The following is a 144,179-nucleotide window of genomic DNA, read 5'->3' as shown; positions in this document are numbered from 1 at the left end:
AAAGTTACATACTTCATCATGAAAGGTAGGTGAAGAGGGGGAGTGGTTTCCTAAGGCACTACATACCTCATAAAAATTAACCACTATAATAGAAATTAGGCTTATTTTATGGCAATTTTCATTAGAAATTTAGGGGTCAATGACCCCACCTGCCCCCCTCTTAAGACCACTCAACTGTTTAGCTCTAAGAATGCATAATATAAGCCAAACAAGCATATAAAATATAATATTACATATATTACATTAATTTATTATTAAAAAAAAATTGTCTACTTTATTGTATCACATTTTTGTAATTTTTAATCTTTTTGATAATATTGAAATTTGCAATCCTGACATGATGAAACAAAAATGAAGGTTATTTTCTATTCAGCGTTAAAAATTCATAATCAATTATCAAAAACTAAAAAACACATCGATCGCGGGTTTATGTAATTAGACAAGGTTAACGAGCTAGGCAATGGTAATACGATACAAAGTTCGGTATTCTGAATCGTCAGTTACATTTCCTCATCCAACCTAAACTCAATTAAACCAAGGTATTTACTGTGTAACAGAAAGAAGCAAAAATCCACAAATAAAAAAGCAAGTGGACCCCCCTTATGTTAAAAGAAAAGTACCTAATATTGTAAATTGTATACCTACACTGATAGCAACAATTTTGAAATATTATTTTGTGCTTTAAAAATTAACAGATTTCTGCTGAAAAAAACCCAAAGTAAATTAGATAAAAAGCAATTAAAAAGGATCTCTAAGAAGAAGGATTGTAAAAATGTTTATAAACAGGATTCCCACTGAATTTTAAGGTTTGTTTTCCCTGACTTATTATACTGACCTTGATAAAAATTTCCTGACTCTCATAATGGTATGCTATCACAGTTTACTCTGAAAAAAAAAATAAACATTTTATTTTTTTGCAGCCTCTACCATCCCTATAGCTGCCCAACTCGTACCTTTCATTATTTATTATTACATTCATTCTTAAAGTTTATTTTTTATTGATTTTTTTACAATATACATTTAAAATTAGACCATTTTTTGTGATAAATTGTTTCAGTAAATTAGACTGAAGTACAAAAAAAAATTTAACAAGTTTCTTGCATAAAAATGATCACGGTAACTAAAAGTAACATAGATAAGAAATAAAAACTAACTAAAGACATTTTTAGAAATAATTGGCTTCTTCATAAGATTGCTAAACTTTTTCACAAAAACTAGCCTACATTATTTTGCCAAGTAAAAAGAAAACAATATTTAATAACTTGGTTTGCATAAAAATTCTAAAATAAACAGATTTCAATTTAACAAAAAATATATGTATGATCACAACTTATTTTGTACAGAAAACAAACGTTACTAATATTTACTTGAAAAATATTTTGTCATTATTAGTCCAGTGTATTTGCAGAATGCCATCAAAGTACAGTACAGGAACATGATTGATGACAGCATTTAATAGCTCTAAGCTGGAATTTTGACACTATACAACTATCAGGAAAAGTAAAAGTTGCACCAATATCTTCACGTAAACTTAAGTATAACTTATTTTGTACAATATTGAGAACGCACATAATCTCTGCCTTAGAAACATCATTACAACAAAAAGAAGTAATTTTTTAAAGTATAACTCTCATTAAAGATTTTTGACAAATGTTACAAACAAATTTTTTCTTTGGTGTGTAAATTAATATGCTTCTTTAAATTCGAAAGATGATTAAAAGCCTTTTGGCAGAATTTTCAAACATAATTTCTTTCTTTTGTATTAATATTAATATGTGTCTTTAAAGTAAAAGGTTGACTGAAAACATTTTGGCAGAAGTTACAAACACAATTTTTCTCTTTTGTATTAATATTTAAATGTAATTTTAAATTAGAACTTTGATTAAAAGTCTTCTGACAAAAGTTGCAAACATAATTTTTCTCTTTTGTATGAATATTAATATGTGTCTTTAAAAGTGTTTTTATGATTAAATGACTTCTGACAAAAGTTACAAATATAATTTTTCTCTTCTCTTCAACAGTCTATTGCAAAACTGTCAACTATCCACTGTTCTTTTTTATTAGTATCGTAGAATATGAATAAAAAAATAAGTATATTATTTCCAATAAATAGAAAGATAATCATGGAACTTATGCAATGTTATCCAACCTAATGTTTTTTTATCGTATACGTCATTACTGTTAAATGTTTTGAGTATTTAAATTATAAATTCAGTAATTATTGCAATTATTTATTATTTAAATCAAAACATTTATGTTAATTGGTCGAGGTTAGCGAGCTTAGGTTAATTTATATATCTATAACTATAAACAGCAAACCTTTGGATTATTGTCAATATCACCCGTATAACCATTATATTATAACTATAATTTAACGAATTAACCTACGCTCGCTAACTTAGACTAATTAACACAGTAATGTTTTAAGAAATGATTACATTGTATATCAATTAACCGTACAGCATTAGTAATGACAAATTCATCTTAAAAAAAAAAAAAATCTTAAATTCTATTAATTTATATTAGAACGGTATAAAATTACTTACTTAGTCAGATAAACAAAAGTGAACACCACCAAATAAATAATACTTATATTACAATATAAATCCCTCCCACACACCACACAACGGTCCTAAGACAAACGTTCACGCTATATATGATTGTTCAATAATGCCAACAAATGAAATTGTATACTTCAATACATACAATATCTCGTTATAATGCTGAATAAATAATAATAATGTTTTTGTTAAACATAAAGTAATGCAACACAAAAACGCAGTAGTTACACGTAAATATTAAAAAAACATTTTCGTTAATAAATTAAACAGCCAGTAATCATTTTTAATTACTTATACATTTTTGACCATGACGATCGGAGGTGATATTAATTTAAAAATGCATACTTTTGAAACGACACACCGCACCAAATTTATTATTTTTTTGTTCTATAAAAATGTACTTAAAATATCTTACAAGAAATTTAAACACCGTCTAAATTAAAAATTACCCCTCTTGCTAACTGTAATAGGTGGTTACACAACAGTCTCGCAGGAGGCAGTCTGTTATAGCCGGAGTCAAACCAATAGATATCTTGGCTAATGAGCATAAGGAACGCTATATTTCCAAGGTAAATAACCTATTGACGTTAATAAGCAGGAGATTGAAGACAGGGGCTTTTCATCTTGGCAGATCAGCTGGGTCGAATCTCCCACAGGTCGCTACACATTTCCTATAGTGTCTAATTTAGGTGGGGTGGTAGGGTGGGTGGGTAGGTATGGGTAGGGTGGGTGTCTAATTTAGGTTATTGTGGGGCGTCACGATTGTGACGCCCCACAATACAGGAGATATGAAAGGTAATGGACTGGGTTCCTCTACAGAGACAGGGCACCTGACGCACAAGAAGAATACTGATACTAATCCTGTTGGGCGAACTTAACGCATTTGGTTCAATATCATGGGAATCGGTTATGGCAGCACTGTCTGCGAAAGGGAACAGTACCAACTTCAGTAGACAAATTTCTGAGTACCTGTCTGACAGATGGGTTGATGCTGACACCCCGAACAGAAGGCTAAGATTTCAGATCTTTGAGGGCGTGCCTCCTGGTACCATTTCTTTGGCACCTGATCTATGATAGCGTACTGCAGCTTCCTTTGTCGGCTGCAACTTAAATAATGGTGTATGCTGATGGCCTGGCTGTTCTGAGGATGAGCTGGAAGAAAGGGGAAACTTGGCTTTAAATGCAATCAGGGATTGTCACCACAGAAATGTGCATACATTACACTAACAGGCAGAAGAATGATGGGTAGAATAAACCTCATGCTAGGTGAACAGTTGCTACTAGAGACACGATAATGTACCTGGGGATACAGATCAACAAATCATGTAAATTTACTCAACACATTGTAGACAGTTTTACAAGGACCTAAAATATCTTGAAATCACTGAATGCGTTGATCGCTACTCAGTCTGTCAAAGGGCTTCCAAATGCCGATTAATCATGTCAATGATAATTTCAGTGTTATTGTATGCTTCCTCGGTTTGGGGTGGAGCAATGAGGGTCATGAGGAACTGGGCACATTTACACAGTCCACAGGTGAACGTTGTTGGGTGTTATACAACTACATCATACAGTGCAGTGAGCGTGTTGGCATCAGCTTCGCCAATTGACCTTCAAGTTAGAGTGCAAGAGCTTTGCTACGATGGTATGGGGAAGAGCGAGGACAAGGCTAATGTAATGGAGACATGGCGTGAAAGATAGATGACTGGAAATGAAGCAGCCAGGACAAGGAGATTAATCACAAACTGACATATGGACGAATAGGAAACATGGCGATATAGATTTTTATACGTCACAATTGCTCTCCAGCCAAGGAATGTTTCGACATTTCCTCAATCGATTTGGCAGACGGGACTCTCAGTGCTGCATGTTTTGCAACAGAGAGGACACAGCAGAGCACACCATATTTATGTGTGCACAATGGCACCTTTGGTAGACTCAAGCCGGCATCGACAGATTAAGACCTGAAAACCTGGTGTCCTTCATGCTGTCATCAGAAGAGAACTGAAGGGCCTTTGACACGTATGCTATGAAAGTCTTACACGGTAAGGACGCTGAAGGGAGATGCTGTGGACTTTAGCGTAAAGGGTGGACAGCCCCATCTGTAAGTGCCAGTATGCTTAGGTGAGCCGGTTCCGATGTGGGCTCCAGGACTAGCGTAGGTCAGAGATAAAATCAAGACAGAGACCCGGCTGTCATGCAGGGCCTGGTTACCGCCTCACGGGGATTAGAGGCAGGCAAAATAAAGATCAAAAGATCGGATCAGTCCGGCACGGCAGTTTGGCCGTGCCAGATTTACTGCTGGTGAGCGAGAAGGCTCCCTTAGAGTAAAGGAACACTTCCCTGGGTTGAGCTTTAATTATAATGTATTGCTGAGGGGAGTAGGGTGGGGGAAAAAAGTTATGGTAATACAATACAAACTTCAATACTCTGAATCGTCAGTTATATTTCCTCAGCTAACCTAACTAAAATCAATTAAATCTCAGTTAAATCAGCTATCTACTTTGTAGCACAAAGAAGCGAAAATCCACAAATAAAAAATAGAGCGCACCGCCCTCCCTTTCATTAACAGAAGTACCTAGTATTGTAAATTATATACCTATGAAACTGATGGCAGGAACTTTTAAATATTATTATTTTGAGCTTTAAAAATTAACATATTTCTGCTGAAATAAAAATCAAAATAAATTAGATTGAAACAATTACAAAGGATCTCCAATAAGTATAAATTGAAGAAATTTTTATAAACAGGATTTCCACTGAATTTTAAGGTTCGTTTTTCCTGACTTTACTGACCAATTCATTAAAATTTCCTGACTCTCATAATGATATGCTATTGCCGTTTACTCCGCAAAGTACATAAATTTTTTTTTTGTAGTCTCTACCATACCCGTAGCTGCCCAACTCACACTTTTTTTTCTATTATTAAATTCATTTTTTAATGATTTTTTCAGTATACATTTAAAATTGGGCTAATTTTTGTGATAAATTGTTTCAGTAATTTACACTGTAAACTACAAAACAAAAAATAACAAAAATATAAGTTTTTTTTTGCTGATGAACATCATGGTAACTAAAAGTAACAGATAAGAAATAAAAGCTAACTAAAGCAATTTTTAAAAATAATAGGCATACACATAGAATTGCTGAACTTTTTCACAAAAACTAGCCTAAATTATTTTGCCAAGTAAAAAGAAATTTAATAACTTGGTTTGGATAAAAATGCTAAGATACATAGATTTCAATTTAATAAAGAAAATATGTATGATCAAAACTTAAAGGAAAACTAAAAGTAATACAGATAAGAAAACTAGAACAGAACACCTATTTGAACAGAAAAAAAATTACTAAACTTTACTTGAAAAATATTTAGTCCAGTGTTATTTGCAGAATGCCATCAAAGTACAGTGCAGAAGGATTGATGATATCAGAGCATTTAGTAGCTCCAAGCTGTAATTTTGATGCTTTAAAACTATCAGGAAAAGTAATTTTAAAAGTTGCACCATATCAAATGAACTTAAGTACAAGGTATTTTGTACATTGAGAACTCACATAATCTCCTCCTTAAAAACAATCATTACAACAAAAAGAAGTAATTGTATCATCATTTTGCAGGATTCAAATGTATAATTTGCTGCTGAAATGCTATTACTCTGACTAGAGGGCAAAGAATACACATATATATCACAACCACTGTTCTCAAAACTGTAGATCACAGTTCTATTCTAATCTTCTGAGTTGAGGTACTGCTGGCAGAAAAAAAGATTTTTCAATGGTTGCTATCTTAGTCAAGAAAAGCGGCAAACTTCACAAAGTAAACTATGTGAAATCATTTCCTTTAGATCCATATTCCTCGGTGCAAAATTATTTTACACAAATAACAAAAAGTATGATGATAGCATAAGAAGAGGTAGGAACCTCTTCTCGACTGACTGAATTCTGAGTGTAAGTTTATATTTAACCGCTTGTCATTAAAGTCTTTTTATACACCATTTAAAAGTAATTATTATCTAGAATACAACAAAAAAATCACGGTAGTTTGAAATAAATTCCAAGAACAGTTAACAACTTTTAATTTTTCAATGGCAAACTATTTTTAAAATTTCACCAGTGAAAAAATTAACTGCAATTTGGAATATTCCTCACTTTATTATAAAAGAATAATTAAGTAATGTAAATGAGAACAGGACATGTATATCAAATATATAAAGGGAAAGTATATCAAATATAATTTGGCATTACTTAAAAAATACTGATTTAATAACTATTTAATTTGGTAATAAAAATGCAATTTTTAAAATTTTTTTCAAAAATTTCCTAACTAAATTTGTATTTCCTGGTTTTTCTTGCATGTAGGAGAAATCAGGATGTCCTTAGAAAATTAATTTTAAATTATGAGTTAAGAAATAGAAAAATAAATGGTTTTGGAAAGAAATGTACTGGAGAAAAGAAAGAAAATGAGTCAAAACATAAAAAAAAAATGCTGATACAAATTATCTTTAACACTTTCCGTAAACAAGAAAATAAAGCAAGATTACAATAATGACATATAAAAGAATAAGAAGTATAGGCACTGTATAAACACATACTTTAATTTGACCATTAAACATAGAAAAATGATACAACCTTAAAAATATCTATTTTTTTATATGAGGCCGCCACACTCAAATCCCCACGGTTGACACACTAAAAATTTTAAATGAAAAGGATAAGATTTCACATCATTTTTAAAACACATTGTTAAAAAAACTTTTTAAAACACAAAAAGATAGTGATAAATCATATTTTATTTATTTAATGTGTTAAAAGATTCAAAACCACGATTCAAACTTAAAATCTGAATGTAGACACATATCTACCACTCCCACCATGTAGGTTGGACAAAGTGGGGAGCTCTAATTTGGTTTTATTCATCATAACTAGTACAAAATAAACAATAAATTTTCATCTGATCACACTAAAATAAAATCACAATTAGTTTTTACAAAAAGAATAGTGTACGTTTTAAATAAAAATCAACCTGTTTTCTGTGGAACACTGTTTATTAAATTTAAAAAAAATAACATAGAAAGTACACCCGTAAATTAATTGATAATACTAATATTTAACTGAACGTTAAAGTTTTCACACAGATTATAAAATCAAATTACATCATTCTGAAATCTTTTACACTTCAAAAACATTTTTAAAAATGTCTTCTGACAGTACATACTCTCAAAAATATTTTGATAAATTTTCAAGTATCAATTCATATTTGCAAAGTTATAACTTAAAAGTAGTAGAGATGCAGATAGAATTTCAGAGCACGGTGAGCGACCTGGCATCAAGTCTCTGCTCTCTATTGTTTAGGTTTGCAGCTCCTATCCATTCTAAAATCTTTTCTACTGTAAACAGAATACGTTTGAGAATGTTATATAGCTATTGTGATTTGAGACATTTGAAAATGTTATTTTTGTTTATTTTCAAGGTTATCAAACATTTTTAATCGTGTTTGTTAATGTGAAAGAAAAAAAGGAAAATTATTCACAACCAGGATATAACAATAAAATAAATTTTTAAAGAAGTTGATATACGAAAGAAGCAGTCATTTTTTTACAAGTATATTGGTAAAAAATTAAAAACTAATACAGATTTTAAGGTCAACATTGATAAAAGGCATAGGTATCAGAAATATACTTCTTATTTGCTTTTAATATTTGATATTAAAATGTAATTTTAGTATTGTTTTTAATACTAAAAAATTCATAAAAGTGGTCTAGACACACACATTGTGTGTCTACCACCTTTATGAATTTGTCAGTATCACAAATTATCTGATTGGCATGGTTCTGAGCTTAAAATGTTCATAAACGTCATCATCTGCATATTATAAACTAGAGTAATATATAAATCTACTTTTTTTTCTCTCTGTAAGTAGTTTATAGCAAAGGCTGGCCTCTGTGGTGAGAGTTCTAGTGTCTAGGCCTTTAATCAGGATGTCCTGGGTGGTAAAAAATAAGAAAAATATAATGTTAAATTATAAATATTAAATAAATTTTGTTGTACTTGTTTTATAAATTATGTACTCTTGAAAGAATGCTTTTCGTTTTTTCTCCTTAATCAAATTTCTTAACATAAGATTTTTAATGGTCGTAATGGTTCTCTAATATGGATATTATTGAGATTTCTTTTTAAAGTATAACTCTCATTAAAGATGTTTGACAAACATTACAAACAATTTTTCTCCTTGGTGTGCAAATTAATATGTACCTTTAAATAAGAAAGACAATTAAAAACTTTTTGGAAGAAGTTACAAACAATTTTTCTCTTTTGCATTAGTTCTACTAATACATGTCCTTAAACTGTTTTTATGATTAAATGACTTTTGAAAAAAGTTGCAAATATAACTTTCTTCCCTGGTATGAGTATTTAAATGTTCTTTTAAAGAATATCTTTGACTATAAGTTTTCTGACAAACATGACAAATATAATTGTTTTCCTTGGTATGAATAATTAAATGTAATTTTAAAGCAGAACTCCGATTAAAAGATTTCTGACAAAAGTTACAAATATAATTTTTCTCTTCATTATGCATAAGGTGGGTTTTTAAATTGTTATCATGAATAAGAGACTTTTGACAAAAATTACTATTATTTTTTTTACAATGAAAGTGTATGTGTCTCTTTAAATAACATTTACATCTAAATCTTTCATCGCAATATTCACAAACCAATTTCTTTCCATTCTGGAAAAATAACATGTTTTCACTACTTAAATTCTCCACTAAATTTTCTTCTGTCGTTACATTACCATATGCACACTCACATTCATTGGATATGTTGGTACTTCCCTTGATGTTTCCTTTATCGATAGTAACCTGTAAAATAAAAAATAACTAATAATTACAATCGCAAATGAAAGAGACAAATCAAAAATCAATGTCTGATTATGACGGAATAAAAATGGCACCATCAGTCTGTTTTTTCATGGAGCCCACTGTTACAAGGCAAACGTACCTCGACTGATTAAAAACTTTGCTGTTCCTCAGATTCCTGCAGGATACAGTTTTCAACAAGATAGTGTTTCACCACACTTTTATTGAGATGTTACCATGTTTCTGAACAACGCTTCCCTGGATGTTGGATCAGATGAGAGGTCCAATTGCATAGCCAACTAGATCTCCCACATATCAGTTTTTTTGGAATTTTTTGTTTGGGATTTTATTACAAGTTGTAACAAAGAAAAGTTTGAGATTTGTACAATTCAAGACAAAAAATTGCTGTAGGCTGATATATATATATAAAATTAAGTAAACAATAATTAAAACATTATTTTTTTATTAACTATTATTCATTTATGAATTAGTTTTTAATTATTTATTAAGTTTATCTGGTAATAGATTGTTTAGCATGTTACTAGCAAAGATAGGGTACCTTATTATTGGTTTTTGTATGTTTAACTTTTGTTTTAATGCTGTGTTTACCGGTACGTTTTATCAATAATGGAGAAACCTAAAACCCATATTTTTAACAAGAATGGATGACTTCAGACCTAATGCTTTGGGTCAGTAACACTGTATCTCAACATAACATAAAAAAACCACATTTTTAATCATAACATAAATACCAGCGAACCAATTTTTATTTTATTTGTACAAAATTACTTGTCATGCAAAGGGGCTTCCAATGAGGTATCACAACCTACATTGTCTCATTTTAAAAAAATAAGTTTTCAACTCCTAAAAATTTTGAGAAAACTTAAGAGCAAAATTTTGTGTTGGTAATTTGAAAAATAATTTTCAAAGTTTTAATCTACAGATTATGATTATTTCAAATGGTTTAAGAAGTAATATCAATAACTTTATAGTTAGTTTGTTGGACTGGATTTTAATAAAGTACAACCTAAATGGTTTTCACACCTACTGAGTGAAGAGGAGGGTGGATTTTAATTTTCTTTTCACCATAATTCATTATTTTTTTCAGTTTGTCGATTAATGTAATTAAATGCTACTATTGCCATTTAAGATTTTTGAATTGGAATAGGTATGGTGGGAAGGGTGAGTTCCAACCCTTTCAAAATAATTTTAAAAAGGTTCCCTCCGAGAATGGCATACATGACTGCAAACAGAAATATGATGGAACTGATAGCTATTGAATAATAAATGTGGTAGCTTTTTACACCGACCTCTGTAAAACTAATTATATAAGCAAATTTCTACATAATGTATTTTTTGTACCATAACTTTATAGTTATATAACCTCCTTTTTCTTTTATTGTACATACGTTCCAAATTTCTGCTTAATTTTACTGAAATACATTTACTTTTTATCTTTAATTTTTTTACTTAAGTGTCTTACCCATTTAACATTAGAATGATATGTACAGTATATATGATAAACCTTTTTTAAATTATCCTTTTCAATTATCCATATTTGGCCTAGCAAAGATTCATTTGGATAATTGGTGTTTTCACTTTATGAAAAATCTAATACCCTTACCACTTCATTTTCAACTAAATTGGTCTCTTCAATTGCTAAAGGATCTTTTTCGATGTCACCATTACTAATATCAAGCAATTCCTCTTCCAGTTGTAGTAAATCTACTTGCTGTAACAAAAAGCAAAACATAAATGCTTTTATCGCAATTACCAAGTTCAATAAGCTTCAAAAACAATATAAATCTACTTTAAAATTAAATAATTAAATTGAATCAGTGTGACATAAATGATGTTGGTGAAGCGGCAAGATAAATGAGATGTCTTGTGTTAGACAACTAAACACAAATTAGAATGCATAGAAGTAGTAAGGAAAGGAAAGAAGGTAATGCTTCCAAACATTGTCAATGATTATATATTTATGGACAGAGTTGATAGGATGGATCAAATGCTGAGCACACAACCACTCGAAAGAAAAGACAATAATGATTGATATAAAAGCAGTTCTGCCAACTTTTAAATATCACTATGTTCAATGCTCTGTTTTACAAAAGAAAAGCGGTGGCAAGTACAATCCTCTTCAATTCAGAGAGAAAATTACTAAAATTCATCAATTCTTATAAACAAAAAAAATATTTTTAAAGACTGAGATCAATTAAAATTAAAATTTATTATCTTAGAAAAAGAATAAAAATAATTAAACGTAATAATACTATAACAAATGATTGCCCGTACTCATCATTAAGATTCAAAATTCTAGATTTAGTAATGTGAAGAAGATACAAGAATATGAAGATGATGTAAATAATATTTATATTGTTGTACATTTTTATTCTTAGTATATGTCACATGTTTCGTGGCTCGATCAGAATATTGAGAGGTTGACAATTTAGAATGTTTATATAATTACAACTTACTGGTTTAAAATGTTCATAATTATAACCAGACAAATTAATAATAAAAGGTGACAATAATAAAACAATTAATGAACACAAATATTAATATAGTAATTACAACCACAATAATAATCAGGATAATAGTAGTAAACGATAATAGAACATGTCAATAACAACAAATCAAAATACATAATGTAATCAACAAAGAATAACAATCAAAATATTACACATCAAATAGTTATAAGCGTCAATAGTAAATACAGATTATATATACACAAGACGAGTTCAAAAAATCATTCGGAATTTATTCCAGGTAGAAAAAACAAAAGTAGAATTCAACCCATTAAAAAAAAAAACTGCTAGTCTTAACCCTTTTTGTCTTATATTAACAAACAATCTTATAAATTTCACGTGCAAATACCCTTGCTATCTATCCTAAAGTTTATCGCAATATTTCTTCCACTTATACACTTATAGCTTTACTGTAACTCACCGATAATATTTCTTGTTTACTGGAATTACTCGTGGCATCATCTTAGTCTTATCGAACTGGATTCAAGACTCTCCTTGCTGGACTGATGTCTTGCACTCTCATCTTCGCAGACACACCTGTGACTCTCTTTGCTGGACTGGTTTGCAGAACTCCACCGAACTCGCAGCCTCTCCTTAATTCTCCTAATTTATAAAATAAAAATAATCTATACCTCTAATTCACTCCCCACCCACACACACACACACATGCACATTAACTATGTAACCACAGTCAAATTATTATTATTATTATTATTTGGACACTTTAATAGGCCAGGCTTTGTATGACAAAACCTAAAAATGTTTGTTAGGCCAAATTTAATCATCCAAATTCAAACGTTAAAAATGCACTCACCTTACAGATTGTTTCTACATATTGTAATCTTTTACAATTAAATAATTTTTTCAACCGTTGCAGTAATTCTACCGATTCGGTTTTTTAATCTTACAAACATTAGTGTTAATATTGTTTTTACGGTGAAATTTCTGTGACAAATATAATTTACCTTTAGAGATAATGTTACCTAAGATTTTAAATTCTAATCTTATATCTAATGAATACATACCAGAATATAAAAATATAAATTTTGTAAGATTCAACATTTAATGAATGATAGTTTGACCCTAAATATCTATTTATTTTTTATGTTGTCACATAAGATTCAAGCTTGTGTGTTGAATATGGAAATGGAATTTTATAGCGTATGAAACATATCGTTCCTCACCGGAATTTTATATTGATCATGATATAGAAATCTTTGCTGAAGAGTTGCAGCTATGTATTACAGTGGTCACTATGAAAGATGGCGCTTGTGTTTAAACTATTGCATCTTAGTTAAAAAAAAAATATCACACAATAAAAATGAAGGTAACAGAAACTCCAATTATTTTTGCACTAACTGGATTCAGCCGATTTTAGTTACAGTCATTTGTTTGAAAATTAGGGGCATGAAAAGTGAATTTCTTGCACTTTTTTTTTTTTGAAAACATGAACTTTAAATTGCTATAAAATCCAAACCGATACATAAAAAGCTTCTACTTTTAAAATCAGATTAAAACGATTGTTTCTCAATAATTGTAATTAAGATTTAGCCCAAAACTACTACTATTTAAGCATACAGGTTGTTTTCAGGTAAAAACATCACATTTCGGTTAACATTAGGTGTAAAAAAAATAAATTTCCATTAATAACAGGCATTAATTTTGTAGAATTTTTATTTGTTGAGTTGAATTAATAAACATTCCTGTTTTATAGTGAGGATCATAATAATAGATTTAAAATTGCGGAAATTGGAAATATGTGAAGGGCTGAAGAAGCATTCTCAGTAGGCAGTTCAGTCTCAATATTGATATTATGTCATTGTATATTAGTAAAAATCAATTGCAATGCCAGTCTTCAGTCTGATGGGTTCATTAAGCCCTTAGCTATGATATCTAATAAATCATACGAATATTTTATTTTGATATGTTCAGTTCGTGCTGGTTTCTTATCAAGTTTATTTAACAGTATCGCCCTATGTCAAAGACAGTTTAGAATAGTAAGTTCATTTGCAATTTTTAATCGAGTTATAAGTTAAAGATTTTTTTGTAATTTCTCTGTAACTATCTTAAGTGTAATATGAATGAGATGGAAACACCTTTGTTTACCGGTCAACAAGGCTGTACAATTAAGAGTGGTTTGAGAAATGTAATCTGCAATAAATAAACATTTTTTCAAAAGCTATACGACTTTGAATTCCGTAGTGCAATTTACTTTGATAAAGTTCATGAACCCATCACCGAAACATGAACATTAGATGAAGGTACCTTCACTACAAAGGATACGTAGGAGTGCTATAGTAATGACAGTTGCATTCAGTTTGAAATGCCAGGGAAAAATAGGACACGGAATGCAAATCTGTTACTGGAATATTTCAACAGTCGTGCATTGTGCACAATCTTATATCAGTACTACCCCTACCGTTCAGAATGAAATCCCTACCATTAAGAAGTTCAAAGAGGAAGTACGGGAAAACTGGATGTAAATCTATCGTCTACGACCGTACGTCGTATTGTGAAAAAAATTGGTTTTTGTTATAAAAAAAAAAACTGAAGATGGTCAACATTTCTTGATGGAAAAACCAGATATTGCATTAAAAAGAATTGAATTTTAAATATATTTCACAAATTAAAAGTGCCATGTGATGATCAACATATATTTTACATAGATAAGACATGGGTTAATGAAAATCATTATCATAAATACATATGGCAAGATTCAAAGAAAAATGACATATTAAAAACTAAAATGCTCATCAGAAAGGCAGTCGTTTAATAGTATGTCATGCAGGTTCAGCTAAAACAGAATTCATTAAACAACGTAAAAAGATTTACAGCAGTAAATTGAAAGCCTGTTCTTCAGATTATCATTCAGAAATGAATAGGGACAGTTTTAAATATTGGTTTACAAAAGGAAGTGTAATAAGAATGGAAACGCAACTTATCACCCGTTTGCGGTAAATAAAGTTACTACCAACAACTGGAGGAAAGCTGAAATCCAGTAGTGGTTTCCAGAAAAAGTGGTTGCTTGCAACTGCTTTTACACTTTTTAAGTTTCATAGTTAAAATAAATTGTATAATGTTAACTGATATGATTTTTTAATACCTTTATGTAATCTGTTGTTCTTTTTATACAGATAAGTCTTTGATAGAAATATTGTGAACAGTTGTAAAAATAAATGAAAATAACAACACCAACAGTATAATAATAATAATAATGCAAAAATTATATTTCGTAATAATAACAAAGTATAAAGTATCTGATAAAACTGTGTAAAAAACAATATTAACCATGCCTGCATGTCGCTGGTCATAATAGCAACAAACAGGATACATGCTCAACTACTAGTTGCGGCTGTACTTTTTGAATGATCTTTTCAAACCTTTCCAAACTCAATTAAAAGCTTAATATTAAATACTTTATTTTCAAAATATCGTCAACTAATTCAAATTGTTTCAATGATTACAATGATGTGTTTTCCCCCAAAAAAATAATCATTGAAACTAAAGATAGGTTGTCTCGTAAGAAACACTGTATGCTTAAATAATACTAGTTTTGGGCTAAATCTTAATTATAATTATTAAGAAACTATTGCTTAATCTACCTTCAAACATAGAAAATTTATATTTTTAAAGTTTAGGAATCTTTATCTGATGATTCCAAAGATTTTTTTAAATTTGCTAATAATAATGACAACAATAGATCTTATCTACCTTGTATGCTTTTTGAAATGAGTATGCTAATAAGGGCACTGGTATTGTACAACGTTTTTGCTAAAAAATTTGGGAGTGAATACTAACAATGATTTTTCCTCAACTAAAATTACATTTAACTGTAATAACTGCTGCGGATAAACATTAACTGAGAATGATGTTGAAAGGGGCCATTGGATCTAATAATTCTTTGACAGGCCCAGAATATATTCATCCTCTTTTAGTGAAGAAATGCTCTGCCTTTTTTATACAGTTTTTAACTAAGCTCTTCAATCATTGAATGTGAAAATAGGAGGAGAAAAGATTATGGAGGTAGAAGAATTTTGTTATTTGGGAAGTAAAATTACTAAAGATGGACGAAGCAGGAGCGATATAAAATGCCGAATAGCACAAGCTAAACGAGCCTTCAGTAAGAAATATAATTTGTTTACATCAAAAATTAATTTAAATGTCAGGAAAAGATTTTTGAAAGTGTATGTTTGGAGTGTCGCTTTATATGGAAGTGAAACTTGGACAATCGGAGTATCTGAGAAGAAAAGATTAGAAGGTTTTAAAATGCGGTGCTATAGGAGAATGTTAAAACTCAGATGGGTGGATAAAGTTACAAATGAAGAGGTATTGCGGCAAATAGATGAAGAAAGAAGCATTTGGAAAAATATAGTTAAAAGAAGAGACAGACTTATAGGCCACATACTAAGGCATCCTGGAATAGTCGCTTTAATATTGGAAGGACAGGTAGAAGGGAAAAATTGTGTAGGCAGGCCACGTTTGGAGTATGTAGAGGGTATACTGAAATGAAACGACTAGCACTAGATAGGGAATCTTGGAGAGCTACATCAAACCAGTCAAATGACTGAAGACAAAAAAAAAAAAAAAAATTATAAATCTAGCTGATATTCAATTACTTCCAGTTGACTTGAACTTTGTATAAAAATGAACTTATATATAATTTCTTCCAACTTAAAAAAATTGATTTCATACTCAATTTGGAAGGTTTGCAAATGTTGATATAACTGTGTAACTGAATAATACAAAAGCTATCTTCTATTAAAAACTTAGCTGTATGTTTTGATAGCAAGTTATCCTTCAGTGAATACACAGATTATACTGTAAGACACTAAAAATTGTAAATTTAATTAAAAGATTCTCTACAAATTTTAGAAATATTAACTCGGGAAAATTTTTTGGTTGTGCATTTTATATATTGTAGTACTAAATTATGGCTCTGTTGTCTAGTGACTTTTGCCGACATGCAATTAAAATTACCACTTACAATAGCATTTTGAAAGTTATTAGTTAAAAGGAAAATTGTTCTAGTGATTTCTTGACACAATGTCAAAAAACCATTCATACAAAAAGTATGATAATTTTATAAGACTATGTAAACATTTTTAAAAAAGAAGGAATAAAAGCCAAAAAAAAATAAAATGGAAGCGGCTTATCATTTTAAAGAAACAGTTACAATAAAACATCCTTATCCAAAAAATCAAAATTAAGATGCTAAAAAGCAAATAGCTTTACCTGAAGTTTTATGAGGAAATGGAAATACATACTATTCTTACTTGAGTGAGGATTGTAAGAGAAGTTAAGTGAATATTTGTAGAATATATTCTGTCATGTGATAAATTTAAAATAAACTGCATTTAGATGAATATGAAGAGGAAGACATGAAAAAATCGCTGCATATATATATGGAAAAATGAAAATGTTCAGTTTAAATTAAAAAAAAAAAAAAAATAACTGACATGCAATGAAAAAACAGATTAAACATTATTATACATAATAATATTTGCAAACGAGGGAATTTATACTCAGGTTATGGATAGAAGACATATTTGAAAACTTATTCTTACCTAAGAACGTCTTTTCAAGCTCACCTCCTATAAAATATTAACTTAATACTGTAAAGAATATTACTATAAAATATTCAGAAATTCAAATCTACAAATGAATCACCCACCAATCCCTCTCTAGTGTTTCGATACTTGAAAGAAAATTATTTTGCTTTAATGTATATTTTTATAAAGTAATCTATATAAATTTTATTTTATTTAATTAAAATATAATCGGCTAAACTAACAATAATAATATTTTAAAGCCTATAAAGAGTGCAAATGATAAAACGTTTAATTCATTAAATCCGTTAATTATTGCTAACCTATTCCTAACCGTGTAATTAATATTAACATAAATGCAAATCACATTATTTAATTGTGTACTACTTCTTAATATAAAATATTATTACTGAAAGAACTTACCTAGCTTACACGCCGAAATTCTTTTATAATATATACTGAATACGCTAATTACTAATAATCATATAAACGAAATTTGATACTGTTTTAAAAAACGCCACTACAGATCGCAAAGAAAGAAATATTATTTACTTAATATTAGATAACGGTAAAAATATTATTTACTGTTAGATTTGACAACGTTAATAATACTTATATTAGATTAATAAGTTGTCCGAAAGAAAATATTACTGTCAGTTTTGTTTATTTTCACTACATTGGAAGCAGCTAATAATATTATAACGTGGTATAATTTTTCATCGACGTAACACGTACTTTGACACTGTTGCTAAAACGCATTCAAATTTTGACACTGTTGCCAAGTTGTTTTGACGAACCAGCGGATGTACGAGGGGAACACTTCAGCAGTTACGTTATATTTTTCCATTCTCTATACAATCACCACTACTACAAAGTTACCAAAATTTTAATTTTTTTCCCACTATATCGTAGTTCAGAAGCCACATTTTTATTTTATACTGTTAGATTTTTTTTACTAATATTTCCTTATTAATCTGCATTAATTAGTTTTAACGTTCGAGTTAATAGTTTTTATATTAAAATACTTTTAAACTATTATCAATATAATATATTTAAAAATGTATTTTTTAAATGTATAATTAATAATTTTTTAGAACAATTGCTAACATGTACAGGAACCAAACAGCAACAGTAATAATTGAAGAGCATAAGAAAGAAGCCGTAATAAGAAAGGGAGTCCGACAAGGGTGTTCCATATCCCCGTTACTTTTTAATTTTTACATAGAACTAGCGGTTTACGATGTTAAAGAACAATTTAGATTCGGAGTTAACAGTACAAGGTGAAAAGATAAAGATGATACGATACAGGGAAAAATCGGAAAAGTAAAAAATCGAAAAAGTGAAGAAGGAGAAAACGGGAAAGGGGAAAAAGGAAGTGGGAAGGAGATAAAAAAGGAAGAAAAAAGGGAGGGGAGGAAAGAAAAACGGTGAAAAGGAAAAGGGAAAATCAAAATTGGGAAGGGGGAAGGGAAAATTTAAAGGAAGAAAGGGTAAAAAGGAAAGGTTAAATTTTGTGAAGTTCCGTAATGATCATTTTGTTAATGCTTCTCTAACTTTCAATTGTGTTATTATATATTGTTATTGTATATATTGTATATATATATATATACACTGATTATATTATATATTTCAGTATATAATCAGTATATATATATGAAATCTATACTGAAATCTAGCGTAGTGAAGTATTGCCGGGTCTGCTAATTAAAATTAATAAATTATTTAAAATAGATAAATAATATTTGATATTTGTTTTAATAATGCGTGAGTGAAGATAAAGAACAGTTCTTTGCTGCGCTGTCTAGCCGGCGGTCGTTGTTTAGTAAACATTCCTCACTCCACCGACCGTGAACGTTCAAGGTCAACACAGAGTCTAGTGCTTTTATAAATCTCTTACGCAATAGCAGGATTGAGTTTATCTTATAACACAATTAAATAAAGTCAACATTTTTGGATTAAATTGTTTTATTCATTGAGAGTCAAGTATTAATTAAAAACGACGAAATATATTTTTAAATATCTAAATAAAATAAAATTAGGCTTTACATGTATAATAAAGTGAATTAATAAATAGATCTACGGGTGTATGTACGCGCTTACACACCCATTTGATTTGGATATTGTAGACGGGCTGAACCGTGAAATATGGAGGTCGGCTAGATTCGATAACTTTGAAATTTAGAAATAATACTAATCATTCATTACCTCCTTATGTAACGTTCGTGGTTTCTATAATCTACATCATAAAAGATGCAGTTCTGTTATTTTTTATTTTTTTTTTTGAGAAGATGACTGAAAGTCATTAGAGACTGCACTATTATATATTTCTTAGATTTTAACCGGGTATCGAATCTGGAACTTTTAGTCTAGCAGGTAAAATAGCTACCTCTTTAATAGCATGGAGGTCATGTTACATCTAAAAAAGATTAATACTATATTTTTTTTTTAATTCCTGATTTGATATTTAAAAAATATAGTAACACTTAATAATAAAATTGTACGTGCACGCGCGTGCGGGTCCGTATTTACATGTACTATATCTTGAGCTTGATTACGTATATAAAATAATTATTATATATAATTAGATAATAAGTAAAAATCTCGTTATAACCCCTTCGTATATGGTTGGCGGTTGTAGTATATGTCCATTTATAGATTAAGGGAAAATTTATTCTCTTTAATATTTTATCTAATTATAAGTCGGGCGAGATCGATAGTAAATTTTAAAAACAATTTAATATTAGAGGACGTGTAACCGATGGTCTAATATTAAAAAAAATTTGATGGTGAATGAAACAGTTTGCGAACCAAATTTTAGATGGAATAATTTTTCATTATAATGTTCTTGTTTAAAATAGTCTATCGATGACGTCATTCCGCAGTGGGGGAAGATGAGAAGCATTATGAGTGTAACTAAAGAAATTCACCGAGATGTTTTGTCTTGTAGTTAGTTATTGGCGGGAATTATCGGTAGATAGGCGACTGAATACGTACTGCAATTATTGCCTCCAGTTAACATTGTTGCTTAACCTAACATGTAACGTCATCCAAATTTCATCTTTTTATTGAGATATTCTTTATTACTGATTACGGCGAGTTTTATTTATTTTTTTAATATTAATATTAATGAAACAATAATTTGCAGTTGTTTTAGACTTTGTTTGTATTACTCCAATTACTTATTAGATTAAAAATGTTAGATTCCAGTTAATGCCGATTGATTTTTACAAGTAAATTAATAAATTTAATAATAATAAATAAATAAATTTGTTGTATTATTCTCTTAATAATTTATCCAAGTATTTCTAAATAGCGGCTAAACAATATCGAAAAAAATAAAGTGAAACAAGTTATATGTTCGGTTGTAATTTTAGGTTATTTGGCCATTCATATTTTAATTAAACTGCAAAGGTTATTTCGTGAGTGAAATAACCAAAAAATCATTTTTAATAAAATTTGTATTATTCATTTTTTTTAATTTAATAACGAATCATATTATTATTTTACAAAAGAACGATTAATAAAACGTTTTAATAACGATAAACCTTATCGTAATATTTTTAATAAATTTATTAAAATTAAAGGAGATTAATTATTATTTTAAATAAAATTTAATAAACATAAAATAATCGACAAATCTTGATTTAATTTAATTATATCGAACGTCTATATAAGAAATAGAGATATTAACATTGTCGCTGGACACAGTAATACACACACGTACGCACGCATATACACCATATACGCAAGTTTAGAGTTGTATTTGAATTGTACCATGGCGTGATCATTACTGTCCGACGGTAGCCAATCAGAGCCAAGGAAGGTTTGTTCATTCCCCTCTCACCGTCGCACCTTCCTCGCAGACAGACAGATGTATGTTACGTCATCCCAAAAAAATTAAACGAAAAAAGAATTACCTCTAAAATTCATCTTAGCAAAAGTCCTCAGTCAGCCTATGACCGTTACAGTTTTATTTTATCATCGGCTATCTTTTTTTTCTTTTTTAAGCATTTATTACTATAAAGAAAGTTTACTTATTACTTTTATTTTTTTATTAAACTCTTCGCTTTTATCATAATCTATTTTTTTTAAATCTAGCACAAATTATGTATTACAGTAAATAAAACTGTACCTTCAAAACTAGATTGAACTAACATGCCGGTGTACACAAGGGGTTGATGAAGCTTTCTATTATTTAATAAAATCTAATGTTCCAGCTTGATAAAACTATATGTCTTTATCGGTAATGCAAGAGTTTGCACACGCGCGCGCGCAAAGGAAGAAATCTGTTATTACATAATTGCAATTTTTTATTTCTAATAAAATATTAAATAAGTTTACTTTTTAACAAATGTTACCATTCGTAAATCTAAATGCACGGAAACAGAATTTTTAATTTACTAAATTCACACGATTCGCATTTACCGGTACAAAACAAAATTCACTATTATTATATAAATTCATATTTTAATTTAAGCACGGTTTATCAAAAATCGGCCTAAAAGGAAAATCGGGTAATATTTGAATAGATTTATAAATAAATATATACACTTATGCAGACTTTTCAGAAAAGTACAAGGTCTTCTGAAGCGGCTTTTTCATTATTGCAATACCGGGAGAGCGACTTAAAATCGAACCTAATCGATTCGAACTGCATTTATTTTAGCGTCGCGTTTAACACTGCTATTACTAATCGTCTGTTTTTATCAGTTTTAACTGTTCCTGCTACAGTCCAGTTGTGTGTTTTTTTTTCCTTGAATCACCACATAAACAAATTTGCATTTATTATTTACTGTAAATATTATTTTTTCATAGTAAATCTGATTTTTTTTTTTAAATCTCAAGTTAAATAACAGTGATTTTAATTAGAAAAAAAATCTATGTTTTCTATTTATACATATAAAAGAAGAATATTAAGAAATATAAATACTGTAATGCACTTACAGCACAAAAATCTTCCTAGCAAGAGAGTTATTTTTTGATAATAAATAAATTATTAGTATAAATAATATATAAGTCCCAGGTTATTTAATTGCTAAATTTAATAAAAAAAATCAAAAGATTCTTAAGTAAATTAAAAGAGTTTTTTGAAGGCACGAACGGGGAGAAAACGTTTTTGAAGTAATTTAGTAAATAATATTTATTTGCGATTGTTATTTCTACGGTTTGTAAAATTGATGTATGCTGTTTAATTCAGTTCCATCTGTTTTATAATTGGATTTCTAATAATGTTTTTATCGCTGTTCTTCTCTTTGTAACTTCGTCTTAAAGTGATGATGTATAAATCGGTTACAGTGCTTATTATTGATGTATATAAATATGTTTTTATTTAATTACGATTTTTTTTTGTCAGCATAATCTAATTTTTGATTACGAGCACAAAGATTAGAACGCCTAACAAATTCTTGCCGGTATCACTTTTGAGTAATAACTGTAAATTCTATTATGCTGGAATGAATCTATATTAACTTTATTAATAATAATTATATGAAACAAAAAAGACACGCATTTCCTTTAAATACAAATGAACTGAACCGTCTCAAGCTTTTAAATATTTGGCCAAATTTTATAAAATCAGGATGAAATTATATTTAACACTTTCAGCGCCAGGCATATTTGGCAGTGTTATTGCAGTAGCCCACGATAGATTTCCCTTTTTTTTTTTTCACCAGACCATGTGTATCAATGATATACCCGGTCACAGTTTCACCCCAGGCTGTGTGTATCATATCGTCTCGCATGTGTTGTCCAAGTTGAGAAGGTTGTATATCAATATTCTGCACGCTAGCAATGATTTGTGTGGGTTAATATGTAGGTCTGGGCTAGGGTAAAAGTTTTATGCCTTTGGGTTGTAAGATTTAACACATCGGTAGCCCTGTCAGCTACACAAAATCAGCTGACTTTTTGAGTCCATGTGTTTAGCTTGCTAGTAAAATTTATAATGAATTCTCAAGACATTATGGACTTCTTAAATAATAATAGTGATAGTGACTCGAGTAAATTTGCCGATATCTCAGACTCTGATGACCCGATATTTGATATTAACGGGGCTGAAAGCGAGTCTTGTGATTTAGAAAGTGAATGTGATGTTTTTGAACAGTTTGAACTTCCTGAGAGAAGAGATGTTAGCAACTCTTCTAATTTTCAATCTAAAACCTCAAAATAATACACAGGAACCACCAAATATAATTCCAGCTGACCATCAACTTGTACAAATTAATAAAAGAGGAAAGCGTGTAATGTGTTATGCACATTTTGCTAAAATATTTGATAGAAATACTGCTGCTTTGCTAAGAAGACACCGCAACTTATCTTGTGAAGAAAAATTTATGTGTATGCAGTGTTTTTTTAAAATCCATGAGTGCATAAAGAAGCACTGAACTTCACATTGTAAATACCAGAAATAATAGACTAAAGTAGCACTTATACTTTAGAATAGTTAGGCCTATAGCATTTCTTAATAATTTGTATTTTGTATAGCAGCAATCTACTGCCGATTATAGTAGAAACAATAACTAATAAAGTAACTTTTAAAGCGCTTTAGGGTAACTTACAATTTGTATTTTTCAGAGAATCAGTCGACTACCGATCATAAACGGTAAAAATAATAGTTTGAAGTAAAATACTGTACGTTACGTTTTGTTGATACGTCATGGTACATTGATAGGCCTATAATATTGCTTGTTATTTAATAATTTGTTTTTCTTGAGAAGCAGTGAACTTTAGACTATAAACGGTGAAAGTAATAGAATAAAAAAACTTAAAACTTTAGGATAGTTGGCCTTTGTCATTCGTCGTATCATTAATTAGTCGTGTCGGTTTCTGTATTTTTACATTAGGGAAGAATATTAAACATAATTGTATTGTAGAAACCAGTATACGTATGTTCTTAAATTTACAAGTACCCTGCTATATTTGTGGACCGTTTACAAATTTTTCTCCACAGACCACACGTATATATTTTATACACGCATTAAAACTGAACTTAAGTTGTTTAAAATGCAATTTTAAGTACATCAAACTACTTAAATTACATCAATATTGCTTGTTTTTGAAAAAAATTTGCTTAGGCCCAAGGTAAATTTTTTAAGATTATGAATTGGTCTGACCGAAGGCTCGTTTCGCTTGTGCTATTCGGCATTTTATATCGCACCTGATTCGTCCATATTTAGTAATTCTACTTCCCAAAAAGTAAAATTCTTCTACCTCCATAATCTTTTCTCTTTCTATTTTCACATTCAGTTTAGATTTCCATCTTCATTATTTCTACTACATTTCATTACTATCAGTTTGTTCTTGTTTATTTTTACGCGGTAGTTCTTGCGTAGGACTTCATCCGTGCCGTTCATTGTTTCTTCTCAATCCATTTTACTCTCGGCTATCATCATCAAGTCAAATATATTAGGAATATGACACTATTTACATTCTTTAAAACTTCAAGATCTTCCAATAACAAATGAAAATTATCTTGTCGCTCTAGAATTATTAAAGGTGCGGTTTGACAATAAATATGTAATTGCTTTTCATAATGCTGAACGCATTTTAAAATCAGGTTCTGTAAAAAAAGAATCTGTAGATACTTTCTCCAATTTTATTAATGAAATATCCTCAAACGGGAACTCACTTAAAGCGATGAAACTTCCTATTAATAAATATGAATTTATCGTAGTTCAGTTTTTAACATCTAAATTGGATCATAACACCTCAAGATTATGGAAAGAAAGGTTGTCAAATGAGAGGTTTCCCCACCTTTAGACTTCATTGAATTTCTTTAGTCTAGATGAAAACTTTTAGAAAATATTAATTTATCCATTTCCAACACGCAAGTGAATACGTCATAAAAAAATACAACCAGATCTTTAACCAAATGTTGAACAATACAAAATTCAATTTGTATCGATGTTCATTTTGTTAATCAAATCGTTACTTATATCGATGTAAACAATTTTTAAATTTGTCCATAGATAATTGTAAAACCTTTTTGGCAAATAATTGCTGTTTAATTGTTTATGTAAAGGTCATTGTATTAATCAATGTTGTTCAAAGAGTCTGTAAGATTTGTGATAATAAACACAATACGCTTGTTCTTATGGATAAAATTAACATTCTAAGGTTGACGGCAATAAACATGAAACTATAACTTATTGTTTGTTTAAAAATCAGTCAAATGAAAATGTAATGCTGTCAACAGCTGTATGTAGTACTACTGATCTACGCGGTAATACGTTTTCATGTAGATTACTGTTAGATTCTGGTCCGCAAGCAAATTTTTTTCATTTAGTTTTGCCCGCAAATTAGATCTTAAACTTAATAAAAATAATCTACTTGTTTCAGGCATAAATAATTTATTAGTCCAATCCAAATCCAGTGTTAAACTCAAATAATAGAAACATTTTGTTCAAGTAAAATGCGTTGTTTTACCAGATATTACTGACAGCCTCCCTTCATCTGTATTTGACATTTCTCACTTCAAATTACCTCATAATATATTTCTGTCTGATCCCAATTTCAAGATACCGAATAACATTGATGTACTAATTTTAGTTGAATTCTACTCGAGTCTTATTCTTCCTGGGAAATTCACGTGTAATTTCAGATATCCTATTATACAGTCAACTAAATTAGGATATATAATTAGCGGTCGTCTTCCTAATAACGGTGAGGACAACAATAATGTTACGTATTTTCTTGTACATAACACTCATAAAAATTTTATGTTGATGATCTATACTCAAGAACTTCTGGGAACTTGAAGAAATTAATACTGATGCTTCACTTAAGGAAATGAAACCTCACCATGTTAAAAACATTTTCAAACCGATACCGTTTGAAATAATCAGGGCAAATTTGTCATGTCAAGAGTATTAACATTCAACTAGGCGATTCCTTTGTCTATACTAAAAATAGATTATCTTTGGAAAGAACGCTAAACAACTTTTCCAACCTTAAATATTCCGCTTTCAAACAAAAATATTTAGATTTATATCATTTATCACTACTGAACTCCAATGATTTGTTAATAAACAAATCGAATGTATGTTATTTACTTCACCATCCATTATTTAAACCGTAAAGTTTAACTACTAACATTCGAGTTGTATGACGGTTCAGCGAAAACCACGTCCGTCAACAATACTCTAGGACCTGAAGTTCAATAAAATTTAATTTCCATATTGCTTAGATTCAAAGTCAGTAATTACATCGTTATTTCTGACATAGCTAAAACTTATTGCCAATATTAGTTAAATCTAGCCATTCCAATTTACAATGTATACTTTGGCGTGATTCTCCAGATCAGGAGATAAAACACTACGCATTACGTACGGTAACGTATGGGATCACTTGCGCTTCATATTTGGCCACACGGTGTTATTCAACTTGCAATGAAAATGAATCTCCACTTGCATGTAAGTACATTCGAAATGATTTTTAACCGAATGAATTATCCAATTTTAAGGGGTTGTAAACGGGTAAAACCCCCCAAATTACAAAATAATTTATTTCATTATATTTTTGGACAATCTAATGTTTTAAGTAGATTTTATAAGGAAGCTACTTATTGTAATGGATATATGATTAGAATTCCGGAAAATTTCGACATATTTTCGCATTTCACATTTTCCAGACCCTAAAACCATCGTCAGCTCAAAAGTTGATATATATATATATATGTATAGTGTTTCTAAGATGGTGGGCTGGCTATACATTTTCGTAAACAAAAAATATCCTTACAAAAAATTACGATTTTGCCTTCTTTCTCCCCCTGTCGGCCATTTTGTTATTTTTATATAAAAATTAGTATGTCGGCATCCATGGCGTGAACGGTAATGTCTTGAAAAATATGCCTTTTATCCTGAGGTCCCGGGTACGAATCCCGGTCAGGCATGGCATTTTCACACGCGACAAAATTATCATTTCATCTCATCCTGTGAAGTAATAAAAAAAAGAACCGGTTAAAAATATTAGTTTAATTTAGTGCGAGATAACTCGGCTACGTGCTGTCTACAATGCTGTTGCTATGAGAGGTTATTAACCTTCTCTATCAAACAACAGCTGTGTCCAAGGTTAAATTGCAGCTGCCGTCCCATACACGCGCATGTGCGTAAAGCGCATTTTAACAAAATTCATAACTAACGTATTTACAATACTGAATAAAATAAAGCCGTTCGGTTCATTACTTTCTCACACCCTCCGGCCTTTTTATTTTACTTCTTTTTTTTTTTTTTTAATTTTATGCACAGTACTTTTGAACGAAACTGTTAAATAATATAAAACTGTGTTCCGAGTGTTCAAGTATATTGTTAACGTTTTTTAATATTTATTAACATTAAGTACGTAATTTTGTGCTGAAACCGAGAATCGAAATCGCGACTTTCAACTTGTCATTCTTTTTTTAATAGGTGATACCTAAATAAGTATTTTTAAAATCGAGAATCGAAGACTTTCATTACATCAATATTTTTGATGTAACGTCTAAATTTATTAATTAATTTTTTTATAACGATTACGCGTGCAATTAATAACATTTTTATAATCGAATCTTTAATTAATGATTATTTTTTTAATGCACAAAACTCAGACAAGTATTACACATATGGACTAATGCACTAACTATAATCAAACCGTAAAAATTAAATATAAATTTAATACAAAAAATTTAAACTTCTTTAAAAATAATTCCAAAATTTATTTTTGAAAAAAGAACGGTTAAAAAGTTGTAACGATATAAGAACCGGAAATTAATTAACGAAATTTTTAATTAATTAACGAAATTTTTAATTAATTTCGTCTTCAGCTCGACGAGTACAAACCCGACTTGTTCTGCTCGCAGAAACGATAATGCTATTTAAATTCGATAATTTATTATTGTTAAATATTCACAATATTAGATTGGAGGTTGCGTATGGAAGTATGGAACTGAAATTTTGAAGTGAATTAAAATTTCAGGACTGACCGGCATACGAACCCGGACCTTTCGGATAAGAGAGTAAACATTACTACTCTACCTCGGCGACCGGCGAAGTGATTAGTTGATGTGAGCTAAAGTAGTAATAACATTAACTTATAAATTTAAAAGAATCGAAATAAAAAAAACACACGCGATAGAAAGTGAAAAGTGTGAAATTTTATAGGATGTGATTTTTAGTAAATTAAAAAAATAAATAAACAATTTAAAAATATTTTTTAAAAAATGCAACTTTACGTTTTCTCATAAGCATTATACGTATGAAATTATTGAGAAAATACTAATTCTAAACCGAGAACTGAACCCGAGACTCTCAGTTTACTCTTATTTTTTAAATGTGAAACCTGGCTAAACAAACTGCGATCCGGTGTCCAAATCGAGAATCAAATCCGTGACTTTCAGTATCAGTCAGTCTCTACCGCGTTACCGAGGTGACAAAATCGATTATAAAAATGAAATGAGACGCGAAAAATTATAACTACAAATTACTTTGTGTCCTCTAAATATAATTTTTGAATTAAATTCATACTAAATGTATGTTAGCGTGTTTGTGTTCGCCCGCGTATTTGTATTGTAGACGGGCCGGGCGGGCTGTGTTGTGAAATACAGTAGTCTGCTTTTTATTACCTACATTAAACAGATGTTCCTGTTTTTCCCTCGCTTTTCTTTGCTGATTAGTTACTAAATACGATATGATCTAAGTTGTAAAATTGTGTTCAATTTTGATCCTTGCGTCTGCGGTCACTCTTGATTTATTATCAACAATTATTATTTCTTACACATTGTTTTAGATAGGTGACCTTCATTTTTGGTTGAGTTAAGATGTTTTTTATATTATTTTAATATAATTTAAAATAAGTGTTCTTTTTGTTTTCCTGGTGTATCCATACTTGTGTAATGGATTTTAGAATACAATTTGCACTGTTCTATTTTTACAAAATATCATATCCATTTATATCATATCATTTTCTAATATCATATCCAAGCATTTCTAATATTGTTTTCTATTTATAATACCGGCGAAGTAGTATCCCAAAAATAAACAAACAGAAATGAAACAAATTACACGGTTATAAAATTTAGGTTAATCGGCCAATCCATAATTAACCAAGGAAATAAAGTTATCGCACAATCTAAACGTACTGTACTCGTGGGGTAAGCAAAATACGGTTAATGTGTAAAAACAATTATTTTAGATGATTTAAAATCTAGTCGCAAGTCATCAGTCAGGAAGTCCAGAATCGAACCTCGAATCTTCGATATAACAGACAAGTACGCCTGTGCCATCGATGCGGTGATATATTAAATTAATTTCTAAGTTTTGCTTTTTTCAATTACAGAGCCATATTTGTAGTTCATAAAATGATATTGTGCTTCTAACCTAGAAAAATAATTTATTAAAAAATGTCAAGTTCATCCATTACAACTTTTTAATTAAATTGTAGAATATAATACAAAAATTATTTATTTCCATTTTTTTATTTACAAAGACACTACTAAAAAATTCATCACCTTAATTTGACCTGACAATACTTCTAAAGAAGAGAGGCAGCGATACATTTTTGTTAGTCTAACAACCTCTTTTTCGTTGATGTTTTTTTTTTGATTCATAAAAACTCTAATTTTTTAATTTATAAAATATTTAATAAAGAACAAAATCATTATCAAACTATAAAGGAATATTTATGTTGGAATTACCAATAAAAACTGTACGTATTTTACAAGTAATCCATTTTAAATACTTAAAAATGTTTAATTTGTAACTTGCCAGTTTGATTCAAGTAATCAGTGGGTGTGAATGCCTATAAATAGTTGATTGTTAGTTACAATAAGTTTTTATTGTTGCAATAAGTTGATTGTTATTTTTTTTTTTGTTTATAAAAGAATGGCCTTGAAGATCCAAATGTACAGTTTAAAAACCTGCAGGCCACCCAGGAAGAGGTTATAACTGTTGTTGCATATGAAAATATTTTACCTGCAAAACGAAAGCTTGGCCATAGGTGGGAGTACCAAATCAACAATTATAATTTATTAGAAAAAAAAAATTTAACTTCTTGCCCACCCCCAGTTTTCTTCAATTATCTCTCTCTCTTACACATATACACAACACAATATTGACACTAACCATATATATTAACATAACATTCAAATTTAAAGTTGACTACTCTTTCGTGTAGACTAAATCATTTTCAATTGTAAAGTAGAAATTCCACTCTAAAAATTAAATTTAAATTAATATTGTAGGTACTTCTTGCACACCCAGCTGACAGTTAAAGAACTTAGGTGTAAAAAAAGAAAGGTTTTTGAAACAATGTACGATAAGGCCTGGAACAATAACATTTTGTGTAAAAAAATCCTTTAGTAATAGCTTTCATCCTTAGCTATCGTCACCCTGATGTTACCACTTCATTTGTAAAAGATTAGAAGACCTTATAAACAAACAGATCTAATGAAAATACAGATATTTACTGAAAAAAAGGGAAAGGCTTTCCCTACTTGCACCACACATTACATTACAATAGTTTGATAAATTCATTTACAATAGCATTTTGCAAAATTATCAGATGAAGGTAGCCAATAAGTTGATGCCCAGCAATGCAATCCATAGTCTAATTTTGAATGAACTAGACCAAAGTAGATTTAACAAACATCTACTGAAAAAACTTATTTTTTAATGCATGTAAACAAATCTCTTCAAAACTGTACACGTATATGTAAATTCCTTGATAATATACAATCTACCTTCAACTTTACGTATTTAATAGAATTCACCCAAGATATGTTTGAAAAGTGGCATTGTAGTTTAATATGAGCACAATCAAAACTAGGGTATATAAATGGAGGTAATAACCTGGAGGCAGATAATAAGGGAAAAATTAGATAATTTGATTTTTAAAGCAGTCCAGATCAGCCTGCTAACCTATTGATATTCTTAGACGAATGTACTAGAGCAACTTCTACCATAGTAGCTTCCTCTTGCCATAAAAGGTATGCCAAATAGGTCGTTAATAAAAATTATAAATAGAATAGGTCCTTACTAACCGGGCCCTGGGGATTAAACAATTCACCTGAAGGTTATTGCTCACTGTCGCCCATAATTATGCACTTATTTCTGCCTTCCAGATAATACGCAAACCATTTTAAAGCTATTAATTTCAGTATGTACATTTTAAATTAAAGGGAATTTGCTGATTAACTATATCAAATAATTATGAAACATTTGATATTTAATCAAGAAATAATACAGAAAGATGCATTGAAAATTCAGTACTCACCCTCCTGAAAACCAAATTGACATGAGTAAAAATTTATTTTTGGACAGAAAACTAACCAACTTTTTTTTAATTGCTTTTTCTAGCAATTTAAAAACTGAAAGAAAATAAGAACAAAACGAAAGTAATGAAATGTAGTAAAAATAATGAACATGGATCACTGAATGTGAAAATAGGAGGAGAAAAGATTACAGAGGTAGAAGAATTTTATTATTTTGGAAGTAGAACTACTAAAGATGAACGAAGCAAGAGCGATATAAAATGCCGAATAGCACAGGTGAAACTAGCTTTCAGTCAGAAATATAATTTGTTTACATCAAAAATTAATTTAAATGTCAGGAAACGATTTTTGAGTATCTGTTTGGAGCGCCGCTTAATATGGATAAAGCTTGGACGATCGGAGTACCTGAGAAGAAAAGATTAGAAGCTTTTGAAATGTGGTGCTGTAGGAGAATGTTAAAAATCAGACGGGTGGATAAAGTGACCAATGAAGAGGTGTTACTACAAATCGATGAAGAAAGAAGCATTTCAAAAATATAGTTAAAAGAATAGACAGACTTATAGGCCACATATTAAGGCATCCTAGAATTGTCGCTTTAATATTAGAGGGTCAGGTAGAAGAAAAAATTGTGCAGGCAGGCCACATTTGGAATATATAAAACAAATTTTTAGGGATGTAGGACGTAGGGGGTATACCGAAATGAAACAACTAGCACTAGATAGAGAATCATGGAGAGCTGCGTCAAACCAGTCAAATGACTGAAAAAAAAAATTGACATATCAGATCAGCAACACATGTAATGGTTTATAATTCTCCACTGTCTTTTGGCAGGTAATTCCCCCATTGTTAGAATATTGTTTTTTAACTGCCATAATCCACACATTTATTTTTTCTTAGGCCAATCCCCAGCAGGGCAATCTATAATTGAATTTTGAATGAACTAAAAACAAAGTAGATCTGGCAAAGAACATCTAGTGGAAAAAACTTCCTTATATGATAAAATTGTTTTAATTCATATAAATAAATATTTCTTCAAACTCTGTACATGAAATTCCCATAAATTTGTCATTACCATCAAACCAAGTATTTAATAAAATACATCTATTATATGACTTAACATTTGCACTGTATACAAGCACAGTCACCATTCTAATATATTAATGAAACTAATAAGCTGGAAGCAGATGATAAAGTAAAAATTATATATTTGATTTTTAAAGCATTTGAGCTAATTTATTGACAAAACTATAAGCCTAAATTATCCAAATCACTCTGCATTACAGTTTGCAACCTATCAAGATAGGTTAAGTAGAGCAGTATTTGTATGAACTTCAGGAAATGTTGGCATTGCAAGAAATGAAAGCGCAGATGAAGCTGCCAGTACAGCAATAGTCTGTGATAACTTGGATATATTTCCTGTACGAGTGGCTGATGTTAAAAATTGTCTAATACTATAAGAAACGGGTAGAGTAATAAATGGAGAAGATTAAATACAAAACTAAATGCAGTTAAAACTTTTTCATATAAATGGAAGAGTGACGTGAAGTAAAACTCGCCGAGAACAATAGGTGGTGACCAGACTTACAATTGGTCGAACACGAATAAGAAATTTATATTTGTTAACCGGCGAAGAAAGACCAATGTGCAGTGTTTGTAATAAAGCACTTATAGTCAAGCATCTAATGGAAGAGCATACCATATATGAGAACCTCAGTAAAGGGTTCGGTTTAAGAACTAATTTTGCTGCTGATTTGGAAGATGGAAATGAAGAAAAAATAGTTGCATATCTGCATGCCAGTGGAATGAAGAGGTATTGCGGCAAATAGATGAAGAAAGAAGCATTTGGAAAAATATAGTTAAAAGAAGAGACAGACTTATATTATAGGCCACATACTAAGGCATCCTGGAATAGTAGCTTTAATATTGGAAGGACAGGTAGAAGGGAAAAATTGTGTAGGCAGGCCACGTTTGGAATATGTAAAACAAATTGTTAGGGATGTAGGATGTAGAGGGTATACTGAAATGAAACGACTAGCACTAGATAGGGAATCTTGGAGAGCTGCATCAAACCAGTCAAATGACTGAAGACAAAAAAAAATAATAAAGTTTTACACATCATCAAATTACAATAAACCACCTAATATGTCATTGGCACCTATGAGAAACAGCTGTGAGGTAGACTTTATTTCCTTACAACTTTGTACAATACGAATAACAATGTACAAGATTCAAGATACCTATAGTTACAGAAGAAATCTCAATTTGTTAACCCAAACTCAACAGTCATCCAAATGTTCTGACAGTTAATCTTTGACATTTATATACAATTGACCTTTTTTTTTAAAATTCAAGATCTTTAAGAAGTAAATCCTTTTATGAGAAGTATGATGTAAATAAGAGTTAACTTTTGCGTTGAGGTTTCTCCTTCAAGACAGTTGTAAACATTTACATTGCTGCTCGATCTGTTAAAGAAGGTCACAATGACACTAACTGCGAAGAAGGTGAAAAATGTGCGACTGCAGTGGTTCACATATACAGCCCGCTCCTGAGATTGCCCAACCTTTAAAGAAGAAAAGGCAATTCTCAAAATCTGTACTGAGCAGAAGTTATCTTTCCCGGCTGCACGCAGAGAATATAAAAAGATAAAGAATTCACGGAAACTGGTTAAACCAAATGTATCTTTTGCCACCGCTACATCGAAACAAACTCCTACAAATGTTAGTAATCAGCAGTGCGGATCCTACAATGAACTTAAAAAACTTGTTCAGATGCTTTCTGATCAAGTAGCTTCACTTACAGCCACTATTTCAGAGCTGACAGAGATGAATAAAAAGTCTTTCGTCCCAGTTAGTGAATCCAACAGTGTGATTCATACGAAAGTCCCTGTTCCCAAAGGCTTACCGGTACGGGCAGGGACTATCATAGCTGGCAGTAAGCCACCTAATAAGCTCCCCGTAAAGGGAACCCACATAATCACCCCCTCTGGGATGTCTACTGCGGCATCCCATTCAAATAAATCTCCTCCACCATCATCTCATATACTGGAGGATATGGTTGAAGAACTAAGAACTACCCGACCCCAGGACATCGGAGTTCTTTAAAATAAAAAATACAAAAAATAAAAACCGAATCACGTACAACTAATTTTTATATAGTTTCCCAATTTTTTTTTTTTTTTTACCTTTATGAACATTATTCAGTGGAATGTTAGAGGTCTTCGGTCCCGCATTGAAGATATTAGAGTACTGGCGCACGCACTTGATCCACTAATCATATGTTTCCAGGAAACTCATCTCTACAACATGACCCAATAACACTCAGAGGATACTTCTGTGAGAGATACGACTGTCTAGTAGACAGTAGAGAAAGTGGCGGAGTGGCTATTTTCATGGATCAGGAAGGTGGTGAAAGCGGCAATGAAATTTATACAGGCGAGAATTTGAATACAATGGGTACTTTATAGAGTTCAGATAAGAATCCGATACTCACTGCTTTAGGTGCTGGGAGATGGGTCAGTCCTCCTCTCAATGTTACAGGCCTGATCGCACTGGTCGTTGTTATAACTGCAGCGGACAAGGCCATAAGAAAAGAGACTGTACGGAGTCTTCAAGGTGCCTGAAATGTAATAAGGCTGACATCAGACTGACAGCGGGGCCTGTAAGAAGACCGACTGATGTAAGTCAATGCAAACCATAGCGCCTTTTGACCGTGCTCACGACGTGATTTGGAGAATGGCCATTGAGGAAAACATTGACTTTCTAGCAGTTTCAGAACCTAATATGAGGAGGGTGACTGCCTACACTTGGGAGGCTGATGCAGCTATTCTGAACGTATCAGGTTGGTATGCACAGATAGGCGTCTCTAGACATAATGGATTTGTTGCTGTGGATCTGACTGAACATATATCTGCATATATCTCCCCCAACTCGGGGATGGCAATGTTTTCTGAATTTATAGAAGAATTTATAAGAGGACATCATAAACCGATCGTATTACTGGGCAATCTGAATTCTGAATGTCGTGGTTACTGGTTATGATGAAATTTTTTATCATAATAAACATCATTTACCTTAGAGAAAACGTTACCTACAATTTTGAATTCTAATCTTATAAATATAAATATAAGATTTACATAAATTCTTACCAGATATAAAAATATAAATTTTGTAACATTCAACATTTACTAAATGAGAGTTTGATAGTAAATAATATTTATTTATTTTTTGTACTGCGACGTAATATTTAAGTTTGTGCATGGAACATGGAAGCTGAATTTTGCAGCATATCAAAAATGCCATGCCTGACTGGGATTTGATATTAATCATCGATACAGACATTTTTTTAAGGAATTGCAACTATGTATTAATAATATTGTTGATAGTCATGTACCAAATATACTTATACAAAAATGTAATTATCAAAGCGGTTCTATAGTGAACTTATTATCACAGTTATTAATAAGAAAAATTTTAATAAGCTTAAAAAATAATATAGATCTACTTATTATTAAGACTATTTAACAACAATGTATATGTAAAATTCTTAGTCACAAAGATTTAATTTTTAATTATACTGTTAAAGTTGAGGAATCTTTATCTAATGATTCCAAATATTTCTTTTAAATCTACTAACAAAAATGATGACAGATCTTCTATTTTATGTACTTATGATTTTCTATTCACGGGTTTCATGCCCATTTATCTTAAATAAATAAATAAATAAAGTTAAACATTTACCACACTTACAGAAATTAAAAAAAAATCAAATACCAATTACTCAGCCTTTGCTTGATGATAAAAATGGAAAATTAGCTCTTAACAACAAAGAAAATTGCAAAATTATAGAAAGTACTTAAAAAAATTATTATGTTGTTTGAGTCTAGCAGGTCCATTACTGCCACACACCTCGCAAGCTTATCAGTCAATACGATGTTGTATCATTAGATGGTTTACCTAGTTTGATTGGTTTCAGCTATTTTCCATAGATCCAGAAAATATTTATTTTTGAGAATGGATGTAAAGCAATAATAATTAAAACTAGCCAAACAAGAACGTTATGACGATCAAAGTTCACATTGTAGGTAATTTATGAATTAGATGGTATATGAACAATCTTGATTGATAGATTATACAAACTGGTGAGTAATATTTATGAAAAAGGGGAATTTCCGTCAGACTTCAAAAAAAGTGTTATAGTATTGATACCAAAGAAATCAGGGGCAGATAAATGTGAAGAATACAGAACAATTAGTTTAACTAGTCGTGCATCAAAAATCTTAACTAGAATTCTATACAGAAGAATTGAGAGGAGAGTGGAGGAAGTGTTAGGAGAAGACCAATTTGGTTTCAGGAAAAGTATAGGGACAAGGGAAGCAATTTTAAGCCTCAGATTAATAGTAGAAGGAAGATTAAAGAAAAACAAACCAACATACTTGGCGTTTATAGACCTAGAAAAGGCATTCGATAACGTAGACTGGAATAAAATGTTCAGCGTTTTAAAAAAATTAGGGTTCAAATACAGAGATAGAAGAACAATTGCTAACATGTACAGGAACCAAACAGCAACAGTAGCAATTGAAGAACATAAGAAAGAAGCCATAATAAGAAAGGGAGTCCGACAAGGATGTTCCCTATCTCCATTACTTTTTAATCTTTACATGGAACTAGCAGTTAATGATGTTAAAGAACAATTTAGATTCGGAGTAACAGTACAAGGTGAAAAGATAAAGATGCTACGATTTGCTGATGATATAGTAATTCTAGCCGAGAATAAAAAGGATTTAGAAGAAACAATGAACGGCATAGATGAAGTCCTACGCAAGAACTATCGCGTGAAAATAAACAAGAACAAAACAAAAGTAATGAAATGTAGTAGAAATAACAAAGATGGACCACTGAATGTGAAAATAGGAGGAGAAAAGATTATGGAGGTAGAAGAATTTTGTTATTTGGGAAGTAGAATTACTAAAGATGGACGAAGCAGGAGCGATATAAAATGCCGAATAGCACAAGCTAAACGAGCCTTCAGTAAGAAATATAAGTTGTTTACAACAAAAATGAATTTAAATGTCAGGAAAAGATTTTTGAAAGTGTATGTTTGGAGTGTCGCTTTATATGGAAGTGAAACTTGGACAATCGGAGTATCTGAGAAGAAAAGGTTAGAAGCTTTTGAAATGTGGTGCTATAGGAGAATGTTAAAAATCAGGTGGGTGGATAAAGTGACAAATGAGGAGGTATTGCGGCAAATAGATGAAGAAAGTAGCATTTGGAAAAATATAGTTAAAAGAAGAGACAGACTTATAGGCCGCATACTAAGGCATCCTGGAATAGTCGCTTTAATTTTGGAAGGACAGGTAGAAGGGAAAAATTGTGTAGGCAGGCCACGTTTGGAATATGTAAAACAAATTGTTAGGGATGTAGGATGTAGAGGGTATACTGAAATGAAACGACTAGCACTAGATAGGGAATCTTGGAGAGCTGCATCAAACCAGTCAAATGACTGAAGACAAAAAAAAAAAAATGAACAATCTCAAAAAAAAATATATGAGTATGTGTATGTAGTAGTTAAGGTTTTTTGGGTTGAAGCACAAACTTTAATGAACTGAATTAATGAACTGAGAGTCTCTGTCACTGTGTGACCTGGGTTTGAAATGAATGATTCATATCGGTCAATTGAATAATATTACAAAAATAATACGGGTAATATTAAAAAAATTTCTGTAATAACAAATTTTTGTTACAGTAATAAAATTTCTGTTTAGCCATGGGACTTCCAGCGGGGACTGCGTGTGAGGCTAGAGTGATGAGATATATGAGCACCTCATGGGAGGCTAGACCAATCATTACCATCACTGGTAACAAACAGGATGCCCCTAGGGCGCTGTTTTAGGAGATGCAATGTGGTGCTGTTATAATATCTTTGCACACAATCATCCGATTTTCAAAATTCAAATGGAGAATATATATATATTATAAACTTATAAAGGTACATATTACACAAAGCTGCAGTAGATGGCAGCACTTTTTCAAATAATGATATGAATAAATAATTCAAATCCACATAGTACTGTAACACTGACTGGCCAAGTTACATGTATTTAATCTGGTTATATATTTAATTTAATTTTTACTAAATTTGGCATCATATTTTATACATGTAATTTTTAATTTCTATAATTTATATTTTAATTTTTAAAATATCAAAATTTTTATATTTTCTTGATAAAACAGTTAAAATAAAAAAAATTACAACTGAAGATGTGGGTTTCCACAAAAGTTTTTGTAAAAATATAAAATAAGGTATGTATGTTTCTGTACTTGGATGGATCAATTTGGTTTATAATTTGTATATTAGTACAGAGGAATATGGGTCTTCAAAAAGATTATTGTATATTTATATATATATATAAGAAATATAAAGAATATACACTTCATGAAATGTATCCAGATAACCCAATGCGTCCATTAATTAATTTCACTCCTTGTTATTTTATTACCAAAATAATAAATAAAATACTCAAGATGAAAAATCAATTTAATTAATAAGTATATTATAAAAAATGGGTACAACTTACTTAATAAATTAAATAGTTTAATAGTAAACAAAAGTACTAGAATGATAAGTTATGACATAAATAGAAAATTAATAAAGACCTGAAATGTATAGATATTATTATAAACATCATTAGAAATTTATGTAAACAAAATTATTTTGAGTTTAACAACAAATTTTTACACGCCAGATAATATTTTACCCATGGGATTTCCATCATTGGCCGTTATGGCCAAAATTTATTTACAGGAATTTGAGAGTAGAATAGTATATGGTATTACCCACATTTATAAAATTTGATCACGGGTTTGATATTTATATTTTGGTAATCTATGAACCTATTATAAATAATGAATAGTTAATAATTTTAAAAAACTTAATTCTTATAATAATTTAAAATTTACATTCGAAACTGACAAATACAGAAAAATATTTTTTTTTAGATGTTGACAGAAATTAGTAAAAGTAATAAAATTATAACACATGTATATAGAAAACCAACAACTAATAAAATAACTATTAACAAAAATTCAGATCATCCTTGGGCGCATAAAATTAATAATAAATTTTCAAACATGTTAAATAGAGCATACATTACACACACAATAAAAAAAAAACTAGATTAAAGTTATTACAATAAAAAATGGATATAACATGTCATTAATTGATAATAGTTATAAAAATTAAAATTTAAAATCTAATAATAAAAGTGTCGATGAAAATATTTATATAAAATATTGCTACACTAACAACAATATTGAAAATTTGGTTAATGTCTAAAATGATAAAAAAAAAATAGCTTATAGACCGTACAATCGCATAATAAATGATTTAAAAATCCATAATAATGATCTCAATAGCTTGTGTGGTATCTATAAAATAAATGCAATGATTGTAACAAAATTTATATTGGAAAAACTAGTAGATCTTTTAGGGAAAGGTTTGCAGAACATTTTAGTTAAAAACAGGTTAGGTTTCTCCAATCTTGCTAATCAATATTAATCTTAATTAATAAATGGTTTGATTAATGTACAGACAGAATATCAAAACCGCCTTAGATAACCGCACATTTATATAATTTAAATAAAAATGTAACTTATTTTAGTACAGAATTGTATGTGTGATTAGTCACAAATAATAAAAATTTTTTATCTCTAACTATTATGACTACATGTTTTTATATATTTACAATTATAAGTTTTAAATTTTAATGTGCGATTTTTCAAAAGAATATGTTTTATTAACTGATGATGAGGGAAACCCTCGAAAGCACTTTTATATAATAACAACATGCTTAAGGCGAGGCATTATTGAATTCTGTACTTTTGGTGGTTAAACTTTTTATACTTTTGTCTTTGACATAATCAGTACAGAGGGGAAATACGGACAAATACAATAACAAAAAAAAATGATTTTTCTAAGTTTATATATATATATATATATATATATATATATATATTGTTTGTCTGTTGTTAATGCATCATGCGAGAACCAACTGACCAATTACTTTCAAATTTGCAGGATACATTCATGTTATCCCAGAGAAGCTTTTAAACCATCACTCGAGGCCCTAACTCCCTTGTAAGTTAAGATATAACTTAACTTCACCCCCAAGGTGGGTGAAGTTATTATAAATTAAAGATACTCATTAAGGAAAAAATAAACTAATCCTTTTACTTCATTATTATATTTCTGCCCTTGCAAAGAAATAAGTTAAGAATTTTTCATCGTCAAAGGTGTGTGTACTTTAGTTACTATAGTTCCCATTATTCTACCTATTGTAATTTAGTTCCTTTTTCAGATTTCTGTAAAGCCTGAATACTGTAACTATTATTTATCAGTATTATTCTCATAACCATGAGAATAACATACAGTGCGGGAGTCTAGGATATGGAGTCATCTGGAAAGATGGAAATGGCAACCGAAGCAAAATCTGCAGATGTCCAGGACACCAGTCCCCCTGGAAAATTGGGAATGGCAATTGAAGCGATGTCTGCAATGAGAACTCTATCAAAAAGTTAAAATACACGCATTTCAGATATCACTGAAGTTTAAAAACAACACTTTGCCCTCAAACGTTAACCGTTTATCATTCACACACAACTTAATAAGTCGATATTAATTAAATAGAAAGAGAATTAAAAACAATTTTTTTTATAACAGAACACACGTGTGCATGCATACACCCACAGAAATGAAATTAACAAGAGATTAACCCATGTTTGTTATAATATCCAATAATTATAAATACTTACATGACCAGGATAAAATTCCATCTCTTCTTCTGTCTTCACAGTGTGTAAATCATTTATTTCAAGTTCAATGATTTTCATGTTAAGATTAATCTGTGGTGAAACTTCATCATTTAATGAGATCTCAGACTCCTTTAAATAAGATAAAAAAAAAAACCTTATAAAAATGTGAAAAATTAATTATTATTCGACAAATAGTCTTTTTTTATTCTGAATATAACTTAATAATACCATTATATAATGGTATTATTGTCATCATAAAACAAATTAGTAATAATAAAACAAATTATATGATAAAAAAAGATGTGTTTAAAGTGTATACAATTTTTTTATAAAAACACATTAAGGTAAATATTTAAAAATAAAAGGACACAAAATGATAATTCACAATTTAGAGGGCACTATTGCAAATTAAATATATATTGATCGGAATCCAGATAAATTGAGATTTTTTTTTTAATTAGTATTATTTAAAAATTTACCAACAACGGAAAGTTGTTTCCATAAAACAATTGTTTAATTGTATTTTAAATAAATTGCTGGAAGATTTTTCAAATGATTCGGGAATTCAGAAGCACACAAAGGGCCCTTTCTTATAATATGAAGTACCATGTCAAGTTACGCGAAAACAGTACTATTATATGGTTCAGTTTAGGTGGATATTGTTATTTTTTTAAGAATAAGTGAGAATTGTTTTTAGTAAAGATTGCACATCCATAAATATAAACACAAGGATATTTAATTTCACTTATAAACAGTTAATGATCAGACAGCACAATTTTCTATCTTAAAAGCTCAATCTTACTTTGAGGGAGTGCCAAGATTTCATATTAAACTTTATAGAAGAAATATGTAGACATAATAACCATTTCCTATAAAACTTCATACTTCCTATTGACTGCAAAAACGGCATTAGTAATGACAAATTCATCATAAAAAAAAATCTACTTAAATTCTATTAATTTACGTTAGAATGGTATAAAATTACTTACTTAGTCAGATAAACAAAAGTGAACACCACCAAATAAATAATACTTATATTATAATATAAACCCCAACCTCACAACGGTCTTGACAAACGTTCACACCAAGATGGAAGTAACAAGGTATCATTGCGCACAGTATTCGGCGCGCATGCGTATACGCTCGTCCCAAAATCTCATTTTCTACCGGGTTATTTGAATATATAAGTAAGGGATTTTGGGACAAAAGTTTTTAGTCGTACAAAAATTTTAAATATATGATAATGATTAAACGAGCTAACAATCGAATATTTATTTATGATTATTCACTTTCAATATGAATTAGTATTATTTGGCACTGATAAAGTCGTAATATTTATTAAAAATAATAAAAAAATTTTTTTAATAATCCTAAATAAAAATAAATATTTTATACAAGTCTATTGATTCTTAAGAGTATTGAAATCGATTGTTAATTTAGATAAAATTCAAAATAATGAATGAAAATCTAAACAAACAGGGGACACATCTTATGAAGTGCAGCTGACACGTTAAGTATTTGTGTAGCGTGTGTGGCTCTACGGTAACGACTCCTTTTGCTATTCGTGGGGTTCGGTATCGAATCACCGATAATTTTTTTTATGCTCATAAAATATTTTTTTAATAATATTATTTTCCATTTTTTATGTGAAACTATTTAATGTTGTTAAAATGGAAAATCAACTAAATGGGAGATAACTTATTTCAAAATTTTATAACTATAGATCTGATATTATTTATTTTGGTCAATCTTCGAAATTGATGATTTTTTAGTTTAATTAAAAATATTATCGCAAAACAATTTTTGAAAGAAATTGCTTTTAATAATCTAATTTACACGGGAAAATGAGATATTACTTTTTTTTTTACGGATACCAAAATGAATATTACTTTATAATACTGAAATAAAAATAAAATAAAAAGTTGTTGTTTAGTGAAAAATAATTTTATATTCGATAAACATATTTTTCTAACGAGTCAAATGAAATGCAAGGGATTTTCTAGGTAAACCATTTTAAACCGTGTGCAATAAAGAGAACAATTGCAAAAGGGTCGGTTTTGGTTTTTATGTTAATGAAAACTATTTTATTTTCTATTTCATATAAAATGTTTCCATTACATTTTCATTTTGAATTAAAATAATTAAAGTTTATTTTCTGAACCGCTCTGTACCTAATAGTACATTAATAATTAATTCAAGGTAAATTGTTTATTAAGAAAAATTATTATATTGTTAAGAAATAAACGAAATTAATCATTCAGATCATAATTCTCGACTCCACATACAGTCAATTAAATTTTATATAAAATAAACAAAAAAACCTACACTCTATATTTATTTGGAAGTGTGTGTACACGCACACGTGAGTACGTCACTTCCTATTTATAAATATTAGAGTAAAAATCCACATTTCGACGCCAATTTTCATATACGTCAATAAATTTTATATTTTTTTGTTTCAAAAGTTTGTTTATTTTTGATAATTCTGCCTTTAATCACATTGATATCTAGCTTCTGTTTGTGCGCCAACCGCATAAACGAATTTAAACATCATGGTGGGAAAAGGATTTTGGGACGAGCCACTGCGCAACGCTGGGTGTGCAACACCTTGTTACTTTCATCATGAGTTGGATTACATCATCCAGTACCCAACTCATATAAAAATATACGCCATAAATTATCACAAAATATCTTAATTCATAATACAAATATTAAAATTTACCCTTTCATAATTTAATTCCTGGAATTTTATTTTTGATTTTGTACCAAAATCAAATTAGAAAAATTTGATTTAAAAATAATTTTCATTCATTATCCTGATGAGATCTGGTTAAAAAACAATCTTTTCAAAACTGTTCTAGATGAGCTGATCTCAGGGTTCTTAGAAAGGACTGAAATCTATCTTAGAAATATGTGTTTCCATGTCCCATGCAAGAGAAAAAAAAACAGTTCATTTTTTTACCAGTGGTGCGCTTATATTTAAGAGTACCCCTTCACTATGATATCAAATAATATGTGGGTTTTTTTATGGCTAATATACAAGTCTGGTTCCCATGAGATTGTTTTGACAAGTTAACTCTTGTTCTATGTACATTGCTTGTATGTACTAACTTGAGACATCAAGATAACAGTTTTAATGAAATGCCAGTGCATTAATTACTTCATTGACAGGGTTATCAGTTTAGAAACAGAATGAAAAATCAGACACTCAAAACTCTAATGGGGAATGAAAAAATGGAGGTAAATATAGTGGAAAGAACCTATAGCAGGGCTTTTAATTAAATGATGATGATGAATCAGTGCTGATATATATAAAAAAAATAATAATAGATGTTCCAGCTAAAGATTTAAAATTAAAATGAAATGATGGTAACTTTTCTTTATTAAAAAATATCACACTAATATTTTATTATTTATCATATTTGACACTATACTTTTCATGTAATGTCAAACTAATATTTGCAGTTTACATTGTTTCAAATTACATGATAGATCCTAAGCGTGATACCACAGGATGTAAAAACCTGAAGATATTTTTATTGTCTCCTAGGAACCCTAGCGATATTATGTTCATTGATATGGCATAAGTTTAATATTGTTATTTATTTATTATTACTTTTTTAGATAAATTTTACAACTGTTTCCAACACAAAGTATTTCTATCCATTTCTTCATTTTATTTCAAGGGATTTTTTAATTGATTTTACTTATTCTTTTTCTGCTCTTCTAATTAATTTTTGCTTCCCAAATAATGTAATCTAATAATGTCTCCCCTATGAATCATGAGACCTTGCCGTTGGTGAGGGGGCTTGAGTGCTCAGTGATACAGAGTAGCTGGACCGAAGGTGCAACCATATCGGAGAGGTATCTGTTGAGAGCCAGACTAAGGAATGATTCCTGAAAGAGGGCAGCAGCTCTTTCAGTAGTTATTAAGAGCGTAAGTCAGGACGACTTAAACGGCCATATCAACATCACTCAGTCCTCTGAGTACTGCGCAGCTGAAAGCAATGGAAAACTACAGCTGCTTTTTTTCCAAGAAAATGTAGCTCTCTGCATTTTCATATAGCAATGATGGAGGTGCCTTCCTTGGTAAAATATTCTGGAGGTAAACTAATCCTCCGTTCGGATCTACGGGTGGGGACTACTAGGGAGGGGGTAGGGAGTCACCAGAAAATTAAAAAATAACATTCTATGAGTCAGAGAATGGAATGTTAGAAATTTAAAAAAGGTTGGTAGGTTAGAAAATTTAAAAAGGGAAATGGATAGGATGAATTAGTGAGGTTCGGTGGGAAGAGGAAGGCGACTTTTGGTCAGGCGATTTTAGAATAATTAATATGTAAAACAAATTGTTAGGGATGTAGGATGTAAGGGGTATACCGAAATGAAACGACTAGCACTAGATACGGAATTTTGGAGAGCTGCATCAAACCCCAGTCGAATGACTGAAGAGAAAAAAATCTAATAATGTAATCACTTACCTAATGTTCTATATGGAAAGGCTAATCTTAGCAATTTATACGAAATTACAAGTAAAATTAACTACCTAAATAATTATACGAAGTTTTCATTTCATGATATACTAGTATGATATACTACACACCTACTAGATGCCCAAACTCATGAAATAAGAGGGTGCATCTTTCTCAAATTCTTTTGATGAAGCTTATTGAAGTTTAAACAAAGTCCATAGTAATTTCTTATTAATTAAGCCTGCAGGCTATCGCTAGGAGACAGTGTAATAAATACAATACTGAAGCAGATCGATAACAGAAGATAATAAAAGTGTTATTTGTTAACAACAGTTGACGATCGTTAACAATCTCTACAAATTACTGAACTTAAAAATATTGGGGTAAATTCATTGGATGCTGTTGGCATTTTTAAATAGCTATGATAAAATTAGTGTAATAGCATTAAAATAAAATACAATTACTGAATTATATGGTTATGTACATAGATGCACTGTATCAAGATTACACACTTCAAGGTCTTCACACACTTCAAGGTCTTCTAAACAGATATTTTTAGATGTCTTACACATTAAGAAAAAACATTATCATTGATTAGTATATAATTTGCAACCTGCCAGGTTGGTCTAGTGGTGAACGCGTCTTCCCAAATCAGCTGATTTGGAAGTCGAGAATTCCAGCGTTCAAGTCCTAGTAAAGCCAGTTATTTTTACACGGATTTGAATACTAGATTGTGGATACCGGTGTTTTCTGGTGGTTGGGTTTCAATTAACCATACTTCTCAGGAATGGTCGAACTGAGAATGTACAAGACTACACTTCATTTATACTCATACATATCCTCATTCATCCTCTGAAGTATTATCTGAACGGTAGTTACCGGAGGCTAAACAGGAAAAAGAAAGAATATAATTTGCATGAAAAATCAAATTTCCAGCAAGATGTTTTCAATATAACAAAAATAGTAATCCTTAGTGATGTTTAACATAAATTTAATACCTTACAAAAATTTTTAAATATTAATTTTATTTATAATTTGAAAACTGATATCATGTTTACCTCTATACTAATAATTAACGTGATGAGCCGTATAAATTCAACTTAGTGGAAAAGTCAATTGGAAAACTTACTCTATTGCTTGGCTTAGTTTGTTTTTGAGAATGGTTATGCCAGTTTCCGAGTCTTAAATTAGAATATGTTCAACCGTCTGATTTTTTTTTTCTTGTCTTCAGTCATTTAACTGGTTTGATGCAGCTCTTCAAGATTCCCTATCTAGTGCTAGTCGTTTCATTTCGGTATACCCCCTACATACTACATCCCTAACAATTTGCTTTTCATATTCCAAATGTTGCCTGCCTACACAATTTTTCCCTTCTACCTGTCCCTCCAATATTAAAGCGACTATTCCAGGATGCCTTAGTATGTGGCCTATAAGTCTGTCTCTTCTTTTAACTATATTTTTCCAAATGCTTCTTTCTTCATCTATTTGCCGCAATACCTCTTCATTTGTCACTTTATCCACCCATCTGATTTTTAACATTCTCCTATAGCACCACATTTCAAAAGCGTCTAATCTTTTCTTCTCAGATACTCCGATTGTCCAAGTTTCACTTCCATATAAAGCGACACTCCAAACATACACTTTCAAAAATCTTTTCCTGACATTTAAATTAATTTTTGATGTAAACAAATTATATTTCTTACTGAAGGCTCGTTTAGCTTGTGTTATTCGGCATTTTATATCGCTTCTGCTTCGTCCATCTTTAGTAATTCTACTTCCCAAATAACAAAATTCTTCTACCTCCGTAATCTTTTCTCCTCCTATTTTCACATTCAGTGGTCCATCTTTGTTATTTCTACTACATTTCATTACTTTCATTTTGTTCTTGTTTATTTTCATGCGATAGTTCTTGCGTAGGACTTCATCTATGCCATTCATTGTTTCTTCTAAATCCTTTTTACTCTCGGCTAGAATTACTATATCATTAGCAAATCGTAGCATCTTTATCTTTTCACGTTGTACTGTTACTCTGAATCTAAATTTTTCTTTAACATCAGCCGTTTGATTATGGAAATTAATAGCAGAGAAATAAATAAATAGATAAATTAATAATAGAAAATATTATCCTCTTTTTTTATGTAAAATTATGTAACAATGAATTAATTATGAGTTGCTGATAGATTCTGGGGGAATTCCTATGGTTGTATTCAGCCTGGTTATTGAACCTGAAGGAGATTTCTCACTGTTGAGCCTGAAGATATAATTAAAAGTAAACAATTTAATCATGTTCCTATTGTTACAGGAATTACTGATTAAGAGTTCATAAGCTGGAGTCAGAGTGATTTTTTTTAATTTAATTAATATTTTCTTTTATATCATGTATTTACAGATAAAGCAATAAGTTTTGAAATTATTGCTAATACATAAAGAATTGAGGGGGAGAAAACCAGTTTGTTCTGTTATCATTTAAATTACCATCAGCCATGAACAAACAGTATATGGACCACAAATCTATTATGATGAGCTATATCAAAAGTGCTGCAAGATGATAATTTTCATTTGGTTTGAACAAATCCGGCCAACTAGTATTGTTTTAGGTGTAAGTAAAAAGAAGAAAACCTACAACACCTCCAGAAACCATTAAGTAGTCTAGCAAATTATTCTAAATCCAAAATGCTCAGGAAGGCATCATACAAATTCACTTTTTATAAGAGGGAACTAAATGAACTTTACACTTGGATTCATCGTTCATTAGTACATCCCCTGTAAAAATACAGGTAGTACAAAACTTCCACCAAATGATTTACCTTCAAAACACAAATTTTTCATTCTACTACAAATGTTATTGTATGAAAATCCTAAAATTTTGAATACATCAGATGATGTTTTCACTTATCAGTTTATGACTGTCATTATGCTTATAATTTCCAATTTACGATCAATGCGTACGAGTAGGGATAAAATTCCAGTTTGCAGTTCTTAACAACTTTTTACAACAGCATTTTTAGATGGCTCTCGCACAGGGAAATTATAATGTTTTAGAAAATTTTCTTTTCAGTTTACTAATTTGATGCAATGATAAAATGATGTGATCACTAACGTACACTTTATTGCAACTCATTTCTTTTGTGAACAATTTTTAATTCTTGGGATGGTTATCAACAAATCTTGACAATTACAGAAACTAAACCACACCGTTAAACAAGAAATCTTAGCACCTACTGTCATGCATATACAACAGAAAGTTTTCATGAATAGATTGCTTACTGTTAATATTCTCTCATTACAACTGATTTTGCCAGATAGTGCAAATTTATGTCAATGTCTTAAGATCTGTCTTTTAGTCATGTGGAAGAATCTATTTTTAAAAGAAACTAATTTAAATATAAAGGTAATTGAATACAAAATGCTACTACTGTTACCACATTCAGTATCATTTCTAAATCAAACAATTCAAAAAGTGATATACTTTAAGTCAATCTAATGAAGGTATTACTACTAGTACTTCCTAAATATTTTTATTTTATATTACATAAAAAGTTTCATGATTGTGCATTTTATGTCAACTCCTATCCATCAGAATCTGTCACTTGATCAGAAAGAAATCACTAATCTGCGTTAGATGCGATTACATAACTTAGTGTGAATCCAAACCTTATTTACAAAAAAATAAATACACCATCGATATATTTCTTTATATATTAAAAGTTTATTTTGAAAATATCTGTGGATATATTTTAATTTTTCAAATGGAATGGTTGTACTCTCAACTTTATTGTAATTGGTAGACTTCCTCCACGGAATGGCGGTATAAACCATTATTTTAAGTCACACTTGTACAATTGCAGCTTAACAGCTCAACTGTTGGAGAGCAAAATTATAAAAAAAAAAGCTCAGATTGGGTAAAATTTTTAGCTCAAATTGGGTACACTATTTCGGCCTAAATCTACAAGTTTCTTTCTGTAAATGGTGCTAACCTTACTGCTGTTGTACTCTTATCCAGAAATTTAAGATTAAGAAAGGCTGAGTATGAAGAAAGAGATTACCAAGCTACAAAGGCATTTCTTTAGGAGGTCTGGATATTTATTTTTTCTCCAGGACTGTTATCTTCCCTTACAGAAATCTTAAAAATAAGAAAGATTTAACTTACTCTCACTACTCATATTTGCGCCGACTTAACCAAAATCAAAATGAATTAAATTAAGGTCTTAAACTTATTCTTTTTCAAATGTCATATCATCATCATGTCATCTTTTTCACCACCACATTCCTTCGGTTGATCAAACTTATTTTAGTATAGTTTAGAAAAAGTTAACATGTAATGTGCAGTAGTTCTAAAAGGGGTATTTAATAGAGCGTTGGTGAGGACAGAGTACCATTACAGAACACCATAGGTAGCAAGAAGCCAGTCATGATCTATCTACAACCCTGCTCAACTGAGCTTTCTAAACTTTGATAAGTAATATTATTTACCATACAATCAAACAGGTGGTTTTATTTATTTTCACAATTAACGACAATGCCCCCCCCCCCCAACTATAGTTAAAAAATGAGAAATATATCTGAAATAAATAAATATTCAAATTCTGATCAAGATAATAATTCAAGAATTTCTTTACTATTTTGCAAAAAAAAAAACTGCTTACTTAACAAAAATCTGCTTTTAATAACTTCCTTACTTCAGCCCTCTTTTGAAATTTTAGTACTTCAGAAATAAATATTTAATTCTATTTTAGTAAAGTTGAGTGCATTTAGTTTAGGTTTTTTATCTCATTTTTAGGAGTTGTAAATACATTAATCTGTTTTTTTTTTTTTTTAAATTATCTTTAACGATTTGATTACTATTGAACAAAGTTTATATGGCACTAAAATCAGGAAACCTTAATAATGGATACAGAACTTCTTGCATTGCATCAACTAAAGATGTAATTACACTTCATCTACATATTGCATGTTGATAGCACCATAGAAAAACCTTTTAAGGAAGCCTAATGAACTATTTACAAACATTTCTGTCTAAAACTTGCTTCCAAATTTAATTTTTTAGATGCTTTTGTGGGTGGCAATTAAAGAGTAATGTTTTTTTTACTATTTGATAGAATTTTCAACCAAATGGTTCATAGTGATCTAATAAGAGGGTTACTTACAAAAATAGCACAATCCTTCTCATGTATAACAAGTTCATTCCAGGCTTACCGGCAGAATATTATTCTCTCCTTAATTATTGGTTTAATATAAAAATCTACTATTCTTTAAAAAATAAAAGTTTTTAGCAATGGTATAACAGTCCAGTAATTGTTTTCAGTCTTTTGACAATAATTTTACATTCTGAAAATAGTGAATTATTTTTTTCTGGGAAAAAAGACAACACAATTAAAAATATGTTCCTTTAAATAGAAACAGAATTCCTATTTAAAAATAGAATTTATGATAGTTTCAGAAACTTGACATACCTAACTGCCTTAGAGTGTTACATCATACTTGTAATACAGATGAGAAATTTTGGACTAGCTTACTTGGGACTATGTTTTATTTTATATCCATTACCAGATATAAAATAATCAATAGTAAAAATTAATAAAGAAAATAAAAAAGTTATAAATCAACCCTAAAAAATTCCAGAAATATATGTCAAAACATAATTATGAAATAGTTCTTGTTCTAATTTTAAGATTTTTGCATTTGTTTCAATGGTTTACTGATTATTCAGTTATATTTAATGAATTTACAACAGCAAAATTACTATCAAGTTTAATGATAAAACATACTCATGTATTAAGTTACAAAAGATGTCATAACCAAATGAGAGATCCAGTAACTAATCGACAAATAGGTAAATTTATTGTTTAAAGAATGATTTTTGAAAAATGTATTTGTCTGTTTTTAAATATAATCTAAGTACACTCAAAATGTGGACTACAAAAGGATGCTTTGCATCGCATGGAGAGAAAAGAGGAGAAACATCTACATTATAAACAAACTGGGTATACGGAGGAGGTAGTCTGCAGTATGCTTCCAGAGCATCCTCTGCTCTTTCAGCCATATAATCCATTAATCCTGTGAAAATCTTGACGCTAGTACAGAGAAAAATCGAGGGCAGTAGATCACGTGGAAGACTACCAAAAAGATGACTGAACCAAACCAAAGAGGCATCTGGAGAAACGTTAGGCACATCGATTCAAATGGCAAAATACCATGAGCTATGCCGGGAAGGTTTTAGTGGGATACAAATCAGGTCACCAGCTCTCTGACTTAATTCTCTGTATATGTACATGTATAATGGGATATTTTATAAATAAATATACGGGTTATTTAAAAATTAAAATACAAATCTCTCTGGAGCTAAAACAGTATCAATATATTTTTTCACTTTACACTGTAATCTCCAGCACCATTAAATACATCTTTGTCTTGATGTCAAGGTTTTCCTGTTTTTCACATAAAATATGTGGCTTATTGTCTTCAACAAATAAATGATATAATTCATTCACGTCTTAAAATTCACACCTTGATTCAGAGAAACAAAAAAAAAAATCGAATTCATTGTTGAATTTGTTTATAATATTTAAAATGTTAAGTATTTGTAACATATGTAAAATAATAATACATCGTGCTTATTTTTTAAGGACATTCTCTGCATGATGAAAATAATTCTCATTATATGTCAAACAAAAAATTTTTATCATTAATTTCTAAATTCTTATATGGAAAGATATAATTTTTGATTGAGGGTTTTGAGATGTCAAATATGAAGAAGGATGTATAAACTGAGGAATGAGAAAGTAAAGAAGAAAGCAGCAGGAAATAGAGAAAAAATAAAACCTATTAGGACATGTGGTTAAGGTAGTGAAATCTTGGCAGCTGCATCAGAAGGATCACTAGAAGGATAAAGGAAGTGAAGAAGAAGGATGAAGTTAATAAGATGGATAGCAATGGCATGAGAGGCCTGTCTCTTAACTTCTAGGTAGTACTTGTGGACTTGTACGATCTTGCTGTAGAAATTCGTGACAAACAATTCCACTGTAGTTGAAGAAAACTGTTAAAAAGACCTTCACATTTGACCAGACTTGACATGCTTTTTTTTGTCTTAGTCTCCTCAGAAGACTTCCATCAGTACGACTGAGCCTTCATCTTGACGTTGTAGCCATACACCTAGTTATACTGTACATTGTTGGTTGAATTTTATAAAAATCATTCTGCAAAAGTTCCACATTAAATAAATATAGGGTGGGTGATATTGATAAGACACATTTATCACCATCTATGTAGAACACATTGTCAAAGGACGGGAGTTTTGCACTGTTTTCAGTGTTTGAAGTTTACATCCCTTAGATGGGCGCCACCTTGACGAGAACAACCTTTGACCCTAACAATCATGTTCAACATAGTTTGGTGCAGGGTTTTGGCAGGGATTGCTGCTTTGGTAGTGGGCTCTCTGGTGTATACCTACTCCTTTTGATAACCCCTACAGGAAATAGTCTGGTGGAGTTAGAGTGGGGAATCTGGATGGCCAATGGATATCAATAAATCTGGAGATGAGGCGTCCGGGGAAGTGCCATCAAAGGGTTTTCATTGAGACTACTGCAGTATGACTAGTGTGCCACCAGTCGTATTGCAGTAGTGTGATGCAGCAGGATGGTGCCTATCCTGCTGCATCCACATGTCCCTTAGGCCAAGCCGTCTCATTTCGGGAATGTGGTGTGTAATGAGTCATGTCTGTTGTACCACTGTTGAGCGATACATTTGCGAACATATTTCATCCCTGGCACTGTTCAATGACATTTCATGCAACAGTTGCGAATTTTGTCTATCCCTATAATTTTGTTATTTATTGACATAACCACCGAGGTGGAAATGAGCTTTGTCGGACATGATAAGGTGTTGCATGAAGTCATCACCTTTGCTGATAGCCAATCAAATGTGGTTCATTGAGCCTTATCTTGATCAAACAATTTATGCACCACCTGTACCTTGTACGGATACAGTTGTAAGTCCTTTTTAAGGATTTTCCGCACATTGGTAAGTGGTAAGTAACGCACTTGACGACACAATTGCTGAGGTTTAATTGCTTTGGTTCTTTGGACCAAATTCCAAAGAACCAAAGTTTTTGTTCATGTCTATGGTCTCACAAAAGTTGTGCACTGTATGATGCAGTTTGATCTTTCGGGATAGTGCTACACATTTCTTAAAACGTTGTTTGAAACGCTGTTCTGCTGTGATAATGGAGCACTACTGAAGAACACCTGCACGATGTACAAAATTTCAACAGCGGTACACATTATGATGATTCCCTACCACAATGAAAGAAACGTGTATCAGTAACTCCCATCCTTACACTTACTGTTAAGCTATATGAAAAACATGCACGACTGTTATTGCTCGCACTATTTAAAATATAAATATGTCCCATCAATATGGCCCACTCTGTTTATAAAAACAAAACGTATAAAAAATAAGTTCCCCCTATTTTGTTTTCTAATTATTATTTATAGAACCCTGACGAATAGCATATCTACTTTTTACAGAAATACTAAACTATTTTTAACTTAATCTAAAACTTTCGTTGTCATATTGGACTTACATTTTTTAAATGTCTGGCAGTTCGTATGTCACATTTCCAAGTAAAATTTAACAAAAAAATTGATGGCAAAAACCACGCATAAATATCTCTATAAATTTTCAAGCTATAGCCATTAAAAAGCCTACTGACTGAACTTTCAGTACCAAAAGTTTTATTAACAATAAAATAAACAAATCATTTAAAATAATATTTAATTCAATTTTTTTTTAAATTGAAACTATTTTACAGCTAATGTTAAAGAAAAGAAATTAATTCTACTTATGTTATTAGTGGAACTGTAGGTGCTGAAAATGAAATCCTCTAACCTCTATACAACAGTTATAATCTGTATTGAAATGTTCTCCTTCCATTTGCAGGTGTAAAGGATTGAGATGCATCAATTTTCCTATTCCCCATTTCTTCAATTATCTACTGTTCAATTATGACTGTTTAAAAAAAACATTGAAGTGGTTCAAAAGATTAATTTTTAACATAAAATTAATGAATGTCTCCGTGTTAGAGTGGTAGTGTCTCAGCCTTTTATCTGGAGGTCCTGGGTTCAAATCCCAGCCCGGCCTGGCTGGGAATATATATTTCATATATCTGCGAATGTTTTTTTTTTTTTTTTTTAGGAACTGTTGTAAGAAGAATCCTTAATCAACAGGTCTTTTAAAGGGTAGTATCTTGACGAAGAGCATTAGATTTTAAACTGAAATGATATATCGAACAAAAATATGGCATTGGTCCAGGATTCTGTAAATTAATGATAGAAAAAAATTTGGGGGGAAGTTATTTTATATATATTCTTTCACTTGATTGTCAAGTAGTTATTACCTCAATACAACAGTTATTTATTACCGTATTAAAATTTTTATAATTCAATGTTTAAAAAAGACCTAAACATTTTGTTTAAAAGTAAATTTTTTATTAATAATAATTGAAATTATTAAACAAAATCTGTTAACCTATAAAAAAAAAACTTATTTTTTCATAGGTAAATTTAATTTTTTTAATAGGTTATGTTTACCTTTTAAGGCATATGGTTTAAAAACAGTTTTAAATTTTACTTAATGAAAATTAATTGATTGTAAAATGTATAATACTATAAAATTGTAACAGCATATATTAAATTATGACCGCTAAACCATATATTATAAAATACTTAAATAAAAAAAAAAAAAAGTTTTTGACCCTCATTAGAATGAGAAAACGATCATTGCAATGATGTTAAAAAAAATAAATGGATAAATACAAATGTTAAATAGAAGTAAAAAAAAAATTAACACAGGAAAAAGGACTAAGAGATCTTTATATATAAACAAATTTTCAAAATTAATTATAACAAAATTCAATACTGCATTTGTTTTTATAACAGATATACTATCAAATAAAATAAAAAAAAAAAAACTTAAAAATAAAACTAATATATAATAAAAATAAATAAGCTATAAATATTACATATATAATTATTTGGCACAATAACAATGGCAAAAAAACAAAATAGATAACATAAAATTAATTATAAACAAACAGACTGACAACATTTTACAGTATTTTTTTTTATACTATTTATAAAAATCAAAATGAATTTTCAAATAAACAGGATAAAATTTTAAATAAAAATAGATGTTCCAAAAAGGAGTGCAACTAAAAATTTGAGAAAATTATAACTAATAGGAATTATTATTGTAATGTTGCTAACAATGTGGCTTATGTTTCATTAGACAATCAACAATACTTCTCTGTTAAAATACAAAATAAGATATATCAAAGCTAAGGTTTTATAGTTTTATAAAAAATAAACTGTAAAAAATGCTCCATAGCTTAAAAATATAGCCAGTGAATATTAGGTTTTAATACTAATCACAAATTATTAGATTATACTTTGATTTAGTTTTTTTTTTTTTTTTAAATAGTTACATACTTTAGATAAAAAATAAATATAATTTTTACATATAAAATCTATTCAAAAATTATTTACTTTAGGGTTTTTTTAGACTGCTTTAGGGGTTTTTATGTAGTGGATTAGTTTCAAGTGGTTCAAAGATTTATTTTTTATGAGGAAATTAATGAATAGAAAATGGATTAATAAATTTTCACATATGTAATTTTAATTTTATTTATTTTTTTTTTTAAGGTAAGGAATTGTCCTAAGAAGAATCTTCAGTCAATAGGTTTTTTAAAGAGTATTATTTTGAAAATGGACAGATAGATATCTATGCGCACTATATATATATATATATATGATTTTTTTGGTTTATATACAGAATATCCCGTGATGAGGAATATGATTTTGATTTAGTATCGCTCGCCCATTCTCCCACCAATTCTATTGAAGCTTTACAGACTTTTTAAGGAAGGATCTAAAAATTTTCTGTAAAGATTTCAACCTTCTAGGATTTATACAAATGAAATAGCGGCTTTCAAATAAAAACATTAATTTTAGATAAACGACATCTTTATTTATTACAAAATAACCGGTAAAAGTGATTAAAAACAGATTATGTATTGTTAAACAACTGTTCAAATTGAACATAATTAATTAATAATTAGTCATAACCATGACTAATTGATATTTTTATCTGAAAGCCTCCATTTTGTTTCTATAAATCCTAAAGGTTACAATTTTCACAGAACATTTATAGAACTTTCATTAAAAGGTCTGTAGCTTCAATAGAATCTGTGAGGGAACGGGCAAGCGATACTAAATGAAAAGCATCGTGGAACATTCTATATATGAGTTGTAGATTTCAAATTTGCCTTAGTTTTCTCTAAAATGCCTCTAAAAAAAATAAAATACTTATTTCGCGATATTCCCCACCCTCTTAACAAATTTAGAAAAAATAATATGATCAATGCCCTATATATATATATATATATATATATATATATAAATATTTAAAGAAAATCTATTTGGTCAATTCTGATACAAGGCCAAAAAATGTGCAATAATATAAACGTACGTACATACATACATGTTTTTTGGTCTAAATGAACTAGTTGAACTTTACAATGTAAAGATATGCAATAAACCCAAAACCCCATATTTGATACGATTACCATACATTCTCCTATAATATAACTAACTAATCTACCTATGTTCGCTGAGAAAATAATATATATACACACTTATAATAAAAAACAATGTTTTTTAAATTTTATAAATAAATAAAAAATGCTTAAATGGTAAAATATTATTAAGTTTACAAAATTAAAGGAAGAGTTGTTTATTATGTACTTAGTGAATAATCTTTATTATGCAACTTAACTTACTTACTGGCTTAATTTTTATTTATTTATTTTTTCACGCTACTGGCTTAATGTTCAATGTTACTTTCATTAAGTATCACCCCCAAAAAGAAAGTCCCTATTAAAAACTATAATTGATTAATGAATAATTAATCAATTTTTGAATAGATTTTGGGAAATAGAATAACTTTTTTAAGAAGTTTCTAAAATATTTTGGACCATTGTCGATAATTCTAGAATATGTTTAAATATTAGTGTATTTTAAAACAAGAGCAAAAATTGTTTACAGTAAGCGTTGGATTAGTATTAAATCATTACAGCCTTGAACTCTGTTGTATTATAGTATGAAAGCTTTATTTGAATGTGTATTGTACATATTTCTAAGTAGTACAATAGGTATTTGTAATTGTATATTTATGTGTGTTTAAAATATATAACTTATGGCTTTTAATGAAATCCTTTTCAAGGATCATTGTAGGATTAATTAGTTTAAAAAATTTTAATTAAATCAAATTAAAAATTACATATTTGTTCAGTTACATAAGTTATTGTATTCTATATAGTTTGAAAGTTTAAAATACATGTTCTTAATTCAAACTCCTTGTGTTTTCATTTAAATCATACTAACGTAGGGTAATAAACAGGGTAAATTTTAAAATGTAAATTGAACAAGAAATGCAAAGGAAATTTATTTTCTTGTGAACAGTTAGTGACAATTTAAAAAAAAAAAGGAATACATGAGCCTATGAAGAAATTATGGCCCCCAAGCAACACAGAGTATATTAAGCTAGTAAAATCAAAAAGCCTGCACTTCCTCGTAAAAAAATTATCAATAAAATAAAAATAAGGCAATACTTAATTAACATTCAATCAAAATTTTTTCCACACTAGAAAAGGTTTTCTGAACTTTACTGAAAAAAAACTTTAACTTTTTTCTTAATAATCCTCTCACAACGTATCAACAATGTTATTTTTTTCTATAAATTAACGACCAAGGTAATTAAACAAAGTAGTTCCCAGGTTCAAATCCTGGTTAGGTACGCCATTTTTCATACGCTATATAATTTCATTTCCTTATCTTATACGATGTACAAGCTTCAAACTTATGTGGCAATATCATGCATCTCAAAAAAAAATTCCATTGGTATATATTTTTTCAAAGAATGTGTTGAAGCAGAAAAAGTAGAGAAAAGCATAAAATGTATTTTATACATTTTCATTAAAGTAATAAAATTTTTATAACAAGAATTACCATACAATGCAAATGTAATAAATTTAATCCTAATAATTTTTTTTTAAATTAAAATAATGAAATAAAATTACTAGATTGTTGGTTCTAAGGTTAAATACAAAATAAATTTGAATATTTGACTTTTGGGAACACCTCTTTAAATATTAGATTAAATAATCTAGAATACAAAAAAGATTAATAAAAATTAAGGTGTTAAAAATTGTATAAAAATAAGGCCGTAAAAGCAGGAGTCCTGGGAAGTGTTGACCAAACTAAAGGAACTGATTAACGACTTCAAAATAAACAAAAAATTCACATTTACAACAAATGTTTTATTTCGCTTTATTTTCCTCTCAATCTGCCATTTTATGTTTTATTAAATAAAATATTTTAATTTTAAGAACAGATGCAGATATCTTAATTAAATTTTGTGTATTTTAACCCTAACAGTATTCTCTATAAAAAAAAATTATCATCAAAAAACCAAAATACCAGCTTTTTAAATTGTTTAATCATTAATAACTCTGTAAATATTAGTTTTATTGGATTATATTTGTTAAGCATTTTATTTTGAACAAAATGATACATTATTTTTTTTTAATTTGTTAATAAACAGCAGAAATTATTTAAATTTGTTGGAAAAATTATACAAGTAATTTTGTTCATGTTTACACAAAATAATAATAGAGATTATTATTAGTTTAACAATTATCAATTTAAACTATTTCACCTGTTTATCAAATAATTTAACAAATGAAGTGTCATTCTATATATAATAAGACTAACATTTTGTCTAATAAAAATAATTCAGTAACATATTATATACAGAACTATTAATGAAAAAAATATTTAATAGCTGCCAATTTGGGATTCTCAAAAAAATTGGTAAACTTATTTATTGTGAAGATGTTAACAGATATATATATATATATTTTCCTATTATGTACATTGCAATAAGTAACTAGTGAAAAATAAGGAACACATTCAAAAGTCAACGATACATATGAGATGTATGAGGTGTAGTCTTGTACAGACTCAGGCTAACCATTCCTGAGAATGTGGTTAATTGAACCCCAACTACCAGGTACATGTGTAACTAATAGATTTTTATTTAAATAATAAAAATCGGCAAACAAAGAACAGAAAGGACATACATTTATCGAAATAAATCATTTTGTTTATTTTAAAGTCCTGAATCAATCAATCCCTTCAAGTTTGACCAACATTTCTCGCACTTCTGTATAAATGTGAGCATTCCATTTTACAATTAATCCATTAATTGATAATTTAAAATCAGTCCATTTATTTATGAGAATTCTTAAAATACTTTATCTTAAATTAATTAATATTTACATTTTTATATTAAACATAAGAAAAAAAATTTAACCACAATAAGAATATAAGCTTAAATCTATCAACTTATTTTTTACTAATTGTTACATTATTTTTAAAATCACACTTTATGGAAACTTTTTTCTATTATTTCAACAGTTCTACCAACTTTTAAACTTTTTTTTTAATTAATAAAAGAAGATATTAAAGATAATAATTAATTAGAAATTTTAGTTTAATATTCTTTTAACTTATAAATTAACAGACGTTCTTTAAACTTTTTAAGTTAACTTTAAAATCAATTCTTAATTTTTTATATACCAACTGAAAAAAATGAATTTATTTTGTACATTTCACTACTCTTGTTAAAGAGTAGTAAATACTTTTGTTATTTAATAAATAAATACAACGCTTAATTTTTTCCTACCTAAAATATAATTGTTGGCAAATTTGGTTACAAGAAATCAATTTTATTTAAATAAGAAAATAAAATAAATTTATTTAAAAAATAACACAATTAATTATAAATTAAAATACGTTGCAATTTCTTGTTTTAGATGGATGTTTTTTAATCGATGCCCTTACAGACTCTGTAAATATTTCAGTCAAACCATTATTTTCTAAAGCAGAGCATTCCATATATTTCACAGCTTTTATTTTACGTTGAAGTTTTTTGCCTTCAGAGTATGTTACCATTGGAGAGTCTGATGCACAACGTAAGTCTGTTTTGGTAGCTGAAAAAATAAAAAAATAAATGATCAGTAGAACATCTGACAATAATAAATAAAAGTAAAATAAAATATTAATTGGGGGATGTAGAAATGCCAAATTTATGATGAGTAAAGATTCATACAAAATGCAAAATTTTTAATTGTTAATAAGTTGAGATTTAATAGAGACTAATAAAAAAGGATGTTTGATAATACATGAAAATTCAAGAAATAGTAGTTCTACAATCAACCCAAAGTAGCGTAGTTTATTGCTGAGATCAGTCTTAGTTTACTGCATCTCTGTTGAGAGTTTACAACAGATATGTCAGATATATTCATAATTCTATTGTTACCAGTGATCTGAGTCCATCAAATATTGTGATTGGTGAAAAAGAATTTTATGCTGATAAAAAATTACTTTTTAAAAGGTAAAATTGCACAGGGAACTAAAACCAAGCCTGATAAATGTTACGGTGAGTCAGCTCCAACAACTGGTATACAATTTACAAGCCGTTCGGTTACTTCAGAGTGGTCATACGGACATAAAGGATGCTGAATGTTCTGCACAGCTTTTCAAGATTACAACTACAGAGGATACTGAAAAAATATACATAATGGTGATGAAGGATAGAAGATTGAACATGCATGAGAATACTAAGATGACAGACGTACATAAGCAAAACTGACCACAAAATTAATGCTATGTTTGTTCACAATTGATTTTGAAGACTTAGATAAATCGTACTATACGGATGGGATCAAAAAACGTCATCAGACTAAATAAATAAAACATCAAAAGAAAAATCTTTTAAATATTAAAACAGAATGAAGGTAAAGGAAACACCTAAAAATATATACTTCAATTTTAAGAGGTGGGGGTTGATTCTTTTGAAAAACTTTGATTTATAAATGCAATGTAGGGAACAAATCTGCCAAAGTTTTTTTCTAAAAAGTTTCAGAAGAAAATTGAACTTGGTTTTTCCGATATCCCCTTCCCGCTGAACGAATTTTGAAAAAGATTTAATATGATCAATGTCCCATACAAAGAAATATTTGAGCCAAATTTGAAGATAATCGATCTTGTTGTAAATCCGTCTTGTAACCTGATATAAAAGACCAAAGCAGAGCGACACACAGATACGTGCATACATGTTTTTTTTTTTTTTTTGGTCTAGATCAACAAGTTGGAAACTAACACAAAGATTTTCAAAAAAAAGCCAATATCCTATTTCTCACACCACCCCCATACTTTCTTCTTTAATATAACTATTCTAGCTATAATCGCAGGGAAAGTAAAAATTCACCATTTTTTTAAGCACTGCCTGAAGGAATCCCACCTCATAGTAAGCCTATAGAAAAGTTCAATATTTCTGTAATCTAACCATTATTTGATTGTAAACCATCTAAAATTATTAAAAACATAAAAACAAAAGCATTTTAATTTTTTTTAAATGTCAAAAAAGTTTTAATTTAAAAATTGCTGCATTGCAACTACTATTTTTACAATCATATAAAATTAGCAACTGTAATAAAATTTTCGAATCATTTTTCAAATTAAAAAAAATATTTAAAATTACTTTAAATTAATTCTAACATCTATAAAAGGAATTTTCAACTTTCTTAATTATATATTATTTTCCGTAAAAACTTTCATAACGGTCAATCATGTTTATACTAGATCTTTCATTTACATATCATTTAAAATTACACTGAAAAAGAAAAACACTGCAAAGAATTACATAAATTTCTGGTTAAATCAGTAAAGTTATGTAACTCTGGGTATCAGAAGACTTTGCCGTCAACAGACTACTATTTAGGAGGAAAATTATTATTAATAGTCTTTAATAGTTGTATGGATTTGCTTCAGTATACTTTTAATTTGCTAGATTTTTATGAAAACAATGATATTTTCTAAGAGCGTGATGTTTTGTTAAGAGAGTGAATTACAGATGAATTGAAAGTATTTCCCCAAATGTAAAATTGTTTTTGTACTGGCAACTAGGAGTCAGGGATCCGAGATATCAAGGAGTTTATAACAGGCTACAAAATTAATTTGAATGTCAAAACACATTGTGATTTTGTTCAAGTCAAGAAGAAAGATCCTGTCAATAAAATACACAAATAAAAAATAATTTACCGGTTTCCGATCTCCTCAGTAATAGTAAGATTTGGGAAGAATATTTATTGGTGCTCCAGAATTTTATGGAATACTGTAAGTGATCAAGGGGTAATTTTATTTTAACATGTGATTTCAATGGAGAGATTTTAAAATAAGTAATAAGCTTATGAAATAATCAAGAGTGATAGCAATTTACATTCAGTTAGGTAATTTAAAGAAACGAGAGGTCGACAAGTTTTTGGAACACATTATACTTGATATAAGTGTGGATTGAATATGATACTCACCTACTAGTATAATAGGGGTATGTGGACAATGATGCTTTAGTTCTGGATACCATTTTGTAGTAACATTTTCATACGAACTTCGATTATCAACAGAGAAGCACAGTAAGAAACAATTTGTCTGAAACAAAAAATAAATATATAAATCTAATTCACAAGTTCTTCTAAATTTCAAATTTTAATTAATTAATATATGATGAGCGACCTTTAGACAAAATTTTAAATTAAAAAAATAAAACATATTTCACACAAAAATTGTTTAAAATTTTATTTGCTTTAATTCTTTTGTCCATTGAAAATCTATTTTTGATCAGGTTTTTTGCATTCGTCAATGTTTCATAAACCCCTTGTAAGTGTTTTGGCTTGTACTTTGGTTATTACCTCTGAATGTAACAAATTCTATAAATGGGGAATTGATGGTATTAAATTTTGGAAAAAATTAAAAATATGAGAGGGGTAGTTGTCACTACTTTTAATTTTTTACATCTTGTATAATGGTGACAGAAAATTTAACCCACCGGGTAGGTCAAACGGTGAAAGCGTCTTCCCAAATCAGCTGATTTGGAAGTCATGAGTTCCAGCATTCAAGTCCTAGTAAAGGTAGTAGTTATTTTTACACGGATTTGAATACTCAATCGTGGATACATCGGTGTTCTTTGGTGGTTGGGTTTCAATTAACCACACATCTCAGGAAAGGTCAAACTGAGACTATACTAGACCACACTTCATTTACACTCATACATATCATCCTCTGAAGTATTATCTGAACACTAAAGGCAACACTTTGGCACTACCAAAAACAGGAAAGAAAAAGTATGATAGAAGTTATTTAATATTCAAAATTTAAAGTCGATCAAGTTTTGGGAGTGCAGGATAATCAAAATTATTTCTAAACATACTTTGCCACTTATTTCAAAAACCTGTTGATAAAAAAAAGTTGAATTTGATTAAATATATCCCCAGTTTCAGCCTTATTTTTGACCCAATTCACAGAGGTAATCATGGTACCCATTACTCTTTTCGTTTCAACCACTACAGATCACATTAACATAGTTTTGATTTCTTTTTCTTTTCCCAAAAAGTTTTCCTTCTTTTGCTCTGTTACTGTCACCTTTTTTCCATCCATCTATTCGGATTTATACCCTTCTTCTTCTTCTTTCTCTGTGGAAACTTCAATTCTCAAATCACTTTTCTAAATTTATTTCTGCCTTTACACAGATCCTTAGAAATGAATTGAAAAACTTTAAACATTTCTATTTCTTTAAACCACTTGGTCTTTGTGGCTCTGTTTATGTAGAAATGAAATATTTATTTTGTTAATCTTTGGTTGTTCATTCTGCATAAATGTCCATAAAACGTTTTCACTTTTCAATTTGTAAATTCCATCTTCATATTTTGGTCCCCAAATTTTTCTTTAAATTCTTTTTTCTACTTTTGCCTTTTGTTGTTCTGAAAACAATTGCAGATATTCTGCCCCACACAGTGCTTCTCGTAGGACTACAGATTTATAATTTGGAAAGGGATTTTCTATTGTATATATTCTTCATGAGATGACGGGCTGTTTCCATTTTTTATACTCTATTCATCTCATTTTTTTCAATTAAATTAGGTGTTGCGATTTCTCCCAAATATTTAAATTTTTGAACTCTACTTATTTCTTTGTTGTCAGAAATTTTAAGGGTTTGAGTTTTGTTCTCTTTGTCACTGAAAGACCAGTTATTCTTAAGAAATATGAAGACCAATTTTGCTTGCACATTTGCTTAGTTTTTGAATTTTGATTTTAGCCTCGCCTATAACTTTTGCAAAAATTACAATATCGTCTGCGAAGGCCAGAATGTTTGTATTTAAGAATTTAGTTTTAGTGTCCATTTTTTGATTAGCTTTTTAAGTTCTTTCTTCCATTTCTCCTATAAGGTTTTCAAGGGCACAATTAAAGAGGATCACAGACAGTCCATCTCCTTGCCTTACTCCAGTTTTAATCTCTAATGGTTTTGAAATTTCCCGTAAGAATATCACTTTTGATTTTGTCTTTGTTAATATTACTTTTATAATGTTTACTTTCTTGAAAGCTATTTTAAAATCTTCAAGGATTTTACAAAAGAAATTCCCTGTGGATGAAGTTACTTAAAATCAGTAATCAGATGAAGTTTCTTAAAATCAATAAAAATTCTAATAATTCTGGGTTTTTTAATTTTTTGGTATAGTATAATTTGTTTTACATTAAAGATGTGCTCTGAACAACTTCTTCCAGGTATCCATTATTACTTTCCTTAGTAAACTACCTTTTTACTTTTTTTTTGCCTTGCTGAATAACATGCACTAAATCAAGCTGATCAAAGTAATTAATTACTTTGATATATAAACCTTTAAGGTCAAAACAAGAGACCTTAACTTAAAATATTAATTTTTTTTTAAACCTGAGTTTTGAAGATTAAAAATCAAACTCTTATTAATTGTAAAAAAGTACAAGACTTAAAAAGTGTTTCTCACAAACTACTAAATACAGATGTAACTTTTTTATCAAATTTGACATCCAAACAATCATACAAACATTTTCAAATTTATCCTTTATAACAACCCTAAAAATTTAAGTATGGCTTCAATCTTATTCTTTGAACAGCAAATTAGGGCGATATGTTTCACTACCATTAACTTGAAAAAAAGGATTTCTGGATATATATTTATGAAAAACCTTTTGTTTATTTCCAAATTAAATCCCAAATTATGCCATCCAATTTTCAATTAACCTGTATATTTCATTTACAGTCTGAACTGTGATATACATAATAAAAAAGGTTTTTCACACTGTAACTTTCCTTTTTATATGAGTAATTGATCAAACAAGAACTATGCATTATATTGGATTACTACTTTGATATATGAATGGTACAATAATGTAAAATCCACCTGTTTGGCTCATATAAAAGTTCAAACAATCATTCCAAATAGATTAATATCTATAAAATTATGCTATCATCTGTAGTTTGACATGCTTAAAATGATGAAGGGGTTTTTATTATTATTATAAACAAGGATTTTAACTTTTAATTTGTAAAAAAGAACTACTTTTGTGACTGAAGATAAAAGAAAAAATGTCATTTTATTTCTTTTACAACCTACTTTTTACAACACACATAAAAATGATAATTTAATTTGTTTTCAATATAAAGATCTAAACAGCATAAATGAGAGTATATATTATCCAACATAATTACCTATGACATATATCGACAGCTAGTCCGCACGGCATATCTGATTCAGACTTATATAAAACAATACCAGCCTGAGGTGGCATGGAGTTCTCCAAATTTATGTATTTTATACTATAACCAACAGTCCAGAATAATTTTTGAGACATAGAATCAATAGCCAAATCAATTATATTTCCATTTTGTTCTGAAAATAAAACAAGTATAAATTATTACTTAATTAACACATCAACTACTTACACACTGACTTTCACAAAAAAAAAAGCAGTTAAAGTAATAATTATTTTTCTTTTTTTTAAAGATTTTCATTCATATCAGAATGAAACCATGGCTCAAGACCAGTATTTGACCAAAACACAGTACGCTGTCAGACTAACAAAAAATCAATTAAAAGAATATAATTAGTTTAGATTACATTGTATCATGTGTAGGCTGAGTGGGAGTAGGCGTTCATTCTCCTCTCTCCGGTAGACCAGACCGGAGTCTGTAAATTTTGCACTCATTTATGAGTTATAACTTTAGCTGGGCTCATTAAGGGAACTAGGTCTAAATTTCGTTGCGATCAACACTTTTAGTGGGAAGTTGTTGTTATATTGCCTCGAATTGGAGACATTCATAAAATTGGCTCATGTTCTGCGTGTAAATTTAATCTTAATCACACTAGTGGGGATGAATATAAAAACTATAATCTTTATAAACATTTAATTATAAGGTTCAATTATCTTAACATCTGGCACTGTTAGTATTATACAATTTATATAAAAATAGAGAATCCACTTACCAACAATTGTGAGTATCAACTATCCAAGTGCTTTCGGATTATTCCTCCATCATCAGGGATTACTGATAAATTATGAATTTTATAGTTGTGCATATAAATTTTTATAAATGTAATCAATACATAACAGTTGTAAACATCTTACTGACAAGATGTTTTCTTTTAACGTTGACTTATTTTAACTATTGACAATCAACTGTTATGAACATAATAATTTTAAATTTTATTTTAATTTTAATTCCCATTTATAAAAATGTTTAATTTTTATATAAATTTAATTATAACTATGTAGTTTGCTAAGCAAGATTTAATTTTTTTCACAATGAGTTCAGGATATGTTATTACATAGGTTCTCTTTATAATTAAAATATGTTAATACAATCACTTCATTTTCTCTGAAATTAGGTTTAAGAATGAATATGACACAACAATATAGAATATTGAGCTACCAATATATAAACAAATTTATTCTGCTGATATTTAGAGTATTCACATATCATTTCAGCTATTTGACAGTTTCACAAATTACAAGCATCAAGAAGTACTTTACTTCTTTTAAAGAATATTAAGTTTTTTCATTAAGTGTAATTGTAAAATCTAATAAATAATATACATAGAAGTAATAAAAAACTATTCAATTTAAAAATATTTGATATCCTGAAAGTGGTGTATTAATGACAATAGCCTACTGGGTTATAGAGAAATTATTCCTGATCAACCAATTTAATTTTTCTTGTACGCTTGTAACCCATACTTCAGAAACCACCTATCTATTCTTTTCATTTCTAAATTAATTATCATCCATGTTCTACTACCATAAAGGATACACTTAAAAAATATTTTTAAGAAATTCTAAATCTAAATTTAATACTAGTAAAACGTCTATTTTTCTTGGAGGATCTTTCTTTTGCTAATCTACTTTTAATATCTCCCTTGTGTCATCTACTCTTAGTAATAATGTTAAAGAAATAGGTTTTAAAAACTTTTTAAAAGAATGGTACGAATATGGTTACAAATACCAATATTATTTTCACTAAGTAATATAAAAAAAGTTCATGATGAAGCAGTTAAATCGACTCTACAGTTCACAGAAAAAGTTATAAAAGAAAAAAATGAAGAATGGGAAATGAGCAAGGATGAGTATTATAAAAAATTAGGTAAGTAATGGTTTCTCCTTCATAATTTTATTGTCTAAAATTGTCAGAAGTAAAATTGAAAAACCTTTGTTAAAAACTGATCTGGAATTTTAAATTTTTAAATGTTACTGGAAAATTGACATTGCATGATGGGAGTACATTTTATTGTATGAACAATCAGTTTCAATTATTTATAATTTTCAATTTTTCCAGGATGAAGATTAGATAATATTTTGACAATATATAAATTGTAAACTTATACTATGGCAACATTATTAGCAAATTTTCACAAAATTATTAATTGATGAGATTTCTTAGAAATGACATCAACAACACAGTGTAAATCTAGACCTACTGTAAGCTCTTACCTGTGAAATTAGAAATAAAGTGTTGATATCATGGATTCTAAGATGATAATATGATTTTAAAATCAACACAAGAGTGATTAATGTGCTATTTTTATTGTAATAGAACCAAATATAGACACTGACAATAATGCTACATCAGATCTAAAATCGAAGTAGAGTTCTATGTAGAAAAACCTTTTGATTAAAACTAAATGTTTAATATTTAAAAAGCTCAACAATTATATTATTTGTACAAACATTTACTGTATAGTGTATAATTTATTTTACACCGGGTTGTCCTAGTGGTGAACTCATCATCGCCAATCAACTGATTTCGAAGTTGCGAGTTCTTTTCTAGGTTCAAATCCTAGTAAAGGCAATTACTTTTATATAGATTTGAATACTAGATTGTAGATACTGGTATTTTTTGGTGGTTGGGTTTCAATTAACCACACATCAGCCTAAGACTGTACAAGACTACAATTCATTTACATAATCCTCATTCATCGTCTGAAGTAATACAGTGATTTCGAAGGCTAAACAGAAAAAAGAAAAAGAAAAAGGTGATTTATGAACAATGTAACAAACTATAAGGACATTTTCTACTAGTGAAAACAAAGAAGAATATTTATATAAACATGGGTCTAGAAATCCTTTGTTAACGAGGCTAAGATTTCGTCCTGATTTCTGCACCTTTGGTAAAATTAAGCCAGACTGTATTCTTGGGACCCAAATTAAGGGATAAATTCAGTGATTTGACCTAGGAAATCTGACCTAAAAAATAGAAGAAAAACATAGGTCCCACAACTATATTTTTAGTAGTTTTTGAGAAATCTGGGATAAAAGACAATGATTTACTGAGAAAATTTCAAGTACCTACATATACACAGACAACACAGGTCATCAGAAAAAGAAATAAATAAGTTGGAACTGAGATAAAAGTAGATGAATTAGAATGTATTTTTTATGCTGAATCTTAAAATGAAATCAATTTTTTTCATCACCCTCAGATTTTTAGTTATAACCCTTTAAATTATTGAGAAACTTCTTAAATAATAGAATACAAAAATAATAATAATTACAATTAAAATTCCTACTTTTATTTTGCAGGCATTTATGTTTATCTTAATTCCTTTTTTCTTATTTTCCTTTTGTCTTCAGTGAAGTCTTCTCTTTTTATCATTCAGCAGCAGTCACTCATTATAGATTCATCCCATCTGCCATGATAACGTTCCATCTGCAATATATCTTGATGGAACCTTTCTCCTTGTTCGTCACTGATGTCACACAAGTTTAAAGGAAAAAATCCAAATGAGAATGTAAAAAATGAATTTCAATGACATTCTGCAGCCTAAATTTTTGTAGTTCACTAAGAGTTCATTTATAAGCTGATCATGATTTTTTGTTTTCAAGAAAATCAGTAACAACATTTTTGAATGATTTCTTTGCTGCCACTTCTTGAGGATTCAGTTTGTTGTGAAATATATTTTCACGAATTAATTTTCTTATTTGTGGCCCGATGAATATTTCCTCTTTTGATCTGGCTTCACTTAATTGTGAAAAAACCTCAGTTAAATGTTTAAAGTCATCTCCATCTTTATCTAATGTTTATACAAAATTCATCAGGCCTACTTTTATGTGTAGAGGTGGTAAAATAATACAATCTGTTTTGACAAGGGGAATATTGACAATATTTTCCATTCCTGGGATAAACTAATTTATTTTTGGCCAGTCTTTAACTGCATAATGTTTATCTGTAGCCCAACTATTCCACACACATATATTTTGTAAAGCCGCTCTGGAGACCAAGAAGAAGCCCTATCACTTTCAGATCAGCAATGATTTGCCATGTTCATCATACTTAGTAGCTTTTAAAATTTTTGACATACTTCTCTATGTTTCTTTCGTTCCTGCAGCATGTGCTACCGGTATAGAAGAAAACTTATTCAAGCTATGCAATAATAGTGCCCGTAAGCTTCTTTGTGATGAATCTATGCACAAACGCCAATCATGAACAACATATTCAATGTCCAATTCAGACATCTCCCTAACATCATGGCAGGAACAAATTAAACTATCTCTTCTAAAGTATTTCAGTAAATTTTTGTTTCGATTTCTATATACTGAAATTTTAGTTTTGTTGTTTAATAAATTCCATTCTTTAGGTCATGAACTAGGAATTTTGTATGTTGTTTCAACAAATACAAGTCACGAATTAGGTCGCTCAGTTCTGCTTGTGTGATGAGGTGAGGTTAGGTATTTGATTCTTCTGGAATTTAATTAATATCTATTGAAGTAGAGGATTCATTGGTTGAGCCTTCTGGGAAATCAGAAATTTCTTTCCAAGAAGTTGGAGCAATCGGAATCAGTAAATCAACACCATGAAGTACTGATCTTATAGCTGAACGAACATTTGGGTATGCAATACTGCTTTTATTATTTGTTAAGCAAAAATAGCAGTCATCATAATTGTTAGTAAGCTGTCACCAAATCATAGGTATGCCAAAACGCAAATGCTCTTTTTTCCTTTTAACCACTGTGTTAGTTTAATGTAGCACTTGATACATGCTATATGTGGACCCCAGGATTTATCTCGATCTCCCAAGGGACAGTCAAAATAATGTCTGTAAACAGTTTTCAGCAGATTTGATAGTGGTTTTTATTAACTTTTGGTGGCGAATTCTCCGCAAAGTAACAAAAAATATTTGGAGAATTTTTACAAAACCGATTTTTATTTATTGTAAAATTCAAAATGTTTTAATGAAAGAAAGTAAACTGAAATACTACAAAAATACTTAATTATAAAAATAATTAAGTTTTAATTTGTTAATAATTAATTACTCAAAATTCTTCATAAAATTGTTTCCCATGGAGTGCAATAAAACACCAACACACATACACACAACTTAACAAATCTTGATGTTCAATAAAATAATAATAAAATTTGTTCTGTCATAATAATCTTTCACTACATCTATAGCATTACTTATAAACAATTTTGTTGATTGTTAGAAACAATCTTTGTAATATATATATGTATGATAAAACCACTACCACAATTAAAGAATACAGCTAGTCATACCAAGAGCTACAACATGAAGAAAATTTCATCATGTTGAATTGCTCATTATCTGACTCTCTGACTTTTCTATACATGTCTGGCTTGGCATGAAATGACAGCATTCAACTGTTATGTATCAAATACGGTTCTACAGCATGCATTGCAATATAAATCAGATGTGAGCAAACATACAGAGATTCTAACTTATTTGTATTGTTCGTTCCAAGAATAATGGAATAAATAAATTTAAGGTGTTTTGTAACTTAAGAATGTTACGTGATGGTTTGTTTCAAAATAGATATTCAGATTCAGCATACAAATTATTATATAGAACTCCCTGTTCGGTTCCAAATTTTATGTTGACCAGTGTAATTAATTTTTTTTAAAAATTAAAGTATTATTAGCCTGTATGCAATTTTGTTGTTTATTTCTGTTTTCCATAAGAACTACAGGAAGTTTAAACAGATTTCTAGTTCTCTTGCATAAGTTTTTTATATATTTCTTGTATAGGAGGCATTTTATCAAAAAATAAGATTTTACAAAGAAAACTTCAAGTAAATAAAATTTTCAAAATCTTATATGAGAGATGGTTTTTTTCTCTTTTTTTATGACTGAATTTTCTTTCTTTGTACTAGACAAAAACTGACAACTGAAAAACACTGGAACAACTGTGAAAAACTTATCCAATAGATAATCTCAATAGAGATCTACAATTATGTAGAAACAAAATTTACATCTTATTATGTTTGAGGTCTTAACAATATATACTATCTTTCATCAGGAAAGAAGTAGACAAAGAAGACAATCGACCAAGGTACTGCTTATGTTCAGGATAATTTATTCAGGATTCTTCTTAACAATAAATTGTAAGCCTTTCATTAAAAGATATTTTAAAGATTGTAATTAAGTAAAACTTTCTTTATCGTTTACAGAAGATGGTGGTAAATTGGCATTCTTAGATTTGATGTTAGGTAATGGAATGACTGATAATGAATTGCGAGATGAAACAATGACTATTATAATTGGTGGCCAAGAAACTACAGCTACTGAATTGAGTTATGCACTTTTATTAATCGCCATGCATCCAGATGTACAAGAATTGGTATGTATTATTTTAATAATTTAAATATAAACAGTTAAGAAATTGTATTTTAATTAAGACTGCTTTTGTCATTTATAGCGATAAAAATAATAATTTCTGTGGATCAATATGCTCAATTTTAAATCATCTAAATAAAAAGAAACACTATTTTCTTTTACATTTTAATTTTTTTATGTTTATTTTGAAATTATGCTTTTGATTATGGTGTAACCTCCAGAAAAAAATAAAGGCATCATTAGTGTTGAATTTTAACAACTTCATAGATATGATTTTTTTTTTAATTTTAATTAATGTAACAAAAATAAGTTGCAGAAAGCACTACGTAGATTTATTTATCAATAACAAATTAATTGATTAATGATAATACAATTATAATATAATCAATGGTACAAAAAAACCAGGTTTATCCATCATATATACTGCAGGTAATATTTTTTCCAAGCAATATTTATGTTGTTCATACATTACATGTAGACTAAAAATAAAATAAAATAGAAATAATCCATAGCCTTACCAAACATTCCCTTAAGCCATTAAGAACATTCCTTTAAGCCAAGAAGAACAGAAATGGATCAATGAAAATATTAATAAGATTACCAACTTATAAATTCTGTAAATAAAGTAATGAGACTAGTTTTTTTGGCAGCCAAAGTAAACATACAATTATATGAACAGCTGATTTATATTCAGTATTAATATTTTTAGTCTATTGTTACCACATAAGAGTAAACAAACTTTTTGTGAAAAACTTTTTGTTGTGCATTACAAAAATGAGTGATATTAATTATATACAATATTGTGCAATCAAGTTTTGTGTTAAACTCTGTGAGAACGCTACTGAAAATGGCGTATGGAGATGATGCTCTGTCATGAGCCGAATTTTCAACGTGGTTTAAAACGTGTGTTCAAATGGCCAGGAATCAGTTGCGAACGATCCACGCTCTGGAAGACCATTAATGTCAAAAAGTGATGACAATGTTGAACAAATCTTGATATGATATGGCTTGATAATCTTGACTTGATATGGTAAGACCAGCGATTAACTGTCAGCATAATTGCAGAACAATTGAATTTGAACCATACCACTGTCCATCAAATTTTTACAAATGAATTGGACATGAAAAAAGTTTGTGCAAAATTGGTCCCAAAAAACCTCAATGTTGAACAGAAAAACAACAATGTGGGAGTGTGCCGTGATCTTTTTGGATGAATTGAACTAATCCTGATTTTCTAAAACTAATGTTGTTACTGAAGATGAATCTTGTATATTTGAGTACGACCCAGAAACAAAATGCCACAGCAAGGAGTGGCACACTTCAAACTCCCCACATACTAAAAAAGCAAAACTGAACAAATCAAAAATCAAAACCATGCTAATTTGCTTCTTTGACAGTAATGGCATTGTCCATAAGGAGTTTTTGCCTACAGGACAGACTGTAAATCAATATGTTTACTGAGAAATTCTTGAAAGACTGCGGAAAAAAGTTGCCTGCATGAGAACAGCCACCAAACTGGATGCTGCATCCCGACAATGAACCTTGTCACACTGCACTCACAATTAATAATTTTTTGGCAAAGAAAAACATTACTGTAGTTCCTCAACCACCTTATTCACCTGACTTGAGTCCCTGCGACTTAAAAAAAAACACCAAAGGACACCATTTTCGAACAGTAGAAAACATTAAAAAAATGTAACTGAACATCTGAATGATATTCCAGTTTCTGAGTTCCAACACTGCTGTGAAGAATGGGGAAACCATTTGAAGCATGGCGTGGCTTCCCAAGGGAACTATTTCAAAGGTGTTAGAGTCGATGTATAATTGGACTGTAAATAAAAATTTTTTCTGAACCATACTCATTAGTTTATTTATAAACCTCGTATATCTCCAACAACAAAAATAAAAAAAAATCCATTACTTCCCAATCATTAAAGTTAACACCAGAACCTGTTTCTAATTAACTACCCTAACTATCTATAAGCCTGGAGAATTCTACAAAAAAGCATCAGTTTATTATATACCTCCTGACTACATTTCATCATTTGATGTACAAAAAGATGTAAAATTCTTTCTTGTTTTCCTAATACTAAATATTACCTATATTTCTGAAGATTCTCTCGCACGCTGATACAAGCATTATTTTCTCTGCAAATCCTCTTCTAGTGGTCAAATAAAAAATAACACAGTATGTACCCTCTCAGCTTACATGAAATATTATAAATAATTCTTATTTTTCCTAACCAGTGATTTTTCATGGGAACAAATGTGTTAAAAAATCCTCTATGACCATCTACTTTTTAAGTTATCTCTAAAATAATTAATGGAGTTATGTGACAGATAAACTTACTAACAAGTTTATTGTTTTACCTCCCCTGTCATGCATCTATAGTTTCATGTTATAATGTCCTAGCAACTATTCTATCATTCTACCTTTTCTTTGAAAATATACTTTCTTGAAGAGCCTTCTAATCAATCAGCGCACATCTTAATAAATCATTTAGTATTTTTCTAATCAATTTTTTCTTTAAGAATCTTATGCAATATGATTCTTTATGGGCAAAGGCTAATACGTAATTAGTATTAGCCTTTGCCCATTAAATAAAATTCTTCTATATCTAGTAAAATATTTAGTTAGGATTAATGACTAAATTATTAAAAACTTTTTAATTTTTCATTGTTCTTTTTTGAACAGGTTCATGAAGAGCTAGATTATATATTTGGTAATAATAAGTACACAGAACCAGGCCTATATGATCTTAATAAATTAGAATATTTAGAACGGGTTATAAAAGAGTCTATGAGATTATTTCCAGCATTACCAGCTATTGGTAGACAATTAGAAGAGGACGTAAAAGTGGGCGATTTTGTAGTTCCTAAAGGTAAATTTTACTTTTTTTTATCATAGAATATTTAAATTAAAATAATAATAATAACAATAAAATCTAAGTTTTATTTAAGAATTAAAAAAATGAAATGGACTGGCACTGACTTTTTATAAACTAAATATACATATTCAAATAATAACTGAACTAACTTATAATTGATTAATTATTGTTATTAAAATAATTGCACAAGTTGTAACTCAACTTATGTAATTTACAGGTGTATAGCAAGTAAGCATGTTAGCTTAGGAACATGTAAGTTTCTTTGAGTGAGAATATTTTACATTAAGTACTTACAGACAAATACTTCTTACAAATCAAACCTGACTCATATTTGAACAAAAAATATATAAATAAAAATAAAAAAATAAAATAAAAATTCTATAATTTAAAAACCATCCTCCTGATGACTTTTCTATTAGTAAAAATCCTGTTGCCTCCAACTTATTGATTCATATTTCGATCATATAAGTAGCATTTACATAATATTTCCATTTAAGAATGAAATGTAAATGAAACACCCAACGTTACTTGCTAGCTGTCTCATAATTATCATTACATCAAACCATTAATGCAAAAGCATACTGTATAACAGTTTACTGTAATTACCATAGGGTTAAATTTGATATAATTAACTGCATTAGAACAAGCAGTATTTTTACTTTCTATAATATTTTAAGGAGGAATTATACTTTCTATGGTATTTTTCTATAGAATGAGGAATTTGATAATGAAATCTAACAGTATATTCTTTAATAGGGATTATAGGCAATACAACCTTTTATGAATAAAAATGTTAAGATTTTCATGAATCTTTCTTTCTATTATAAATAAAATATGTGACTGAAATAAATTTATACACAGTAAACATCAATCAACAAGAAAACTAAGTTTTAAAAATACATTGAATTGCACGAGAATGACCATTAACAAGTATTCAGTAGGGTACATTATGAATGAATGATCAAATAAAGTAATTTAAAAAATTTAATTAATTATGACTTAGTATTATTGATTTTATTAAAAAAGTCTCTTTAACTCACTTCTCCATACTATCATAATAATTTTTTTGCTCAGTTCATAATGGATGTTTCGTTTGGAGTTTACAAAAATGCAATGTTTAAATATGCTGAGTATCTCATCCTACTTTGTATAGATTATATACATTCATTCTGCCAGTTTTACACTTATCATATAAAATATTAATGTTTACTATTATAAAGTTGCGCTTTAAAAAAATACTGGCTCTCTTGAGCTGAAGTTAATAAAAGATTGAAACATATTAGAAAAAATAATTTTAATTTGCAATAAATAATACCATAAAATTTTACGCATCTTGTTATTTATTTGTAAAAGCCATGAAAGAGATTTTCCTGTTAAAGCCAGGAAAATTACACAACTTTGGCTACTGATGTCTTTGCTTTTGATAGACTACTTCATAGAAGGATGGTTAAATGGAACATTAAGATAAGTAAGCTAGTAAGTAAATTAATTAATTAGTAAATAAGATAAGTAAGGCAGTACAAAATTATAAATAAAAAAATAATTCTACTCTTCGAGTAAAATTCTTTGATACGAGACAGATGGTTACTTTATCTCCCCACTACCTTGAGCAATTGCTACCACAACTGAATAACATCAATGACATTCAGAAATCATCATTCAAAATTTCATAAATATAAATTAATCCAGTCTGAAGATATCAAGTAAAATGATAATTGACAAAAAAATTAGGCTTTTCATTCCCCTGTGCAGCAAATTATATAAATCAAAACATAGTTACAATTATAACTTTGACACAACAGTATAACTTCTAATTGTATAATATTACGTTACCTAAGATCTCTTTTTTACGGGTAGGGGTGAATTACAATGAAATTTTATTGTAATATTATTACTAAAAGTTTATTAATTAAAGTTTTAATAACATGAAAAGTTTAAACAAATCAAGAAACATTTTAAATTTCAGGAAATCAATATTTTAAAAATTTTATAGACTCCCCTGCCTCAAATATTGTCCTCAAAGTATTTTTTTGGGTCACTTGCACTACTACTACTATGTCTAGGAAGTTGTTAAAAAAATGTAAATAAAAAGATAGCTTTTTTTATTTTTTGGGGAAGGAGGAATTTTGGGGCAAATTTTTTTAAAGAACAGTAAGATAAGCACGCACTACTGAGCTTAATATAAAGTGGGGTTATGTTTGCAAAATTTTGATACAATTGACCCTAAAAAAGTATTTATTCCCCTTTAATTTTTTGGGTCATGAAATGTCAAGAGAAGCAGAAAAAACCTAATCCACATTTATTGACTGATTACTGTACTTTCCTTCTTGCAGCATATCTCCAGAGCTATGATCCCAATAAAGTGAAAATAATATACAAGTAATTCTATGAACCTTTAAAATTTACTCCTACTTATAAAAATCAAATTGAACTATTTTTTTGCTATAATTCTTCTTCTGCTTCCAAAATTATACCAGAAAATTACCCCATATACACGAATCTCTGAACCAAATTTTAACAAAATCGATTTATCCAGTAAAACGTTATTAAACTTCTGACATGATCCATGCCTATGTATGGATATTTAAATCAATAAATACTTTTATTAATTCCTACCTTTCTATTACTGTTGGAATTTTGCATTTGAACTTTTCTCTTCAAATAATTGTATTTAGGATATATATATTTAGGAACATAAAAATAATAGGATGAACTCGCTGGAGTATATGGATGAACTTTCATCCATATTCAAAATTAAAACGTATGAAATATTCATTTACTTCATTATTTCTTTTGCAATCTGTTTTTCCACTTTCTCTATGTTGAAAATCAAAAGGATATCAATTCTTTTGGGGAAATGTTTTTTTTCCAATTGTTCATAAAATAAATATATAGCTCTTAAAGGTTTCAATTATTAAGATTTTTGTAAGTTTCACATTTTATAATTCATTAGCAGGTGAAATATGCATCAAATCTACATATCTCTTCTGGCCTTGAAACTTCAACAGCTACATTAAAATTTAGTTATAGAGCACATTTTCTATTTCTAGACAAAATATTTTTTTCTTTTATTTATTTACATTTTAATTTGATTCATAACTAATTAATATTTTTGTTAAGTATTCAAATTTTCAGCTTTGAAAGCTCTTAGTTAAAGATGTACAAAGGTGTAAAAAAAAGGTATTACAATTTGGTAAAAACCACTGTGTTCATATTAATAAAAACAATCCAAGTAATGTTTCATTCTTGTTGTTTCAGGTACTGATATAGGTATATTTATATATGAAACACATCGTGATCCAGATCACTGGAAAGATCCTGGTAAATTTAACCCGGATAATTTTCTTCCAGAAAATTGTCGAACAAGACATCCATATTCATATATGCCATTTTCAGCAGGTTTAAGAAATTGTATAGGACAAAAATATGGTATGTTACAAATGAAGACTGTTTTATCTACACTTTTGCGACGATATAATATACAACCAGGGCCTGAACATAGTACCGTAGATAAAATTGATGTAATAATGACAACCACATTAAAATCTAAGAAAGGATTTAATGTGATATTTAATCTTTTTTTTTTTTGTCTTCAGTCATTTGACTGGTTTGATGCAGCTCTCCAAGATTCCCTATCTAGTGCTAGTCGTTTCATTTCAGTATACCCTCTACATCCTACATCCCTAACAATTTGTTTTACATATTCCAAACGTGGCCTGCCTACACAATTTTTCCCTTCTACCTGTCCTTCCAAAATTAAAGCGACTATTCCAGGATGCCTTAGTATGTGGCCTATAAGTCTGTCTCTTTTTAACTATATTTTTCCAAATGCTTCTTTCTTCATCTATTTGCCGCAATACCTCCTCATTTGTCACTTTATCCACCCATCTGATTTTTAACATTCTCCTATAGCACCACATTTCAAAAGCTTCTAACCTTTTCTTCTCAGATACTCCGATTGTCCAAGTTTCACTTCCATATAAAGCGACACTCCAAACATACACTTTCAAAAATCTTTTCCTGACATTTAAATTAATTTTTGATGTAAACAACTTATATTTCTTACTGAAGGCTCGTTTAGCTTGTGCTATTCGGCATTTTATATCGCTCCTGCTTCGTCCATCTTTAGTAATTCTACTTCCCAAATAACAAAATTCTTCTACCTCCATAATCTTTTCTCCTCCTATTTTCACATTCAGCGGTCCATCTTTGTTATTTCTACTACATTTCATTACTTTTGTTTTGTTCTTGTTTATTTTCATGCGATAGTTCTTGCGTAGGACTTCATCTATGCCGTTCATTGTTTCTTCTAAATCCTTTTTATTCTCGGCTAGAATTACTATATCATCAGCAAATCGTAGCATCTTTATCTTTTCACCTTGTACTGTTACTCCGAATCTAAATTGTTCTTTAACATCATTAACTGCTAGTTCCATGTAAAGATTAAAAAGTAACGGAGATAGAGAACATCCTTGTCGGACTCCCTTTCTTATTATGGCTTCTTTCTTATGTTCTTCAATTGCTACTGTTGCTGTTTGGTTCCTGTACATGTTAGCAATTGTTCTTCTATCTCTGTATTTGAACCCTAATTTTTTTAAAATGCTGAACATCTTATTCCAGTCTACGTTATCAAATGCCTTTTCTAGGTCTATAAACGCCAAGTATGTTGGTTTGTTTTTCTTTAATCTTCCTTCTACTATTAATCTGAGGCCTAAAATTGCTTCCCTTGTCCCTATACTTTTCCTGAAACCAAATTGGTCTTCTCCTAACACTTCCTCCACTCTCCTCTCAATTCTTCTGTATAGAATTCTAGTTAAGATTTTTGATGCATGACTAGTTAAACTAATTGTTCTGTATTCTTCACATTTATCTGCCCCTGATTTCTTTGGTATCATTACTATAACACTTTTTTTGAAGTCTGACGGAAATTCCCCTTTTTCATAAATATTACACACCAGTTTGTATAATCTATCAATCGCCTCCTCCCCTGCACTGCGCAGTAATTCTACAGGTATTCCGTCTATTCCAGGAGCCTTTCTGCCATTTAAATCTTTTAATGCTCTCTTAAATTCAGATCTCAGTATTGTTTCTCCCATTTCATCCTCCTCAACTTCCTCTTCTTCCTCTATAAAACCATTTTCTAATTCATTTCCTCCGTATAACTCTTCAATATATTCCACCCATCTATCGACTTTACCTTTCGTATTATATATAGGTGTACCATCTTTGTTTAACACATTATTAGATTTATTCTAAGATAATTATTAGATATTTAATCTAAGATAATCGTATTATGGTATATAAATTTAATAATTAAATAATAATTTATACATTGTATTTATTTATTTATTTATTCTATAAGCATAATTTTATTGTAATAAAATTTTATTTCATTTTTACACTTTAATAAAACATTTTTTTGAAAAAAAGAAAATCAATGAAATTACTTGTTTTTATTACCATAAACATGAAAAATACTAAATCCATCAAGATAGGTTCTAGCTTTAAACTCCTAAAATTCTGAACAAGATGTAGTAGTCATTACACCACAACTGCAGTGAAGATCAACTTAAAAAAATTTTTATTAGTGAAGTGGACTTTGGTGAATTTATGTTAATGCAACAATTTCCCATTCAGTTTAGATGCGGAAAGCTCAGGGAAAAAGGTTCAGTGAAATATTTGGCACAACAAATTTGATCAAGTGAATATTGTTAATTTTGAATATTACTAAATTATTAAATCTCTGCCACATATATTCTTGAACAAATAAATTGTAGTTCTGATCAGTACACAAAAATCCATTATATAGATCAAATAAATATTAATTAAATTATCGGATAAAAAATAAATGTGTTTTAAGTCTATTAATTATTTAAATACAGACATGAAATAATGTTAAGGTAAATAAATATATTGATTATAAAAAATTACTATAAAATAATTCACAATCAGAAGCAGATATTAAAAGTTATTTTATACATTTATATACTTTATGAACAGGTTGCACATATGGTTTGGTTTCTTTTTACTTCCTTGTACAAAGTAAAAGTATAGTGATTGCAAAAAATTACGGTTTTCAGATTTCAACAGAAATATCCATTTTGATCATCTTTGAATCATTTTGACTAGCATTTTACTAGTATTTTAGTTATTTTGACTTTAGCATTTTCAGCTTGACATCTGTATGTACATACATATGTATATATGTACGTATGAATGTATCTCACATACTCAAAAATGATTAGCTGTAGTATGTTGAAATTTTATATTTAGGAATGTTGTAACATCTAGTTGTGCACCTCCACTTTTGATTACATTAGACTGAAACAAAAGTGTCCAAAAAAGCCCGTAACCCAAAAAAAAAATTGAATTTTGGACTTTTTCTTAACTGCAGTAATAAGCCCTTATTAAGAGCTTTTCAATTATATATCATAAGTCCTACTTATTTTCAGTGATTCCAGAGTTATAGCCAAATAAAATTCTTATTAACAAAATATTTGAATCTTACAAGGGAAGGGCACATCGGTTTAAATCAGACCATCTCTTTTTTTTAATTTTTTTTTTTAACTTGTTTTGTAATTTAAATGTATTGTTTTAATAATTATTAACCTGGGATTGTAAAAAAGGTTTTACAGTAAATAATAATTCAATAATAATAATAAAAATAAAAAAAAATTTGAAAAAATATCAGAAGTTATTAGTGAAAAGTTAAAGTGGTAAAGTATTATTGTTTTTACGAGCCAAAGTCAGATATACTTTGAGCACAACTCATACTAATCACTTCAATAAATACTATATGAAACTGCTACTTTTCTCAAGTTTTTTTTATATGTTTATTGTAATTTGTTGCGACTTATGTTGGTTGTCGGCATACATCTAGACAGTAATTTTTCTTTTTTTTTAATCTTTGGGACTACCGTTAGGTATTGCTTCAGAGAATGAGATGAATGATTTGTAGCATGTGTGAAAATGCCATGCCTGACCAGGATTTGAACCTGGGACCTCGGGATGAAAGGCCGAGATGCTACCACTTGTGCCACAGAGGCCAGCTAAGACAGTAATCTACCACACATGATAAAATGCATCATGTATAGTAGCTCCTCATTCAACATTTTCTGCAATTCTTGTTTTCAAATATTCATTATTGCTTAACACAGACACTAAACATTGCTTATAATTCTAGAATTAAAAGTCTTAAGGTTCAATGATCATTATGGTCATTCCTCCCACCCATCCTACCCAGTACTTTGAAAATCTTTATCCAGAAACACATACATAATATTATTGTAGTGAGGAGGTACTCCTTGTTGATAAAATAACATTTCTGCCTATGATTTGGGATATTTCACATAATTGGAGCACAATTTTTATTCTAAACGTTATCTTTCTTTTCTATACTATTTGAAAAATTCTCCAAAACACAAATTATCTGCATCCTGTTCAATATGTGCTGAAAATAGTTTTAAATAGCAACTTCTGAATTACTTTGTTGTAATTTTTTATATTTAATGTATTTACCTTAGCATTCATTGTTCGTATTAAATAATTAGCAAGGACTTTAAACACATTCAAATTTTATCCTATTATTTAATTTTAAGAGTATAATTTATGTATTTTTATGTTCTGATCAGAATAAAATATTTATGGATTTATCTATTTAATTGTTCTTCAGTGTTCTATCCTTTCAGAAACACTTTAATCGAGGTACATTCATTAATGTGAAAAGCTCATACATTAAGTGCTAGTTTTCAAGATTTTGCTACTTGAAGCAAAAGGAAGGTGGTTATCAAACACAGGGTTCTTTAACATTTCATGTATCATAAGATGCGAATCACCTGTACCATTTATATGGAAGAAATAAGGTCCCATACCGAACAAGAAGTCTAGCATTGCTAAGTTTTTCTTAATACATATATGAGAATTTTCATCAGATTGACAAACACAAGTAGTCATTGAACATCTGTACAAAATAAATAATAAATTCCTCACAAAATTCCACTCTTTGGTCAAAATAATTTTCACAAAGTGTATGAAGTAACTCAATCGGCTGATAAAACAACTTTAAATTGGTTTAAAACTTAAACTTTTGGAATTACATTATGAGTATTTCTAGCCAAAACCATATTGGTTCGTGGAAAGTCCGCCCTTATCTTCCATGGGTCTGACCAGTCTCGGCCAGATCATTCGTTCAAAAAGCTTTGCCAAAATGTCTATCGTGACCAGCAGTCTGAAAGACGAAGGGAGGTCAGGGTCTCTCCCAGGCTTAGGTATCAGTACAAGCTTCTGTCTTTTCCACAGCTCCGGGAAACTACCCTACTTAAGGCAGGCGTTATAAACCTCTAATAGTGCCTCCAGCCCAGCTCGGGCCGCCTCTCTAACCACCAGACTCGGAAGGAGATCCGAACCGGGTGCCTTATCAGCGCGTATTCGCCACGCGGCGATATCAATCTTGTCTCTAGTGAACAATGGAGAGGTCACGTCGCCCCGATCAAGAAGCGGGAAGACATCCCGATGGGGGAAGAGGCCTTCTATAACATGTCTGACCTCTCTTGCATTTCTGGTAGTGAGCGTTCTACACTTCAGTACTCTTTTAACTATAAGCGTATATGGTCTCCCGCAACGGTCAGCGTCCACCTCAGCCGCCGCCCTTTTCGAGACTCGAATAAGTAGAGTTCGCTGTTTTCTATATTCTCTGTACCGGACAGTGTAGAGATCTTTCATAGAGTAGTAATACGCCCGCGACGCCAGTCTCCTAAAGCGATAACATTCTTTTCTCTTCATGGCCTCTTCCAACTATCTTTTGGGGAGTAGTCTGGAACAGACTTCTCGAAGGAAGTCCACAAGGTGAGTGGCCTTCTACTCCGCACAGGTGACCTCTGGAATGCCTCGAGCAGTATTTATTATTAAAGTCAAAATAAATTATTAATCACTGATAAGAAACAATTTAATTTAAATGTTCAAACAAAACAAGTTGTTTACTGCCGATGCAGTAAACAAATAAACATCTTTTTCTTATTAAAACTATACTATATACAATAAAATATATAAAAAAAGATTGTATCCTATGTGTAACAGGTCCAATCGCAAAAATCACAGCAACATGTTATAGTCCATCATCCAAATAATCTTAATACGTAAAACAATCCTTTTTAACAAACATAAAACCGTATCACAAATTGTACTATCGCAGGGCAGAACAAAACACAACCTCAAGTCTTCAGTCAACCTCATGGTATATTATATGTTTTAAAAAAAGTTTGCATTGTAATTATTTTCATCTTATTTCTATCGTAAAAAGCATCATATTTATATATTTATCATATTTATTCTCCTTTTTCGATATTTCTGAATACTCAGCCCAGAGATAGGAAACTATGCCCGGTCATAGGAAATACAATCTGCAGCTTTGCAATATGGGGTGGTGCAATTTATAACCAATTACCTATCATAGTTGTCAAAATAGAATTGTTACTTTTTCTCCACACCCATCACCTATAAGGCGAACAATGCCCTAGGGTTCAAGGTTAGTGGCATTCAAACAATCAAAAAGAAGGATGAGATGTCATCAGATCTTTTACTGTATTCATTTTCTGTCCAAACACAGGCTGTTGCATTTTACTTTGTAAGCTTAGATTTCGAGTTGAGTGTCCTTTAACGAAACAAACTTTGTTGAAATATAGCTGTCTACTGTAATAACTAGACTGGTCGGGTAGGTTGGGAAGAGGTTGATCTTTTTTACAGTCAAAGGAAAGGATAACAATCTTTTTGAAGATTAAAATTTCATAAATAAAATGAAAAACAAATATTTTAACTCGCAACACTACTACCTGAACAACAGGCTTGCTGAAAACAGCTGATGTCATGTGATCAAAGTCGAAGCCTCTCATTGGTTGGCGAAGAGAACATAAGTTTTTCAGCCAGACATTAAGCAGAATGTGAGTTTTTTGACGGTAACCCAGATTTTATATTTATTATTAAATAGGATAGTGTTTGTTTTGCTTTATATTGACATTAAAGAAATGCAGATTTCAACATAGAATACAAGAATCCATTAAAATATAATTTTCAGAAAAGGATGAAGAATATGAGTTTTGCAGTTCAGCCCCTCAATTTTAAAATGCAATAACAAAAAATGTTTTATAATTTTTCCTAGATGTTTGTGTATATATTTCACAGCGATACCTCAGAATTGGTTTGATCAGTCAAGTTGAAGTTCAAAACAAATGAACTGAGTGCTTGGTTGCCGGCTTTTTTAACATGCATATAAGCCTGAAAGCAAACATTTATTTATTTACTTCATGCAATTTAGCAGCATAAATGATTCCCTGATCTGTTAATATCTCAAGAAAGAGCTTTTTACGTTATCTTACAATTCTATATATGTTTTCAATATTATATATTTGCCTTTATACCTATATTTTTATCAATTATTATTGCAATTCGCGAGTGTGACCTTTGAAAAGTTGAAACAGGCCTATGGGGAACATTGCTTATCAAGAGCACAAGTTTTAAGCTGGCACAAATCATTTTTGGAAGGCCGAGAACACGTCGAAGATCAACCTCGCTCAGGGAGACCTTAAACTTCAAAATCTGACGAAAATGTTGAGCGTGTGTAGGTTCTTGTGAGATCAGACCGTTGTTTAACTATAAGGATGATGAGTGAACAGTTAAATTTAGACTCTTTCACCATACATCAAATTTTGACAGACGATTTGGACATGCGAAATCGGTGCGGAAAAAACCTCACAACGGGACAGAAGAACAATCGAAGAAACGTGTGCGTTAATCTTCTTGAGAGGATTGACAATGACCAAGAATTCTTCAATCGTGTGACCACAGGTGATGAATCCTGGATATTTGAGTACGATCCTGAAACAAAGCGAAGAGTGGCACACTCCGTCATCTCCTTGACCGAAAAGATGTCGAATGAGCAAATCAAAGATTAAAACCGTGCCGATTTGCTTTTTTGACAGTAGGGATATCGTGCATAAAGAATTTGTTCCTCCACGACAAACTGTCAACCGAGTGTTTTACAAAGGTGTCCTTGAAAGGCTCAGGAAAACAGTGTTTCGCGTGAGATCAGACATTGCTGACAAGTGGATGCTTCATCATGACAATGCCCCGTGTCACAGTCACGGAATTTTTAACCTCAAAACGCATTTCTACGGTTCCTCAACCCTCCTCTTCATCTGATTCGAGTCCTTGTGACTTTCTCCCTTCCACGAAATTGAAACGTGTCTTAAAAGGACGTCATTTTGGAACTCTGGAGAACATTCAAAAGATTGTGACCGATCAGTTAAAAGCCCTACCGGTTGAAGCCTTCCAGCGCTGCTACCAGGAGTGGAAACAACGACTCCGCCTGTGTATAGCTGCCCAAGGGAACTACTTTGAAGGGTATAATATTTTTGTTTGAAACATATAAAAACTTTAGTAAGTAAAAAGTCAATCTCATTACTTTTCTCACACACCTCGTGTATATATATATATATATATTCAAGCTCGATTGAATGTATTAATTTTATAAGGTTACAGATTGACATAACTGAAATAGAAGTTTCACACACAGTACGGCGGATATATCTATTACGTAATACCAATTTAATTTCTTGACTAATCATCATAATAAAAGCTTAGTATATAATGTTACTGTGAAAAATCAATATATGGCACATATCGATATTCTCCGTTGAATGTCGACACATACCAAATAAGTCAGTGAAATATTTGTTTATTCAGACTTTCGCCGGTATATGTAGACAAACACAGTTAACCTATGGTGAGGGTCGAAACGATAATAATTAAAAAAACAAAAATCATCTAATACCAATCTCTAAGGTAAATAATTTTTTACGAGAAACCTTTCTAAAAAAAAAAGTTTAAATTTAAGCAAAACATACCTACGCTCGCTAAACTCGTCTAATTAACGTTAAATATAAAAATTATATATGTTAATCTCTAATATTGGAGGCAATTAATCAAATTCACCTCATTTATAAAAAAAGTTAATCAAATTTTCCACATTTTATAATTTGGAAGGGCCAATCAGGATATAAAGAATATGCTAAGTGCATTGATGAACGGTAATGTTCAAAAATGCTCAATTTTTTTTTAAATATCTTTATTCAACTTCTACCATCAGTGGATACTGAATGCGGTGAATTTGATTAATCGCCTCCAGAGTGTTAGAGAATATCATATATAATTTGTGTATTTAACACGAGGTTAGCGAGTATAGCTTATGTCTTCTTTCTTTTTCCTGTTTAGCCTCCAGTAATTACCTTTCAGATAATACGTCAGAGAATGAATGAGGATATTTACACTCATATGAGTGTAAATGAAGTGTAGTCTTGTACAGTCTCAGTTCGGCCATTACTGAGATGTATGGTTAATTGAAACCCAACCACCAAAGAACACCGGTATCCACGATCTAGTATTCAAATCCATGTAAAAATAACTGACTTTACAAGGACTTGAACACAGGAACTCTCGACTTCCAACTCAACTGATTTGGAAAGACGCGTTCACCACTCAGTGGGTTACACAGCTTATGTCTGGCTTATTTTTAACTTCCTTTTTTTACGATGATTTCTCATAATCTATTTACTTTGTAAGAAAAACAAACCAACATACTTGGCATTTATAGACCTAGAAAAGGCATTCGATAATGTAGACTGCAATAAAATGTTCAGCATTTTAAAAAAAATTAGGGTTCAAATACAGAGATAGAAGAACAATTGCTAACATGTACAGGAACCAAACAGCAACAGTAACAATCGAAGAACATAAGAAAGAAGCCGTAATAAGGAAGTGAGTCTGACAAGGATGTTCCCTATCCCCATTACTTATTAATCTTTATATAGAACTAGCAGTTAATGATGTTAAAGAACAATTTAGATCCGGAGTAACAGTACAAGGTGAAAAGATAAAGATGCTACGATTTACTGATAATAATAATTAGTAATTTTAGCCGAAAGTAAAAAGGATTTAGAAGAAACAATGAACGGTATAGATGAAGTCTATATATATAGTATAGAGAGTCTATATATTTCGTATAGAGAAGAGTAAGATTTACAGAACATGCAACATTACCTAATCCTTGAAGTTTTAAAAAATTCATATTTTTTGATCTTACGGAAAACTCAAATTTTAATTCTGTATTTTCATGATTTACTTGAAAACAGACTCCTATTAAGTTATTTTAATTTAGCTTTATTTAGTCGTTATTTGACTATATATTGTAAAAATTTGTCAAATTATTGTATCTGAATCAATTCTCATTGTTTAACCAAAGACTAAATCAAGGAAATTCTCTAAGATTTAAGAAAATTATCATGATGTTTATTGTTGTTGATAAAATACTTATTTTTGGAGGTAAGCATTATTTGTTTGCATTTCCCTCCTTATACTTCCCATAATTGCCCTCAATTATATAATAAACTTATTGTTTCCTATAAGATTAAATAAAATTTAACATTCTAAACCATTTTTATCATCACTACTACTTTTCCTTTTTATTTAAAAATTGTCTTCTTTCTGTTTAAATGTTACTTCATTATTGTTATATTAATTTTCAAATATTCATATCTTTAATAATTTAAGCATATATATATATACAAATATATATATATATATATATTTATATATATACGTTAAACTATTAATTTTTATTAAACGAGTTTAACATTAAACGAGTTTGATTACAAGATGTTTTTGGAAAACATTTTTTAATCCGAATGATAACTTACAAATAAAGATTAAAAAAATAACAGTTTTTAAACTGATAATAAATTTAAAGAAACTCATATGTTAAAATGAAGATAAAGCTAAAAGATGGTAAAATGAAAAAAAAAAAAAAAAACATACTCAACATCGGTCGTAATTCAGTCTCTTCTTGAGCATCTGTTTTTTGCGTTGTTTCATACATACATATCCAGGTGTTGCTGGATTCGGTGTTCCATCATTTTCTCTATTAAGATTTACATAAGTAGGCGAACTTAACATACTAAGATAATCCTGTTGACTTAAAAATTCAGCATTTTCTTTCAAAAATGGATCATTCAAATCAACATAATGCTGAAAAGAAAGAAAAAGTTGAGTAAATATTTAATAATGTATTAAAGATACAAATTAAAATATATTAATATATTTAACATTTAATTTTATTTGTTTTTTCAATTAATATTCAAATATTTTTTGAACATTTTCATATAAAAAATACAAAAAAAAATCCATTTTTTCATTTTGATAAAATAATGTAATAGTTAAACAAAAAATACATTAGAAAAAAAAGGTTTATTTGTGATTTTTTTTAGCACATATTGAAATATGACTCTGAGAGCACCTTTATACATTTTTTCATAGCATCTTATTATTTCTAAAAATATCTTATAAGTGAATTAGACAGGTTCTTGTCACAATACAATAAAAAACATATCTTTTCATTCACCCCTACATCAGTAATGGATTGTCAGATGAAGGACCCTTCACCAGTTCACCTAAAGTATAATAAAATAGGCACAGATTTACAATTATTTTTATAAATATCTTCTAATACAGTACAGTATGTAGAAGTTTTTACTGATGTAGAAATTTATATTCCATAAATAAACATTTATTCACAAATTCCAATTAAAAAAATGTTAAAATTTTAACTTGTGAGAGTGCTTTCTGTTGCTATGCAATAACTTAAGAATGCTATGCAGTGAAGGATTGGTTCTATCTTTTTTCTTATTAGTGTTGTTGTAAGGGTAAAGAGGGTGAACAAGTTTGCGTTATCGTCATGACAACTTGGTCCATCGTTCTATTTGCAGTGTAGTAGAAAGAAGATAACCGATACAATATCTATTAATATACAATCATTATTAGATACAATATCTATTAATTAAGAATTAATCTGCCAACTAAATCTGACATCTGCTTCATCCCAGTTCGATTAACAAATTTCAAAGTATTTTGTATGGAGGGGAGATTTTTAGGTCCTCACTATCTTCTTTGATCTCAAGCTGCCATTTCCATATATAAAATATGTTTTTTGACTTTTATCTATGGCCAATTTTTTTTTTTTTTTACGAACTAAAGTAAAGAGAAAAATAATTCATCAGCAAAAATTCTCTTCTTGTTACTATTAATACACACTTAATGCAGAGTATAACAAGAAGAAAAACAGAATTCACAGAAGACAGAGGAAGAAAAATGATAGCAACAAATAAAAATAGTGATAGTATAAATTACAGGTTTAGCTAATACGAGAAAATAAAATTACATTAGATTATGCTAAATATGACACCATCATCATGGTGTTATTTTTGGCTAAATAATCACCAATTGGTAGTAAAGATGGAGGATTATTGTGATGCAAAATCCAATAATTATTTGTCCCCATTTGTGATGATTTTCTTTGAAATGCCTCTCATAAACAGCATAAAACTGCTAAATAATACTGTTTATGACTTTACAACCTTGTGATAAGAATTCATAACAAATAATGTTGTAATAAAAATAAACATAAGGAGAACCTTATCATTCGATCAAACTTAAGATTTTTTTTTTTTCAGTTTTGACTTTTCAGAAAGCTTTCGTTGAGATGTTTGGATCTTCATTTCGATATTATAACCATAATTCTCTCTTTTTTCTGTTTAGTCTCTGGAACCACCTTAAGGTATCACTTATGAGGATGATATTTAAAGTGTAGTTTTGTACAATATCAGGTTGACCATTCCTGAGACGTATGGTTAACTGAAACCCAAACACCAAAGAACACCAGTATCCAACATATTCCTGTATTTCATCACCTGTCATGACGTGTCTGATTAAATTTGGGCCATTAGTAACATCAGTTAACAATTGTTCTTGATGTTGGTTTTATTGAAAATTAAACTGTTTTGGAACACATTTTTCTGCTACTCATTTCATACCCTAAAAGTCAGTCAAAATTATTTCACACGAGATATAAGAGATTCCAAATTTTCAGCATCTAATAGTATATTCTTGATCACTGATCATAACATTCTTTATTTTGTACATTTTTCCATCGGTTATTGATGTGTTAGGATATTCAACCCTTCTGTTGTCTTCATCATCTTCTTTTTGAAACTGACTGTTCTATTCATAAAGCCTTGTTATCATCGTAACGTCCATTCCAAAAGCCTTCTCTAACATCTTTATCACTTCACTGCACCCTATTCTATTTTTAAAGAAAAATTTAACGCAGATAAGAATCTGTATTGTTTCATCATTTTCAAACAAAATAAATTGCCACTTATAATAATATATATACTAATTACTTGCCTGCCAAATTTGAACTGTACATCTAATGTAACTGAAAATATTGTTATGCATTATAGACAGTGCTGCCATCATGTCAGAAAATTATGAACTCTATCAAAAACGCAGAGTACAGAATTAAAAAAATTTTATTATTTTTTTATCACACCTTGGATATGTAGCTTTGAAATTTTTCAAATTATATTTTCAAAAAATTTATAATAACCACACTTTATTATATTTTTCATACAATCTTAGGATGGATGATGACAAAACACAGATATTTAGAAGAAAGTATTTATATTTTAGAAGAAAGAAAAGTTGAAATGGGAGATTAGTATATAGAAGCAAAATATTAATTTTAAACTAGTCAGATAATTTTTATTAAAAGGGTTAATAAATTTATTATTTAAAAGATATTAAATTAAAAAATAAAACAAAGCGTTACCTTTCGAACACTATCTTCTAGCATATCTCCTAATTTTTCAGCAAGACCAGTAAAAGATGGCCTCATGGAAGGTCTTTCTTGCCAACAATCTAACATTACATCATACCTATAAAAAAAGAAGCAAATAAATAAAAATATAAATGTAAAATTATTATTATATTTGACTTCTTAAAGGTATTATTACACTATTGTAATCAAAAATTTCCTTTATTATGAGGAAAGGATCAATCATCTAAGAGGTCTGTTCAGAAAATAACCGAAAATTTGTAACTATGCACGGACGGAGATATTTAGTAACATATGTTTGGCAGCATTGTGTTATGCATAACCTCCTCTGTAACCACATGTTCTTGGATTGTTGATATCTCATTTAGTTTTCGTGTTGTTATTTGGGTGCAACATGTTTAAGTGTTAGCAGCAATTTTTGTGTTGTGCGATTTTCAGGAGCAACGATACAATGTAAAATTTAACATGAAACTAGTGAAAAATTTCACAGAAATGTCTCAACTTTTGAAACAAGCTTATGGAGATGATGCTGTAGATTGTACACATTGTTATAAATGGTTTTCACGATTTAAAAGTGGTTGTCAGTCAATCGAAGATGACTCTCGACCAGGAAGATCTTCGCAACTGATTATACCCATGTTCAGAAAATCAATGAACTGGTGTGTGCAAACCACCGATTGACTCTCAGATAACTTGCATAAGTGGATAGTATCTCAATCAGATCATGCTATGACATTTTGACTGAAAAATTGAACATGCATTGAGTTGCAGCAAAGTTTGTTCCTCGTTTGATAACTGAACGGCAGAAAGAACATCAATTGGATGTTTGTCGGCACATTACAAAAATTGCTACTAATACTTAAACATATTGCATTCAAATAATAATTACACGAAAACTAAATAAGATATCAACAATCGAAGAATATGTGTTTTCAGAGAAGGTTGTGCGAAACACAATATTGCCAACCACACACCACTAAATATTTCTGTTGGGCCGTAATTAAAAATGTTTGGTTATTTTCTGAAGATACCTCGTAACTGATAAATGCAACTGAAGTTGGCAAAGCAAAGTGCAGTCCTATTTTAACTTTACCTTTTAGGATTTCATGAGTCTATATATTTAATAAACAACAATTACCATAATAGTAATAATCATGACAAAGGTGTTATCATAACAGAAATAATAATATATATAAATAAATATTTTTTGAAAATGAAAAGTATTTTCAACATTTGACTCAACAGGGTTCTACCTTATTAAAAAAAAGCAAAAATTAGCCCCAAATTCCAACTCTTAATTATTATCTGTAATATAAAAAATAATCAAAATAAATTTATAATATTACGACTGTAATAATAGAGTTATGATCAAATATGATTTCCAATTTTTATAAAATTATGCAGTAAAGTTCCTTGATATTAATAAAAAAAAAACAAAAAAACCATGTAATAATTTTTCATAAAAATGTTTTTCTCACATCTGTAGGTATAACCTGATCTTTTTTTCTTTTATAGATTGTTAACTATTAAAATAAATAACTATTTAATATTTAGCAAATGCTCCTACTTTAAAAGAAAACAAAACTAAGAAATTACCATCATTAAAACATTAAAATTAAACATCAACAAAAGTATAATTAATTAACAAATAAATTTGAATATGGTAATTATCTTCACGAAATAATAAGATTTATATTATTCAAATTTATACTTAAAAAGTAATAAAAATTTAAACTATGGTACCAAAATCAGTTTTATTATCTATAACAGATTGTAATAGCAGTAAATAATTTATCTTTTGTATCAGTATTTGCATCGGTAAATAAATGTATATCCATATAACTTAAATTGTCTTTCAATTAAATATTGTACAATAATGTTCTGCTAAAACAGTCATCTATGCAGAAGTATTAAACAAGGACAATGAATAAGAGCAGTAAGTTAAAAAAAAATATATAGTTTTAATAAATAACAACGCAAGTAAAAATATTAATTTAAAAAAATCTTACAGATCTTTTGTAGCATATTCAGGCTTTTCCATTCTAAACCCTTCTTCAAGTTTCTGATATAATCTTTCAACATCTTCAATACCTAAAGAACATAAATGGTAAATGAGAATTATAAACTGCAATATTAACGTTTTTTATAGATAAGTCAAAGTAGAATTATCAACAATATTTTTATATGTATTTGCAATAAACATACTTTAAAGTAACTCATTCTCACTCTGCTAATCTCTATAGCAGAATATTACCATCTGTCTTTTATCCAGAGGTTGTGGATTCGCGTTCCAGTCAGGTATGGCATTTTTCATGCATTACATAATTATCATCCATGCGGACTTCTGCCTGTGGTGGCTGTGTAAATAAATTAGATTATGTAAGTAAATATAAAAGTACAATAGCAATAATTGGTGTTCTGGCCAATGAAAATAATTCCCACAACACAATACCGTATGCCCAAACATCCGATTGTATTGAAAAGTTTCTGTCACCAATTGCTTCAAGAGCCATCCATTTAACTGGTAATAATCTCTATAAATAATGGTACATGTTTTAGAATATTAAAGGACTAAAAACTGATGAAAAATAAAATTTAACATTACAAAATAAATACTTTAATGAATAAAATAAAAAAAATAACATGGGAAACTTAAAAAATGATTTCCAGTTTCTTAATTCAAAATTTCTTTCAAATTCAATGCATTTTTTTTAAAAACAGTTATCAAAGTGAAGTATAACAAAACCTCTACCTTATAGTTATAAACAGCTTTCAAGTTTACAAATGGATTTCACAATAAAAAATAGTATCAACATCAAACTGTTTTAATAATACATAAAAAAAGTTGTTAGAATAACTTTTTGTGTTTAATTTTATGGTTTTATAGAAATATAATACAATACTATTATGCCATTGATAATATTATAAGTGTTTAGTATCCTTTTCTAGGTGGATGGTTCAATGAATCACTAGTGGATGCAAAATATAGATATTTACTGTAACATAAGATGCTTAAATTAGTCTAAAATTACTTATCTCCAGTAAAGCCCATTAGGGCTATGAAAGGAGGGGATGGTGTGGCGACTGGGGATGGTCACAAGGCTGGAGATGGTCTTCCCCTATGGGTTCAGGATGTCTATATGTAAAATACCAACTATACATAAAAAAAGTTTTGAAACACAAAGTTTACATCTTTACACAACTCTAATATAAAATGAAAATTATCTATCCTACGAAAAACACCATAACAACGCATTCTCGGCCTATTCATTTGGAGGACAAAATACAACTGGTTTTTTCATACCATTAAGATGGTCCAGTACTATTCTTTGCCACCAAAACACACTACCATATGGTAAGCGTATTAAAGCGTACAGAACCTACTATAATATAATAAAATAACTTATAAATAAATTTATTGTATAAAGAAATCAATCGCTCACTTTGCCTTTCTTGAAGTAATTATTTTTTTTTGTACGTGTACATATTTTTAGACAGACCAAAATCACATATTTTAACAATATTATTTTCAGCAAGGAGTACATTTCTGGCTGCAAGATCTCCATGGAGTACCTAAACATAAAAAATTTAAATAAATAAATTTCTATTATCATACATTTATGTTCAAATTTACAAATTTAGAAAAAAAATATCAAAATTACTGAACTGATTTTCCAAAAAGAATTCCTACTTTTTTCTTATTTTATATTTTAATTAACGAAATAAAAATAAAAATGATTATTACCTTACGACTAGCCAAATATTCCATTCCTCTTGCAATTTGAAAACTCCAACATAAGAGATCTTGAGTAGATATTTGCTGTATATTATTTCTACTTTGTTTCCATTCTTGAGGAGGATCTCTACAGATAAGATAACCATCTTCACCTAAAAATAAAAGTGCATTCCAATTCCGTATAAATACATATTTCTAAAAATTCTTGACAGGGTGAATAATTTAAATACATTTTCAACAAAAGTAAATGACAAATATTAGATAGCTATTATACCTTTTGGGATGGAAGAACAATGTTATGTGTCACCATTAAGATGGAGGGGGGTGTATATATATGAGAATGGATCAATAAGTGCAAGTGTTTGAAGATAAGTGGCATTGCTGAGGAAAGTTGGCATTACTACAGTATATTACCATCCACCAAATGATGCCATACAAAATTTCAGACCGATTCTTAGGTTAATTTTTATCTGACAATCATTTGTATTAAACATATTTGGTGTTTTTCGATACAACAGAAAAAGAACAATATTGATTCCTAATTACCTTTTTATTTTTGGATGGAAAAACGTGCAAAGAAATAAAAGCAAAGTTGGATTCTCTCTATAGGGACTCTTAACCATCTGTGACAACTGTGAGATATTGGTTTAACAAATTTAAATGTGTTTTAAACACATTTAAATCTGTGTTGGATCTGTTTTGGATGAGCGCTCAGGTCACCTGGTAGAATGGTTACTGAGAAAATCGTTGAAAAGGTCCATGATGTGATTCTTGCTGATCACTGAATGAAAGTGCGCAAATTAGCAGAGACCATAGATGTGTTGTACGGAACATCAATAAACATCTTTATAAGTTAAAATTGAGAAAGCTGTCGGCCTGATGGGTACCGGGATTGCTCACTTCAGACAAAAAGTGGATACAGCTGTCAACTTCCAAGCAGTGATTGGATCTCTTTAAGTGAAATCCACAGGAGTTTTTACATTAAGTCATCACCATTGATGAAACCTGAATCCATTACTACATGCCACAGACAAACGACAATCAAAACAATGTACTTTCTTTATTTCCTCATTTAGATGATTTAGGAAAGATGCATAATATTGCTCAGTGTTCATTCCACGCTTCTCTGGAAAGTCACCGAAAGACGAAGATTTTGCCATGAACATCCCAAAATTCCATATCTCACACACAAGCTTCAAGCTTATGTGGCAATACGAAAAAAAAGGCAGTGGCCATCACATTTTCCACATATGGAACAGTTTTTGTCTTCTTTGGATCAAGTTTCCTGATTACAATCCACTGTTTTGACTGCTGCATAGTCTTAGATTAATTGTAGTGTATTCAAGTTTCATCACCTGCATAAAAATACCACTAGACTACATTTAAACATCTCCAGTACTGTGTTTAAAAATGTTTACTTGTTCATGGTTTTGATCAACTGTGAGCACTAGTCCTGCGAACTGTTTTCACATATATAAATGTTCATATACAAATTTGATATACCATTTATTTTGATGCCAATAATTTTAGTGATTTCATGCACTTCAATCTTTCATTCTCCATTACTATACTATGGATTTTTTCAATATTTTCTGGAGTTTTAACTTCAACAGGTAATCTACAGATTGTACAGTATTGCTGTGGTCATCATGTGACCTCACCAAAAATAAACAAACCACTACTAGTAAACTGTTCTAATTGATGGACCTGATTCACCATAATATTTTTCTATCTTGGCTTTAGTTACCTCTGTGGTTTTGATTTTCAAAAAGTAATGTTTTATCATTGCACGAAATTGCCTTTTTCCATTTTTCACAAATCATAATACTGGATTGATTTAAATGACTACCAACAACAGAATTATAAATGTATCTGACTGAAATTTGGTATATGGGGCTAGTGGAATTGTGGAAAACTGAGAATGATTTAATTCGGTACTACAAGCAACATCTCTTAAGTTTGCAATTGGTACTTTGTCTTGACATTTGAATAAGAAATCCAGATTTCATCTCCAGTAATGATTAATAAAACATCAGTGTGAAGAGGCAGTTTTCTCAAAATCTTTGTCAATTCTTTCTATCAAATCATCTGTTATTACCAATGGCCAGCCCCTATGTTCTTGATCTTTAATGTTTGCCCTTCTCAAAATGAACAACACCACTGTCTTATTTTAGCACAATCATAATATTTATTTAACTTGTAAATGTCACAAATTTGCCTATGAATTTCAGCCACAGAATTTTTTTTACCATAAAAACTCAGATTATACCCCATACTTTAAACTGGTGGAGTCATGAATTGTAGCAATCATTATAAATGGATAAATATAAACAAGAATAAAATGATAAAATACTGTTACTAACAGCAGACTATTGATTGAAATAATGAAATATGCAAGTGTCATTTCTTTTCAGTACAAATATTAAAAATCTGATGTGGACACACATGACTTCCTTGTACACTTCTTAAATTACCTATACACATCTTTTGTTGCACGTCATTTAAACTTACACTGTATAATAAGTATAAGTATGCTATACTTATACAGTATACAGGAGTTCACTAAATGGGATAGTTTAATTATTAGTTTACACTGTACATTAATTTTGTTTCATGTCGCTCAAATAGAAATGTGGTGTAAGTGAGAAAGTGTCAGATCTGTAACCATGCATAAATCGGTTCGAATGCAACTTCATATACACATATATATTTTTAACTTTTTTTTTTTAATTTAAATATACTGATTTATTAATAATTATTAACCTCTGATTATAAAAATGTTTGAATTAAAATGAAAAGTATATAAAATTTTATTTCACTAAAAACTTCTGATTTTTTTTTCATATTTTTTTTTGTATTCTCTGGAACCAATGAAAATAAGTACCACTTATGATAGAACGTTGAAAAGCTCTCGATGAAGACTTATTACTATACTTAAGATAAAGTCCAAAATCCAAATGATTTGGATTTTGGGCTTTTTTGGCCCAGTTGATTGCAATCTAAAGGGAAGGTGCACAACTAGATGTTACAACAGTTCTAAATATAAAATTTCAACATTCTATATGGCTAGTCGTTTTTGAGTTATGCGATATACATAAGTACACATATACGTACGTCATGGTCATGTTCCATCTTGCCATGCCATCAAGATGTGGGTTTAGAATTTTGAGGAGATGGGTTCAGCTCTCAAAAAAGATACCACAGGAAGTTCAACGAACTCAATGAACCCCAGAAAACATTGAAGCAGTTTGGGTCTCATTGGAAGGAGCCCACAATGATTGACAAGAAAAACATAGCAGCATTGAACATACACCGAACAACCATCTGCTGAATACTCCATAGTGATTTGAAGTTTTATCCTTACAAAATTCAAGTTGTACAAGAACTGAAATCATCAGACTACCGAGGTGCAACAACAATTCTGTGATAAAATGATTGAGAAGATTAATAACAACCTTAATTTTGTTGACGACCTTTTCATATCGGATGAGCTCATTTCCATATCAGCAGGTATATAAACAAATAGAATTGCAGATATTGGGCAGCTGGAAACCCTCCATCAATTGCATGAATGACCATTACACAGTCAAAAGGTTACAGTTTGGTGTGCCGTATCAACACGATGTGTGAATGGGCCTTACTTCTTTCAGGAAGAGAGGGAATGCAATGACAGTAACGTCTCTATGATATTTTGATATGCTTAAAACTTTTGTAACAGAACAACTTCAAAATTCAGCAAGATGGAGCTATGACCCACAATGCAACAGCTTCAATGCCAGCCGTTTGACAGCACTTTGGTAACTACATAATTTCACAGTTTGGTGAGATTCATTGGCCCCCAAGATCACCAGATTTGTCGTTCTGCAATTTTTTCTTGTGGGGCCACCTCTAAAGTAAAGTGTACATCACTCATCCAACAACAATTCTTGAGTTGAAAACAAGGAAGAAATCGCTTCGAGAAAAATTGCTGCAATTACCATGGAAGTGTTTTAAAGTACCACGTAAAATCTCAGTATTTGTTTTCAGGATGCGCAAGCTTAAATGGCATCATCTTATGGGCATTGTTTTTAGAAATTGAAATTTTTTATGTTGGGACACTTAATGGCATGTAATTTACCTTTTGTTTTCAACAATAAAACTTATAAATCCATTTTTTTTTACTTTTGTGAGCGTTATTCAAAATTTACCATTTCCTTGTGTCACACTGTACAGTTAAAACAATTAAAAAAAAATATAGTGAACACCACTTGATCTATATAAGGTATAACATAACAACTATTTTAACTACATTCTAACTATCTATAGGTATAACATACCAACAGGTGTAGAAGAAATAGATGTCATTTCAGTTCCAATACTATTTATTTGTTGACTATCCTCAGACATGCTACCCAAACGAGATGTAATTCCATTTGACTGTGATGTCCCAGTAGTGCTATTAGATATTGGTATATTAACATATTTTAATCTAAAAACAAAACAATAAAAAGTTACAATATTAAACCTCTTTAGACTTTCTTGAGTTAAAATGACCAAGATAAAAATGTTAAATTCTAATATGCTAGTTAAAAGTTAACAAAGTATCTAAATTTTAATAAATCTCCATAAATTATTTTGGTTTTATTTAAAATTAAACAAAAATTCAAAATTCTAGTAATCAAATTTTCATTATGTCTATCAATAAGAAAATTTTTTTTTTATTTAAACAAAAATGTAAATACTTGAAATAATTCCTAGTAAAGGTTTTTTCATAACCACATGAAAGAGAAGAAATAATCAAACAACATTCATGTATTACACACATTGTATTTTTATTTATTGTATCTTTATTTATGTAAAATGTTATTAATATTACTATCATGAAACTAATTTTGCACTAAGTTCATGAGTAGTGCTTTTCAGTCATACTATACATCTAGTAATTCATTTTTAACTAATTCACACCATAAATTTTCAACTTTCCTAAAAATGTATGATCCATTTTAAAAAATAAATAAAAAATAAACAATAAAATAAAACTACGAAAAAATCTGCAGTAACTGAACGAAAAATATCTCTGTTCATTTTCCCTCTATCTGCACATTTTGTGTCTTTTTTTTAACAGGAATTTAAAGAAAAAATTGAAATCTTTATTGAAATTTGTTGTACATCTACCCAACAACATCTTCTACAAAATGAACAAAGTCATTTAAAAAAATCTAAAGCAAATTCATGAGTGATCCCTTTATACAGAAAAAGTAATTGTTTTCTGTGCTGTCTCATTCCAGAGATTTGATCTATTTCTTTGAAAATGAGACAGGTCACACAATAACTGTTATTGCAGCTCAATAAATCGATATGATCAAAACATTTTTAACTAATCAATTAAGACAATATAGTGGATCACGTTGGTTTCAACATGACAATGCAACAGCATACGCTGTTCACATCTCTATTGCTGCAGTACAACAGTTATATACGTATATTATGTCATTTTCCTTATTGAACCAAATATTTTCCTGAAAAATTTATTTTCTTTGTTTTGGATTTGTTTTAAAAGGCCCATATTTATCACGGTCAAACGTTCTGCTCATACAACACTTTTCGACGAATTACCATATCGAAATACCTAATTCTGCATTTATAGAGGCATATATTTTTTGTTGTATGATTTATTTTAGATGATAAGCCAATTTAGTTTTCAGTTCTCTCTTTCATAGATAATTTCATTTACATTTTTTTTTTATCCAACTGGCATTTTTTGTTAATAGATTTAATACGTAAAATTATTTTTGCTATTGTTATTTATTTCATAAAAAAATTTATATACAATATAATAAACAAAAGAGACCGGTTAGGGCATATAGTTAGAGGAAGTGGAATCTTGAAGAAGGATGAGAAGGATCAGTTGTAATCAGTAGAAGGATGAAGAAAATAGATTATGTAAAGATCAAAAACTACAATGGGGCAGCTGGTAACAGGAATGGCTGACCCAGCGTTGGCATAAGGGACCTGCCACCAAGCAGAATACTAGATAATGATGAAGCACAACAGAAAAACAAACAATGTTAACTGCTGGACTGTGATCAATTGTTTTAGAGGCATGTAGTAAGTAAAGTGAAAATAAAGGACCAAAACTATACTGGGATTATTTTGTAGTAATAATTTTATGTGCTTATTATATTTACTTTATCATTACTTCATGTGTCTATATAAATAATTTAAATGAATTTTAATCACATAAATTCTAATCTTACAATTTATTTTATAATGACATGATCTATATATACAAAGTATTATTATTATTATATATTGATTAGAATAAAACAAATATTTATTTATTTAATTTAATAATAAAACTAATAACAGTTTTAAAAAGTATTCCAATTTTCATATAATGGGTAGAACATCTATGCCACCCAGTGTATCAATAAAATTCTTGTCTTAATTTAAATTTTACAAATGTAGTGGATTTTTCTGAAATCCTCCAAAACATCCTTACAAATTAATCCTGTCATATATGTTAGGTTTCACAAAGGATAAATATGAATGAAATAAACTAATGTATTAGTTTATATATAGTGATTCCAAGTTGCACAGTAATCTCACTTACATACATACATACACAGACACAAACATACACCCTAAATACATTACACTCCTTTTTGAGCAGTCATGTAAAAATAATGATAAATGATCACCACTTTGGTTAAGGTCGTCATAAACAAAATTGTTTATGTAAAATTTTTGTGTTACCCCATGGCTTTCTGAGTACTTTGGGTATAACTGTCTTGAAAAAATAGATTGTTTTGAGGTAGTTGCATTTGTTAAATTTCATTTTTCTATGTTTAATGGTTAAAATTATTCAAGGTTTCCCATACTCTATTAATAGCGTAATATATATTCTCTCTCTGCCTGTCTGTCTATCTGTCTCTTTTTGTTTGTCTCTCTGTCCCTCTGTCTGCATGTCTGAATGTGTGCGTGTGTGTGTATGTGTAAAATTATATTTTCATTTGTGATAAATCTTGCTGTCAATAACAAATCAGATTTTGGTGCTTCCAGGAAATGCTGCAAGATGAGAAATGAATAAAAAGTGGATGAAACTATATTTAATAAATCCAGTACTCATAAATTTAATAAAATATTGGTTACAGTTTTCCAAAATTGGTATTTATAAATGACTGATAACCATAATGGTTATTATTGCATAAAATTAAAAATTGTACAACAAAAATTAAGTGAGTTTGTTTTAAATGCAATTGTTACATTAACAAAATTAGAGACCTTTGAATTAAAAAAAAAAAAATATGATAAAAAATTAAAACCAGCAATAAATTAGCCCAATATCTTACTAACATTTAATTCATAGAGACTTCATTATCTCAATATCTTTATTAAAACTGACTGTCACTAATATCTACAAAGAATTTTTCTTGATTAATGTACAATATTATTATTATTTTAAATGGAATAGGAAGACTGTTGCCACTTGGTACAGTCTTTGCTAAATATTTTAATACTATAACTTTAATTTTAAAAACCCAATAAATAATTATGATAATATAGTAAATTTAACAAAAGAAAAATATTAACACGTAAATGACAATATACTGTAAAAAATAAACTATTAAATTCTTTAGTAACATATTCCATATTTATTTTTGAAATAACACTTTTCAACAGCAAATGTTACATTGGACATTGTTTGCTGGTACAGTATAAAGGTTGTTACTAGATTTCAGTAAAAATTCCAGTTATGTGTTGAATCAACTAACTGTCAGTACCAGTCTAATTTGAATATTATTGTTGTTAGTCGCCATAATCATAATTGGATGTAGGCAACCTGATCATGAGTCAAAGTCGCTTCCAATAAACAGCATAAAATTCCAAGAATAACTTACATTCAATACTAAGTTAACTAAGGATTGTAAGGACCCTTTGTTCACAGAGTCAAATACACTACTGCAAATCAACATTCCAAGTCCATTGTAGTGGAGATGATATTTCGCACTACAAGTGACACTTTTATCTCTTCACCATCCACACAGACCGTGTGTACAAGTAACATCATCACTAACAGAGAAAGTCACTCAAACTGATATAGTTTGTATCTCAGTTCCTTTAAAATTATAATTCTTCTTTTATTACTAATAAAAAGTATATTATTATTATTTTGTTAGAAAGTTGGAAGTTTAATATCTAGTTTAAATAATGTGCAAAGAATTACAACAAGAAAATTACATGCATGCAAGGCACTTAAAAACTATCCAGCTGATACATGCAATTTAAGCAGTAGCAATTTTTTTTACAAATATATTGATAGTTATAAAAAAAAAAAACATATGTACAAATGCTAATCTGTATGATTTTAAAATATATATAAAAACTGTGGCATATATACATGTAGTTAATATATCACATACAATGTTTCAAGAGAAATCTGAGTATTTTATAATGAATAAAAAAAAAACCAGAACTAAACAAAAACATCTTTTGATCATAAATTATCAATATTTGTTTTTAATGAAAGATTTAAATATTCATTTAATAATTTAAGCCCGAAAAATAAAATTAATGATTTTATTTACATAAAGAGATCTAGAAACTACTAAATTTTATTACAGTTACAAAAAGTTTTTTAATTTAAAATATGAGGCAGCTAAAATGTAATGTACATTGGAAGTAACAGGAAAACAAAATCCCACCCAAAGCAATAGGTGCTGCTGCTATCTTGCAGTTTAATTTACCAACTACTAAGGCTCTAGTGAAGTTGAAATTTGAACCTATTTCTGACCCTCCACACTCAACCCACTGGGATGGGCTAATTGTGAACTCATCATCGCAAACCGGCTGATTTGAAGTCAAAATTTCTAAGGTTCAAGTGCTAATAAAGGCAGTTATTTTTATACAAATTTGAATACCAGATTGTGGATACCGGTATTCTTTGGTGGCTGGGTTTCAATTAACCACACATCTCAAGAATGGTCGACCTGAGACTGTACAAGACTACACTTCATTTACGTTCATACATATCGCCCTCATTCATCCTCTGAAGTAATACCTTACGATGGTTCTGGAGGCTAAACAGAAAGAGAAAATGCATATTCACCAGATTTGGTGTCCTGCAAACTTCATTTGTTTTAGCAATTACAGAAGCATATTAAAGGTATTCATTTCACCACTGATGATGAACTGAAGGATACAGTGAGATCGTAAGTCAAGGAAAGATTACCACCATTCTTCACTGACAAAATGAGAACACTGGTTCACTTTTGGGAGAAATAGGTAGCTGTTAATGATGATTATAAAGAAAAATAAATGTAAGTTTTTATAGCAAATAAAAGGAACTTTTATGCCACATTTGTTTCATTTGACTACCTTTTTTTCAATTGCGAGTTATGAAATAGTGTGCATTACATTTCAGTAAGTCCTCATATTTGTTTGATTATTTAACAACCTTCAGGTACCTATTGGTGAAAAATTATGTTGGATTAAATAAAAAATGTAATTAGATTTGAGAATACATATTTTATAAATAAACATTTTATTTTAATAAAATGTATTCACCGATTACCTTTAAAAATTTATCTAATACTTATGAAAGGTTTTTAAATAAATCTACAAAAGGGCTGGCTTTAATTTCTGAAGGCCATACTTTGGCTGATTAAAACTTGCAAAAGTGATAACTATCTAATTTAAACCTTTTGAAATTTAATAAAATATCTTTTAATTATAACAAAAATTTATTAGTTAATTTATACAGCTGATTATGTTAACAAAACCAACACAGAATGTTTCACATCACTATGAGTTGTAAATACAGTCTCATACATATAAGCAAGCACATGCAATAATTTTAATAAAAAATAAATTATGTTAACATAAGAACAGAAAAAAGATGATAAAAGAAAAATGAAAACAGAATGATAAAGTTAATGTTTTATATATATATATATATATATATATGCACAAAAAGTGAAGGTGAATTATTAATGTTATCAGATCCAACTTGAAAGAAATAATAAATTTGGATAAACTCATTTCTATTTTAAAGCAATCAGTCTATTAAAAATATTGATAAGAAATAAAAAAAATACAGAAAACAAAATGAAATTGACAAATATGTAGTTTAGTTACTTAATTCAGAGAATGAAATTATAAATTACTTAATTTTCTGATTTTGCATAATAAAGTGTTATTACATAAAATTTAACAAGTCCATGTTTTTAAATCAGGTTGTCAGGTTTATTAAAATTTTATTTGCCATAATAGGCAATACAATTTAAACATTTATAATCAGCTTATGCTAAATAGTAATCTATTTCTATTAATACATAGAAATTTAACTAAATCCGGTTTGCGTTCATTCAAATGGGGAATATATAAATAAAACACAAATTTATTGTTAAAAGATTGAATTAAAATAATAAAATTTTGTTTAGCATAGAAAAAATTGAAAATTACACAATTAATGTCGGTTTTCCCATTATTTTATAATTAAATAATTGATTTCAAACTTAAACAATAACTTATACAAGATGTTACTTCATAAATTAACTTTGTCATCTAACAAAACCTAACCTCAATAAAATACTTGCAATAATAATCTACACATTAAAAATAAATCTGATTAAAGAAATGTATTAACGTAATGACAATTATGTGATGATGTCATTATTATAAAGACATGATGGTTAGCTATGATGATGATTCATAATCCTTTATACTTAGGGAAAGAAAGTAAAGTTGTAATGAATTTTAAGCATATGTTTATCAGTAACCTTTATTCACTGGGCTTTAATAAAAAATAAAAAAAAATATTAACATTTTAATTAAATTTTTCACTGTTTTATTATATCGCATAATTAGTGCTGTCACATACTTCAATATTATTCCAAAATAAAATATTTTCTTTTTATAATTATGTTACAGTTTTAGTAATTTGTTCACCAATTTAAATGAAAATAAATTTTTACAGGAAAATGTAGATAATGGAAGTACATTTTAATACACAATAATGGAGTCTGAATCACCATAGATTTCCACTTAACTGGAAATAATAATAAACTTAATAACTGATTTGGCCAATAGAATAATGAAACATCTTTTGGTCCTTACACCATAATCAGTTTTAATTTTAAATTATTATAATTTTAATAATATTTAATGTAAAAATTAAATGACATTTTTGAATTTGAGTCTATGAATGTAAAATTAGTATAGTCATATAAATATATGAAATTTCTTTAAATGTTAGACTGAACTCAAATATGTGTGCCATTCATATTTGATGATCCAAAATTTTACATGTCTTTTTATATAATATCTAATATATCTTGCTTTTTATTTATCTCCGGGACCATCCTCCGTTAGATATTGCTTCAGAGGATGAGATGAATGCCTGACTGGGATTTGAACCCGGGACCTCTGGATGAAAGGCCAAGATGCTACCACTCAATCCACAGAGGCCGGCAAAATTTATCTTTCCTAATATTTATTATAAACTAGGAATTCTGTAAATTTATAGAACTGGTCTTCATGTATTACAGAGGGAACAAGTACTCTGGATTTAGGCAAAAATTAGATGCTAAATTTCTTTTGACCAGATAGTCAAAATGAAATCTAGGGCTGATTAAGTAAGTATAAATTTTCAATATGCCAGTAATTACATTCAAAATTTTAGTCAAATTTTAGATCTGTGCTGAAAAATGTAGGACTACAGCTTGTTTTATAACAACTGAGAGGGTAGCAGATGTACAGAAAAGACTTTTTTTAATTATTAGTAGGGTATAAGTTTTTAGTTCTGTATCATATGGAGAGTGATGTCAATTATCAAGAATGGGGTACTCTGTAAAACAGATAAAAGGAGATAAGCATCTTATAGTTGTATAAATTACTTCATGGTTATACATACAGCAGTATTAGAAACATTAGGCTGAATGTACAGTTCAGAAACCTAATAAGTATAAAATTTTCTATTTTATTTATTAACCTAAAATTTCTCCTACTTCCAGATGTATTACGATTTCAAATTTCAAATCACAAGTATTAATCTCTTTAATGGGAATTCCATCATTAAAAATATATCTTTGATACAATTTTATTTTTTTAATCAAAATTTCATGTTATTCACTTAAATTTGTATTAATAATTTTATTTATTTTTAATACCCTTATAATTACAATTTTCTAGAGATTATGTGAAGAATTTTAAAAGAATTCTATAAAATATGTTAATGTTTTAAGATTGTTCTACTCCATACATCTCTCTCCCTGTTCACTGGTTTTACTAGTGAGAGAAGGCAATGTGCAGGGAAGTACAAGAATCCTGATTAAAAAAGAAAATTAGTATTTTAAAAACTATTTTCTATCATTTTAAAAACTTTTATTTTGAACTTGTGATTAAATAAAATTTTTAATCATAAAATAATTTATGTACAGGATAAAATTTATTTATTTATTAAAGATAATTTTGTATAACATTAAGAGATTTTTCAAAATTTTATATACTCCTTTTATATTTTCAAGTCAATGTCTGAAAACGTAAAGTATGTTTAAAACTCTCTCAGCACATGATCATATGCAGTATTTACTTAATTTTATTATTTTTATATTATATATTTTTACATTTATTTGTCATTATATTATTTATTTTATATGTAATATTTTTATATTATTGTACGGGAGAAAATATAAAAAACTCTACTAGAGAAAATTCTGTACAATTCATATGATACTAATTCTAAATTGATGTGAAAACTTCAAAACATGAAGACTAATTAAAAATCTACAGAATATATCACAATACTGCCTTGATGAACGATCGGTCGATCATTCATAATTTTTTATAATCTACACAAGTTATGTTATTCTACAATAATTTTTCAGGTTTTTGATATTTAGTACAATAAATTACAAAGGTTATACAATACAAGTAGCAAAGGTGTATAGTATTCTTTTCAAAATTGGAAATACTGGTTCAAAATCAGTAACTTCTTTCCAAATTCAATTCTATAAATACCTCGATCAGATTTTGTAATTTTTTATAACTGATGAAGGCATAATTAAATCACTGGACATTAATTGTAAGCTATTTTAACACATTTTACTAATATGTGTATAAATCAATATAATGTAATTTATACATTCACATAACCTACGGCATTTATAAAAAAATATATATTTGAAAACCGTGAACTACACACAGCGTACCAAGCGTACACATATTCACAGAGGTAATGTCACTGATAAATAAATAAACAATTAAAAGATGTAAGACAGTTTTACATTCTATTTATCAGCAATCATAAATTTAAACAATCATGCAAAAATAAAATATTTAAAGAATTATTTTCTTACGTAAAACTTTAATGTCATATGAAATATGACTTTCGTTTTCTTCTCTTACACCAACGCATTCAAAAAAACCAGCATCTTTTGGTGATAAATTCATTAATATAAACGAACTTTAAGAAATTCTCGATTAAATCAATTTACCAGATAACCAGATACAAAAAGAAATGAATTTCACGTCAAAACTTATAAATAATTATTCTACAATAAAATACAGATTAAGATAGATCTTCATTATCGGGGGAAAAAAATAATAAATTTAAAAAGTTACAAAAGGTACTAAAAAAAAATTATTATTCTAAAATAAAATTTATTAATCCAATATTGTACAATTAACTAAATTAAAAAAAGAAAAAAAAAAAGAAAGACACAAATCAGACTCAACTGAATTGAACAGGAAACAAGCTTATTGTAAATAAGAATAACCCAAAATCTGATTCTAGATACACTTTGCATCTACTTTGTTACGACTTATCAATTTATGAGAGTGATGGGCGATATGTACATAATTAAGAGCAAAATTCAAAATATTAATTAAAATTAAAAAAAAATTATTATCCAAAAATTATTACATTATCCAAAATTCAAATTAAATCAAATTAAAAAATCAAAAAACAAATTAATGTAACCCATAATAACTTTTTTATAACTGCATCTTGACCTAACATAAATCTTTAAAAAAGAAAAAGAAAATAAATTTTCACTACACTCAACGACAGAGATATACAAGAAAAAAGAACAAAAAATTGTGGAATATCATTTAAATTACAGGTTCCTCTAAAAAGTTTAAAAACCGCCAGACCTATTAAATTTCAATTATAAAAAATATACTACCTTAGAAAAAAATTACTAATTAAGAATAACAGGGTATCTAATCCTGGTTTAAATTCAAATTTACATAGGAAAAAAATGTATCATAAATTTCACCTAAATAAAAAATATTAAAATTAAAGTTAGGCTAAATTCTAAAAAAATTAACTTGAACCTGAGGAATAACCGCAAATGCTGGCACAACATTTTTTGGTTCTATAAAAGATAACTTAAATTAAAAAACTTTAACGCTGAAAATAAAAATTAACCGTTAAGGATATTTAACCTAACAAAAATTTTCATGCGTTAAATTTAAAGCCAAATTTTAAAACAAAAATCAAATTTTAAAAAAAAAATTACAGAAGGAACCTTTAAAGCCATATTAATAAATAATTAATAAAACAAAGTACACTCAAAAAAGGATCTCCTACCCTTAATCAACGATAATAACTGAGGTCACCCCTAACTAAAGTTAAAATCAATACAACGGTTCAAAATAGATGAAAATAAACTTAAAAGCTAACAATTTAAAGTATCAAAACCAGAAGATAAAGCTGCCCCTAACATTACCCCAATTTAATACAAAAAAAAAAACACAATTGTTCAAAATAGATGAAAATAAACTTAAAAAATTTGATAAAATACATTTGATTTTAATTTAAAAGATGCAACTATTATAATAATAAATTTGTTTTTAAGAAACCAAATATAAATATTTAAATAAAACATATATAATTATCTTATTAAACCGAAACTTAATGTTAATAATAATGAGAATTTTAATAAAAATAGGTATAATCCCCTTTCACCTATGACTACCAAGAATTATACAAATAATAAGATGAAATATATGTATAATAATAATAACCGTACAAAAAATTATTCCAACAATCACTGCAAATCACTCCAAATAACCAGAATAAAACTAATAATAGTACCGATAATTATATCGATAATCATAGCACCAATCTCGGGGATTAAACAAACATCATTAAAAAAATTAATAGCGTACTCATCAATTACAAACTCACCGGTAATAATCTTTTCATTAATAATTTCAAAACAACAATTTATTTTACTATTCATAATATACACTATAATTAACATAACCACAATAAACACATTAAAAAAAAAAAACTAACTTTTTAAACCAAATTAATACTCAAACAAATCTAACAAAAATATCTTACAATTTCATCATTATCGATAAGAGGTATACAGGACTTTTAATAAAATGAATAATCATAAAGTCAACAATTTGAACAGCACCAGTAATTCCTATAATTATACTAGTGTCATCAATTACATCGGCATACATATACCTAAACATAATAATTCCAACAATAACCAAATCAAATAAATAAAAAATAAAAAAAACAATAAAATAAGAATCGATTATTCCAATTCTATTAAACCTAATAGGAATTCCAATAATAATAATTTTAAAATTAAACTAAAATAAGAAGGATTTAAGTTAAAAAAACTATTAACGTTCAAAATTAAAATTATTATTATAAATAAGCCTTAGCAAATAAATGCACCGCTATATTTGCAATATAGAATCGTAATAGAATATAAAGCAAAATAATGAGAGTTTATAAACCTTAAATAAATTTACAATTTATCACCTAAATCAGCCATCCCATTAATGAATAAATGAATATTTTCAACGAACCGCAAAGATATCGGAACTCTATACTTCATCTTTGGACTCTGAGCTAGAATATTAGGAACAATAAGAAGAATAATTATCCGAATAGAATTAATACAACCCTCAGGATAAATAATTAAAAATGACCAAATTTGTAACACCATCGTAACATCACATGCATTCATTATAATCTTCTTTATAGTAATACAGATCATAATTGGAGGGTTTGGAAACCGACTAGTACCGATAATAATCGGAGCACCAGATATAGCATTCCCTCGAATAAATAATATAAGATTCTGATTATTACCACCATCAATTACATTACTAATTTCAAGTTCAGTTGTAGGATCAGGATCAGGAAGAACTGTTTACCCACCACTTTCAGCCCAAATCGCACATTCAGGACCACCATCAGTAGACCTAACCATCTTCTCCCTTCATATTGCAGGATTAAGATCAATTATAGGAGCGATTAATTTTATCTCAACAACTATAAATGTACGACCAAGGGGAATAACTATAGAAAAAATACCATTATTCTGTTGATCAGTCCTAATCACAGCAATTCTATTACTCGTGTCACTCCCAGTACTTGCAGGAGCAATCACAATACTATTGACAGACCGAAATTTTAATACCTCATTTTTTTACCTTACCGGAGGAGGAGACCCGATTCTTTATCGACACTTATTCTGGTTCTTTGGACATCCAGAAGTATATATTTTAATTCTACCAGGATTCTGATTAATTTCACACATTATTACAAATGAAAGAGGAAAAATAATGACATTCGGACATCTAGGAATAATTTATGCGATACTAGCAATCGGTATCTTAGGCTTTATTGTATGAGCACACCGTATATTTACTGTAGGAATAGACATCAATACATGAGCGTACTTTACTTCTGCGACTATAATTATTGCAGTACCGACAGGAATTAAAATCTTTAGATGAATAGCTAAAATGCAAGGAATAACAAAAATAAAAATCACCTCAAATAATCTGATCCACGGGATTTGTATTTCTATTCACTATTGGAGGATTAACAGGAATAATCCTAGCTAACTCATCGATTGACGTTATCCGTAGTAGCTCATTTCCATTATGTTCTATCAATAGGAGCAATCTTCGCTATTACGGCAAGAATTATTCACAGATTCCCATTAATAACAGGTATAAGAATAAATAAAAAATGATTAAAAATTCAATTTTCAACTATATTTCTCGGAGTAAACCTAACATTCTTTCCCCAACACTTCCTAGGACTAGCGGGAATACCAAGACAATATTCAGACTACCCAGACAACTACATAACATGAAATATAATCTCATCAATAGGATCCTTAATTTCAACAATTAGAATTATAATATTTATATTCATCATATGAGAGTCGATAGTATTCAAACGAATTACAATCTTCAAAAACAATAAATCGTCATCAATTGAATAATTTTTTATTACTCCCCCCCCTAAACACTCATTTAATGAACTACCATCAGTATCAAAGCCATTCTAAGAGCGGCAGAAAATTGCCATGAACTTAAAATTCATTAATAAGTTAAAAAATAATTTCCTTAGAAATCTCATCGTGAATAAAATTTAATATAATAAATAGAGCTAGACCAATTATTGAACAACTAATAAATTTCCACGATCATACTATAATGATCTTGTTATCTATTGCAATAACAGTAACAATTATAATAATAACAATAACAGAAAATAAATTATCAAATAACCTACTAACAGAAAATCAAATAATAGAAACAATGCCAGCAATTATTTTAATTTTCATCGCTATCCCATCAATTAAAATTTTATATTTAATAGAAGAAATAATTAAACCATCAATCACCATTAAAACAATTGGACATCCATGATACTGATCATATAAATACTCACTCAAAAAAAATAGAATTTGAATCATTCATGAAACCACAAAATGACTTAACTTCATTCCGACTAATTGAAGTTGACAACCGAATAATTATTACATTCTTAACACAAATCCGAATAATCGTATCATCATCTGATGTAATCCACTCTTAACAACAATTCCATCAATAGGAGTAAAAATAGATGCAATCCCAGGAAGACTAAATCAAATTAGATTAATAACTAAAAACCCAGGAGTATTTTTTGGACAATGTTCAGAAATTTGTGGAATAAACCACAGATTTATACCAATTACCGTAGAAAGAATTGACATAAAATCATTTATTAAATGAATAAAAACATAAAAATAAATAAACATTAAGCGACTGAAAGAAAGTAATGGTCTCTTAAAAATATAGTAAACATAGAATACTCTTAATGAAAGACGCTAGTTTAAAGAAAGCATTTAACTGTCAAATAAAAAATACATATAATGTGCACCTTGATTCCACAAATGTCCCCTATAATATGAAACATTATATTAATAATGACAACAGCTACAATTATAATGAACATAACAAAGTTATTCTTCATAACAAATATAAAAACCCCCCCAAAAAAATAAAAATAAACATTAATTGAAAATGATAACTAGACTTTTTTCAACATTTGATCCAGCAACTAAATTATTACAAAGAAATTGAATAATTATACTCATAACAACAATAATTTTACCAAAATGATACTGAACTAAAAACTCGAATAAATATAATAATAAAAATAATAGAAAAAAACTAATAAATGAATTTAAATCAATGACCCACCAAAAAGAAATCCTAATTAGCGATATCAATTTTTATATTTATCATAATTAGAAATGTACTAGGATTAATTCCATATGTTTTTACATCGACGAGACACTTAGTAGTATCAATATCAATTGCACTACCAAGATGAATTATAATCACAACATATAGATGAAAAAACTTTACAAATGAAATATTTAAACACATATTACCAAAGGGAACACCCCCTCCCCTATTTCATCAATAATAATCTTAATTGAAACTACAGGAAACCTTATTCGACCAATCTCACTAGCTGTTCGACTCGCAGCAAATATAATTGCAGGACACCTCCTAATAACACTATTAAGAAATACATCAATGAAAATATTAATACTTACTATACCGATTCAAATGATCTTAACAGCATTTGAAACAGCAATCTCAATAATTCAAGCGTATGTATTTGCAATCCTTGTAACATTTTACTCTAGAGAAGTACCTTATGAAAAAAAAATCACCCGTTTCACATAGTTACAAAAAGACCATGACCAATTATTTTATCGATAAATGTAATAACAATGCTAACGGGAACTGTTAAATGAACTCAAACAAAAGAGTATAACCTTATAGCAGTAGGTATGACCTTATCAACAATGTCCATAATATTATGATGACGAGATATTACATGAGAAGCAACATTTCAAGGAAATGATACAAATAAAGTAAAATCACTAATAAAAATAGGAATAATCATATTTATTATCTCAGAAATAATATTTTTCCTGTCATTCTTCTGAATATTCTTCCACTCAAGATTAGCACCATCAATTGAAATCGGAATAAATTGACCCCGAAAATCTATTAAATCCTTTAATCCAATAGAAATCCCACTATTAAACACAATTATCCTAATTTCATCAGAAATTACAGTAACATGAGTACACCACAGAATCTTATCAAACAAATTATCAATATCAAATAAATCACTAATACTAACTATCCTTCTAGGACTGTACTTTACATTTCTACAAAAATGAGAATATCAACAATCAACCTTCACACTAGCAGATTCAATTTACGGGTCATCATTCTCTCTAACAACAGGGTTCCATGTTATCCACGTAATTGTCGGAACAACCTTTCTTGCAATCTCAATAGTATGATGTATAAAAATACACTTCTAAACCAACCATCACCTCAGACTAGAGGCAGCAATCTGATACTGACATTTTGTAGATGTAATTTGATTATTCCTTTACCTATCAATTTACTGATGAGGAAAATAAAATTAATCTTTTTAGTACAAAAAGTATAATTGGCCTCCAACTAATAGATTAAAAAAAATTAAAAAACTATTGTTTACGGTTACTTATATTACTTAAAGGTAGGTTAGAAGTAGGTTACTTAAAGGATAAAACAATAAACGTTAAAAAATACGTTGAATAGAACTACAGTTGACAAAAAAGACTTATTTTACATTAGCAGACATTAAATATTAATATTAGCCTAATTAACTTACGTGTATTACAAACAAGTAACGAATATCAACGATCGACGATTAAATTACATTCATTTGCAATATTTTTAACTCAACCAACATAACTCCCAAACAGATGATTACGACAAATCAGTCGGACCGACGATACCAACATGAATTTTAGCAGTAATGTAAATGCTGACATATATAAAATGACTTTTTATAGTACAATTTCCAAAAAAAAAAGCAAAAATTACATTACAAAACAACGTTTTAAATAGTTGAAAATAAAAAGAAATGAAAAAAATTTTTAGCCGACTTACCGGTATTGTATAAATGTGTGGAAATATACTCACAGAAGACTTTATATCTGAAAGACTTTATAACAGAAATTTTATATCTGTTAAATGTTAAAAAAACTCGACTGCCAAAAAAAATGTCCCGGCCAGAGCAGATCATTACACGAAAATGAAAAGTACAATTCCAGAGCTCCTAAATTTCCGACCTTTGCCAATAAATCCGTGAAGGCAGTATATCAATATGACTTTCGTTCTTTTTCCTGTTTAGCCTCCGGTAATATTACGTATCAGATAATTTCAGATGATGGTATATGTATGAGTGTAAATGAACTAAATGAACTGTACAGGCTCTTTCTCATTCCTGTTTAGCCTCCGGTAACTACCGTTTAAATAATTCTTCAGAGGATGATATGTATGAGTGTAAATGAAGTGTAATCTTGTACATTCTCAGTTCGACCATTCCTGAGATGTGTGGTTAATTGAAACCCAACCACCAAAGAACACCGGTATCCACGATCTAGTATTCAAATCCGTGTAAAAATAGCTGGCTTTACTAGGACTTAAACGCTGGAACTCTCGACTTCCAAATCAGCTGTTTTGGGAAGACGCGTTCACCACTAGACCAACCCAGTGGGTTCTTGTACAGGCTCAGTTCAACCATTCCTACCCACACATATGCAATGGCGGTTGCAGCATTTGCCGTACACTGGCGACCGCGTGATTCTGCCCAAATCGATCGCTACCTTGTTTAAAATGCCCGTAGTATAACCTTCCTGTTGCCTATATCTTGGAAATGACATTGTTCATTTCGTTCGATGTAATTATTTTGCTGCATCGTGAAAGATTGCAAAATCGCTTTGATTATTTCGTCTCTGTTCATTTCGCAATCAATTTGCACAGTAGCGTATAAGTATAAGTATTTGTAGCGTATACACAGTAGCGTATAAGTATTTGTTTTATTCGAATCGTCCTTAATAGAGTTCGCCAGTCAGCGGTCGAAATCGGTGACTTCTGAGGACCGGTTTTGTAATTTGTATTTGATTTTAAAATGAGCACATTCTTAGCCCGTTAGCCGTGCGGGTGACAATTTTGGGTACTGTATAATTTCTTACACAACTGCCCAAAAAGGGGTGTAATGTATTTACGGTGTATGTAAGTATGGTTTTTCTATTGTAGCAGCTCAACGGCTGAACCAATTTACATATTAGAACCCGAGTTGGATTCCTTACATTACAGAGTGTCATAGGTTATATAAATAAATATGTTTGTGTATATATATATTAAAAAACACTCATATGTTTATATATATTCTTGGTTAGATAAAAAAAAATAAAAATTTGAAATTTTTTTTATTTATTTAAACATGTATATATATATATATATTTATTTATTTACTTATATAGCCTATGACACTCCCAGTAACATAAGAATTTTAATGCGCTGTCATACATCTAAATCAGTTCACCCGTTAAAAACTGCTACACTGATATAAACATACATACATGCGTACACCCTAAAAACATTTTAATTCTTCTGGGCAGTCATGTAATATGTATAAATTTATTCAGCTGTACCAAACTAATATTTATATTTACTTAGAATATTACTATGTATGTATATATATATATATATATTTATTTATTGACTTTTTTTTTTGTAGCCTACACAACTCCTGGTAATGTAAGGATTCCAACACAGGGTCATCCATCTAAATCGGTTCAGCCATTGAGCTGCTATGGTGGAACAAGCATATATACTCAAACACCCTAAATACATTACAATCCATTTTGAGCAGTTGTATAAAAACTAAATTAGCATATGCTTAAATAATATTTTAACAACTTTTCATTATTTTTAGTGGGGAAAAGTGATCGACCAGAGATTGTTACAGATTGGCCTTCAAAATAAAAATAATGCTGCGGGTTCTTATCGACTGTACAATCTCATTGAAAAACCTTATTAAGGTATAAGATTAAAAACCCATTTTTATGGATTTTTAATCTTATACTCGTAATATCAATTTTTTCATTATTTTTAATATTGTTAAATAAGTTTGTTTACTTATATCTTATGGTGGCAGTTAGGTAAATCTGTCAAACAGATAAGCATTCTTGGTTTTCACTTGCCGCTCTACCTGAACCAGACTATTGAGGTGCTATGTAAGCGTACCTCAATTTTTATTTCTTTATGTGTGGTTCCAATATTTGCTTTTTATGCTGAATGTGGGTACCATCAGTTGGATTCGGCCAATTTTTTATCATAACTGGCGGCCTACGGTTTGCAAGCACACGAGCATTTTGAATTAATTTTATGGAGCATGGTTTGATAAATCATTTAAATTACCCTCTTAATGTTTCAGTCAAGTCCTTTTCAAATGAATGCTTATTTAGTAACCTACTTGGGTAAAAAAGTCCATAGTTTTATTTTTGCATTTTGTATGCATCGTTTCAACAGTCTTAACAAATTTATCCGTACACCATATTTTTAACATAATTCCTGGTTCAAGAGCCAAAATAAAATTTCACTATGGTACATCGACACGTTTCATAAGTCCTATCAAGGTATGGTGATTTCCCACTCTATATTAATCATTTCTTTGCTCCAGCAATACAGGAAACAAAGCATCGATAAGAATCTTGTCCTTCAGAACTATTTCTTACTTTAAAAACACTTCTGAAAAATTTTTTCTTGCTTTATTGTCTAAACAGGTACAGCTTGAAGTAGTTTGCAAGGATGATTAGTGCCATACATGATATTTGTGAAAACAATATACTGTTTTTGGAGAAACGATGCCGCTCAACAATTTACTTATTTCTGGATTATAGATTATCAAGTGCCAAATAAAATCAAAATAAAGATAACAGTAAGTATGCCATTTTTTATTTTAGCTTGTTGTACTTGGGGATATGTTACACATGAATTTAACAAGATATGCGATGATAAAATGTGAGGTGAAAAGAAATTTAATCTTTGCCAGGAATTGATTACAACACCAGTTTTTCTGTAACCTAATACTTTAACTACTACACTAAACCGGTAAGAGTGGACATCTGTCACTGAGGGCAGCATCTGGGGATGTCAAATCAATGTTACATAACTTCAGAATGGAATATTTTCCCTGCTTAAATGCACTTGCAGTTTCATTTTGAAATTAGTGTTTGTCCATTCATAGGTTAACATATGGAACAAATTTCAAATTATACTTGTTAAAAACATAATGAATAACAATAATTAAGTTCCAAAGTGAATCACAATTTTACTTGATCGGTTATTAATTTTATATTTCTATTTTTTACAGATATTCAATAAAATGAAATGAGCACAACAGAAAAAATCAAGTTGAGAGCAAAAGGAACCCAAGACAAAGAATATGTGACTTCAAGCAAAGTTCTGACAGCTTTTGAAAAAGAGGAAAAAATTCTTAATTATTGACCTCAAAATCAATAGGGGATGTAATGAGAAACACATATCTTGCTCTAATAAAAGCCTTGGAAGAGAGAGGTAGAGTAACGAGATTGATTCAAAACAGCCAGATTTAAATAAAACAGAATACCAAGGTTCATCAGAAGATTTGGATGATGATTTACCTGATCCAGTTCAACAAGACAAGCCAAAATATACTAAAATTGTAGATGATGTGATTCACCTTCAAAATATTGGATATATGAAGTTTAACCAGGCATCAGGAAAAGCAATCATGTCAGAGAAATAGTACAAAGAGGGTAAATTTATTTTCAGAATAGTGCTGGGCCTTTTACACAAATCAGTGACTTTGTCATGATTTACAAAAAAAATACAAAAAGGAGGTACGGTGAGTTGATTTTCATTGGTACATTCCTCTGTGAAGGGTGCAGCATTTTGTTTTTTGTATCTGCTTTTCCCATCAAAAGATGCAGTCAGTAATTGTTCTCTGGAAACAGAAAATGGTTTAAATAATTGAAAAACCAGACAAAATTATTGAACATGAGAATTCTCAATTCTTTCACAACGTGAAAATAAGACTGATAAAAAAAAGTTTAATAGTTGCACAGCTTCAAAATCACATTGTTAAAGATAAAGAGAAATGTTGACAACTATTTAAAAGGTGTAACCCTGCATAGAATATTTAGCCAAACAAAATTTGGCCATAAGAGACTGCATAAAAACAAACTATCACTGAAACTGAAAAACAGGAGTGACAGAAACACTGGAAATTTTATAGAACTTCTGAAGCTTGTTGAAGAGTTTGACCATGACCTTTTATACGTAGAGCAAAATTTAGTATCAAATACATACCTTTCACCAGAAATACAAAATGAATTCATCCAGCTTTTAGCATCTTCAGTTGGGGAAAAACTTGTGTATGACAACCACAGAACCAAATACTACAGAATAATATTTGATTGATTCAACACATGACACTGCTCACCAAGAACTGTCAAAGATCATTAGATAAACTTTAAGGAAAAACTGTAGTTATGAAGGAGTCTTTCTTAGTATTCATTCAAACTCATAAGTCTTGAGGTAAAGGTATGATATTTTTCAGTACTGTGCAAGCTATGTACGTTTATTTTTCGTGGTCAGCTGTTCGATCAGAGAGACTGAAAACTGCTCTTGGTAAGTGAGTGAAGAAGCTGTTAAATTGACAACACTTGGTAGAACTAATGGAAAATATAACAGACAATCAGAATGACAATTCAGATACAACAAGTGTTGCGATTCAGTTTTACATCACATGTTAACTTTGAGTTTCTGGTCCTTTTTCAGTTTTGAAGTGCTATACTTGTCAAGATTGACCGATTTTAGAAATGGCTTCAGGATGACACAAAGAATTTCCATAATACTGCTCAAGATATTCAGGCTTTACAAGAGCATTTCCTAGTAAACAGTGATGCCATATGCAAGAATTCTCTTGAGAAGCAAAGGAACTGTGCAGTACTCGTGATCTTCAAGTTTAGAAACAACAAAGGAAGAAGAAAATGGCTGGAGAAACAAAAGAGGATATAAGGCTAACAATAGATAATGAAATGCTATGAATGATGAAAAGTATGCTTGACAAAAACTTATGGAAGAAGAATTGATCATCAGCTTGAAAAAACTGAAATCAGTTTTGACTTTCTTTTACATACAAATGTACGCAACTAATGAAAGTAGCTTGAAGCATTTTTACGGGAAGATTGGATGGCTTGGAGATGTTCAGTGAAATAATGGACTGGTGAATGCTACTCAACACAAGGGCTGATGTTAAGATTTCGACACCAGCAGACCTGCTACACTTCATCGTGTAGTTTGGGGATGATGTATTTCCATTTCTGGAAGCCGGTCTTCAGATCTTACTGACTGTTACAACATCCAGTGCCAGTTGCGAAAGGTTAAAGTTAAAACTTATCCCGGTTACCTGAGATCATCAGCGGGACAGAAAAGTTTTCAGCCTTGGCTTTGCTGAGTGTGAAACGGGAGGTTACCGACAATAGCATAAATTTGAGAAACTAATCAATGAATTTGCAGCTGTTGAGACAAGGAGCATGTTTATTTGAAGTTATGTAATTATATCTAAAGTATTACATCAAACTACTTCTTTCACTTTATTTTAACTTATCAGGTTATGACATCCAAAATAATGTTTTATGTTTTCACATTGTTATATTCACAGTATTCACATTTTATATAATATAAAATAATTTATATATTAAAACAATTATATAATAGTATTTTTATTTGCAGACATGTACAACATTCTCGAGGGGAACCTTTTTAAAATTATTTTCAAACAGGTGGAATCCATCCTTTCCGCTACACCTACCTCAACATAAAAATCTTAAATGGCAATAGTTACATTTAATTGCATTCTGTCTTACACCACGTAACCACTTCAGCGACGTGAAACAAAATTAATGTATAAACTAATATAAAATGCTGATATAAACACCACAAAAAAATGTGATGCAATGTGGTGTCCACCACAATGGAATTGTGTAACTGTCAACTTTATTAAAGAATTGGAGGATCGTATCTCACTTTCAAATGTAATAAATTTAAATGAAGCTCAGTAAAAAATATGTATATGTAATTTAATAGCTGTACAAGCAAGTCATGTAGAGTCTACAAGTTTTTAATATTTACCAAATAGCCACAAGTCTATAGAAGTGTATGTAAATATGTAGCAATTTAGCACATGTGTTAAATTCTTTACTCTACTTTGTTGAACAAAAATAATAAATAAAGTGAAAAGCCTTACTGTATTTTGGTTACATGTTTAAGTTGTGTTTTTCTGTTTAGTACTTTTTATACATTATACTTTAGTATAAGTAATAGTGAGTTGATCTAATAATTTAAAAATCAATATAAAATCTTTTCTTTCTTCAAAATCTGATTCGCTAATCATATAGCCTCCGATAAAATGAAACTTTATCTAAGATTCAACACTGTCATTTTACTTCCAATAAATTGCAACTTTATCTACGATTCAACACTTTTGTGTGTTTTATGGAAAATAATAAAATATTTAAGACGTAAGCAGGTTTATAAGGTTATATTATTAAATGAAATTTTTATATAATAAAGGAATAAATCAGTTTTCATTGTCTAGATTTCAAATTCTAAATCTGGAAAGATTGTAGTCGCAAACGTGAAAACTAGAATTGATAATAAAAATGGGCTTAATTCAAAAGAAATAATGAATAAGTTTTTGTTTTTATAAAAATATTTTATTTACTGGTCTCTAAATAAAGTAGACACTAGTTTTTTTTTTTTGCAGCCAAAGTGACAACACTGCAAAGTTACATAAACAAACATATGGTTATATGAACAGCTGATTTATATTAGGTATTAATAATTCTAGTGTATTGCTGCAGTATATGAGTTGTTAACAAACTTTTCGTGAAATGAGTTTTTCTTGTGCGTTACAAAAATGAGTGATACTAATTATGAGCAACCGTTGTGCAATTAAGTTTTGTGTTAAACTCTGTGAGACTGCTACTGAAACCTTTTCAAAATTAAAACGGGCGTACGGAAATGTTGCTCTGTCACCTGCACGTACGTATATAAACTATTAATACGTATAATCGCCTCCATTGTTGAAGAATTTAACAAACATATAGCGATTTATTAAGTATACCGATCATTTTACATATTCTCCATACAACATTCATAAAATATGTATTTAACATTAGTTATAAGAAGGTATTCATAAAATATGTATTTAACATTAGTTATAAGAGGGTAGCTTACGTAAGTTATGTTCGGTTAGGTTATATTGATACAAGGTGTGGCATTTGCACCCAATCTGGTCGGTCTCGTGGTGTACGCGTCTTCCCATATCAACTGATTTGGAAGTGAGAGTTCCAGCGTTCAAATCCAAGTAAAGTCAGATTTGAATACTAGATCTTGGATACCGGTGTTCTTTGGTGGTTGGGTTTTAAAAAAGTTGGTTTTTTAAAAAGTTTAAAAATCCTAAGGAATATAATTATATTATAATAAGTGTATTTAAAAATATATAATTATTAAAAAAAAAAAAAAACCTCATGGTTTAATTCTTATCTTAAGGTTTAGTTTGGTAAAATAATTACATATGTTTTATTTAAGTACTTATTTTGGTTCTTTAAGAACAAATTTATTATTATACTATTGTTATTTATGATGCTAAGATTATTGTTGTTTAAGTTTACTTTTATATATTTTGAACCATTGTTTTTTTTTATAGAAAATTATGATAATGTTAGGGGTAGCTTTATCTTATATTTGTGTGGCTTTTAGATATCAACTTTTAAGTTTACTTTTATTTATTTTAACTACTGTTTTTTTATTTAAATTAGATAATGTTAGGGGTAGCTTTATCTTATATTTGTGTGGCTTTTAGATATCAACTTTTAAGTTTACTTATATTTATTTTAACTACTGTTTTTTTATTTAAATTAGATAATGTTAGGGGTAGCTTTATTTAATATTTCTTTTTCTTAAATTATTAGCTTTTGATTTTATTGACTGGTTTAAGCTATAATTTATTTAACTTCAGTTAGGGGTAGCTTGAAGTTGTATTTGCACAAGGGAGGAGATCCTTTTTTGAATGTAATTTGTTTAATTTGTTGTTTAAAATTTTGTAGTTAAGGTCCCCTTTAAATATAGTTTTAAAAAAAATTTGATTTTTGTTTTAAAATTTGGCTTTAAATTTATAACGCATGTAAAGTTTTGTTAGGTTAAATATCCTTAATGGTTAATTTTTATTTTCAGTGTTAAGGTTTTTTAATTTAATTTTTTAATTTAAGTTATATTTTTTAGAACCAAAAAATGTTGTCCCAGCATTTGCGGTTATTCCTCAGGTTCAAGTTAATTTTTTTAGAATTTAGTCTTATTTAGTTTTAATATTTTATATTTAGGTGAAATTTATATAATAAATTTTTTTTTCTATGTAAATTTGAATTTAAACCAGGATTAGATACCCTGTTATTCTTAATTAGTAATTTTTTTCTAAGGTAGTTTATTTTTTATAATTGAAATTTAATAGATCTGGCGGTTTTTAAATCTTTTTAGAGGAACCTGTAATTTAATGATATTCCATGATTTTTTGTACCTTTTTTTTCTTGTATATCTCTGTCGTTGAGTGTAATGAAAATTTATTTTCTTTTCATTTTAAAGATTTATGTTAGGTCAAGATGCAGTTATAAAGAGGTTATTATGGGTTACATTAATTTTTGTTTTTGATTTTTTAATTTGATTAAATTTGAATTTGGATTTAATAGTAATTTTTTTAAATTAATTTTTTGAATTTTGCTCTTAATTATGTACATATTGTCCGCCACTCTCATAAATTGAGATAAGTCGTAACAAAGTTACGACTTATCTCAAAAATAATTTCGCCTGTTTATCAAAAACATGTCCTTTTGTGATTTATTTAAGGTTTGGCCTGCTCAATGATTTAAATAGCCGCAGTATTTTGACTGTGCTAAGGTAGCATAATAATTAGTCTTTTAATTGAGGTCTGGAATGAAGAGTTTGACGAAAATTATACTTTATTTTTAAAATTTAGTTTGAATTTTATTTTTAAGTTTTTTTTTTTTTTTTGTCTTCAGTCATTTGACTGGTTTGATGCAGCTCTCCAAGATTCCCTATCTAGTGCTAGTCGTTTCATTTCAGTATACCCTCTACATCCTACATCCCCAACAATTTGTTTTACATACTCCAAACGTGGCCTGCCTACACAATTTTTCCCTTCTACCTGTCCTTCCAATATTAAGGCGACTATTCCAGGATGCCTTAGTATGTGGCCTATAAGTCTGTCTCTTCTTTTAATTATATTTTTCCAAATGCTTCTTTCTTCATCTATTTGCCGCAATACCTCTTCATTTGTCACTTTATCCACCCATCTGATTTTTAACATTCTCCTATAGCACCACATTTCAAAAGCTTCTAATCTTTTCTTCTCAGATACTCCGATTGTCCAAGTTTCACTTCCATATAAAGCGACACTCCAAACATACACTTTCAAAAATCTTTTCCTGACATTTAAATTCATTTTTGATGTAAACAAATTATATTTCTTACTGAAGGCTCGTTTAGCTTGTGCTATTCTGCATTTTATATCGCTCCTGCTTCGTCCATCTTTAGTAATTTTACTTCCCAAATAACAAAATTCTTCTACCTCCGTAATCTTTTCTCCTCCTATTTTCACATTCAGCGGTCCATCTTTGTTATTTCTACTACATTTCATTACTTTTGTTTTGTTCTTGTTTATTTTCATGCGACAGTTCTTGCGTAGGACTTCATCTATGCCGTTCATTGTTTCTTCTAAATCCTTTTTACTCTCGGCTAGAATTACTATATCATCAGCAAATCGTAGCATCTTTATCTTTTCACCTTGTACTGTTACTCCGAATCTAAATTGTTCTTTAACATCATTAACTGCTAGTTCCATGTAAAGATTAAAAAGTAACGGATATAGGGAACATCCTTGTCGGACTCCCTTTCTTATTAGGGCATCTTTCTTATGTTCTTCAATTGTTATTGTTGCTGTTTGGTTCCTGTACATGTTAGCAATTGTTCTTCTATCTCTGTATTTGAACCCTAATTTTTTTAAAATGCTGAACATTTTATTCCAGTCTACGTTATCAAAAGCCTTTTCTAGGTCTATAAACGCCAAGTATGTTGGTTTGTTTTTCTTTAATCTTCCTTCTACTATTAATCTGAGGCCTAAAATTGCTTCCCTTGTCCCTATACTTTTCCTGAAACCAAATTGGTCTTCTCCTAACACTTCTTCCACTCTCCTCTCAATTCTTCTGTATAAAATTCTAGTTAAGATTTTTGATGCATGACTAGTTAAACTAATTGTTCTATATTCTTCACATTTATCTGCCCCTGCTTTCTTTGGTATCATAACTATAACACTTTTTTTGAAGTCTGACGGAAATTCCCCTTTTTCATAAATATTACACACCAGTTTGTATAATCTATCAATCGCTTCCTCACCTGCACTGCGCAGTAATTCTACAGGTATTCCGTCTATTCCAGGAGCCTTTCTGCCATTTAAATCTTTTAATGCTCTCTTAAATTCAGATCTCAGTATTGTTTCTCCCATTTCATCCTCCTCAACTTCCTCTTCTTCCTCTATAAAACCATTTTCTAATTCATTTCCTCCGTATAACTCTTCAATATATTCCACCCATCTATCGACTTTACCTTTCGTATTATATATTGGTGTACCATCTTTGTTTAACACATTATTAGATTTTAATTTATGTACCCCAAAATTTTCCTTAACTTTCCTGTATGCTCCGTCTATTTTACCAATGTTCATTTCTCTTTCCACTTCTGAACACTTTTCTTTAATCCACTCTTCTTTCACCAGTTTGCACTTCCTGTTTATAGCATTTCTTAATTTCCGATAGTTCCTTTTACTTTATTCATCACTACCATTCTTATATTTTCTACGTTCATCCATCAGCTGTAATATATCGTCTGAAACCCAAGGTTTTCTACCGGTTCTCTTTATTCAGCCTAAGTTTGCTTCTGCTGATTTAAGAATTTCCTTTTTAACATTCTCCCATTCTTCTTCTACATTTTCTACCTTATCTTTTTTACTCAGACCTCTTGCGATGTCCTCCTCAAAAATCTTCTTTACCTCCTCTTCCTCAAGCTTCTCTAAATTCCACCGATTCATCTGACACCTTTTTTCAGGTTTTTAAACCCCAATCTACATTTCATTATCACCAAATTATGGTCGCTATCAATGTCTGCTCCAGGGTAAGTTTTGCAGTCAACGAGTTGATTTCTAAATCTTTGCTTAACCATGATATAATCTATCTGATACCTTCCAGTATCGCCTGGCTTTTTCCAAGTGTATATTCTTCTATTATGATTTTTAAATTGGGTGTTGGCAATTACTAAATTATACTTCGTGCAAAATTCTATAAGTCGGTCCCCTCTTTCATTCCTTTTGCCCAGCCCGTATTCACCCACTATATTTCCTTCCTTGCCTTTTCCAATGCTTGCATTCCAATCTCCAACTATTATTAAATTTTCATCTCCTTTTACGTGTTTAATTGCTTCATCAATCTCTTCGTATACACACTCTACCTCATCATCATCATGGGCGCTTGTAGGCATATAGACGTTAACAATCGTTGTCGGTTTAGGTTTTGATTTTATCCTTATTACAATGATTCTATCGCTATGCGTTTTGAAATACTCCACTCTCCTCCCTATCTTCTTGTTCATCACGAAACCTACTCCTGCCTGCCCATTATTTGACGCTGAGTTAATTAATCTAAAATCACCTGACCAAAAGTCGCCTTCCTCTTCCCACCGAACCTCACTAATTCCTACTATATCCACATTTGTCCTACCCATTTCCCTTTTTAAATTTTCTAGCCTACCAACCTTTTTCAAGCTTCTAACATTCCACGCTCCGACTCGTAGAATGTTATTTTTTAATTTTCTGGTGACCCCTTCCTTAGTAGTCCCCACCCGGAGATCCGAACGGGGGACTATTTTACCTCCGGAATATTTTACCAAGGAAGGCGCCTCCATTATTGCTATGTGAAAATGCAGAGAGCCACATTTTCTTGGAAAAAAAGCAGCTGTAGTTTTCCATTGCTTTCAGCTGCGCAGTACTCAGAGGACTGAGTGATGTTGATACGGCCGTTTAAGTCGTCCTGACTCACGCCCCTAACAACTACTAAAAGAGCTGCTGCCCTCTTTCAGGAATCACTCCTTAGTCTGGCTCTCAACAGATACCTCTCCGATATGGTTGCACCTTCGGTCCAGCTACTCTGTATCCCTGAGCACTCAAGCCCCCTCACCAACGGCAAGGTCTCATGATTCATAGAGGAGGATTTTTAAGTTAAAAAGCTTAAATTTAGGAGAGGGACGATAAGATCCTATAGATCTTTATATTGGTTTTAAATTTTTTTTTTAGTTTATTTTTTAAATTTTTATGAGTTTATTTTTTTGTACCTATTTTGGATTTTTCTGTATCTTTAATTTTTTGATTAATATTTCCTTTTAGTTTTAATTTTGTTGGGTTTTCTTTTTGCCTTTTTTTTTTGTTGTTCTGGTTGGGGGTTTATTTTATTACAATTGCTGGATGATCTTCTAATTCTAGAATTTCTCAGAGTATTTCTTATGAAGTTGTTTTTTTTTTTTTGATTATTTTTTGTTTTATCTTATATTGTGAGTCTTTTAATTTAAATTATTTTTGTTATTTTCAGTTGAATGTTTGATTTATTTTTTTTTATTTTCCTCTATTTATAATTTTTCTTTCTTGTAGTTTGGCTGAGACTAATCGTTCTCCATTTGATTTTTCTGAGGGTGAGTCTGAATTGGTTTCTGGGTTTAATGTTGAGTATAGATCATTTAGATTTTCTTTATTTTTTTTATCTGAATATAGAAATAAAATGTTTATGAGATTTTTTACTTGTTTTCGGGGGGCAATTGTATAAATTTTTTTTTTGTTAAGGTTATTTTTCTTATTTATTTTTTTGTTTGGGTTCGTGGTTCCTTTCCTCGATATGACAAATATATATATGTTGAAGGAGTTATTTAGCTGTTAATTTAAATTATATTTTGGCTTTTATTTTTTTTAGGATTTTTTTGTTTTTCATTATTTTAAGGTGATAAAAGTTAATAGTATTTTATACTTTCTTATAATTTCAAGTTAATTTTCAAGTTAGTTATATAATTTAAGTTAGTTGATATAATAATTATAATTGATATTATTAGGGCTATAATTAGGGCTAATTGATATTAATATGGGGAGGAGTTCTAAGTGGGTTTGCTGGTGTAAAATTCTCTGGATCTATAGTGAGGAATGGATTTATATTAATTATTATTGTTATTGCTATTCCTAAAATATCTTTGGTTGTGAAATATGGGTGAAATGGGATTTTGTCAATGTTATTTTTTATACCTAGTGGGTTAGAGGATCCGGATTCATGTAGAAATATTAGATGTAGTATTACTATTATTGATATAATGAAGGGTATAATGAAGTAAAAAGTAAAGAATCGGTTTAGTGTAGGATTATCTACAGCAAACCCACTTAGAACTCCTCCACATATTCAACCTGAATGATATTTCCTATTTGCATACGCAATCCTACAATCTATCCCTAGAAAATTAGGAGGAGTAGTAGCCCTAATAATATCAATTATAATTATTATATCAATATCATTCTCAATAAAAATAAAATTTCAAACAAGATCATTCTAACCGATAAATAAAATAATATTCTGAATTATAGTAAATACATTTATTCTACTTACATGAATCGGAGCACGACCAGTTGAAGAACCATATATTATTACAGGACAAATCTTAACAACAATTTACTTCTCATTTTTTATTATTTACCCCATGTCCACAAGGATATGAGATAAATTATAAGTTAATAAGCTCAAAGCAATGTAACTTGAAATTATAAGAAAGTATAAAATACTATTAACTTTTTATCACCTTAAAATAATGAAAAACAAAAAAATCATAAAAAAAATAAAAACCAAAATATAATTAAATCCTTAACACTGAAAATAAAAATTAACCATTAAGGATATTTAACCTAACAAAAATTTACATGCGTTAAAAATTTAAAGCCAAATTTTAAAACAAAAATCAATTTTTTTTTTAAATATATTAAAAGGAACCTTAAAACTACAAATATAAACAACTAATAAAACAAAATACACTCAAAAAAGGATCTCCTCCCTTAAGCAAAATTATAACACCGAAGCTACCCCTAACCCCCTAATGAAGTGTTTTGTTGAATGTCAGAAACTATTACCTATAAATACTTTCCAATTCGAAGAATGTCCATGAATACAACAAAGTGCTATGATTGAATCAGAGTATAAGTGTATCTCATCAAAGTGTATAATGCAGTTATACAACCTTCACAAATAAACTTGAAAATAGTAAACAACCAAAGAGTTCAAGTCTGGGTAATATGATTTGTTACAAGGGGCTAACATTGACTTAGAACAGTAAATTAGTAATTACATGGTTGGAGTATAAGTGTGTATATAAATATAACAACCATAGCCATTGTTATATAAATATAACAACCATATACAGGCATCAGAAAATCCATGTAATTTAATAGAATGAATTTTTCTATTTTTATTAAACCTAATGGATCTACTTATCTTACATGACTATTAGATGTAATTGATTATACAATGAAAGCCACTGTATTAATGGTTTGGGCAGTCAACTTTGAGTTGTCATAATTACTACATAAACTGTTTGTATGATTATAATAATAAGGCCAATGAGTCCTAGAGGATCACAGACACCTGCTGTGATGGAAAGAGTATTCCTTTTAGTATAAATTTGTAAATTGTTAGAATGAGTGATTTGGAAATTTAGTGAATCTGACTTTTTGTTCCTTAGAACTCTTAAGAGTACATATGTTGTCTTCTTGATTAGATAGTATGGATGAATTATGATAAGACAAAGAAAAACTGCAATTGTTAGAATACCACATGTGAAGTGAAAAACCATACTGTTGTAATAATTTGGACATATCGTTCTTTAATAGAATAACTCCATTTGGGTAATCTGAACTGGTAATTAGATCATCGACATAGAAATAATTTTTAATAGCAAACAAACGTAAGAATATATCCTAATTTGGTTTCTTGGAGAACAGGATATTTAAAGTTTCAAATAAACTTTGTAGGTTTGTCAGTAGGCTACCTGTTATTTCTGTTAAATCAGCACATTGCAATTGGAGATAAAAATTTTGACAAATTTTCCTTTCCTTTGAGATGAAAATTAACCGTTTTCTTTAAATTCGTTCGTTCGATCGTTTTAAATTCGATCGTTTTCTTTAAATTGTTTTAAAATAGCATTCACTGACACTTGACCAACACAACACACAGAAGCTATCTGTCATGTCCAACTGATATGCTTAGAGAGAAACCATTGTCAAACACAATTTAAAATTTTGTATAAAGAATGAAATAAATTTTCAAAAAACATGACAACTTAAATAACGAATATCTAATAACCTCACATTACACAGACAACTTAATGAGTTTGGTCAAGCAGTACCCACAACATGGAAGTTACAAAAAATTTCCTGTGTTATCGATTAATGCCCGTTTACTTCTGTAAAATCATCCGACTGTGGAAAAATGTAATGCAATTTATTTTTCATAAAATGGATAAAATTGATGTGAATCAAAAATTTTTAAGATATATAAAGTACAGATTATAAAGTAAAGTTTCATATTTGAAATTATAGTAATTTTTACAAAATATCCTTCATCATAAAGTTTTAAGTATTATTTTCTATTAATTTATTTCCTCGGTTAATTATTTTATTGCTCAATTAGCCTAAAATTTATAACCAGTCGCGTAATTTGTTTCTGTTTGTTTATTTTTCAGATATTATTTCGCCGGTATTATAAATAGAAAACAAAGTCAGAAACGTTTGCGTTTACGAAATAGTTAATTTATTTTGTAAAAATAGGAGAGTGCAAATTGTATTTTAAAATTCAGTACGTGATAAGTTTGGATACAATAGGCAAACAAAAATAATGACACTTATTTTAATCTACATTAAAATAATATATATAAAAAATGCTTACCCCGACCAACAACGAGGGTTATCTAAAATAAACGTATAAGATATAATATTAATAGTTAAGTCTGACCACAGACATGAGAATCTAGACTGCGCAATAAACCCAAGATGGCCGCTGGATCCATACGCTTCATATTATGTCACGCCCGTAATCACACTGTCTCTCCCCACCACTGGATAACCGTCTTTTCCCCAACAAATTTCTTCAACCGCCAGAGTTAATAATCGTGAAAATAACCACCCCATCTAAACTTCCTACACGGCAGCTCTCTCAGAGCAAGCGACCGACCGACAGTTTAATATTAATTTTTTTAAACATTTGATAACTTATAATCATAAAAAATAATTGAAACCAAATTTTAAAACGTATATACACGTTAACAAAGGAACGTAACCAAGCAATCCAAACGGTAGTAAGGTTCTCAATTATTTCTTTTTAGCTAGTATTTAATTTACCTTAAATAATTTACACTCACGCATACTTTCAGTACTTTAGTTTCAACACAATTTTACAACTTAGACCGTATTCTCATTAGTAATCAATCAGAAACACACAACAGGATCATTTCTATTAATACATATGATAAAAAAATATTAATGAATATTTTTTTAATACATGGGGATTATGATATAAAACTATTATTTCCAAATTTACCTCATATCAAGTCGACTACCGTATTTCACAGTACAACCCAGCACATCTGTAATACAAATAAGCTCAATAACACTTAGAGATGTTACTAATTTCACGCTAGTCCTTATAAAAAAAACAAGTAAATTTAGACTCGATTTGATCGCTATAAAGTTCCCTTTTTCTAATGTAAATTTTGTCTATGGATGGTTCAACAAGCGATTTTTTCAGCATTTTTATAATTATTTTTCTCTCAGATTTGTCACGTAATGTTTGAGATATGGAGGTCCGAATAATCGACGTTTTAATAAACAGTAATCTCAGATTATATTTAATTTAAATCATAATTAATCTGTGAATCTTCTAACACGAAAATCTCTCAAATAATTCGAATACTATAACAAGCAATAATTTATGTAAATTTTACGGATAAATAAAATATGTAAGTCCGGAGGTCGGTTGTATAAAATCAGTGATTATTTTACTAACTGTATAATACAACGTAAAAATAAAAAAGTTATTAAGTATGATTTTTTTATTAACACTACTACATAAAACGAGAAATATCATAAAGTTCATTAATAGTACTGTCAAATGGAGAATATAACATCGATTTCAAATATTTTAGGAATTTTTTTTTTTTTTTTTTATAAATAATAGTAAAATTATAATATGCTGATTCGTTAATAAAATAAAAAAAATAAATAAAAAAATTTTACCGTAAAAATTAATTTTTTTTTTTTTTCATTTCCTTAACGGTTATTGCTTAGAAGGTTTATTGTATGCAAATGTGTTATAAGTAGAAAACACAACGGAGTAAATTACCTGATGCCGAAATTAGCAGCCAAAGGGCGAGGGGGGAAGGAAAATTCAGGATAATTGGCAACATAGCAACATCGCACCTGTGTAGTTACTAATGTTGATCTATTTCTTATTAAGATTAATATTCTCCGTATATTAAGAGTGGGGGAGAGTGCAGAGACTCTCCCACCTCGTTTGACTCTCGTTCTCTTAGTTGTGTCGAAATTCATCAATCTGCGTATGTCAAAATGTGTGTTAAGTTGATGAAAAATTTTATTAGTTTATAATATTAGCTGCTTCCATTACATTCAGCGATGGAGAAAAAATAAACAATCTTACATAATAATAATATTAGCTTACATTTTTTTTCTGATAATTTATTAATCTATTAAAAGTGTTGTTAACGAATAACGTTGTCATACAGTAAATGATGCTTTATTTCTTTTCTGTAGGTGTGTTATTGTTTTAAAAATCGTATCAAATTTTTATTATTTGTATTTATCGTATTAGATGTATTTTACGTGAAGCTAGAAAACCGTTTAGAAAATAATTCTACGTGTAAACTAGGTAAGTTCTTTCAAATAATAATATTTTGTAATAAGAAAAATGGTACACAAATAATGTGATTATTGGTTAACTTATGGGAATGTAATGAAGTAAACGTTTTACATTTGGACATTTTGTTTTGGCAAAAATCATTATTTTTAGGTTAGTCAAATATATTTTTATTCTTGTTATTTTAATTAAAATTAAGTACTTTATAAAAATATGTAACTAAAATAATTTGCTTTCAAGTAAGTTCCGATACACTAGAACAGGGGTTTTGCTGAATCTTTTGTAGACTAAACGTTTTATTTACGTATTTCTATTTGAAGTGATCCACTTATTAATTATTTCGGGTATCAATATTCTAGTTTTTTTCTTTGAAGTTCTGTTTTTTGTTTAGATTTCTGTTAATAACAAAACCTTTTGCCTGTGTCTACATTTGGTGATTAATAAATTAGCTATCTATTTTAGAAAGATAAATTGCCTTTGTTGTTTAGTATGAAATACTTTACAGATATTTTCTCACTTTTCTTGAAACCTTCATTATGTTCTGCAGATCAAAGCAGAAGGTCGATTTCATGTTAGATGGTCAGACTTATTATTAACTTTAAAATTTAGCCAAAAGTTTTGTTCTGATTTTTATTTTCATTTTTATTTTTTATTAACCGTGATAACTTACAATTGGACAACGTAATAAATGAATACAACTTTTCAAATTCACTTGTACGTGTTAGCTAAAGAACATAGCTAACGGTACATAAAAGGGTAATGATGAATGAGGCTTTCAATTATTTAATTTTACCTAATATTCAATTAATATATATAATTACAACTGCGCACGTAAACGTGATATATCCCAGTCTGGCGAGCATTTTTTAAATAAATAGGTAAAATCGGTTTAAAACAGCAATATTACATCGCCTTGTTTTGCAACGGCCACATTAATTTGCTGTTATATCTGCCCCAGATTTTACTGTAGTTGCAATACATCTAAAATACCTCAGATACTAAATGTAACGGTCAGAACTGTTTTCTCTGAAAGTAACGAAATATTTATTCCAAAATGTAAACCAGATAATTTTACGTTAATATATTATAATAGTTCTTTTCTTTTATTCTGCAGTCGAAACATTTTATTTGCTTTGCCTATGCGTGAGTGTGTGTGTGTGTGTGTGTGTGTGTGTGTATGTATTGAAGCATAATGGACGCACACTTATATCACAGTCACAAAAAACAAAAGAGAGAATATGAAGAAATTTGTTAGTCATTTATAAATCGTTTATATTACAGAGCATGCTTACTCACTTATTATATATCTCTCTCTCCCTCTCTCTCTGCAGTATGTATATACACACACACACACACATTAAAACGGATGAACACGTACAAGATTTTACTATTTTAATTTTCTGATTGTTTACCGTAATGCGCTCTATTACCAGAGGATCTATGGCCATTAGTTCAGTTTTTTCGAAAGAGATATGAAGCCCTATCTTTTGTGCTACGTTTTGATTTGTGTTTTGGCTTCTTGAATATTATTTGCTAAAAGAGCGAGGTCATCTGCAAATCCTAGGCGATTTAGTGCGATGGAGTTTTTCTTAGTAACCATTTTTATATTTTTGGGATATATTTCGTACCATTTTCTCATGACAAATTCAAGGGCGCAGTTAAAAAGGAGCGGTGAGAGGCCGTCTCCTTGCCTCAATCCAGTTTTTATGTAGAAGGGTCGAGAGAGTTCACCTCTGAATTTCACTCTGGACTGGGTATCGGTTAAAGTTAATTTTATCATGTTTACGAGTTTAGGGTGAAGGCCCAGGTTTCTCAGAATATTCAGCACGGATGGTCGGTGTATACAATCATAGGCCCTTTTAAAGTCGACGAAGGTGATTATTAGTTGTTTTTTCCGTCTTTTATATAAGTCCATCATAAGTTTTAGGGATATTATTTGCTCCGGGCAACCTCTCCATGGCCTAAATCCCCCTTGGTATTCCCCAAGTTCCAGTTCAAGTTGGTCTTTGCAGTTTTTTATTTCATTTAAGGCTGCGAGAACTTCTTGAATTGTTGGCGGGTTGATATTTACTAGTGAAGTTTTAACTGGAGTTTCAGTGTCAATCTCAAAAAGCTCTGGGGGTCGTCACAGTTGAGGAGTCTATTGAAGGTTTCTGCCAAAATTTCAGCATTTTCTTTATTGGTGTGGGCCATATTTCCTTTTTTCCTCTCAGCATAAGGGTGGGTGGTTCATATCTTTGAAGATAAAATATATATATATATATATTTTTTAATTTGAATTCAAAACTTTTCGGGATTGCAGATAAAGGCGCTACTACCCGCCATGAAGTGTGTGTGTGTGCGCGCGCGCGTGCGCTTGAGATCAATGTCAACAATTATTTCATGTTTTTTTTATTATTTTCTCATTAGGTTTTGTCGTTTCATACAAAAAAAGAAAATTCTGAAGCCTAAACTATGTACATTAAGACAAAAATAAAGCCTGAAGTTTGCAACAATTTTTGCACGATAATTTTTTTTGTTGTACATTTTAATACGACTCGGTCCTCCATGCTATGTTGGTTAAAAAAAAAGTTATCTATCACTGTAACTACCAATTTTGTATTCGCTCGAGTATTCCATTTATTGTATGTTAAATTTTAAATTAATGTAATTATAATATGTAATGTTAAATTACATAAATTTTAAAATACGAGAATATGAAAGATTAATACAATTTTGAGTCTTGTGTTTACAAAACTAATCGGTTTTAAAATAAAGCGCTGCTGAAAGGTGCCGAATCCCCAATCAGCCTTTGTATTTTTAACATGCCAAAAAAATTAAAAATAATTTTATGTCGATTCAAATTTGTTAATAGATGGAATTTGACGCGTCAATTGAGTATTTCTTTAGTACGCGGAAGACATAACAATTTTTTTGACACGCTGTCTATCTGGCAACGTCTTAGCAACGGTTGCTGTACCATCGGAAGGGGATTCGGTCCCGCTTCCTCGCTTCATGTACATTCAACCGTTCAAGGTTAAACAGTTACCACTTTTAATGTGTTCCATATACTATAATTTATCACCAACGCCTTTATCAATGATTTATTTATTTTTTTTATATTCGTTGTGACCATTGTTTCGATTGAAATTATTGAAAAAAATGCTTTAAGTCAGGAATTGAATTGAGACATGTTACGTTTTTTTTTTTGTGTATGAAACCTAGCTAAACAATTGTCGATGGTGGTGTTCTAACATGGGACTCGAATCTGAGACGTTCAGTATATCGGTAGGTTTTTAAAATCTTTTATTATGAATTTATATATAGATGTCCATGTAAAAATATATTTATTTTTACAAGATACAAATAGATTGTGATTCTAATGTTTGTAATATTTCTTTTTTTTGATGAACGATATGCGGGTAAGGATTACGAACGCAAATTTGCGTCCAAAACGAAAATCAACTCGAAATCTTCAATACGTTAATCGTCGGTTTTTAATGATAATTCAAGCCAAGAATCGAATCTAGAATTTTCTGATTTTTTTTTTTTTTGAGAGGAGAGCGATACTCATATGGGAATACCTTGTAATCTGAGAGGTGTCAAAGTTAAAAATGGATGCCGAGACCTTTAGTACATCAGTCATTTGTTCTACTGTTTCTCTACAAACTGTGTTAAGGTAACAATCTGTTATAAAAATGAAAATGAGACGATAAAATTTATAATATAACTTTTTAGCGGGCATCTACGGTGCGAGTTGTAGCGTCTTGGCCTTTCGTTCGGAGGTCTCTGGTTCGAATCCCGGTCAGATATGGCATTTTCACACGCTACAAGATTTAGAGTTAATTACACTACTCGATTTTTTTAAATTTCTGCTTTAAATTGAAATAAAAAATTGTAATTTTTGGCAAAAAAAAATAACTGAAGCGCGCACCCGAATGTGCTTTTATGTATATGTGGAATCATGTTTACGTGCGCGGTTGTAATTATATATATACATACTGCGCGGTTGTAATTATATATATACATACTGAATATTACATAAAATTAAATAATTGAAGGCCTCATCATTAACCGTTTATGTACTGTTGGCTATGTTATTTAGCTAATCATGCAGGTGAATTTTAAAAGTTGGATTCATTGTACAATTGTAAGTTATCACGCTTAATAAAAAATATTTAAAAAAATCAAAATAAATTTTTGTTGCAAAAAAAATTAATAATAAATATGACCACCTAACATAAAAACCGACCGTTTTGATCTGCAAAACACATCAATGTAAGTTTAAAAAAAGCGAGAAAATATTTTTAAAGTATTTCATGTAACAATAAAATCCATTTTACCTTTTTAAAATATATAGCTAATTTATTAATCATCAAATGCAGACACGGATAAAAGATTTTGTTATTAACAGAAATCTAATTTTTTTTTAAAAACAAAAAACAGAATTTAAATAAAATATTGACACCCGAAATAATTAATAAGTAGCAATTATTAGAGGACATTTAAATAGAAATTAAATACAAAAAATTTAGTCTACAAAAGAATCGGAAACCTCTCTTTTAGTGTATACTAAAAGAGAAATGTATAACTTACTTGAAAGCAAATTATTTTTATTATGTATAAAGTAATCATATATAAATTTTATAAGAATTTTATAAGGAGCTTCAGATCAGTATATTTTTGACAACGCTACCGATGGGAATGTTTTCCTTTCTTGCTTAGCATTCATATATATATACACACAACATGCTTCACTCTCTTTTAATTATTGTATTTCATAAGATTAGGTTTTTTTTAACAGAACAAATAATTTAAATGATTTTTTTATTTTGGTTGGTATATAATAAGTAGAATACAGCGGAATTGAGTAATACGTCAATCAACGACGCATAAAAAGAATGGCATAATTACCTTTAAAAATATGTGAAGTTATTATGTTTATAAAATATATATATTTAGAAAGCGTTAATGAAAATCATTTAGCTATATAACATTTGTACATATTAATTGAAGATGCAGAATATTCAAGTTTATTTTTATAATTAATCATTAAAAGTTCATTAACATCGGTTCTGTAAAGTAAGATATTTAATTTTATTTTGAATGAATAGGTTATTACCTATTAAATAGTTTTGTAATTTCTTAAAAAAGTTATCGGGAAGTAAAATGAGGCTCTTGTAAACTCGTATTGTGCAGCAAAAAAAATCTAGTTCTGTTAATTTTACAGAGGTGAATAATTATTTAGGAATGTTACTACTCTTTTCAGTACAAATAACACACATTCTTTCATTTAAACGAATGAATAGAAAACATAGAAAAAATATAATTATTTGTAACAATATTTTTATGCTTATTTATGATTGCGAAAAGTGAACATTGTTTCTCTACAAATTATTTTGTAATTTAAATACACCACTTTTCTTTAAAAATTATTCATGTAATTTGTGATAAAATTGCTATAATTAAAGATTGTTAATTTTTTATCCGTTCGATGGCATAAGTATGTTTGCCTGTTAAACAGAAGGCCCCGTGTTTGATTCCGAGTAGGGTCCCTCCTAATAACGAATCAACTTTCAATGTAGTTACTGATGATTTTATTTACTGATCCGACTTAAAAATTAATATATCTAAAATGAGATATGATAAATTTCATGTTGAAAACCTCTTTCTAACACGTGAAATACACTTGGCTTACATCAGTAAATTTATATACAATAAAGTTTACTTCCCTAGTTAATGGCCAAATAACCTATATAGCCAAGCATATAACGCATTTCATTTTTATTTGTTTATTTTTGCGATTCTGGTTCGCAACTATTTAGAACTATTTGGATACATTGTCAACAGATAAAGACAGTAAATGATTATTAATTTATTTTGTAAAAATAAATGAGTGTAAACTGAGTTCTAACATTTCTAATCTAATAAATAATTTGAATACAATAAATGGGAATTATTGTTTCAAAGATGTTATAATATTCCGTAATAATATTAATTAAAAAAATAAAACTCAATTTGTCAATAATAACAGACGTTTCGTACAAAAGATATAAACTGGATGACGTTAACAACTGGATTAGGTTATGTTAAAAAAGAGTGAATATTAACTCGAGGCACTAACTGAATTCGTATGCGTAATCAATCTATCTACCGACAATTTCCCGCCAGTCCAGTACTAGAGTTGCTGGCTTGATTAGTTATTTCTCTGTTTGCACTCATTATGTTTGCTTGTCTTCCCACCACTACGGCGCGACCGCCATCAACAGACATCTTCTAACTAGTACTTTTAAAAATTAAAGTAATGAAAAAATTATTCCATCTAATTTTTTTTTTTTTTTTTTTTTTTTTTTTTAACAACTCACCATCCAGCACACAGGTTGTCTAATATTAAATTAGTTTTACTATATTGTTACTATTTATCAGACTTGACGAACTTATAATTACATAAAATATTAAAATATCTTTTATAAATGTGCACTAAAACAGCCAGCGTTATATAATGACATTTTTACTTAATTATATCTAACAAACTGTTATGTATGTAATCAAACTCATTTCGTACATGTCAATACAGACCTGCAAGCGCATCAATAATTTTTGTTTAGTGTCACTATTATTTTTTTTTTTTCTAATCAGGAATTAAAAAAACAGGGCATCTTTTATGACATAGATTACAAAAAACATGAATGGTACGTAAGGAGGTAATGATTAATATTATTATTTCTAAAGTTCAAAGTTAACATATCTAACCGACTTCCATATTTTACAGTTCAGCAACATTCAATATTCAAATCAAATGGATGTGTGTGTACGCGCGTGCATACACGTACACGAATCTACTTATAAATGAACTTTAGTATACACGTAAAGCCTAATTTAATTTTATTTAGATCTTTTAAAATATAATTCTTTGTTTTTAAATAATACTTGGCTATCGATGAATGAAACACTTTAATCCAAAGATTCTATTAAGCGACATGAAATTAGATTTTGTTGGGTCTCATTTTCATTTTTATAATCTATTTTGTCACCTCCGTAATATAAAAAACAAATGATGTACTGAAGGTTTTGGGTTCTATTCTCGGCTTGGACACTACCTTATATGTTTAATGCTTGTTTGAATATTGGCTATTAAAAAACGGTTACTCAAACGATTTTGTCCGGATTTTTTCTCAGCTTGGAGACAGTTCACATATAATATGCTTATCCGAGTATCGTCTTTAAAAAGCACTATTCATGATCTTAAAGCCCCGGGATTGACTCTTGGTCGCTACAAATAATTACTTGCGTAATGCTTCTGCCTCAGATCGCTTATATTCATGTGAATATTAATTACGGAATCGATTTGTTCTTCACAGTTCAATTTTATTTACTTAAGTATCATCTGTAAACAAGTTTGATTAATATGTTGGAAAGAACCGATTGAAACGCTGAAGGTTTCGGGTTCGATTGTTAACTTAGACATCAGCTCACAAATATACAGTTTAACCAGATTAAAAAAACTAAATGTATTGGGTTCCACTCTTTGAATTAGCGATTTTTTTTTTAATATCCTCATTTTTAATTTGCATATAAAGATAACAAATTCAAAAATAAATAAATAAAAATAATCAGACGGTGAAAGCGAACGAAAGCGAAAAGTTGAACGTTTTATCTGATATTGTTGACTTTATTTAATTATTTTATAAAACAGCAAACTCAATTCTGCTCTATTCTGGGATGTATTAACGTGGTAGCCTGTCTAACCTTGAACGTTGAACATTTATACTACGATGGAGCGAGGAAGGGTTACACAACATTACATAACAAAGAGACGCAGGCCAGACAGCGCGGCAATTAACGGTTATCGTCTTCACGCCCCATTACTAAAACAAATATTCATAATCTGTTCGTCATTAATAATTAATTAATTCGATTGATATCATATTAATATCTAATTTTTTTCTCTTTAATTATGAAATGAAGAGGATGTAAAAATATTGAGTCATGTTTTTATTTTCAAACGGTTTATTTTTTTAAACACAGAATCACATGTTATTAAATCAAATCAATATGGTGTTATTAAATCTATCGTATTATTTCTATAGTATTTAAAATTTTGACATTGCAATGGTTAAAATGAAATATTTGAACAGACACAGATTTAATAACTACTATGTCAGATAGTTTATTTATAGTGTGTAAATAACAAACGGAATAAAGTCGGTTTTCGGCTGTAATAACGCACTCAACAGTTTCTAAGAGGGGGTTAATAAAATCTCTCTCTCTCTCTCTCTGTGTGTGTGTGTGTGTGTGTGTGTGTGGCTTGAAGTACATTATATTAAACTATGTTCCCCTTCAGTGATCCTAAGCTTTCTATGAAAGAATTACTGTTAAAAAATTTTTTTTTAATTTCGTCCTATTTTAACGAAAATAATAAATATTTCCATCAAAACAAGTACCGTATACTTTGAAAGTAATATCTGCGCAAGCATATGTGGTTCTTTATATTTAGTTTATTTTTTATTGCATTTATGTGCATATGTTAATATTTTTATCTCACGTATTTTCCAAAAATATTTTTTCTTTAAATCTTTTTACCCGATAGAATCGTGGCATTTCCAAATGCATGATGTTTTGACGGAATAGAAGGGTTGTTTTCCTATTTAGCAAACCCTAAGAGTACCAGTGCAGCTACCAAGGGGAGCTTATTGCCTCGTCTAGAATTCCTCCGAGCAGCTTTCACAGCTCTCGTTAATGGTTTTCACTTGTTTTACTAAAAATAAAAATAATAATTAATTATTTTAAATTCACAATAGTGAAGGAAGAGAAAATGAGCACAAAATTGTCAGACTGCAAATTTTGCAGGACATTTTCCTAGGATGTTACCTAGGAAATTCAGAGTATTTTCCTAGGTTGTTTTGTTTATTCTAGAGACATTTTTTAGTAAATAAATTTTTTAAATGTACGAATGACAAGTTCCAGCTGAAATAACTGTGGTCTGCAGTTGACACTCATTCATTTTAACTAAATCAGGCGTGAGAAATACCGATAAGAGATATTACTCTTACTTCGCCCATTATTTCTGTTAATAAACATAATCTTTAATAGATAATATCTGAATAGTAAAAAGCTTTTTGAAGTTATAATTCGAGGAAGAATAAGTCGATCCAACTGAAAAAGAAAACCAGATAATTTAAAATAAGTCCATATTAAAAGAAAAAACAGTTTATATTTAATTATATGAGTCTGTAAAGTATGAAGTAATTAGCCGTTTAGCCAGAACCTTTAACCTTGAGGCTCAGGTCAGCCCAGACAAATCCTGGAGCCAACTCAGGGGCTCCTCGGGCTTCCTGGGGCTTTGAGGCCTACCCTATAGCCACAAAGCTTGCTTTGGTCACCATTCCCATCTACCTAGAGAGCTCCACCCCTGAACCGTGCAGTGTACGTTATCTTCATGGTTGTGAGAATAATACCGATAA

The 144,179-nt window shown here is 29.4% G+C and overlaps 4 protein-coding genes across 7 annotated transcripts; 1 reads left to right on the top strand and 3 right to left on the bottom strand.

Annotated features, from left to right (window-relative positions):
- Positions 1–7,040: 7,040 nt before the first annotated feature.
- On the bottom strand, positions 7,041–12,399 carry LOC142333400 (uncharacterized). Its single transcript, XM_075380454.1, has 3 exons — positions 12,364–12,399; positions 11,039–11,146; positions 7,041–9,417 (listed from the first exon to the last, which is right to left on the bottom strand). The coding sequence occupies exon 3, from the start codon at positions 9,298–9,300 to the stop codon at positions 8,851–8,853; it is 450 nt and encodes a 149-aa protein (XP_075236569.1). The 5' UTR covers positions 9,301–9,417; positions 11,039–11,146; positions 12,364–12,399; the 3' UTR covers positions 7,041–8,850.
- A 47,456-nt stretch (positions 12,400–59,855) lies between these two features.
- LOC142333330 (ras-related C3 botulinum toxin substrate 3-like) lies at positions 59,856–68,226 on the bottom strand. Its single transcript, XM_075380351.1, has 5 exons — positions 68,223–68,226; positions 66,703–66,883; positions 65,955–66,066; positions 63,491–63,608; positions 59,856–61,108 (listed from the first exon to the last, which is right to left on the bottom strand). Exons 1-5 carry the CDS (start codon positions 68,224–68,226, stop codon positions 60,903–60,905), a joined length of 621 nt encoding a protein of 206 aa, XP_075236466.1. The 3' UTR covers positions 59,856–60,902.
- A 366-nt stretch (positions 68,227–68,592) lies between these two features.
- Positions 68,593–81,678, top strand: LOC142333329 (cytochrome P450 4C1-like). Its single transcript, XM_075380350.1, has 5 exons — positions 68,593–68,631; positions 72,951–73,120; positions 75,812–75,998; positions 79,263–79,611; positions 81,642–81,678. Exons 1-5 carry the CDS (start codon positions 68,601–68,603, stop codon positions 81,676–81,678), a joined length of 774 nt encoding a protein of 257 aa, XP_075236465.1. The 5' UTR covers positions 68,593–68,600.
- LOC142333398 (platelet-derived growth factor receptor alpha-like) lies at positions 73,876–132,889 on the bottom strand. 4 transcript variants are annotated; one of them, XR_012758587.1, is made up of 6 exons: positions 132,754–132,889; positions 100,774–100,925; positions 96,467–96,609; positions 96,165–96,294; positions 94,731–94,812; positions 92,765–92,821 (listed from the first exon to the last, which is right to left on the bottom strand). XR_012758587.1 is itself a non-coding variant. In XM_075380451.1 (5 exons), the coding sequence occupies exons 2-4, from the start codon at positions 94,760–94,762 to the stop codon at positions 89,868–89,870; spliced, it is 348 nt and encodes a 115-aa protein (XP_075236566.1). In that variant the 5' UTR covers positions 94,763–94,812; positions 96,165–96,294; the 3' UTR covers positions 73,876–75,004. The 4 variants fall into 4 exon arrangements, 1 of the variants encoding a protein (XP_075236566.1); XR_012758586.1 differs by lacking the exon at positions 132,754–132,889 and adding an exon at positions 116,439–116,561; XM_075380451.1 differs by lacking the exons at positions 96,467–96,609; positions 100,774–100,925; positions 132,754–132,889 and adding exons at positions 73,876–75,004; positions 89,868–90,077 and having other exon boundaries at positions 92,716–92,821.
- Positions 132,890–144,179: the final 11,290 nt, after the last annotated feature.

Source organism: Lycorma delicatula, chromosome 12 (assembly GCF_047948215.1).
Source record: "Lycorma delicatula isolate Av1 chromosome 12, ASM4794821v1, whole genome shotgun sequence".
Lineage (NCBI taxonomy): Eukaryota > Metazoa > Arthropoda > Insecta > Hemiptera > Fulgoridae > Lycorma > Lycorma delicatula.
Note: the sequence above shows the minus strand (reverse complement) of the source record. Positions and strands in the feature narration are given on the sequence as shown.

Excerpts from the sequence above, each read along its gene's own strand:
- LOC142333330 (XM_075380351.1), bottom strand. Across the intron at positions 63,609-65,954 it reads AGAAACACTTTTTAAGTCTT|ACAAATTGTTTCTTACTGTG; the intron begins GTACTTTTTTAC and ends TTTTTGTTTCAG. Across the intron at positions 61,109-63,490 it reads TACCCCTATTATACTAGTAG|CTACCAAAACAGACTTACGT; the intron begins GTGAGTATCATA and ends TTATTTTTTCAG.
- LOC142333400 (XM_075380454.1), bottom strand. The coding sequence starts at position 9,300 with ATGTTATTTTTCCAGAATGGAAAGAAATTGGTTTGTGAATATTGCGAT.
- LOC142333329 (XM_075380350.1), top strand. The coding sequence starts at position 68,601 with ATGAGCAAGGATGAGTATTATAAAAAATTAG. Across the intron at positions 68,632-72,950 it reads TGAGTATTATAAAAAATTAG|AAGATGGTGGTAAATTGGCA; the intron begins GTAAGTAATGGT and ends TATCGTTTACAG. Across the intron at positions 75,999-79,262 it reads CGATTTTGTAGTTCCTAAAG|GTACTGATATAGGTATATTT; the intron begins GTAAATTTTACT and ends TTGTTGTTTCAG.
- LOC142333398 (XM_075380451.1), bottom strand. The coding sequence starts at position 94,762 with ATGGAAAAGCCTGAATATGCTACAAAAGATCT. Across the intron at positions 92,822-94,730 it reads GAATATGCTACAAAAGATCT|GTATGATGTAATGTTAGATT; the intron begins GTAAGATTTTTT and ends CTTTTTTTATAG. Across the intron at positions 90,078-92,715 it reads TAGAAGATAGTGTTCGAAAG|CATTATGTTGATTTGAATGA; the intron begins GTAACGCTTTGT and ends CTTTCTTTTCAG.